Source organism: Patella vulgata, chromosome 2 (assembly GCF_932274485.2).
Source record: "Patella vulgata chromosome 2, xgPatVulg1.2, whole genome shotgun sequence".
Lineage (NCBI taxonomy): Eukaryota > Metazoa > Mollusca > Gastropoda > Patellidae > Patella > Patella vulgata.
In genome coordinates, this window is record NC_065880.2 from 34,319,966 (window position 1) to 34,464,144 (window position 144,179).

At 34.8% G+C, this 144,179-nt stretch overlaps 8 protein-coding genes across 12 annotated transcripts; 4 read left to right on the forward strand and 4 right to left on the reverse strand.

The window, feature by feature from the left end:
* Positions 1 to 2,261: 2,261 nt before the first annotated feature.
* On the forward strand, positions 2,262 to 19,268 carry LOC126810697 (long-chain-fatty-acid--CoA ligase 1). Of its 2 annotated transcripts, none has more exons than XM_050535892.2 (22): positions 2,262 to 2,859; positions 4,168 to 4,401; positions 5,310 to 5,418; positions 6,064 to 6,131; positions 6,486 to 6,587; positions 7,494 to 7,593; positions 8,225 to 8,397; positions 9,049 to 9,081; positions 9,241 to 9,292; positions 9,916 to 9,989; positions 10,341 to 10,412; positions 10,784 to 10,918; positions 11,338 to 11,420; positions 12,106 to 12,256; positions 14,243 to 14,315; positions 14,549 to 14,637; positions 14,778 to 14,894; positions 15,543 to 15,596; positions 15,815 to 15,904; positions 16,790 to 16,891; positions 17,946 to 18,017; positions 18,727 to 19,267. In XM_050535892.2, exons 2-22 carry the CDS (start codon positions 4,234 to 4,236, stop codon positions 18,865 to 18,867), a joined length of 2,058 nt encoding a protein of 685 aa, XP_050391849.1. In that variant the 5' UTR covers positions 2,262 to 2,859; positions 4,168 to 4,233; the 3' UTR covers positions 18,868 to 19,267. The 2 variants fall into 2 exon arrangements, with proteins under 2 accessions (XP_050391849.1, XP_050391850.1); XM_050535893.2 differs by lacking the exon at positions 2,262 to 2,859 and adding an exon at positions 2,882 to 3,950 and having other exon boundaries at positions 18,727 to 19,268.
* Positions 19,269 to 20,460: 1,192 nt separating this feature from the next.
* Positions 20,461 to 27,641, reverse strand: LOC126810698 (acidic mammalian chitinase). The gene is made up of 10 exons (XM_050535894.1): positions 27,546 to 27,641; positions 26,394 to 26,448; positions 25,193 to 25,376; positions 24,626 to 24,878; positions 24,300 to 24,424; positions 23,769 to 23,892; positions 22,582 to 22,764; positions 22,168 to 22,287; positions 21,705 to 21,954; positions 20,461 to 21,189 (listed from the first exon to the last, which is right to left on the reverse strand). Exons 1-10 carry the CDS (start codon positions 27,546 to 27,548, stop codon positions 21,005 to 21,007), a joined length of 1,482 nt encoding a protein of 493 aa, XP_050391851.1. The 5' UTR covers positions 27,549 to 27,641; the 3' UTR covers positions 20,461 to 21,004.
* A 15,778-nt stretch (positions 27,642 to 43,419) lies between these two features.
* LOC126810585 (bifunctional serine/threonine-protein kinase/NEDD4-like E3 ubiquitin-protein ligase) lies at positions 43,420 to 83,184 on the reverse strand. Its single transcript, XM_050535732.2, has 33 exons — positions 83,050 to 83,184; positions 81,888 to 82,412; positions 80,176 to 80,276; positions 79,447 to 79,620; positions 78,686 to 78,750; positions 78,429 to 78,532; positions 77,972 to 78,087; positions 77,101 to 77,204; positions 75,676 to 75,798; positions 75,128 to 75,266; positions 74,073 to 74,201; positions 73,106 to 73,231; positions 72,848 to 72,936; positions 72,540 to 72,560; positions 68,235 to 68,316; positions 66,960 to 67,114; positions 65,046 to 65,186; positions 63,581 to 63,703; positions 62,738 to 62,924; positions 61,942 to 62,160; positions 60,805 to 61,075; positions 60,201 to 60,341; positions 59,736 to 59,862; positions 59,471 to 59,596; positions 58,817 to 58,931; positions 57,788 to 57,947; positions 56,749 to 56,831; positions 56,136 to 56,230; positions 53,757 to 53,894; positions 50,071 to 50,155; positions 49,284 to 49,403; positions 47,345 to 47,449; positions 43,420 to 46,663 (listed from the first exon to the last, which is right to left on the reverse strand). The coding sequence occupies exons 2-33, from the start codon at positions 82,363 to 82,365 to the stop codon at positions 46,457 to 46,459; spliced, it is 4,449 nt and encodes a 1,482-aa protein (XP_050391689.1). The 5' UTR covers positions 82,366 to 82,412; positions 83,050 to 83,184; the 3' UTR covers positions 43,420 to 46,456.
* A 1,557-nt stretch (positions 83,185 to 84,741) lies between these two features.
* On the reverse strand, positions 84,742 to 93,870 carry LOC126810009 (NAD-dependent protein deacetylase sirtuin-1). The gene is made up of 10 exons (XM_050534907.1): positions 93,585 to 93,870; positions 93,053 to 93,087; positions 92,542 to 92,641; positions 91,803 to 92,047; positions 91,439 to 91,591; positions 90,955 to 91,102; positions 90,369 to 90,448; positions 89,318 to 89,504; positions 88,582 to 89,181; positions 84,742 to 88,443 (listed from the first exon to the last, which is right to left on the reverse strand). The coding sequence occupies exons 1-10, from the start codon at positions 93,862 to 93,864 to the stop codon at positions 88,187 to 88,189; spliced, it is 2,085 nt and encodes a 694-aa protein (XP_050390864.1). The 5' UTR covers positions 93,865 to 93,870; the 3' UTR covers positions 84,742 to 88,186.
* A 225-nt stretch (positions 93,871 to 94,095) lies between these two features.
* Positions 94,096 to 99,200, forward strand: LOC126810010 (dnaJ homolog subfamily C member 12-like). Its single transcript, XM_056098678.1, has 5 exons — positions 94,096 to 94,254; positions 96,478 to 96,556; positions 97,704 to 97,840; positions 98,099 to 98,273; positions 98,535 to 99,200. Exons 1-5 carry the CDS (start codon positions 94,177 to 94,179, stop codon positions 98,621 to 98,623), a joined length of 558 nt encoding a protein of 185 aa, XP_055954653.1. The 5' UTR covers positions 94,096 to 94,176; the 3' UTR covers positions 98,624 to 99,200.
* A 5,948-nt stretch (positions 99,201 to 105,148) lies between these two features.
* On the reverse strand, positions 105,149 to 108,902 carry LOC126810221 (uncharacterized). Its single transcript, XM_050535191.1, has 3 exons — positions 108,869 to 108,902; positions 105,904 to 106,302; positions 105,149 to 105,401 (listed from the first exon to the last, which is right to left on the reverse strand). The coding sequence occupies exons 2-3, from the start codon at positions 106,267 to 106,269 to the stop codon at positions 105,150 to 105,152; spliced, it is 618 nt and encodes a 205-aa protein (XP_050391148.1). The 5' UTR covers positions 106,270 to 106,302; positions 108,869 to 108,902; the 3' UTR covers position 105,149.
* Positions 108,903 to 108,923: 21 nt separating this feature from the next.
* LOC126810220 (uncharacterized) lies at positions 108,924 to 115,236 on the forward strand. Its single transcript, XM_050535190.2, has 3 exons — positions 108,924 to 109,408; positions 111,313 to 111,462; positions 112,230 to 115,236. Exons 1-3 carry the CDS (start codon positions 109,171 to 109,173, stop codon positions 112,847 to 112,849), a joined length of 1,008 nt encoding a protein of 335 aa, XP_050391147.1. The 5' UTR covers positions 108,924 to 109,170; the 3' UTR covers positions 112,850 to 115,236.
* Positions 115,237 to 117,133: 1,897 nt separating this feature from the next.
* Positions 117,134 to 140,651, forward strand: LOC126810622 (uncharacterized). 4 transcript variants are annotated; one of them, XM_050535797.2, is made up of 2 exons: positions 117,134 to 117,377; positions 139,105 to 140,651. In XM_050535797.2, the coding sequence occupies exon 2, from the start codon at positions 139,174 to 139,176 to the stop codon at positions 140,413 to 140,415; it is 1,242 nt and encodes a 413-aa protein (XP_050391754.1). In that variant the 5' UTR covers positions 117,134 to 117,377; positions 139,105 to 139,173; the 3' UTR covers positions 140,416 to 140,651. The 4 variants fall into 4 exon arrangements, with proteins under 4 accessions (XP_050391754.1, XP_050391755.1, XP_050391758.1 ...); XM_050535798.2 differs by lacking the exon at positions 117,134 to 117,377 and adding an exon at positions 124,845 to 125,273; XM_050535801.2 differs by lacking the exon at positions 117,134 to 117,377 and adding an exon at positions 126,017 to 126,036.
* The last annotated feature ends 3,528 nt before the right edge of the window (positions 140,652 to 144,179 follow it).

Genomic DNA, 144,179 nt, shown 5'->3' on the forward strand with positions numbered 1-144,179 from the left:
TTTAGACAGAAACAGTATTTGGCTGACTTCGGCAAAGTTGATCGGTGGGCTTAAATCATCTACGTAACATTATCGTATCATTAGAGACTTTTGGCAAGTGGAATTTTTCCCATCCGTATAACGTATCCGTATCGTCACGTGATACGTTGCGTTAATTTAGTTTTAGAGTTTTGGCAGACTTCGCGCCGCGTACGTATGGGTAGCTGAGCTGAGCGTAGTTTATTACAGCATAATGGCAGTTATCTACCAAGATCAACATCAGTACTAGTCAAGTACCTAGCCTACAAATTACTGAAGGGAGTGAAGTCGTTCGACAGTTGCTGAGTTATTTACAATTTTTGTAAAAAAATTAGTGTCGAATCTTATTAAAAATCTTCATGAATGTATCATTTCAGAAATAATATACCCCTTTTACAGATTTGCAAGGTCCCACCTCCCTAAATTTAGCACGTAGATCAACCAGCGTGCAGACAGACAGGAAAAATATGAAAATTCCGCGAAAAGCTCATCAAAAGTAATAATTTAATTCCAGTCTTTGCCATGGTTAAAATCACGTCAAATATACACCTTCGTGTTCTAGGATACACATTCATAAAAACGCCACAGCACAACATTTCAGCGGTAAAAAGACGACGACATTATACGGACCTTTTCCGTATGAAAGCTGTTCGATACGTGCTGCCGTATCCGTGTGCCGGTTCACGTATGAGAAATACACACGCATTGATGACATCACACACAAAATCGTTACGGATACGCAATACGGACCAATAATTTACGTTTGCCAAAAGTCTCTATTGCTGAACGTTGACATAACGCATGTTATCGTAATGTTATTTTTTGGAGTGGTCTTCCCGAACTCTTAGATAAGATATACGACATTATCACTAATGTATAAATGTTTTATTATTTGCCATAAATAGTCATAAGTGTTTATTGATAAAACTACTCCGCCACACATATACCATAGCCATGATCTATATATTTCATATGGACTTTACAATGTCTTAGGCCAATAACTCCACTATCTGATATCCGGTCATTTCTCCCGTCTCGTTTTCAACATCGCTCCATTCATATAACACGCTTTGGTGAGATGAATTTGCATGATATATGTTACCTTAAAAGGACGGCCAGCACCATGAATTTTAATTAAATGTTCTATCTAATTCTAAAGATGTCATAGGGGCACAAAGCGTAGTGGAGGGGAGGGGGTGCCGTTAAACTAGGTACATTATTTTAGCCTTGACTGTTTTACGAGTAAAATGGGATTCAGGAACCAATCTATAAAAAGTTACATCCCCTACGCATTAACGTAGTTTATTCAGTATATATATTGGCAAGTATTGTATGCTTTATTTACATAGTAGGCGGCGCCCACACGACCCATTAAACAAAAACGGGCAAGTTTTCGTATAAAGATAGAGACAGAAATAGGGTTTAATGTAGAGCCGACACAAACTATGTCATTTCGGGACGAACATATTTTTTGGTTTTATTCCAATAATTCGCTTGAGAGTAGTGGTCTTTAGCAATGGGAGGAAACCAGACAGATATAAAAATAAATCTTATACTTAGATATGAAACAAATAGATACATCTGAAATCAACATTTAATTTCTAAATTTAAATATGGACTTATTAGGTAGTATGATAAAACAACCAGTGGCTGCCACATTTTCGAGAGATGGATAGAGAACAAGCTAAAAAGAAAGTGATTTTTCGTACAATCAGGGGCGATAATCCAGGAAGTTACGGTTCAACAAAATCTGATAAAAATTGTGACCTCTACAGAGTCCACAACCTTGATATACCATATTTTTACGGTATTTGAGAACGAAGGGTGGCCATTTTGTCTGTCAGTTTTGGGCCTATTTTCACGAAATTCGAACTCAGTTGACCTTAGGGTCTAACGGGGATATAATAATACGTTTTTTTAAATCGGATAAAAATTATGACCTCTAAAGGGGCCACAAGCTAAAAACGCGATTTTTCGTTCAATCAGGGGCCATAATTCAGGAAGTTACGTTCCGATATGCGCGAATATCGACAGGAACCGAGATCGTTGGGTTATAAACTTATATTTCAAGTTTCAACAAAATCTGATAAAAATTGAGACCTCTATAGGGTCCACAACCATGATATACCATATTTTTACGGTATTTGAGAACGAAGGGTGGCCATTTATCTGTCAGTTTTTTGCCGATTTTCACGAAATTCAAACTCAGTCGTCCTTAGGGTCTAACGGTGATGTAATAATACGTTTTTTTTAAAATCGGATAAAAATTATGACCTCTATAGGGTCCACAAGCTAAAATCGCGATTTTTCGTACAATCAGGGGCCATAATTCAGGAAGTTACGTTCCAATATGCGCGAATATCGAAAGGAACATGAAAATGTGGGCGTATAAAAACCCGACTCTAACCAGCAGACGACCAATTCTGTAAAATCGAGTAAGGACAGGCAATGGAAAAAAACTCATTATGGAAAGTGGTACCAGGTGTTTATGAAAGGGTTGGTACACCCTGCCTCGCGAACTTTTAAAAAACATAATACAATTAAATTAAATTTTGTAATATTACTCGAAGCATACTCCCTTTAACTTACTATGATACGACTGGCAAGTGACAATGCGTATTTCACAATCGTCTACTTCTCTACGTATTATATAGAGCAAGGTAATATTCACGAGGTTTTATTTATCTATATGAGTATATGTACAAGTGTCGATTTCATAACCCCCATTTCATTATCACAGACGCTACTTTAGGACGAACAGACATGGGCGTGTCTTATATATGTCACCAACAGTGCACGTGAAAGCTGAAACTATTTTACAAATTCGTGTTCAAGAATCAAGTAAGTATTGATTTCTCAGTTCAGTTTATAATTGATGATGATGAAGATGATGACGATAATGATGTTGAGCTATTTTGATTAAAACAATGCTATTAGTAATACTACGAGAGGGCACAGACATCGGATACATGTTAATGCTATAATATGATATAGATATCTATAAAAAGATAATAAGTAAGTAATATACAGATCAAAGCTCTATTTAAAGGAGCTAAATCGCTATTCTTTGGCACCTAGAAATGGACACAAATGGGTCGCAACGCATAAATTAATGTAATATGAATATATATATAAACTGATTTACATTCGATCGTTTCTGTTTTCATTGTAATTTCTAATCAGTTATGTTCGGCGAAATACGCGAAGAGTCTGATTATTTCAGTCTACACCGGTTGTGTTCTCCTACATGGGATATGTTTAGCCTCGGTCATCGAGTCGCTTCATACAACTGACACCCCAAAACATTCTGGCACACGATTCGTGTGCCAATTTTAAGATATCACTCTGTCTTAGAAAATTGGATATCAGAAGCCTAACTTTTCACGGTGAGATAACAACATCAATGTTGATTTAAATTGACCAATAAAACGTGTTTGCAATGTCGAAGACTGTGGGTGATACCGAGTTAAAGACTTGACTCCTTTAAAATGTTACTTTAACAATTAGGTCGTTCTGCATCTTAACATATTTATGTTCATATATTTGGGTATTCAAATGCGTCTTTATATATTAGGCCCAGTTAATTAATCGTTATTTATATATATTTCACCAACGGACGTATAACTTTTTGTGCTTATAGTATTGCACACGTGACACCGGGTCATGTATTGGTTATTCATAAATTATTAACTTGTGTCTTTATGTGTCGACATGTAGTAGACCGTAATGACCTTTACTACGGAAGTAAGCAATCAAACATGAACAACTGTAAGCTAATTTTAAATTATTGTAAAAACTGTCACAGTGAACTTACAACCCATGTTTTAGTTTTGGTGGACATTTAGCTTGTTTTAAAATACAAATATCTAATAAACTTATATCTGAATGGTTGGCTTTGCATGCTTACACACGACCGGCGGGTCCTTAGAAAGGTATATATTATTTTATCTCGTGTTTTATTGCTATACCTATGCAAAAAAGGAATGTTAAGGTACAAAGACCAAAGGTTTATTATAAGCCTGTACTGTGAACTTTGGTGTTACTCCTGGCAGTAGATGAAACTATTGATATACTATATTCACTGTTCGCATGGTCAGGATGTTTAGTATAAGGATACTTATTTTGTATTGTCTATCCTGTATTATTCAGGTTAGTTTGTAATCAGATCTACCAGCCAAAAGGGAATAAAATCATCGCACTGGTGACTGTGATAGGATGAATGACATAATAGAATCAAGTAATAAATTATTAGCAACAACCAATGGTAAAATAGCAGTAGCAGGAACTCTGGTTGGCGCATCAGCATTGGCATACTATCTGTATGCCAAACCACAATCACCCAAATTACCATATGATCTAGCGTGCCAATCTGTTGAAACAAAGGTAATGTTTAAAATAATATTTTGAGTCTTGAGAAGTGTGGGGGAGAGGGTGTGGTGAGTGACACCTCCTGAAGAGGGCTCTTCTCCGATATCATTTCGACAGCCATTGCTTTTATCGGGCGTGTGTAGAAATTGACTGGCAAAACACTTAAGCCTTGTGTATACACGTGTATACGCTTTTGTATAATCTTCATTCACCGGACACCTCACTGTTACTTTAACGTTACCTTAGAAGTGGTAAATGAATAATAGATAATGGTGTGCATGAACATGTGTAATATATAAGTCTGTATTCAGTAATACTAGGTTGTGTTATATTTCTATTCAAATAAATATCTTAATAGATCACAATGAGCTGCGCGGTCTTCGCAACATGCTTGGGCTGGTTTTAATATCATAAATGTCCTTAAATAAATAACATTAGCAGACTTATTGGATTTTTAAAAAAAAGGTGTTGTTTATTTTTTCTAACATTTCTGTTGAAATGGGCAGCATGGGCTTTTTATAAATATATGCTTTGTATTTTATATTATCCAAGGGGTTCCATTAAGATTAGAAACTCGTGCTACCGCCATTACAATGAGAAGGATTCATTAATTGGCATTTCTTGTTATCTATATTGATTGGCAGTTAAGCATGATCAAATTCGCTACATTATTATCTCTAATGTGGTTATAAAAACACAACTTATTGGGGACTAAATGTAAAGAGTCAAATGTTACTTTTGATTAATATTATATTAACTTTTAGTGTGGTCATAAAAGAACAGATTATTATGAATTTCTGCCTGCTTAACAGAAATTACAAACCCTAGAAGAAATCCACAATAGACTTTAAATGTGATTCCACATGTGTCAAAAGCATCTAATAACAAAAAGTAATCAAACACAACATTCATTTTTCTTCCAGGATGGAGGAAGACGTTTGCCCCAGTTTAAAGATGATGATTATTTAGGCTATTTATTTGAAGATGTACAGACAGTGTATGAATGTTTTCAGAGAGGACTAAGATTATCACGTATGTTAATATTAAATTGTATTTTGTTACGATTTGATCTTGTGTATTTATATCCCCGGGGAGTACAGTATACGCATTTTGCACTTGTTGACAAATGCGTTTTATATAAAATGAAGGCGCTGTCAATGCGATAAGATTTGGTTTAACCATTAATACTTATTAATCGATAAGATGTATATCTTAGTAATTATAGTGCTACTGAAAACTTAAAGATGCATTATGTAAGATTTAGATAAAGAGCTAGCCATTCTTGCTATAATAGTTCGAGAATATATAATGTAAAATGAATAATTTGAAAATTTCATTCAAATTACTCTATTGCGAGCGAAGATATTAGCCTTTGATGGTTTGACAAGACGTGTGCAATAATTTCAACTACCGTACTGGTTTTTCGAAGCTGTCTCGCTCCTTCATTTTAAGTTTAAATCAAAATATGGCTAAACTGTTCTAGTCTATTTAATATCGGAAAAATCCGATGCCATCGAGAGTTGATTATGACCTGGATAAGTTAATTAATGTCTAATTAATAATTTAGAAAACATTTTCAGGCCTAAAGAACGACCTGCAGTAGGTAGATTTAGCTCTTGCATAATGTATGTTTAATTTGAAACAAATAAAGGAGAGGCATTTACTTGACTATTTCAGGTCATGCTAAATGCTTGGGAACTAGAAAAGATCCAGGTGGAAAATATGAATGGGTGACATACCAGCAGGTACGTTATATAATATCTCATATAGCTAATGTATCTAGTAATATTATAAAACTTACCAATAAAAGTAATCGAAACTAAACTAAAATAACAGATCAGCATAATATTACCGTAACTCGTTTGTGTTATCTTTGCCGGTATCTTATACTTTCGCATTATATTTTTATTCATTGGATTTAATCAATTATACGGCGCGAGAAAAAGTATACCTATAGCACCGGGTCATTCAAAGGGTTTTCAGATGTTCCGGGAAGTCAGTTTGTTTTCAAACGCTCAGATCTAATTTAAATGTATATTGTCATCACTGGTCTTTTCGTTGGTCTTTTCAAACCCATAAAAGAAATCCTTTTTTTACAGGTTTATGAAAGAGCACATGCGTTTGGATCTGGAATGATTGAGCTTGGAATTTCACCTGGTACTGACACAATGATAGGAATTTATGCTTCAAATAGAGTAGAGGTGAGTTGAGAAGTTTTATGGTAACGTCACGTCTTAGTACTGATTTTCTTTTCTTGATTCACACAATATAACAAAACATTTGAATGGTTGTTAGGAATGAATATGTATACTTTGGACTTCATGTTTCTTATATCAGCATAATATAACTATTCAACAAGATCACACGTTACAATCTGACAACATGATTCATTAAAGATATCCATCAAATAAAACTGCTGTGCATGAAACTGGACCAGTATTCTGGACATAAAACAGGGGGGAATCGGATAGAGAATCGTAATCGTGGGGTCTGTTTACCTAATCCTTTGAAGTTTTTCAGTAAGGATGACCGTAAAATTTGTATCCTGATTTATTTGCACCTGTATCGATTGCTTTATGCGAACGCACACATATTAATGATCAAAGATACTCACTTAAGAGCATCTATGTCTCCCGACAGACTGGAGGATCTTCTCCAAATAAGTAATGAAAGAAACTTTGTTGATAATACTGAACTGGACCAACCAGCAGACATTATAAAACTCATCGAAGTTTGTAGAATCTGGATACATTGTTTATTTTGTCTTTCTAGTAAGCTTCACACGCTGCACCCTCCCCCCATCCCTCCACCCCCGAACGCCTGATCACATTCTTTTCCAGACAGTTTGTCAAAAACTTATCTAGTTGATTAAAGCATGTTTACCTTCTATTCCTGTCTTGTTATATGTGATACCGGATGATGTTACAAAACGTCACCTTGTACTTTTAATCTAGAGACTTCGACACAAATAATGTATGTTGTTTCTTAACACCCGTTGGTCAAATGTACGTTCTGTACAGTTTTGTTTGTGTTATTAGGAAGATGTTGTTTTGTTTTATAAAGATGCTGTTTGCATGTTATATAAAGATGCTGTTTGTAAGTTTCAGTGGGTAACAACAGAACAAGCATGTAATATGTACAGTATGGTAATAGTACCGTTATATGATACACTGGGACCAGATGCTTGTAAATATATCATCAGTTTAAGTAAGTACCCGTGTACACGAGGAGCAGTCCATTTGCTGATTACACTATTTTGCTTGAATACACTATTTTGCCTATAACGTTTTTTAGGACTTCGAATTCTGTCTTATATTTTGGATTGTTCGTACTTGGTTTATTTTATTTATACATATTGTATCCACCAATCGTACAATGATGTCATTTCTCATTTAATGCGGGAGCTGTACGTATTTAAAGAACTCGGCCGTTTACAGTTTCCCTGTGATTACCTGCTATCCAGAATAATTAACATTGGCTATCAAGGATCACTGTATTGAACCATATAGCTAAACGTTGTGTCATTCACGAAGCATGTTGTCGGATTAAACATTTAACGGCTGGGGGAGGTTGATATTTTGTGACTTTTCAATAATAGACATGTCTTAAAATTCAATCACTGTAACACTATAATTATTCGCTCGAATACATGTTAATATTCTTAGTCTGGAGTGAAATGTGTTAATATCGGAGATTTTACTCTTTTATTCAGAACGTATGCTTATTCCAAATCTGTCCTGGAGAATAGAGACCATACGATTTGATGATATCGATAGACTCAATGCCAATACATATGCATACACGCTTTATACAATATAATGTATTTATCTGATTTTAGCTGAAATGGAGACAGTGGTTTGTGATACAGCTAAAAAGGCTCAGATATTATTGGATCAGATAGATCAACTGCCTAGTTTAAAGAGAATTATAATTATAGAAGAAATGTCAAACAACAATGTGGATTTAGCTAAAACTAAAGATATCACTTTATACACATATCATGATATAGAGGTATGTACTACATTTTTATTCTCTACACTTTCAAATATGAAATAATAGTATCTATTTCAAAACAAATCCCTCAAAATAGTTATCCTTGCTTGTATAGTTGTTTTGGATGACAGTTGTCTTTCAGAATAATATAGTATTTATAACTGTTTTTGTTGGAAACTTCCAGTCTTTATTAAGCACTGCTTCTACCGGGGAATATCACTCACAAGCACGTTATCACAGTCTCCTGCAGTTTATGTACTATGGGTATTATCGTTGATGATGGTTGTTCCTGGTAGTACTTGTATATTCTGATAGTTGTCCCTGTTGGTACTTGTATTTTATGATAGTATTTGATAATAGTTGTCCCTGTTGGTACTTGTATTTCATAATAGTTGTCCCAGTTGGTACTTGTATTTTATGATAGTTGTCCCTGGTGGTACTTGTATTTCATGATAGTTGTCCCTGGTGGTACTTGTATTTTATGATAGTTGTCCCTAGTGGTACTTGTATTTTATGATAGTTGTCCGTGTTGGTACTTGTATTTTATGATAGTTGTCCCTGGTGGTACTTGTATTTTATAATAGTTGTCCGTGTTGGTACTTGTATTTTATAATAGATGTCCCTGTTGGTACTTGTATTTTATGATAGTTGTTCTACCTTTAATTTTAGAATATCGGTTCAAAGAATCTACACGATGCCGTGGTAAGTACAATTTTATTATATTTCTGTAATATAAGCACAATAGATTCTAATCGCTAAATTTGTAAAATAAAGCAACAGCACGATTGATTATTATAGGATTAACTGAAATCGGGAGTATACCATCGAAATCAATGATTTTCATATGATTTTGTTTTGTAGCCCCCAAAACCTTCTGATCTGACAACTATTAGTTTTACAAGTGGAACAACAGGTGAGATGGATTACACAATCATCATTCTATTATATATATACAATATTTATGGGATTCACAACGTCTAGTCGTACGGATGGGAGGAAAATCCGAGGTGTCGGATTCACGTTGGCGGTCACCTAAAAGAACTCTTTGCATTTTGGAATTCGACGAAGAGTGGATGGAAACGCCGCTGTCAGAGCAAAATTTCCATCACAGTACACTGCATGTTCACCTTCATTAGCCCGGTTGGTGCAAAAATGTAGAACGTTATACCCTCTTTTATTTCACAACCTTTGCCTGTATCAGCTTTTCATATTTTCAGTGATCTTTCAGTCGCTAGAACATTAATTTTGTTTACATATCTAATTTTTGTTTGTTGAAGTACGCCATAAAATATACTACCACAGATACAAATAGCACCAAACAGAAGCCCATCGTGTTGAACCATAAAATAAGTTATTATATGCCATATCTTAAAAAAAAAACTTATGTAATTATATTAAACCTGTGTATATCAGATATTTTTTTAGTTTCAAATATTCGATTATCTTTAGTTACAATTGATTTTATATTGAGTATTTTTTGAATGATTGGAAATTTTACTAGGTGCTTATTTACATGTTGATTCATTTTATTTTAAGGTGATCCTAAGGGTGTTTTGTTAACCCATGAAAATTTGATCTCGCATATTAGTGGAATAATTTCATTAGTAAAGGTAGGTAAATGTGCTATCAGTGTAAAACATATAATAGCTCAAATAATACCAGTGATTGTCGAAGAAAGACAAATTAGTGTAATAGTAGTTTAATTCATCAACTGGACATGCCAAAATAACTGACGTTTCCATGATAAAGTAGTACCATGCATACTTTGCCCTGTGTACCACGTTCATCAACTGGGTGTTTAATATCCTTGTCTCGGTACTTCAGTTGTCAAGAAGTATTAAAATATTTGTAGTGTATGGGTTAATTTATTGAAATAATAATAGTAATAAATATATATCTCTTTTTTTTCAGAGAATAGATTGTATGTAAACTAATCTTAAATCCTTCTTTTTTTTTTACAGTACAATTTTGGACCAAATGATTGTCACATTTCATATTTACCATTAACACATATGTTTGAAAGATCGATGCAGGTAAGATCAGTAATAATCGAGTTCTGGCATATCTTCATGAATATTTCTTTTTTTCTGAATGTAGAAATCTTTGAGTATTTATATTTATCTGAATTTATGGAATGACCTTAATGCGTAGACTGGGCGATGTTATCTAAATTTATGGAGCGATCTGAATGAGCAGAATTATTTAAATGGAATGGATGGTATGGGTGTAAAGGGTAGTCTGAATGGATTGGGTGGTATAAATGTATAAGTTAATCGAAATGGGTTGGGCGGTATGAGTATATTGAGTAGTCTGGCTAGATTGGATGGTATAAGTGTATCAGCTAATCGAAATGGATTGGATGCTATAAGTGTATCGGCTAATCAGAAAATTATATTTATTTCAGATCAGCGCCTTTATGCATGGTTACCATGTTGGCTTTTATTCCGGTGATATAAAGAATTTATTTGATGATATAAAAGAATTAAAGCCAACTATATTTCCAACTGTACCGAGATTATTAACAAGACTGTACGACAAGGTAGGCCATTCTCCATATTTAGGATCGTGAATACTAAGTAAATTTGTTTATTGATTTACTTAAATCTAACCCTAACTAATATTCGACACGATCTTCAAACAGTCAGTAATTTTTGTTCCATCTACAAACCGAAACACATTTGCAGACAGGTCCTTCGGTGCTGCCGATCCACAGCTATGGAATGATTTACCTGACAATATAAAAAAATCTAAATCACTTGATATCTTTTAAGAAATCACTTAAAACGTATCTCTTTAAAAGGGCTTTCCCAAATTGATTTAAAAAAAATATTACTCACATGGCCACGACGAACGGTGGGTCAATAAATTATTAATATTGGCGTTTATAGTTGTCCATATTTGAATGATTGAAAAAAATTGAATATTTTTAATAGATATATATTATTTTATTTCTTACAGGTGCATAGCAATTGTCGAGGATATTCATTTAAAAGTATTTTATTAAGGACAGCTATCAACAGAAAGATTGCTGAAGTTAAACGGTAAATAAAATTCTTGTGAAACAATAAATATTTTCTTCCTTGGAAACATATTAGTTGTATCAATTTGTTATAAAACAATGTCCAGTTTTATTGTAAAAGAGGAAAATGTAAAATTATCGTCACCTGTGTTCGTATATCCATCCGTCGTTCTAGGTCAATCGATTTTGTTTTTGTAAATGATCACTGCATTTCTTCCATTGTGATTTCTTCCGCGATCTCCTGTGAGGACGTTGGAAATAAAATAAGATGCGGTTTAACGTTCTGCCGTTCTTCTTCATACGGTTAATGAAGAAGGGAACGAAAACCTTGGCTTTAACACGTGTTAAACATTCTAGAAATCACTATTCTTGGTGTTCGTGTGGTACCTTGTCTATATGTCTGTTTTATATAGTTAGCACGTGCGCGCTGTATCATAAAGCCTGTCATTGAGTCAACTGGCGAGGTTTTGAATCCCCGGTTGTGTGTGACAAGGAGTAGGGTCGCCTGTCCAACCTCGTGGGTTTTCTCCGGGGCTTCCGGTTTCCTCCCACTGCTAAAGACCCCTACGCGCAAGCGAATTATTCCATATGTTAGTCCCGAAATTACCTAGTTTGTGTCGAGTGGACGTTAAACCCTCTCTCTCTCTCTCTCTCTCTCTCTATCTCTCTCTCTCTCTGTTTTATATGTAATTTATGTTTTATTAAAGGGGTGTCGTACGTGATAACAGTATCTGGGATTATCTGGTATTAAAGAAGATAAGAAACATGCTTGGTGGTAGAATATCAATACTTATCACAGCATCAGCGCCATTATCTGCTGATGCCATGAATTTTACTAGAGCTGTCTTTGGATGTCCAGTAAGATATTTTTCAGCTTTTCAGTGGATAGCATTTTATCCTTTCTATTATCTAATACAATATGCATTGTTATTCATTCTCAACATCTATGATGATAAATATACTGCTGTAATTTTGTATTAAATGGTAATAACAAAAATAACTGATATTTCTTAACCAATGGAAATAACATAACGCCATTTTCAATAAAATGGAAATAACATAAAGGACTGACATTTTCTAAAAAATGGAAATAACATAACGACATTTTCTAACAAGTAGAAATAACACATATGTAAACGATAGCATGACTGTCTCTTCAAAGACCCTGGTTTCGGGACATCATTCGACAGTGCTACTTTTAAACTTGATTATCACGCAATGTATGCCTTGTAATATATCAAATATAAGGTTTTTGTTGTAATTGATGCTAATGATAATGTTAAGAATTGACACATTCTTTGGAGAAAATATCTGGTTATTCCGACCCTCCACCCCCCCCCCCCCACCCCATAACAATACAGCGGGGCCAACTGAGGCATTTTTAATTTCATCTCCTTTGTCTTTAGATTAAGTTCAGTGACAATGTAAACCCTTTAAATTATATATTACAAACCAAATCAAACAGTGAAATGACTTTAATCTGATCAACCGCCATTTTGGGTATATTTTGGCAACCATTTTGAATTTCTGCCATCTTGGATTTGGGGAAACTAGTTTTAGAGATTATTTTTCAGTTCAATTACAACAAAAACCTTATATTTGATATATTACAAGGCATACATTGCGTGATAATCACCCATCCTATCTGGAAATTCATTTTTCTTCAAATTTTGGCGGCCATTTTTGCAATCAGGCAAACCCCAAACGAAAATGACGTCATAGATAAATCTTTTTTCAAAAATCGTGTTCAGCTAGCAATTTTGCATCTGGAAATTGCTGGCCTGAAATGATTTGTAAAAAAATGTCTTATTGTGACACCCCTTGTTATATGTATATCAATGAATAGGCGGCCATTTTGGAAAAGATGGCCGTAACGACCACCAGGGGGAGCTGCTGAGGTGGATCCACATCCCAAAATAATCAGTAGGGTTGATGCCATCTATGTGCCAAGTTTCATGCACATTTTTTTGCTTAACCGCCCCACTATACATCTGTTAACACTGTTCATCATGTGCATCTTACATACGGGAAGTCCATTGGCCAATAACTCTATTTTACCGAGATTTGGATGCAGCTAGGCGGATGTGGCGTCAGGTTGGGTAAGCTTACTCTTCAAGACACCTGTTACCACTGTCCGTCGTGTATTTTGTACACGGTAAACAGTCAATTTGCTGATTACACTATTTTGCCTGATTACACTATTTTGCCTATACCGTTTTTTTAAGGACTTCGAATTTTGTCTAATGTTTTGGATTGTTCGTACTTATTTCTATAACAGCATATTCTAACAAATGGAAATTATATAAAGGACTGTTATAAAATATAAATAACATAAAGGACTGATATTTTCTATAAAATGGAAATAACATAAAGGACTGACATTTTCTAACAATTGGAAATACTATAAAGATATTTTCTAACGAACGGAAATGATATAAAAGATTGATATTTCTATAAAATGGAAATAACATAATGGACTGACATTTTCTTTTAAATGGAAATAACATAACGGATTTTTCTAACAAATGAAAATAACATAAAGGACAAGGACTGGCATTTTCTATAAATTGGAAATACCATAACGACATTTTCTAAAAAATGGAAATAACATAAAGGACTAACATTTTCTAACAAATGGAAATATCGTAAAGGACTGACATTTTTAACAAATGGAAATATCATAACGACAGTTTCTATAAAATGGAAATAATATAAAGGACTAACATTTTCTAACAAATGGAAATATCATAAAGGACTGACATTTTTAACAAATGGAAATATCATAACAGCATTTCTATAAAATGGAAATAACACAAAGGACTGATAAGCTGTGTTTTATTTCAGGTATTTGAAGCATATGGTCAAACAGAAGCCACGGCAGCAGTATCGTGCACTTTACCAGGTGATACGACGTCTGGTACGTACAATTTAACCCAAACAAACCGCATACTTTTGTGCACCAACCTCAATTGGGAAGATGTCTTTATGGCATTACAAGTTTTGATTTTTATATTTTAATTAATGTATTCAATCTTTATGTCGATTTTTATTTGTCTTTTCTTTCCCGTCCCTTTTTTCGTGAATATTATAACAGGATTCTCAAGACCTGCCATAGGCAGTAGCTTACATTTTCTGTCATTTTACTTCCAGGTCATGTTGGTGCTCCTTGTTTATGTAATTCTATTAAGTTGATCGACGTACCCGAATTAGATTACTACGCCGCAAACCAAAAAGGGGAGGTAACCACGTATTGCACTCTCATTACGTCTTTCAAGTCGAGAATAAACTATGAGGTTTTCCTTTACTATTATTATTTTATTAGGCTTGAATCTCTAAATTGTGCGCATAAGTTTTGAATAATGTCATATTTTATTTTCAGATTTGTATTAAGGGCGTAAATGTATTTAAAGGTTATTATAAAAATCCCGAGAAAACAAAAGAAACAATAGATGAAGATGGTTGGTTACGTACTGGTGATGTCGGTGCATGGTTACCTGTGAGTTTTCTAATCTTATATAAATGGTAGGGTATTGACCAGTCCTCATCAGACACCGGAATATGATAATTATCCAAGTGGTCGTCCACATACATCATTTGTTCCCAAGGCATCTCAAATTTTAAACACGCACGTTTTTTGTCAATGCATTCTTTCAAATTGTTGGTCCAAATCATAGCTGTGATTGTAAATGAAATGAAATGAAATGAAATGGGGTTTAACGTCCTACTGTTCTGCTCCTATACTGGGCTAATGAAGACGGGCATACGCCATACAGTGTGCTATGAGGGAAATTTTGCCTGGGCAGCGGCACTATCGCCTACTCTTATATCGAATTCCAACTGCCAAGGGATCTTTTACGTGCATTCCAATGTATACACGGGACATCGGTTTTTCGTCTCATCCGAAGGACTAGACAGCTGTCCTTGTTAGGCCCTCCGTTCTGCACCACTGACAAGGGGGAACCAAGTCGGAAAATCCCGATGAACTTTCTCGGCCAATGCAGGGATCGAACACCCGACATCCAGGCTATAGCTGTGATTGTAAATAAACAAAATCTACATGTTCAATCCTCAAATTAAATTTTGATTTAGTAAATAGATAAATGTATGTTAAGATATACATAGATTTGTTTGCATTATATTACAGAATGGTACGTTGAAAATTATAGATAGAAGAAAACACATATTCAAACTTTGTCAGGTAATTAGTTTATTTAGAAAAGAAAATAAATGATTTTTGACGTCCTACTTTTTTGCACCAATAGGGATAACACCAAGACCACTTTGTTGGACCTACAGTCACTCCCAGTTTATTTAGAAATTTCTAGAGTACGGCTGCAGTACATAAGGCAAGATGTGCTTTAGTTTTGGTGGACTTCTGTTATTTTCTTTTAATAAGGCCATTCATTTATATTACAGGGAGAATATGTCGCACCAGAAAAAATAGAAGCTGCATATTTAAAAAGTCAATATGTTGCTCAAATATTTGTTGATGGAAATAGCCTAAAGGTAAGATAAGGTTTATTTTACAATCATGATAACTGCCCAAACGAGCCACCAACACCTCATCCTGTCCCCGCATAAAATTGCCATGGACTCCATTAGGGTAATAGGTTTGTCATCTTTGAAACACCACTGGTATACATAGGACTATAGCATTTGTTGAGATTAATAGACGTATTCATTTCTCAATCTGATTAAAACACAGATCCAATTTCGTTTCGTTTTTATAGTTCAAAACATCGAAAGTATAAAAAACGAAACGAAATATAGATCTATATTTTAATTAGATTGCCTCATTTCTACAAAAGTCTATGGCGCTATAGCACTTTTCACACTTGACAATATAAATAGATACGTGTGTATGATGGCTAAGGTGGTTTCAGTCAGTCCAAACGTAAACATGAAGAGAATTCTATTTTCGATGTTCATTTTCTGCCACAAACACAATTTATTCAGGGTTTTTTTTCTTTATTATCACGAGCCTGTCCTCCGTTCCTTGTACTGTCCATCGGTTTGCTCATTAATCTTATAAATGTCCTGAGGTTTTTCGGATTACTATTGGGACTATGGTCGTGCATTGATTTTAATCCGAGTTATTGTCCATTTCACCGAAACCTTGAAACGGTCTCCAGTCAGCGTTTTTGAGATTTTGTTTTAAAACTTGTTGGGAGGTTGATCATAAGGAGGAACCTTATAAACACTCGACATTTTAAGTTTTAAAAAAACTTGCTAGTATTGGTTGGTTAGTCATAAGGATGGGTCCTCAATTGAGCTACACAAGGAATTAACCTTGAATAATCGCCTCTGTTGTCGAAAGCCTCGTCTGAGACCGCTTCGCTTCACAATGTTACTGGTGGGTATACAACGCCATGTTTACTGTATATTTTACAGGCGTATTGTATGGCAGTTGTAGTATTGGATCCAGATGTGATAAGTAACGTTGCTAAACAGTATAATATATCAACCGATCCAGAAGTTGTCTCCAGGTCTAAGGTAATAACTTATGGAAAATGTCGGGTAAAAAACAATATCACTATTATAATAAGTCCTATTTATTGTCCAAAATATGTTCTAATAATAATTGTATATATTAAATGCTCCACATCTGTATATCGTAGAATTCATGGTTTATTCGTTTCAAATGTAAGATTTTTTGTCAATGCATTATTTCAAAGTGTGCCGCTCGAGCCAAACACTTAAACCTTTAAACAAGAAACAAAATTAAAATTGTGTCGCTAGTTTTGTATTTTTCTGCTGTCTTGACAAAAAGAAATCGTTATTTCTACGCATAGTAGACCAAAAGTTCCCCTCTAACACCCCTACAAAAGTCCAACCCTGGGCGAAACGCCCACACCACTCCCTAACTAACCAAGTAACTCTAAAGTCTTGGTAAAGAATTGTGTATATACCGATGGAGAACATGAATTACTTTTTATTTGTAGTAATATACGTATACCACAATATCCAATTTATTTGGTTTACTTACAGTCATTCCTTTCTGAACGAATATGCCAGAGCCTTTACACTTTATGATGTCTTTATTTTGGCTTCAAATGTTATATAAACTATCATTTAGGCATTTATTAACATGAAAAGTCCACAATCAACCCCCTAAACCAACACCCAGAATAAAGTAATTTCAATGACATTTTCAATATATTCATTTTTCATAATCTATTTTGAACTATTATAGCAAGAACGACCAGCTCTTTATTTAAATTTTGCCTAATGTATCTTTAGACAGGACAATTCTCAACTTGAACTTACACCGGAATTTACAATCATTGAGGCCTTTATTATTCTTTCTGGAAAACGTGGTAACTCCTCGCCATTGTGTAGGCCTATTCCCGTTCCGGAAGTACACTTATTACTTACTCGATAATGGGCTCTTGTCTATATGATTATCCCTTGAGATTTGTATTTTTTTATCCACCCAAGCATAGAATGAAGGCTTTTACTTTCATATTTGATTTTGGAAGAACCCATGCCCACCAATTCTACTTGCCTTTCCTTGTGTGTGTGAACCTTTTTATTTATTTATTTACAGAAAATAAAAGATTTAGTTTATTCAGATATGATAGCAATAGGTAAATCAAGCCGCCTTAAAGGCTTTGAGCAGGTAATTTGACAACTTTAGTGATCTATGTCTATACACATATACAAGCTTTAATTTAAATATAAAATTTCGGCGACCAGATTTGTCATAAAATTGTCTTTGGCTTCAGTCCGTTGTGTCACGTCATCTTCCTGTCGTGTAAATTATTAACTGTGAAGTTGGAGATGTTAACATAATATGGGGGCGTAGATATCACCGTTTCAATAAAAGTACCACCTACCTGGTTGTATTTTATAACAAAGCTACTCAATGTTTCTGTTTAAGATATACCCAGTGAAAATTCCATTTATTCATTTACTTATAAATTAAAATTAATATCAGACATATACGGGCATACACAATGCAGTGTACTGTACGTGAGGGATATATTTGCCGGGATATCGACGTTTCCGCCTACCCTTCGTAGAATTTTAACTGCAAAGGATCGTTTTACGTGCGCGCCAAGACTGCGCTGTTCCTTACCGGCCATCCGTGATGAACCACTAACAAGTGGTACTTTCTGGGCCGAAACTGGGATACAAATAAGGATGGGTTCGTGAGTCAGCGCCTTGATCACCGGGCAATCCAAGAATTCACAAAAAGAATATCCCTAACTGTAAAATAAAAATAAAACTTGAGAAACTTTCGGGTAAAATGAAATCGGGTTTAAAGTCCCACTTTTCTGGTGGTTTAAGTATTAATCTATTGTTTATATTTCATGTTTATATTTCAGGTAAAAGATATCTACATCCACCCAGAACTGTTTTCAGTTGAAAATTCATTATTAACACCAACGTTTAAAAACAAACGACCACAGTTACGACAGAGGTTTAAAACCGAAATAGATAATCTGTATGAAAGACACGATGTATAAATTATTTGACAATTATAGTGACATGCTGCTGAACAATTGAAGAATATTTAAGATAATGTTCTAAGGACTCTTCGTATAACAGAAATAAAATGAAATTTCTTTGCAAAATCAGTTCAAGAATCCCATATGAAGCTGTCTATTGTTGTCATAATGGTTAATATATGGAACAAATTATATTGTAAATTACAACTAACATTTTATTTTGGTTTGACGAATAGCATATTTGATGGCATTTCAAGTAAATACTTGCATCATTGTTGTCTATATTATAGGGTCAACTGTACGTGCATTTTTGTGTTTTGATATTTAATAGTACGTATCTCCCGTTAGTTGATTAAACTGTAAATAGATATAGCATCATTGTCGTATTGAACCAATACCCCTAATTCTATATTTTTACCCCCCCCCCCCTTCCCGTTCCCGTCCCCAACGGTAGTTGGTAGTTTTTAACGATTGTTTTTTTTTTCAAATTCGGCAGTAAGCGCTGTCGTCATGAGAAGAGTTATGTCCCTTTTTCCAAAACCTTGTGAACACAATAGAGATCATATCTTTAAACATATCTTTTTTTTTCAAATTAGGTGGGAAGCATTGTGGTCATGAGCTGAAAAGCCCTAGTGATATTCAGCGTCCCGCGATCTTTCCTTCCGGAGTCTCGACCCGCCACCCACCCCACTCTCATCCCGCTAAGAACTTTGTGAATGCAATACACGCTATGATTTTTAATAAGGGATTTCCTGTCAAATTTAGCGTGCGTGAAGCATAGGGAATATGAGAGGACTAAACCTATCGATATTAACTGCTACGACCATCCTTTTTTCCGATTTTATTTTAAAACTTTGTGATAATTAGAGGACCAACCGTATCGATATAGGCCTGCAGCATTCTTCGACCTTCCATTATAGTGTTATTCCCCGTTTTCCGAAAACCACGTGTTCGCGATGCAGTTTTAACGGACATTTTGCAAATTTGGTAAGAAGCATTGGTATCATGAGAGGATGAACCCTATCGGTATTCAGCGTTCCGCGACCTTCCATTGCTTTGTTGAAATGTAAGAATATCACAGTAGGTTAAATGTCTTATGGCAAGTGTCAGTTCCTTGAGGACGAGATTGTTGTGAAACTGCGTCCGGTGCATATTCATTGATTTCCTAATCTTATATGAAAACTATTTTATCACATCTAAGAATGTGTTGATCTCGTTTATTCATTCCTTTTCATTGACTTAATAAAGTCTCTGTTAGACTGTATTATTAGTAGTATAAATCATTGATTTGGTGTTCTATCCATGGTAATCTTGCGCCCCTAAACCATGAATAATTACAAAAATATGGCAGAAAATATAATTTCCAATGCTAGTCTTCAATCTAGACCATACAAAATAATTGCTATAAATAGATGAACTACAAGCAATCCTTTAAAGCTTTTGAAGGTTTAGTGGGTTTGTAAATAATTGCTATAAATAGATGAACTACAAGCAATCCTTTAAAGCTTTTGAAGGTTTAGTGGGTTTGTATAAGGCCTATTATCGCCTTCTAAATCAAATCCATAACCAATTAATAAAATATCGTACGTTTAATCAGTAACAAATCACCAAGGTACATGAATTATAAATTAAAACAATATACAATTTAAAGAATAATAATAATAACAATCACGGGTATCGATACACAAAAATACAATTATATTACTTATTCAATTAATCTGATTTTTTTTATAAATAAAACATCTATTAACTTTTATAATTTTTAAATATATTTCCAATTGCCGTAGTCCATAGCTTGTAATAAGATCAGTATCCGCGCAAAATAAAATTCTCGATAAAAAAAGAACTGAAAAAGTAAATTTTATGAATTGGAATTCAAAAGGTTTATGCATAACCTTGATATAAAGTCATTGCAAATCTTAATTTAACCTAAGATTTTCCCGTATTATGCTTCGTTAAAAATATGATTTAAAACCCAAAACGTATATACTGGTCATGTACAAAACTTTTAATTCACATCACGACGAATCCAATAGTTTGCAATTCTGAAGCAGTTATATCAAAGATTTACTAGATAATTTTAAAAATAATTGTCCAAATTTTATCTTAAATCAACATAAAAACAGCACTTCGACCCTTAAATAAACTAAATGTTCTATTTTCTAATCAATGGTGTGTTACATTTGACGGATATTTCCCAGTCACATGAATTGGTACTTTCATCGAAAAGAGTGCCGGAAGGACAATTTGTCAAGTAAGTCTGACCTTCATAACAATTATAGAAACTTTCACAGCTTCCTGGGTTAGCATAAAAGCCATCTACTCTGTTCGCACAGAAACCTGTAAAATAATAAACATGGTATTCGGGTATTTGAGCAGGTATATTCACAATTGATTTATAGTATGTCGTCAAGTGTATGTATGTGATTGACACCCAGTCCCAACGTTATGGTCAATGTAAGATAATTTAATATTAGAATTTTAAGATGTTTTTTCGCCACTTTTTACAAGGAATACCAAGTACCCCAAAACATTATGACAAAAATTATCGCCTAAATCAAATTTTAATCACCACTTTAATTTTTTTATCGCAAATTCCGACTTTGGCGACCATCACTTTCAGCAAATACTGATTTTCAAATATTCGGCATTATTCTATGTAAAAGAGTATGGGCAAATATTCGAGAAGCTGACACAGTGGGTTGTAAATGCCAGAACATAACAATATCATTTTATATTGAAAGCCAGTTTCTCCGGAGATTTCTCGTGGACTCGATTATCCAGAAGATATTAATTTGATGTAGCGGAAGACCGTATTTATAATACTAAAGATTAAGAGCACATCTGGAACTTACCGGTATTAGAACTGCCAGTAGCTGGAGCCGTTGTGGTAGTAGTCGTGGTGGTCGTTGTCGGGGCCGCAGTAGGATCACCGGGCACAACAGGATCAACAGAGGGTGCAGCACCTGTTGGATTTAAGACCTCGGAAGCGGCTTTGATGAGGGGAAATGTTCGTGTAGAAGTTGAACAGATGTGGTTGAAGTCATCTAAAGCTATAGCCCAAATCATCATACCACCATACTGATAATCAGCAATCATGTTAGCCTAGAAGACAGGATTGTAAACCAATATAGAGACCATCTTCAGGACGATATAATAATATGCAGAAAGAATGGATCAAGCAAGAACTGATCTGATCAAATATGCTTTGCTATTGTTGAGTTTCCAGAACATATTACTATAATATAGTATTTTCCTGGATAATAGTTGTGTGTCTATATATATATATATTTGATAAATAATTCCAAAAATCCATACCTTTATTCTCAGAGAATTTTCGTCATCGTATCCAACCCAAACATTACCATTCACATAATATGGTACCTGCATAGTGTCATCGAACATTACTGATCCACCAGTCTGCATATCATTACAGATCTATAAATAAAACAAACGAAACTTCAATTTAAATTCATGTGGTTGATTGATATTACTCCAAAATAAAAGAAATGTAGTTAATTTGTGTACTTTTGCTTGTATCTCTCATATACATACATTCCTGACTATAATTTGCTTTTTAAATTGTAATTTCTAATTCCTTTTTTGCTGTATTTCCCAATCTACCAAACGTCTAAGGATTTTTAAAACTTTTACAAACGTTACATTGCAAGTCACAGAAACAGAACTAGATTTGGTTAATGATCGATAGATCTGTGGGAATTACTCAATTACCTCATAGTAAGACATGAATCCAGCTTCTCTAGTTTGTGTACCAGCAGGTCCCGTAGAAGCAGGAGCATTTACACCAAAATTACTGGTAGAACTCAACGTAAATGATCGACCATATGTAGCCAAACCAACAATAATCTTGTTTTTGGGAACTCCAACTTCATGCCAATAAGCCGCCGTGTCGTTCTGTAAAGAAACACGTTGTATATAAAGATAGAGAGAGAGAGAGAGAAATGGGAAATGGGGTTTAACGCCCACTCGACACAAACTAGGTCATTTTGAGACTAAAATATGGTTTAATTTTATTTCAATAATTCGCTTGCGCGTAGGGTTCTTTAGCAGTGGGAGGAAACCGGAGGACCCGGAGAAAACCCACGAGGTTGGACAGGCGACCCTACTCCTTGTCACGTACAACCGGGGATTCGAAACCACGCCAGTGCTAACCATTCGGCCATCCAACTCCCCAGTTGTATATAAAACCAATATTAATATTGAAAATAACGAGATATCGGCTTTCCTTGTCTGGTGTATTAGTGTGATTTACTGGATAATGCGGATTCTTCACACCAAATTTAAAAAGAATCTGTCAAAAGCTTTAGCTTCTATTACGTTTACGAGAAATTGCGATATCAGAACGACAAGGGCAGTAACTCCAAAACAGTAAATCGGAGAAAGCTGGAAATCGATATGGATCATCTTTTCGTGATGCCAATGCATCATATCAAATTTAGAAAGATATCCTACAAAAACTCTAGCCTCGATCTCGTTGATGAGAAATTTTCCTGTGGGAATGGCCGAGGGGGAAAGGGGGGAGGGGGGCAACTCTGGGTCAAATTGTCGTAGATCGCTGCAAATGGATAGGGATCATCCTCTCTAAGTTTGTAGTCATCGTACCAGCTCTAGCCTGCATCGTGTTAAACGTTGATGAAGGACCGACGGGCAGGTGTAGAGACCATATACGCCCAAACTAAATGAAACTTAGCATCTACTTAATACGAATTAGATCATTGCGGGACTAACATGTGTTAAACTATATTCGATAATTCGCTTCGTCGAGCAAGGAAACATAAGAACCTTGTTCCTCTCTCCTGGCCCTCCGAGAATGTAGAAGCATACTCTTTCTCAGGCATTTATATTTACATGAAAATATCTAGAGCATATAGATCTAAGTATAGGTAAAACTAACTTACCACGTTAAAGTGAGCATAATCACCACTATCATAAGGACTAGCGTATAAAGGACTGTTGTGTCCTGTCGTACTATCCCAACCACCATGGAAGTCATAGGTCATAAGGTTGAAGAAATCTAGATAACTTGAAAATAATACATATTGATAATAATATAATTAAGAGACAAGGATGGGAAAACTGCACAACAAGAAACAGACAAAACAAGAGCAATGTGAGAGAGAGAAATGGGGTTTAACGTCCACTCGACACAAACTAGGTCATTTCGGGACTAATATATGGTTTTAATTTTATTTACATAATTCGCTTGCGCGTAGGGGTCTTTAGCAGTGGGAGGAAACCGGAGGCCCCGGAGAAAACCCACGAGGTTGGACAGGCGACCCTACTCCTTGCCACGTACAACCGGGGATTCGAAACCACGCCAAGAGCAATGTAAAAATAGATACAAACTTTAATTTGCAATTGCAGCATTACAGTCGAAGTGGACATGATAAGGATAAATTAGAAAGAGATTTGGTATTTAATTTATTTACTTGTTGAGTTCTGGAACATCGTAACCAGCTTGTATATTAGCTCTGCTGGCGGGAACAGCAGCAGTCAACAGCAGACGAGTTTTACCAGATGAATCCGCTTCGGCCGTATACGCAATCATTAGTTCCTGGAATGGAAAACGACACGTGACACACCCAATGCATCTCGCAGGGGAAATGGCTGGGAATATTTTACGGAGGGAGAGGGGATGCTTAATATGTTTATTCTTGGGCCAGAATACACCTGATGCACAGTACAAATAAATGTAATTATATGTAGTTAGCTATAATATCTACTAAATATAGTCATAAAACAGTAATGTTATTACCTTACACAGTGTAACGAAATTGTCTTTATCTATCGCTGCGCCACCTCTTTGAACGGGATATTCCCAGTCCAGATCTAGACCATCAAAATTATAATCTCTTAATATACTGATACTTGTATCAACGAAGTTCTTTCTTTTGACAGGATCATTAGCCATATTCGAGAATGCAATGCTACCGAAGTTCCAACCACCAATGGCAAGCAGTGTCTTCAAATTGGGATTTTGCAGTTTGACTTCATTAAAGGCGACATATCTATAACATGATATACACAAATAAAAAATTGGAATACAGACTTTTAGTTTTGTGATATCAGAAGAAGAAAATGTTATTGACCGAGCATAATGTGGTTTCAGAACAAACCAACGAATATTTGACAATAGCCTACTTTCATCCTAACTAAAATAATAACTAAATATACAGGCATTAAACCCCCTTTGTACCCTTAGAGAATAGAGAATTTCGGACTGGAAATAGAACCTTAGCCTTGAAAGATCAAAAGTAATCGAAATTGTACGCTTTTTAGGTCCTAATTATTTTGGACCGGAAGAGTAGATATTTGTACATACCTGGGGAATTCCCAATCCAATTCGTGTGGGGTTATGTTGCCATTATCGTCAAAAACACCAAAAGCATAGATGAGATGGGTACACAAGAATGGGTCGATGTTTGCTTCCGTGAAAGTACCTGGGGATGGTCTGTAACGTGACCAGTTACTATGGTAGCACACCACTTTGTATTGGTTTCCAGAAGCTAAAATATTTTGAAAAAAATGGAATGATTCCTTGATTGCCACAGGTGTAAAGTCTATTTATTGCTAATTAATTTTGCAAAATTACCCGTAATATCTTTTTTCTTTATGGAATCAATTAAATTTGCACTCGCTCTTACCCACCAACTAAAATAATCCACCCAACCTATGGCTAAAATGTTAAAAAAAACTGTGTAGAAAATTGAATGTCATGCAATATCAATCCAAAAGTAACAAGTATCATGTCAGTACATGTCTTGGTTTTCTGAAATCTAAATCCAACCCGTTCTTGTTTTAGTAAGCAGCCAAGTCACCTGATAAAACATTTTCTTGTACTTTTCTATTGTCAAATGATTCTCGGAAATTAATTTCTATAAATGTTCATCGGGGTCAAGGCAGTGACGAAACTTGAATTGAAACTATTGCCATCCATTGACAAGTATAACAAAAGTCATGACTGGTTTATCTCTATCATAATTTATCAAATTATTTGTGTGTGCGTTAAGAGGTTATACAATATTGACCTGGGCAATAATATAAGTATTTATTTTTATAAATACAATATACTTAGTTATTAATAGCGTATGTTTATTGTTTTATTAATATGTCAAGTTCCTAGAGAAATATACCAATTCACTTTTAAGGTGGCACTTTTACTCTTTCATAACGCCAAATATTAACAACAATTTAAAACTTTAATCATATTAACAAGAACTTGTAATATCCGATAAATTGTCTTTACTCGCGAATAAAAGAAACCCAAATATATATAAATCAGACTCCCCCCCACCCCCCATCCTTGAGAGTTTCAATAATTCTAAATGTTTGCATTTAGAGACACAGGCTTTTAATTACAAACCATGACAGCGATATCAATAAGCTATTATTTTAAAGGTTCTCGAAAAAATATCATTTAAAAGTTCACATTATTAATTATTATTCACCAAAACAGTGAACGCGCCTTTAATATAGTCATACCTTTAGCAAATATAATAATAAATTGTAGTTATCACACTCACCCAATAAAGAGGCATGCATCGCCAATCCGATAAATAGCAGAATCCTCGCGCTATCCTATTGAGAGAAAATTGATTCATTAAATATAACAAATATATTTTTAAAACATAGTATAGTAGCCCCAAATACAAAACAAATTAAATGAAATACAATACAGATTAATGAATATGAAAATATGAAATTAAAGAAAGATGTATGAAATGAAATATGGGTAACCGATATATTCAATGAATCAGTACAAGTTACCAACAGTAAATAACTGTTACCTGGAAATTAATAACTGGAAAATATCATCTACTGTAACTAATTTAAAATTGCGTAGATTCTAGGTTTTTGGGTTTTGTTTGTACATACTATATCAGTCTACCTTTATAACTAATTTGATATTTGTTACATATTGGTGCGTAACGTTCAATAACCAAAAATCAGTATTTCGACCCTCCTGCGAAATAACTACAGAAATAGCTTTCCTTACTACAGTTGAATGTAGGTTAAAGGTTCGAGAGCCAGACATTAGGTAATAGGGGTCTATACAGACAAATAATGGTCACGTGCGTCATAGGGTCATGTGTAAGTATAATTTGTAATTTGGATCCGAATCAATGTGTAGATGTGTCAATTCTTATAATCCCGTTTTGAAATTAGAAAACAATATTGAAAGGTAATATGGCGAGTTGATGAAATCAAAGACGATATGAGAAATAATGTAAAATAAAAATGAATGAAATAAAACAAAGATTTCAAAAGATATCCAGGAATAACAAAACGGACAGCGTCATATTAATGTACAATTTTTCTACAACGGATCATTTTATTCATTTATTTTTTAAACGTATATTTTCATACTACTTGTTGATCAATGTAACGATTGGCATTAGGCATCCCATTATAGAAATTTCTTTGAAACTGAATAATAAATAAATGTCATGAACAAAACAACTTGAAAAGATAATCATGCAAAATTGGTTATTTCTCGGCAATGAATATAAATATGGCCTATTCGACAAGGAATACAAAAATACAAAAAGTTGCACATTTTTCGAAAACCGCTGAAGTAAGAAACTTTTAAATATTTATAAAAGTTATGAATACATTTTTTTAGAAAACAAACATGTGAAACCATAATAAACATAAATGGATTAAATATTACTTACCATACTTAAGAGTGTAGAAATCTAACAATAGAAAAATGATCAACTTTGCCAAAAGTTTTGTAGGAGTTCCTCTCAATCTGTACTGGAAGATCCCCGACAACCTCTGACTTATCAATGTGCAGATCGCGATATTTATAGAGAAAAATACCAGCCCAAACGTCAACGCGTGTATCAGCTGATCCGTGACCAGGATCATGAATATTAATTAGGGTAGGAAAATACTGACATATTATTAACTAAAAACGCCTGTGTCATTTCCCCTATGTTTCCTGAGGTTAGTAGACCTAATAAGAGTAATACATGTAGGCCGGGAAATTTAGGGTCTGTATAGGAGATTATGATTACGTCCTGAAGATCTGAACATAGACATAGTTATCAACAATCAAGAACTAAACAACCTACGAGTAGCTGCCAAGTTACATGTTGATTCTGTTCGCTAAGGAACGAGAAGACACTCTAGATTTATACACCGACTGTGGCAACGGTATAAAAGGTTTACTTTAAACCTAGTCTGGGGGGGGGGGGGTAGGATGGCTAAGACCAACAACAACCTCACCGAGGGAGTTGCTGGTGGCTGAATAAATCTCAATGGAGCTAGTAACTTTTGAATTCAATGAGATATCATACCGGGGTATAGGGGTGTGTCTGATTATGTACCCTCCCTTCCCCAAAATGTGCCCCGTCTTCTGCAAAAAATGCTCTCGAATTTAGAAAGAGTTACCTAAAGACTTAAGGAAATGTCCGCGTCAAGGTTATCATACTCCCATTGTCCTATGACAATATTGTACCCTCTCTTCCCACTGGCCTTATATTGTTGCAACCAAATCCAGAGATATTAAAAACCAATCCTCAATGAATTTTAATTCTTTTTTTTTAAAAAAAATATACGTCAAATTATGTTCTTCTAATCGAGGCCGAAGGGTCGGTGACCCTTATGGGCGCTCGGACCAAGCCTGGATGGCCGAGTTTGGCACAAATTTCTGGAGAAAACGACTCGGGCTAATATGTTGAGAAATTAATTATTTTATTTCGGGATCAAACATCCAATCCATTTACACCAGGCCCGGATTAAACAGGTTACTGACCGTGTGTTAGTCCCGAGTGGACGTTAAACTCCATTTCTCCCTCTGTATAGTCACATTAAGGAGAGTAGAGAAGTTGAACACACAAACATCATAGGAGTAGGCCGTATCGCTGCTATCCGGGGAAAAATTCCTTCATAGCACACTGTATGCCCTTCTTTATCAGCCCAGGCGTAGGAGAAGAGTAGGACGTTCAACCAACTTTCATTTTGTTTTCCATAAAAATGTGATATAGTTTATTACCCTACCCAGTTACCAAATGTCTCTAAAAGATTATCAATTTAGTCAATACGGCACCGATTGTAATGTTGTGTTAATTGGCTAATTAACCGACCACCCTTGACACAATGGTAAGCTTACTTTATAATGGATGATGCTACTTTCAAGACATAAGCACCCTCATCTAACGAAAATGATCGTCTTATATTCTGTAGGAAAGAAAGAAAAGTCACACGCGTTAGATTTTGTTTTTGACTTTTTCTTTTAGAAATAAATTATGTTATTTCCCTATTCTAACTGAAAGTGTTTACATTGTGTAAATGAAACTAATTGGCTGTAAAAAGGAGAACAACAACCGTTAAAAAAAGAAAGGTACTTTTAAAAATCTAAATTTAATTATACAATTTTGAAGAAATCTTCGTTAATGGGGATTAACGGCCTATTTTTCTGCCCCATCCGGACTACCGAAGACGGTGTATTATGAGGGAAATTTTGATCGTGGAGCGGTGCCACGGCCTGCCCGTATTTCGAATTTCAACTGTCAATGGCTCTTACGGGTACGCCGACGAATACAATGAACCTCTACTCGCAATCTGAACGTTTAGATACGCTGTTCCATGCACCCACCCCCCACACTCACACACAGCACAGCATGTCCTGCACGCACATTGACAAGGAGGAAAAATCCCCTCCAGAAAATCCAGAGGCATCTTTGTTATCCAGAAATCGTATGCAGATGTTGAAAAGGAAGTCGCCATTATGATTTCGATTGCTGTTTGTCAATAATTTTTATTAATGGGTGTTCCATTAATTTATACTGAGCAAAACAGTAGGACGTTAAACCCGATTTCATTTGATATCATTTTTCTCAATCCTACCCTAAAAGTATTGGAACTTTCTATGAAATGAAATAAAATTGTATTGTTTTGAATGTTATGCAACTACGTCTTCTACAGAACATGATATCCTCTCTCTTGTTGGATGATCATAGAGCTTACAGTACTGTATTTTCTTCTTTTGTAGTGAAAATGGTGATCTTTAAATAAATATAGGTGTCATTTTTCGAATTAAAAGAATTAAATTTCGTTCTTTAAAAGAAAAAAAAAACAACGATGTTCTTCCTGTCAGAAACCGTCAAGACTTCTTTTTCTTCGTTAAATATGTTTTAAAAGAAAATTCTGAATGAAAGAACCGAAAAGCGCATACTGACATTTTCCAGAGTTTCTCTAGATGTTTTCTTTGCTAGAAATGGATTCTTTTATTTTCAGTATATTTGCTTCATATGTCCGAAAAAGGGTAAAGGGTTTCTGTCGATGAAAATTACAAAATAATTTAAACAAAAGTCAATGTGCACTTGTTCACTTTGCTGCCTCTTATAGAGATTTTTATTATTTATATGATTGTTTGCAAATTTTATATTGTGGCCATATTTTATTGGGGTATATGATTTTGTGGTTGGTCATTAACATGTATTATGATTGTTAAGTGGCTTAAAACTATTAAATTTACCGACTATTAAACTGTCCTTTACTAGTTTCGTGGAGGTATAAATCAAAAAATATCACAACAATTTGAAAATTCCACGCATTGAGCCCAATAAATCACATTGGGTGCAGACAAATGGAGTTTATTTTCAATTTTTATATGATTTCTAGTGGCAACATAAATTTAGTAACCTTTAAGTGTTTCTATTACTAGAATATTCACACATTTTATAGTTTAATTTTTGTGAATTTTGGTGAATTTTATTGGAAATTGAAAGGTGCACGTTTTATTCACATAAAAATAAAATTTGTTTTACAGTTTTGATGTTATCGCACCGTTATTTGATAAACGGATAAAGAAAAAAACAGGTTTATTTGTTGTTCTTTGTTACTTAAAGGTGCGTTGTGAAAGAACTGGCTGTTCTCGGTATAATAGTTTAAAAATAAAAAGGTGATATGTAGAAAATTTCAGTCAAATTACTCCATTCTGGTCCGAGTTATGGCCGTTTGAAAAACAGTGTAGACTCGATTGTCATTGCTTCTGTTGTTAAGATAATAAACAAAGTCTTGATTATCCAATCTCCAATTAAATAATTAACTGACAATTGTGATTAAATCTGTTGAAAATTAAAACCATCCAATGTTCTAGAGATTTGATTATGAACTTGACATGTGAATAAATGTCTAATTAATGATTTATATAACATTTGGGGCCGAACGAAAGATCTGGAATAGGCAGCTATTTAGCTCTTACAGAATGCATTATCAAGTTAACAGTCTCAGATATTTTCTGGAAATTCATAACGGATTTCTTTTCTGTTTTCATCTTTACCAAACTACTAAAGCTAACCGATCGGGTGAAACTGAAATAGAAAACCACCTTACAAACTGACAAGGAGCGTTAAAAGTCGTTAAGGCTCTTAAAATGGTAGTGATATTAGTAGCAATGCATTCGTCCTATCATAATATGATATGTGCTTATTCTCCAACAACTTCTCACGCACTTTCCCCGCATCTTCTGCATATTCTTCTGCATCATATTTTAGGTTTAGTTCTGCTTTCCAGGTAAACGTTTACTCAGTGGACTACATCTCTACCAACAGTTAATTGGAATAGTTTATAATATATCCTCTGTAGCAAAAAAGACCCCATACACTACATACGTACACTACAGTCAATCGGAAGATAGATGACATTTGCATTTAAATGTACTAATTCTCCGTGATCGATGATCATCCTTTTCTACAATATTTCTGTGCAATACAAGAATATGAATCTATTTGTTGTTTAAATTGGTACTGTCAAAATATTAGATATAGTCGTAAAACATGTACAGGGGGTGGCTGAAAAGTTCTAAGCCTATCGAGGTGTACACACTTTTGCCAACGATGTTGCTGAACAGTAGGACGTTAAACCCCATTTCATTTCATTTCATTTCATATAGAACTTTTCAGCCAGCCTTTGTAAGAATAAATTTCGGCTTGTTATAATATACCTGTGATGAATAGCCTATTAAGACGGATAACTAATGAATGTAATACTGTCTTGATTGCCATACTATACATTCGATAGACATGTTTTCGTATAACAATTTAATCCCCCGTCTTCATTCGTGTCACCTTTATTGACACGTTGACCAAAATATACGGTCAAACATTCAACATGTCCACAGTGTGCCTGTGTCTATGTGTAGGTGGACAATAAACCTACTCTATTTTTCAGAAACAGGATCAAAATATTAGAAATGATACACTGTTTATTTTGATGAAGATATAATTAGCTTTTTGTCTTTCATATTGCAACGGAAATCCATTGAGTCAGATATTGCTCTAAAGTTTTTTTTTAAAAAGAAGCGTGAAGCAAACCTAGGATTCTATTCCGATCAGTTTAATATTTTGAACTGAAACTTTCAGACGCACAATTTGAGGTATTTATTCACACGTGAGAGTTTAATTTCTATACGTAAACTCTAAACTCACTTTACATGTATACGTAAACGAGGGCCCCGTGGAATCTGGGACTGTTCTGTTAATTTATTTGACGGGGGATGGTAGGCATCGATTATATATCCGTTACTGGTCTCATGTCTTAACCCTTTAAGCACCACAACATGTTAACGGTAAAGTTGTGTTCTAGGATAGTATAAACGTCCGCTTGTTGATAGCTTGATTGGATACCGAGATATGCATTGAGACGAGAGGCAAAGAAATGGGGTTTAAAGGGACTATTCCGAATTGAACAGAGTCTTAAAAATAAAAGTCCGAGTATGTATGAAATTTAAGCGCCAAAATATAAAGGAATGGTGTATTTACCCTGTCTCAAAATTTCAGCTCAAAATATTGAGTCATTTGGACGTGAACGTCAAAACTGCTTATCCGGACACGTAATCCTTTTAAATGAAATGAAATGAAATGAAATGGAGTTTAACGTCCTACTGTTCTACTCCTAACCTGGGCTAATGAAGACGGGCATACGCCATACAGTGTGATATGAGGGAAATTTTGCCCGGACAGCGGCACTACGGCCCACTCTTATATCGAATTCCAACTGCCAAGGGATCTTTTACGTGCACGCCAATGTGTACACGGGACCTCGGTTTTTCGTCCCATCCGAACGACTAGACAGCTTTCCTTGTCAGTCCCTCCGTCCTGCATCACTGACAAGGGAGAACCACGCCGGTAACCCTTTTAAGATTTGGGGTCAATTCTTTCGTTGGGTGACCTGATAATCAATTCCCGTTCCTTTAGAGGTTTATACAGTGAATGACCCAAGTGCTGTACTTGATAACGAAAGGTAAATTTCACCTACACATTATTCTTATAAAATAAAAGTCTGGTTTTATCCAGACACCGCATAATACAGCTTGGGGCACCGGTCCCCACTTCCAGATTAAGACTGGCGGGTTTAAGTTGTTTGAAAACGTATCAAATATATTGAGTTAGTTGCTCGGCCCTAAGATAGAGGATTTTAAGGGATTTTAACAAAAACGCAACCAGTTTTATTCTCCAAAATATTATCGGGATTGGCCCTTTAACTTCAACGCGACACAAACTAGGTCATTTCGGTATAAGCATATCGTTCAATTTTATTTCAAGAATTCGCATGAGCGGACGGGTCTAAAGATATGGGAGGATATCGGAGGGCCGGAAGAAAACCCACGAGGTTGGACAGTCGAAACCACCCCACTCGACTCAATGACAGAACTTATGATCAAACGCACACACGCTAAACCATTCGGCCATGCTTAGAGACATATTTGTCCCAATTGACACGGAAGATAAATAGTTACAAGGAACCATCATATTTGATTAATTTATGGTTTAGACCTGGGTTTCAGAAAACAATTCTTTGAGTGGTATTTAGTAATTGAACAGTAACACACTAAAGGTAACATTCCATGTTGATAAACCAATAATCCATAAATAGTTTTTTTTAGTGTACAACACGAGCTTCATGTTCTGTGGTTTGCGCAGCTTACTCAAGTTTCCTTTCTGTTTAATGTTGATTTTCTTTTACTCATCCCAGGTTTGGTTGTGTCTGTCAGGCAGGACGGATGGCATAGCATATATGACTGTTTTCATTAGTCAGTTGGTGCAGACAATACAGGACGTTAAACATTGGTCATTGCATTTCAATTCATTTCCTTTTCCTCATTACTTACATCTTTCTCAATGTTTCTAAAAAAAAAAAAAAAAAAAAATCTGGAAATTACCCCTAACAATATATAACTTAGAGGAAATCAGTTTCAAATTCGGACTTTAAATTCATTTTTTAAAACATACATTGGAGACATTGTTTGCACAAATAAATACACTATACGGTTGTTATGGACACGATCAGTTATATAGTTTGCTGAAGAGGAGTACTTGGTCCATAAACTTGATATTTCAGCGAAAGATAAAAATGCCAAAAACGAAACGTCAACTTTTTGTTTGTATACAAATTCAAGGAAATTAACAAACACATAATTATATTTTGTTAATTTAATGGCTTATGATAACCGTAACGCACTAAATAACACAAAACAGACCAAATATAATGACAAAATTTCCTGCTTAAAATTTTTACTTTATTAATTTTAAACTGTGGACTATCTGTTTAGCTGTTGTCTTCCTAACATTCCTTTCAACATGGAATCACGAAAAAGAGAAATCAAGAGCTTATAATTTTGGGGATATATTTTAATCCAAGAATCAAGATATAAACTGGTTGTTATTATAATTTCTCTTAGGTAATTATAGGTAATTGGGAAGCGACCATAAAATAGCACTATGCTTGCTATGTGTCGCTGGCAAGATGTGCAAAGCCAGTAAGCCGAAAACTCACAACATGCAACGTGTGACGTATATTCTCTTCTGCTTTGTGATCGTCTAGTATTCGTAATTCTCTTCTTTGAATTCCTTTTCACGTTGTGTATTTTCTTCTTACTGTCTCAGTAGTTAAGACGTTTGTCTTACCTGGAATAACAATGAAACAGTTCAGTTCAACATTTTTATGTCAAGCTGGATACACGCGGTTACAATGCATAATAGATTACATTAGCATACTTAGAAATAACATCTTTCACTCAATCCCAACTCCTGTAAAAGTCTAAGTCTAACCAGCATGGCTAGACTCCGGAAACCGTACATCATTATGGTCATCTAATGAACCAAGGCGATGTCTACCCTCTCTGATAATTCAGCGGCAGTCTTTAGGAACTCAGATGGTCATCTCTACGTGGCTGAATCTATTTTATTGGACCCATATGGACATCACGCACAGATCAGACTAAGCATGGCCCTGAATCTGTGCAATTACTAATATGATTGGATAGAAAGCCAAATGATTCAATAGAAATTTTCCAACACAAGTGATGTCATCATATAATTTTAACCCATCAAAACATCATGTTTATCGACCTATAATGGAACATTTCATTTATCAAAATGTCATAGGTTTGTGTTATTCTCAATTTATCTCAAAACAATAATTTGACTCATACATGTATGCTAACCCAATAATTTTTTGCCATTTGCAATGGGCACAAAAACTCAAGGGGGCGCAAAAACTCAAAACCATAACGCAAGAATATAAATTAGAGAGAATTATAAAAATATGTTTTTTAAGTGATGCACTGCCTTTCATTTATATATTTATTTGGCTTTTAACCCAACTACTACTTATTGTCCCTTCCTAGAACAATTTATAACTTATGGATTTATCTAGATTTTATGGCAATAGAACAAATAAATATCTAATTTTCTAATATGGTGGCTGATAGTGGCCATGTAAAATTTCGCACTGTTCATTATCCGACAGCACGACAGTATTAGAGGGGGAGGAGAGACGACAGAGTAAACTAAACGACTCCAGTTAGCTGCAAGTATTTAATTATATTACATTTCATTTACTACTATTTACAAGCTTTTTATACAGTTTTGTATTAATTTCCCAGCGATGAGATTTCCTACTAGCGTATAGGGGCGTGTGTGGCTATGTGCCGTCCCTTCCGAAAATGTGCCCTCTCTTCTGAAAAGGTGCCTTCGGATTTCGAAAGTTATACTTAAATACTCATGGAAATGCCGACGTCAATGCCATCATACTCCTATTGCCCCAATGACAATATTGTGCACTATTTTCCTACTGTACCCTTTCTTTGTTCCAACCAAATCCAGAGATACAAAAAACCAATTGCGCTCAAGATACGTACATATACCATCGCTCAATCTGCCTTGTTCTGTTGGCTCCCGGCCTCAGTGTGACAGGAAACCAGTTAACGTTGCTGGCCATCGACTGACTGGTATCCAATGTTCTTTGATTTCAGTTTCGATTTTAAGAACTTAGCAGTTTGAAACAATGTATATTCACAATTCAGCATTTAGCCCCGTATTAAAATTGTCAGGGGCGGGCTTGGTTGATCTGGGCCTTCGGAGAAAACGAAATTAGTTTGATTCACTATTCCTACACCCCAATCATAGACTATCTTTCTCGTCGGGTTGAGCCCATTGAGGCCCTCGGACCAATTGGATTCGTTGGGGGCCCCGTAGATTGATTGTGGCTGGTATCCAATTTTCTCTGATATTTGTTTCGATTTTATAAACTTGGAAGTTTGAAACAAAGCCGTATATAGATAAAGTTGCGACAACTGTGAAGCCAGAAATTTCATATGACGTCATGAAAATATGACGTCAAGTGTACAAAGACGCCATCTTGGGTCCCAAGTAATTGTACCTACTCACTATCTATTTTATGTCCTATCATACTGTTGTGTCAAAGTTGCCTGCTCCGACAGGGATGTGGATAGATATGTCATAGAATTCCGCAAAAAAGAGTCTATAGGAGATAAAACATACATGTTTTAAACGAAAAGTATAGCTAAACATACTATTATTGTTATTATACAACACAAAGCGTAGGCCTACATTATTGTTATATAGCCTAATTCATAAGAAAATGAAGTAAAAGATACATCAGATAAAAGCGCTATTAAATATATTTAATTTATACGCTTTTAAAAATCAGATTTTTTTGTGCAGGCGGGTAAAGTGAAAAATAAAAATATAAATAATAATTTGGGAGATAAAACCATTTTGCCTTCTAGCCGGAAAAATAAGCGCCTGAAATTCCATGATTTTATGGCATGAGCCATTCCGGATTGTGTGTCATTAATTGTATCATCAATTTTTCGAAAATTGAAATTTATTTAAATTGACGGATATATAAAACATTTAAAATTAGTGTAACTTAAAATCAGTGTAATTTAAATACAAGGTGTCTAGCGCCACTCTGCTCTATGCGCGACATGTGTTTGTGGCATATGTTTCATCATGGACCTTATGTATTATAAGGTCCATGGTTTCATCAATGTCATGTGATACGAGATATCGCTCTCCGAAACTTTCTGGTTTCTTTTGAAATTTGTTTGGGGTAAGACGTTATCACTCCCCGCCTATGTGTAAATAATAATATTAATTTGTCGAATATATAAACACATGTTGTTCCACAGGTAGACAGACATTGAAGGGGCCCAGTGAAGGGGACGGAGTTAGTTTTGAGTTTGTCCGACTCCTTTGGGTATTTGCGCCCCATTTCCAATGAAAAGAATGAAGTTGTTCTGATGCTCAACCAGTATCAAAGATATAGCGTGTCTGAAATTTGTTACAAATTGCCTCGAGCATGTTCCACACATCTCAACATTTATCGGCTTTTTGTTCAATCTATAAGAGCATACATTCCTACAAAATGTTTTGTTTAGTCAAGTGAAACAAGAAAATTCAAAGGCTAAAAGGAAAACCTACGCACGACTCTATGAAATAAGATATTTTTTATATGATTCAACCGAAAGGTACATACATGTACATGCATTGTAGATGATTAATATCTACATTCAAGTTAAACCAACTGTGTCTATATATTTTTTTTAAGTTTTACGTCGAGCTGAATTGAATTCAATTATTGTCATAAAAAACATCTATGGGTGGTTAACAGTGTGTACCCAGAATTTGTTTATACCAAGTCTATTGCATCCAGGTATTTTAATCATGTAAACAATATATTCATTTAAGAGAAACTATGTCATTTCGGGATGAACAAATCGTACAATTCATATTCATTTGACGATCGACCTCCTATTTACAAGACTATGGATTATCCTAACTACAGTGTAAACATGGTTTAGAGACTCTATCTGAACTACAGGGTACATCATGTTTTAGAGACTATAGACAGGGTAGATTATGGATTATAGACTCTATCTGAACTACAGGGTACATCTAACTAAAGGGTACACCATGGTTTTGAACCCAATATTGAATTCAGTAACCTTAAAAACCTTATTACAAGCAATATCCACAAGGCCAGGCATCGCCATTTTGGTTTCTATTTTGACTGTCGTTTTATATTTACACCATCTGGACCATTCACAATTAGTTGGTTTTATTTTAAATAGAACCCAACAACCACCAAACCCATATATACGACATATTTCAAGCCATACCCACCGGAAAAAAAAGACGATGAATTAAAATTCAACCATTTTGGATTTCATTTTGCCGGCCACTTTGAACTTCTACCTCCAAGAATTCTCTAAATTTATTTTGGAGATTATCGCTGACCCTTCATTACTAGGCTGACCTTAAAAATATCTTTGTTTCGCCTAACGCGACCGACTAACTAAAACCACTCCCGACTTAAATTATTTTATTGCACTTTTTTTTATTTTATTTTGTGTGTCAACCTGAAATATATCATGAGAGTTATTTCCCTATACTATGGCTATGGTTTGATTCATTATTGAAACTGGTTGATCAAGACGAAAGCGTCATAGGTGTCGCTTCTCAACAAAATGGTTGCAGACGAATACACGTCCATTCCCACGAAATAATTCTGCCTCTATGTCTGTGGTGCGTAGTTTTAAACATGACGACGATATTTTCAATATCCGTTTTCGAGAAAAATGAAAGCACAACGCGCACTATCGTTAAATACGTGTTGAAGGAGTTTCACACTTCAAGTTCGTGGCTAATCGTGTGCGAGTCGGGCATCACGAAAAATCCCGATGTCATTGATTTGTTTGCCAATAAAGAAGACGAATGTTTCCACCCGGAAAATTATTAAGCTGTCAAATTAGCTCTTAAGTTTAATAAAAACTTTCAGTTCGTTACTTTTTACGTCAGACCCCAAATTCATTAAACAAAATTAATGAATCTGTAGTATACAGCTAATAAGTTTTCTGTATTGATTTCTCTGACTTTAAAAAAAAATCTGAAAAAAAAACCGACCTACCGACCCTTCTCCTCGATTGTGGGTCGGGTTTGGTGAAACAAAGATATTTTTAAGGTCAGCCCTAAATTAATGTTTTGGGTTTTTTTTCTTTTTAAGTGGTATTATATTATCAAATTTGGCAGTCATTTAGAAAGAAATGCGCGCCACCAAATGAAATGGTGTTTGTCAAGTTCGATTTTTCAGCACATTTTGCTTGCATAACCACTCTGTTTGAGGAATTTAAAAAGAAATCATGTATCCTTCCACCACTGAAAGACACTGATTACGAGATATCGCTCTCCGATAATTCCTGAAGAACGTCAAATTGTATTATGTTAATTATGTCATTTTGCCATAGCCGATTTTGAGTATGATTTTGTCTGACATATTTATCATTGAACCAAACTGCATTGATTTCTTTTGCAATTTGTTTAGTATAAATTGTAGCCCGTAAAACGTTATACCTAGAAAAAAATAAAATAAAACGTTTTGTTAAGTAAAGCTATATGACGTCATAGTTTGTATGGCGTCATAGTTGGGACCCAAAATGGCGCTTGTAAATGAGTTGTCGTAACTGTCTCTATACAGGGCTTTGGTTTGAAACCGTTTATAATCACAATTCCGTATTTAGCCCCGTATTGAAATTGTCAGGGGCGGGCTGTGTATTTTTCTTCTTGGTTTAAGGTCATTATAAATTTTACTGGAGACGAAGATTGATGTCATTGAGGCACTCTGACCAACCGGTTTCGTTAGGCCCCTATCACAGTGAAGAATAACTAACATAACGCTAAAACGAAACTATAGTTTGATACACCATTCCTGCACCTCACCCACCCACAGATCATTTTTCTCCTCGGGAGGCCATTATAAATTACAATAGAAACGAAGAAGGTTTTTTGAAAATATATATATATATATCAAATTATGATAGGGTCGATGGGGCCCTAGCACTTCCGGGACACCCGAACCAAGTCTGACAACCAAGGCTAAGGCCATTGGTCCCAATGTTACAGCCCCCCCCCCACCCAAATTATAGTTCTGATGTGCCAAATAAATCTATCTGCCAACCATACTGACAGAAAAGTTGCATTTGTGTGTGTGTGATGGACAATGGCCAGAATATGTCCGTTTTCACTGTTGATGCAAGGGTCCCATGCGCAAGCTCAATCCGGGACTAATTTCCACGGATGGTTTCCAGAATAAATTTCACAGACGGATTAATATGTCCATAATATTCAGAATCAATTAATCTGACTTAGTTTTATTTATTTAGCTAAATGAATTGAGAAAAATGAAAATAAAAATAGGAAATTGCAACAAGATACCCAAGATTAATACGCTAACCGTAGGCCTATACCACGAACCCTACTGACATTTATTCTGTCACCAGTAACTTTCTTGGTCAGGCTTTAAAGGGCGTATGGCTCTATTCTTTGGAACTTTAAAATAGTCGAAAATGGTAGTAGAAGCACATATTTTAATATTAATGTAGTATGAATGTATATGTAGTGATTTATATTCAATTTTTAAATTCGTATTGTAATTTATAATCAATTATGTTTATAGGTGAAATACTTGGATTGTCCAAATTAAACGGCAGTCGTTTCCGCCTGCTTTGTCCATTCTACACGTTTTTGTTTTTTTTGTTTTGTTTTGTTTTTTTAAAATTATTATTCTGTCGTTTTTGAACCACCCATTACTAAGTACTTCCGCATTGACTTGTAGGATAATTTTTCTTTGTTCATTGCAAATTGCACCTGGAACCATAGTGTACACAACTCGTGTACTAATTTTAAAATGTTCATTGTGTATTAAATATTGGATGCTAGGATCTCAAATTTTCACAGCAAGATAACAACATCAATATTGATTGAAATGGGCTCATATTGAATTCTAATTCGTGTTTTTAATTTCGAATATTATGGAAAATATTGAGTTACGGGTTTAGCCCCTTTAAGTAAACTAGGTACACCGTAGAGCGTCTTCTTCTCGTTCATTAGCGAACAGAATCAATATGAAACTCGGCAGGAACCCCACTAACCCGCCTTCGGAGGTCCCAACACGTCTCTGTATCAGCCACCATAATTTTCTCAGAATTTGTAACATCCTGTTTATACTTACATGTATACTCTTTTACCTTTTATCAAGGTGTGGCTGTGACCTCATTTTTATGTATGATTGACAGGGTTTTATTTTTTTATTTTTTTTTTTTTGAAAACTGCACTTCTTCACAACTTTTTGACATATATTGTTATCCGTTTTGTCAATGTCCAGAAAAAAACCAATGTGGGCATTCATTGGGTGTAGTATTATTAACGAGACAAGCAAAATAAAATAACTTTGAAGTGGTTGAAAAATTACAATGAAACATCAAAACGGGTGACTGCATAATTCCCGGCTTGTCTATCCCAGTAAGTTTCAGGATATATTGACAGGAAACGAAACAGATGCCCACCGGAAACTAAGTCACCCGCGCTGTTTATAAAAGATTGACACTATTTAAATGACTGGAGTTTTGAAAATAATATTTAATTGACGGGAGTTTTGAAAATAACATTTCAATGTTATCAAAAGTTACAGTACCGTCGCCGTTGTCCAATGCGAGCCTTTCACCTACACACGCAATTTTATTAATGTTTTTTTGGCGGGAAATCAATATAATCGTTATAAATTTATAATATGTAAATTTGAGAACCATCTTACGTTCACGATCCTTGTTAGTCATTCGACCAATCTCAAAGTTTCTCAAATAATTGATGCATGACTGCACTGAAATATGGTTGAATGGTCTACTTTTCTGCTACATCCGGCCTATTGAAGACGAGCATACGCCATGCAATTTGCAATAATGGAAATTCTTTTTCGTACATGCTTGTGTAATGACCTCAGGTTTCCGTACAAGCCGAACAACTAGACGATGTTCCTAGCCCGGCCTTCCGACCTGCACTACTAACAAGGCGAAACTGATATTCACGATTTATGGTGCCGACATTGCGAATAAAATGTGGCTTTTAAAACGCTGGGTCAGTGAAACTCCTATACGGAAGGGGACAGGCCACAGCTGACACCTCAAAACCATTGCGTTAATTCAAGAGGGCATGAGTACCAATCCACCGGAAGCAGTATTGCTACGATAGTGGAGAATGATCGTTACAAGGGTACAATGACAATCGAGGCTACAGTGTAATTAAAATTAGGTTTTCTTGGCACATGGTGATGTAATTTGACGGACATTTTCAGCATATTGCCATTACATTATCCATTTTTTTTAATTATTATAGCGATAAACTTTCAGATCTGTATCTAATTTTTTATAAGACCACTTTAATATATAAGCAGTAAATGTATTCCATAGAATTGTGAGCTGTATATGCCAGTTCAATTACTAAATACCATTGAAACAATATGATCTCTGTGGGTTATTGTTGATTTTCTTGTGTAGGTAAATGTTCAGCCTATAATCATGACAATTACATTTCAGCTGCCTTAATTATGTCTAGCCAGCACTTCCAGTCAAATAAGAGGTGGGTTTTAACTGTGTCTCAGTATATTAAATTAGCTATAGTACAGGTTTGTTTTTTTAATTTGTCCCCTATTCTTAAATGATCCCTTCATGTCTAAAAGATAACTAAATCAACTATAAATTTATTCAGGATTTCATAGAAAACAATTTTGTGTAAATAGGCACAGAAAAATATGTAGATATTTAATAAAATTTCTTAGAATTTAGTTATAATAAAGAGATTGTTGATAATATACCCCTGGGCAAATAAAGCTCATATTAAGTACATTTACTTTATATGAGCTCATATGCATGTACATGTACCTGCCTCTTCCTATATCTACCGGTATTGTCAGTAGTGTGACAAGTTCCTGTACGCCCCGGTGATGGGAACATACTCAATATAATTTTTTTTTAAATTTGGGCAGAAAGAATCTATTGACTTTATGTCCATCCCACTACATCAAAACATTTGCATTAAAAACAAATAAACAAACAAAAACTGGCATATATAATATTAACATAAATTTCATTTTTATAAAAAAATACAATAGATCTAGTATAACAATTGCACTTATTTGTGAAGTATGAAATCATGGGTACATGTATAATAAATAATCACTATGTGTAAACAATATATAATTTACCCCAAACTTCACTATATTACTACCACCAAGAGAAGATAGATTGTCACATTGCATTTAACTGCAAACCATTTCAGTCGAATATTTATGTTTGCAATGCAGCCTAGACAGAACATTATTTCAACACAGTAGTAGGAAAACAACTTTCTAAGTTTCTATGACTCTTTCAACAGCCTTGAAACCCTGGTATTTCTTGGGCAAAACTGACAAAAATGGAACACAATTATTGTCACGTAGATCATATATGAAATATTTTCTTTTGCTAGCAGGTAACCAAGATCTTTCTACAAATAATGAAGATACACAAGGCTAACAAATTAGAAATATATTGTTATGGATAAATACCTCATAGAAAGGTCGGAGATCCATCATTAGAATGGTAAATGATTCAGATTTCAAAACTGAATACCAACCATCACTATAACCATCAAATGGGCTAGGGAACAAGTCATCTATCTTCAAATTATATATATAAATTAAAGCTATAAAAAACATGTTGAATATTCTTATATGGTGATATTCCTTTAAATTACTGTAGTGACAAAATGGCAGTTTTTCAACATCTCCAAACTGCCGATTCATGCCGAGACAGTATTTCAAATATAAATATTGGGATTTAAACAAAGCAATATTTATATCTTAATGGGTATTCATGTAGTTACCAATTTCGCATGTAGTTACATGGCTTTGAACAATCAAAATGTAGTCTAAAATCATGTAGATATCAAAATTAAAATATTTTCAAATCTCAAATAAAATATAGGTATATCACATGTTTAGTAGCATAGGTTACAAAAGCAAACAAAATCAGATCTGTAAGAATCTTCCACAGAATTTTACATTAAAGCTGCCAGTTAAAATCAATTTGAATATGATAAACACATAGCTGAAAATCAAAACCACTTTTTTATAATTTAATTAGTCTGTCTTTTACAGGTGAAAATAAATCAGTAGTACCCACCAAATGGAGCCATAAATAGAACGTCCTGGTAATTCCTCTCAAAACCCCGTTCAGGCTGAGGTAGTTTCATCCTACTTAACTGTCTATATTTGATTATTATTGTTGTTTTATGGGTATTATCAAAGCTCTTTTATTAAACATGCATTATGCAAGAGCAAAATCTGCTTATTAAAAGTCTTTCTTTAGGCCTGAAATGTTATCTAAATTATCAATTAAACATTAATTAACTTATCCAGACCATAATAAACTCTTGATGTCAAGGCTAGCCTTCGATGTTGGCTGGATTAGATTCCTATATGCCGCTAACGGCCGTTGATAATTAAATCAATAAAAGTGGATAATCGAGACTAAGCTGTTTATATTAATGATTTTAGTAATGATGACCGAGACTATGCCAAAATTTCACCCGCTTCTTTCTCGGCTCATAGTGGATCAATTTGACTGAAATTTTCAGCAAATTACCGTTACACTATCTAGTTTTTAACTATTATAGCGAGAACTGTCATCTCGTTATCTTATCTCCCATAATGTATCTTTAAACATTAATTCAGAAAAGTATATTGTTAATGATTAATTACTCCATATCATTAGATACCACTGTAAGCCTTTATATGATTACAGCAAATGTAATTAAATGTCCAATATTCAGCATAGAGACTGAAAAGTAGCAGATATTTGTTTAAAATCATTCACTGTTATTTATAAGCCATCTTAAACTAAATCAACATATACATGTTCATGATCAAATATATCAAGAATATAGGTGGGATGATGTGGTTCGTGGGATGAAACCACCCAGGATGGAGAAGTTGGTGGGTTGAAACCACCTATAATGAAGGGGTTGATGGAGTGGTTGGTGGGATGAAATCACCATGATGAAGGGCTTGGTGTGATGAAACCACCCAGGATGAAGTGGTTGAAACAATCTAAAATGAAGGGGTTGGCATAATGAAACCACCCAGGATGAAGTGGTTGACGGAATGAAACAACCTAAAATGAAGGGGTTGGTGTAATGAAACAATCCAAGATGAAGGGGGTTGGTTGGAGGAAATGACCAGTTTTACTAAAGACTCACTAACCTCAGCAGCATATTTAATTACAAAGAATGTTCCTGATATATTATAATAAGTGTGTGACAGAAAACACATCAAATATATATATATTACAAAATACAAGTATAATGATACTAATCTAATAATATGAAAATAACATCTTGTAATTATGAATTGTGGACAATGATTTATAAATAATGATGATGATGATGATGATGATGATGGTTGTGATTTTGATGATGGTGATATTTTCTATGACTATATACATTTTGATATTATCTGAATTTGTGCACCTCAATAAAAAGTATATGTATAAAAAGAAATTTGTTAAATACTAAAAAACACCCAAAACAATTTACATGGGAATAAGTACACTATGCTCGGCAATACTAAAAGATTTACAAAACTAGTGAAAGACTATGTTGGTAAACACTGCTAATCAAATCATCTAATATTTTATTTACAGTAGAAATATTTATTGTGACATCATCATCTTTGATTTATTACGCATATATGACTATATAAATCATATTGTGCTAATTCGATTGGGGTTGGGTGGTCAAAAGATTTAATAGAGACCCCCTATGTCCAAGTGAATTATTGCAATAAAATTGTACCATATGTTAGTCCCGAAATGACCTAGTTTGTGTTGAGTGAACTATAAACCCCATCCTGTCTCAAGTAGGTTAGATAAACGTTAAAATCAAACAAGGTAACCTTTCCTATAATTTTATGAATTGAAATTGTTTACTATTATTTCAGTTTATGCTGTCAAAACAAACTCAATACACTGTAAATGTAATAAAATGTAGTTTATGCTTTCTTACTGCTAACTCAATATACAGTACATGTAATAAAATGTAGTTTATGCCTTTTCACGGCTAACTCAATACATTACAATATAAATGTTATAATATGTAGTTTATGCTATTTCATACAGTACTTTATGCTCTTTCATGGTAAAATCAATATAAAATACATGTAATAAAATAAAATTTATACTTTCTCATAGCAAATTCAATACAATGTAAATGTTATAATATTATGCTTCTTCATACAGTACATGTAATAAAATGAAATTGATGCTTTCTTACAGGCACAACTAACTCGATATTTCTAACAACATGTATATATTTACATACTTAAATAAATAATGACTGATAATGACTGAATGTATATATTGCTTTAGAATATAAGAATGATTATTACATGCATAATTCATTCATTGTAATGAACAAACTTTACTACTTTTCTGTGATATTGATGAAGCATCACTATTTCTTGGTGTACTGGAATTTCTGGGTGTACTTATATTTCTGGGTGTACTTGTATTTCTTGGTGTACTAGTATTTCTTGGTGTACTAGTATTTCTTGGAGTACTTGTATTAGATAAGCTGCCTTGGTCACTTTGTAGTCGATTTAATTGTTCCTATAAAATAAGTGTTAATTATAGATAAATTCATAGTTAAATGCAATTTCTATACATGCCAAGTTGTGTTTTTCTGGTTTCTGTGTGAATGAATTACATGCTAATTACATACTAGACCAGGTTTGTTATAATTTCATCAGTTCTAAATGTATCATTTTGTAATCAATAAATAGGATTATCGTCATTTACTTTGGTTGAACCACAGTAACACCAAACACCTTTTTATGGCTCAAATGGATATCATAGATTTGTTTGATATGTAAACTTTTGAAATCTAGTAATGATTTGATTGAAATAGATACAAATCTTCTGATTCTCCAGTCATCTGGCCTGAGGACAAAGTGAATAAAAGGATATTGTGTGCTGTCTGAGTCCGATGTAGATGACTGTATAAAGAAATCACTGTATTATACACCTGACAAAATTATCATACTGCTGTACAAGAATAAAACATATTTTGGTATAAGTAATTAATATCCCCTGCTAAAAGTTAATACGGGTGCTTTCTTTCTGTTGCTTCCAGTGAGACTAATGATGGAGCTTTAATTGTTTATTGTAAATAATAAAACATAATGGTTATATCTATAATTGTTTATTGTAAACAATAAAACATATAAGTTATATACCTATAATAAATTATTGTAATTGATTATTGTAAACAATAAAACATAAAAGTAATACCTGTAATTGATGCACTGTTAGTTGATTATTTTCTAATAATGATGATTGATAATCTAATTGTTTTCTTAATCTCTCTACTTCATTCTGTAAACCTTTCTCCCGTTCCTACAATAGTACACATAGATTTATCATTTCTTGTTCACTATCTCACATAAGTAATTATCAGTTATGAGTTGTAATCAGTTAAGACGCAATACCAGTAACTGAATTACAAAGTACTTGAAGGCTTAATGCATCATTTGCATTTTTGCTAAAATATCAAATTTCTCACGACTTAAGAATGCGTTTGTGAGAGAACCATGCAGGGACCGGCACATGGAGGGTGACCGATTTTCACAAGTTTTTTTTATGTATGATGGGTAACCCTTCCAAACCCCACTGTCACAATATTAGATCCATCAAACCATTTTTAGAGCGTAGAAAAAAAATGGAAATTTTAAAACCCCAAAAAGCCAAAAATTCGTCATTTTCAAGCCATTTTTTAATTACAGGGTACAACTAAACTACGGAAACTAGTGAAACTTTATTGGGTAGCAAATATGGTTAGTGAATATATATTCTGAGAGTTTGATGGTATAGGGACTTAGTGCTGCAAGGTACCAAAATAGCTCAATTTAGGTATGTCATTTTATTTTATCTATATCTCACCCACTGCGGGTATATGGAATTTTTTTGGAATGCTGACTGAAAAGGCAATGATCTATAGTATTAAGATCAAGAAAAAAATTGGGAGGCACCCGACCCGATTAGTTGTAAATAATCTCAATTTTCCACCAAAAATAACAATTTTCATAAAAATGATGAAAAAAAACCTGCTTTATTTACACACTGAAAAGTGTAACTGGGCACTGGAAACCAAATCAACATGGGTTCCAGTTCCAGTAAAAACAAGCCATAATAGAAATAGAAATAAACATAAACGCATTATATACTTTCATCAAATAATTCACTATTAAAAAATGTTCAATTATCAAACTACAAATACTCATTACCAGTAAGTATTTCAAATTAAAAAATATTGCTGTACTTTACTATCTATTATCTATCTAATCATCTATCTATCTATCTATCTGTCTAATAAGTATCTAATCATGAAAACTGATCTCACAATTACACCATTAAAATTTTTAAACAATGAAGTTTGAAAAGCTTAATTTACTGTAAGTTCCAAATGAGCTGTTCTTGGTAAATATAATTAATTTCTCTAGAATAATTTTCAATATTTATTAATTCGGCAATATAATCTCATGGTCTAGAAGAAGGATGATAAATTTTGGAACAGCAAATTGTATAAACTAAATATTTGAATCTAGGGAAATTTAAAAAAAAAAAAATGATGCTGTTTTTTTACTCTAAAATGACCATAGCTGGTTCTCCTTAACTACAAGGTTGGTGACCCTCATATTTCATGTGGGGTATACAGGGTACCCAATGACCAAATCTGCAAAGTTTGGCAAATTTGCCTGACACCACTCCTGCCATTTTGTGGTTCTCTCGCGAACTAATTCTTAACACAAGCGTAATATGCACTCAGATTAATTATTTACCATTTGATTATGAATACAAATTCGAAATACCAACACTAGATAAAATATCCCGGCTTGAAGTCGATTTCAGCTAGGCTACCAATAAAATATGTTGGTATGTTATCATGACCGAACAGCATAGACCGATGAAATTTCAATTCATTTAACTTTGTAATAGAAAGATTTTATATGCCCACATTTTCATGTGGACGTATATTTTCGTCGCCCCTGTCCATCTGGACGTCCGTCCATCCACAATTTGTGGACACTCTACAGGTCACAATTCTTATCCAATTTTGACGAAACTTGAAATATAGGTTTATCTTCAAAACATTCTCAGAGAAACTAATAACGGTTTGTCATCTACTAAATATTTTTCAGTAAGATGAAAGTATAAAAGTAGAAGTCATTACCTCAACATGTTTTTGTGCTTCTTGTTTCATCTGTTCCAAACGTGAATGTCTCTCTTCTTCCATATCTTGTATTAATTTTTCAGCCTTCGCTCGCTCTGATTTCATATGTTCTAATTCACTCTTAAATAACAAAATAGTTGTATAATAAACCAAGGTTTTGTTTTAGTTACAAACCTTATGGCTCAACAGTAAGTTTAGCATGCAATTTGGCTTTCAAACACACACATATTATTTGTCTTTACCAAAATGTACACACATGGTAGTTTTTGTTCTAATAACAATCTTTGATATTCCTCAGTAAGTGTTTTTATTTGGTATGCACAAACAAGACTATCTTAAAGTTGCATTATGTAACGTTTAGATAAAGCGCTGGCTTTCTTGCTACAATAGTTCAAATATAGATAATGAAAAATGAATATATTCAAAATTTCATTCAAATTACATTATTTTGGGCAGAGTTATGACTGCTTGAAGATGTAGCATAGATCTTTTATTATCGTACTTGACAAGTCTTGATTATCTGTTTTATCATTAGATGGTTTAATCTTGCAGGTGTTCAAACCTATTTAAATCTCGGCCATCTGATGTTCTAGAGAGTTGATTACAGACTTTTCATGTGAATAAATGTCTAAATATTAATTTATTTAGCATTTGAAGACAAAAGAAAGACCTGCTATGGGCAGATTTAGCTGTTACATAATGCATCTTTTAATAAGGATCCTATTTCAATACCCCTCCCTTAACTTCGTTCAGCTTGGGGTTACAAGGAATAAACTCTATATATTACCAACAAGGCCTCTTCTCTTCGTTTAACAGTTACATCAGATACAAAACCTCTAGCTTCTAACTGATCTTTTAATTCTGGATTAGAGCTGTTATAATATAAAACATTCACCATAATAATATTAATAAAACATATTTGATGCTTGTACAACTTTAGTGACATAATCCAAGGCCCAATAAATAATTTCCAACAATGATAAACTTAGTGATTAGAGCTGAGATTTAAATATTGAGGTAAGTATTTTAAATCTTAATGACAGTAGAGCTGACCGGCGCTATTGCACTTTCGTACCTCTACCAGTTCCCGTGGTCGTAGGAACTTGAAATTATTAGAGGATGTTAAGGGGGACTAGCAATGACCACACACCAAATTTCAGCCGAATCGATCAATAACTTTTTATTTTACTGACCTTTTAATTTCTAACGAGAGAGAACTTCATCTGTTTGACGCCATTTGCTTTGTTTACTATTTAGACTCGAATAACAAGACACTAAGACGGAAACCGACACACTGCACTAGCTGCCTATCTCTGCAGTTCATAAAAATTAATATAATTTTCGTATACTTTAATTTTTGCGCGAAGCCACCATGTTCTATAAAATACTATTTGGTGTTGATCAGTGGATTGGCCTTTAGGTGTAAATATTGCCGTGACCTTGATTTTGACCTTGAGTCTTAACTTCCCATCCATATCAGGGCCTTTGCGTTTATGATTGCCGTGGCCTTATTTCTTACTGTATTTTCAAAGTTAATGTTCGAGGTGAAAGCAGAGACGACGTCCTTCAGAAAAGATAATTGGGTCAAAGTCGTAGGTCAAGGTCATAATACAGAAAACTAAACTCAAACTTTTCAAAGTCATTTTTTGAACATTTGACCTTGACTTACGACCTTGACCCCGTAACCGTTTTCGAAGGCTATCATCTTGGCTTGAATCATGGACGTTTACCTTGGTTCTGTCACACACTGCTCGGTCAGAAAAGGGTCAAACGCAGAGGGGCCGTGTCCGAAAGGAAGTCAATGGGCGTGGTCAATGTGAAAGGTCGTGGTGACCTCCACTAGTCACCGTTAACCATCCGTGACCTTGAACCTGACCTAGTGTCCGAACTTCCCATCCATCTCGGGCCCTTTGCGTTTATGCGTGCCGTGACCTTATTTCTTACTGTATTATCAAAGTTAATGTTCGAGGTGAAAGCAGAGACGGCGTCATTCAGAAAAGATAATTGGGTCAAAGTCGTAGGTCAAGGTCATGTTACAGAAAACTAAACTCAAACTTTTCAAAGTCATTTTTGGGACAGGGCCAGGGTAAACGTCGATGGTTCAAGCCAAGATGATGGGCTTTGAAAATGGTTACGGGTCAAGCTCGTAAGTCAAGGTCAAATGTCCCAAAACTGACCTTGAAAAGTTTGAGTTCAGTTTTCTATAACATGACCTTGACCTACGACTTTGACCCAATTATCTTTTCTGAGGGACGTTGTCTTTGCTTTCACCTCAAGCATTAACTTTGATAATACAGTAAGAAATAGGGTCACGGCAAGCATAAACGAAAAGGGCCCGAGATTGATGGGAAGTTTGGACTCAAGGTCGAAGTCAAGGTCACGGATGGTTAAAGGTGACTAGTGGAGGTCAGCACGAACTTTCACATTGACCACGCCCTTTGACTTCCTTTCGGACACGGGCCCCTCTGCGTTTGACCGTTTTCTGACCGAGCAGTGTGCGACAGGGCCAGGGTAAACGTCGATAGTTCAAGCCAAGATTATGGGCTTTGAAAATGGTTATGGGATCAAGGTCGTAAGTCAAGGTCAAATGTCCCAAAACTGACTTTGAAAAGTTTGAGTTCAGTTTTCTGTAACATGACCTTGACCTATGACTTTGACCCATTTATCTTTTCTGAAGGACGTTGTCTCTGCTTTCACCTCAAGCATTAACTTTGATAATACAGTAAGAAATAGGGTCACGGCAAGCATAAACGAAAAGGGCCCGAGATGGATGGGAAGTTTGGACTCAAGGTCGAAGTCGAGGTCACGGATGGTTAAAGGTGACTAGTGGAGGTCACCACGAACTTTCACATTGACCACGCCTATTGACTTCCTTTCGGGCACGGGCCCCTCTGCGTTTGACCGTTTTCTGACCGAGCAGTGTGCGACAGGACCAAATTAAACGCCCATGATTCAAGCCAAGTTGATAGCCTTCGAAAATGGTTACGAGGTCAAGGTCGTAAGTCAAGGTCAAATGTCCCAAAACTGACTTTGAAAAGTCCGAGTTTAGTTTTAGTTTTCTGTAACATGACCTTGACCTTTTTAACTTTTCTGAAAGACGTTGTCTCTGCTTTGACCTCAAGCATTAACTTTGATAATACAGTAAGAAATAGGGTCACGGCAAGCATAAACGAAAAGGGCCCGAGATGGATGGGAAGTTTGGACTCAAGGTCAAAGTCAAGGTCACGGATGATTAAAGGTGACTAGTGGAGGTCACCACGAACTTTCACATTGACCACGCCCATTGACTTCCTTTCGGACACGGGCCCTTTGCGTTTGACCCTTTTCTGACCGAACAGTGTGCGACAGGACCAAAGTAAACGTCGATGGTTCAAGCCAAGGTGATAGCCTTCGAAAATGGTTACGAGGTCAAGGTCGTAAGTCAAGGTCAAATGTCCCAAAACTGACTTTGAAAAGTCCGAGTTTAGTTTTCTGTAAGATGACCTTGACCTACGACTTTGACCCAATTACCTTTTCTGGAGGACGTCGTCTCTGCTTTCACCTCGAACATTAACTTTGATAATACAGTTAGAAATAAGGCCACGGCAAGCATAAACGCAAAGGGCCCGAGATGGATGGGACGTTTGGACTCAAGGTCAGAGTCAAGGTTACGGATGGTTAACGGTGACTAGTGGAGGTCACCACGACCTTTCACATTGACCACGCCCATTGACTTCCTTTCGGACACGGACCCTCTGCGTTTGACCGTTTTCTGACCGAGCAGTGTGCGACAGGACCAAGTTAAACGTTCATGATTCAAGCCAATGTGATAGCCTTCGAAAATGGTTACGGGGTCAAGGTCGTAAGTCAAGGTCAAATGTCCCAAAAATGACTTTGAAAAGTTTGAGTTTAGTTTTCTGTAACATGACCTTGACCTACGACTTTGACCCAATGATCTTTTCTGAAGGACGTCATCTCTGCTTTCACCTCGAACATTAACTTTGATAATACAGTAAGAAATAAGGCCACGGCAAGCATAAACGCAAAGGCCCCGATATGGATGGGAAGTTTGGCCTCAAGGTCAAAATCAAGGTCACGGCAATATTTACACCTAAAGGCCAATCCATATAGAAAATGGTGGCTTCGCGCAAAAATTAAAGTATACGAAAATTATATTAATTTTTATGAACTGCAGTGTTAGGCAGCTAGTGCAGTGTGTCGGTTTCCGTCTAAGTGTCTTGTTATTCGAGTCGGTTTCCGTCTTAGTGTCTTGTTATTCAAGTCTAATTAGTAAACAAAGCAAATGGCGTCAAACGGATGAAGTTCTCTCTCGTTAGAAATTAAAAGGTCGGTAAAATAAAAAGTTATTTATCCATTTGGCTGAAATTTGATGTGTGGTCATTGCTAGCCCCCCTTAACATCCTCTGAAAATTTCAAGTTCCTACGACCACGGGAACTGGTAGAGGTACGAAAGTGCAATAGCGCCGAGCTGACCTTTTTGTTTTATTTTTGGTTTGTGATCGTAGCTTACTACTGGGTTTTAAACTTTGTGCTGATTTTGGTTTAACAAGAGATGAAGCTGTAGTTTTTCTAGTAGTAGCTGACACAGCATGTCTAGTCAGTGTTGTTGTACTGTAAAATGTATAAAAGATAAATTTAGAAAGTTTAACTTCCCATATATACTATTCAAAAAAAGTAGGGGATATTTGATTTTGGGGGTATAATACTAAAATATGCAAATGACTACGAAAAAAGTCACTATAGAACCTAACAGAAGAAACATTTCCAGTTACATGTGACGCCCAAACGCACCAATAGCTACCGCATGGAATGCAGGTGATGCTTGGGATCATCATGGGGGTCCAACCCAAGATTTGCACGACTCTGACTTTGAATGTTACAGTCATTGTGGCATTGAATTCCAGGGTGGAAACATCAGTTTAATTGTTTTAGTGACCAGAAAACAAATTTTGATATGCGTCGGCTTACCCAAAATGAAAGGTTACGTGCCCTTGGCATGCTACAGATCGGCACAACACAGGCGGTTGTGGCGCGGATGATGAATGTTTCTCAGTCTGTCATAAGCAGGCTATGGTCCAGATACCGTGATACACAATCTGTACAGGACATACCACGCTCAGGTCGACCAAGGGCGACAACTCAAGCCCAGGATCGATTTATCCGTACCTTGGCCTTGAGAAATCGTGTCATCACAGCAAATCAGATCAGCGCTCGTCTTCAAACAGACACTGGTGTGAGAGTGAGTGGCCAGACGATTCGGAATCGACTGCATAGGGGTCACCTTCGCGCCCGACGTCCTCGCGTGATCCCTTGTTTGAGAGATCATCACATTCAGGCAAGACGTCGTTGGTGTAGGGATCGTCAACACTGGGATAATCGACGCTGGAGCAATGTGATGTTTTCAGATGAGTCAAGGTTCACTGTTGATTTTTTGGACAGACGTAGGAGGGTGTGGCGTCGTCGAAACGAGCGCTTCCAAGACGTTAACGTCATCAGACATGATCGATTTGGGGGTGGTTCTGTTATGGTGTGGGGAGGCATCACTGTTGCTGGAAGAACGGCTTTACATGTTGTTGCAGGGCGTGTTACAGGCCAGTACTACCGGGACAACATCTTGGCAGTCCATGTTGTGCCGTTCGCACGACGTCATGGCCGCCGTTTCATCTTCCATGATGACAACGCAAGATGTCACAGGGCCAGGATCGTTACAGGTTACCTCCAACAACAGAACATCACCACATTACCTTGGCCAGCACTGAGTCCCGACCTCTCCCCCATCGAGCATGTCTGGGACATGCTTGGACAGAGGTTACGTCAACGTCAACAACGTCCTGCCAATGTCCAAGAACTTGCTGCTGCGTTGCAACAGGAATGGGACAATCTGGACCAAAATGACCTTAGACGTCTCATTAGGAGTATGCCACGTCGGATCAATGCTTGTTTGGCAAACAGAGGAGGATTTACCCGTTACTGACTTGGTTGTGATGCTGTGGTAACTTTGCTGTTTGACCCCGGGTATCATTTTACCCTTATAATGGTCAGTCTGTGCCTTACTTAGTCTAACGATCATTTGGAATAAATCGATGAATGTGAACTTCATTTCATTTTGTCATTTGTTTCTTCGTCAGTTTCATTAGGTGACTTTAATAACACTTAAAAATCAAATATCCCCTACTTTTTTTGAATAGTATATGATATTTTTTTGAGATACATACTGTCCATTAAAGATACATTATGGGAGATTAGATTGATAGCTGACAGTTCTCACTATAATAGTTAAAAACTAGATAATGTAAAGGGAATTTGCTGAACATTTTAGTCAATTGATCCACTCTGAACCAAAAATTTAGCGATTGAATTTTCGACCTAGCCTCAATCATCATTACTAAAGTCGGTACGATAAAGTCGGTACGATTATCCACTTCATGATTCAATCATGAATGAAAGTTGAGCAGCAAATCGTATCCTAATCCAGTAAATATCTATCGCAGACTAGCGATGACATCGAGAGTTGATTATGGTCTGGATAAGTTAATTAATGTCTTATTAATAATTTAGATAACATTTCAGGCCTAAAGAAAGACCTACAATAGGCAGATTTAGCTGTTGCATAATGTATGTTTAACTTCTGATTCTTAATAACAAGTACAAACTATTGTTCTAATGAATAATAAATAAGTGCTGTGCATGAGACAAGGTATGCATACTATTTTCAGAACAACTAATAACACTTCTCATTTTGGTAAATTCTGGTATTTAACATTTGTTTGTTGATCATTTTGATTACATTTGGTTTGATGAAGGATTCAGTATAGAGATATAAATTGTAATCTTAATAATCAGTAGACATACCTTTTACCGAGAGTAGGTTCACTAGAACTACTGTCATATACTGCTCCATCAGTACTGTTATTAGATAAAGTACGACTTCTACTATATATAACATCCTGTATTATTATACATAAATATAATATCAGTACTATTATTAGATAAAGTACGACTTCTACTATATATATCATCCTGAATTACTATTAATATACATAAATATAACATCATCAATCTTGTTCATAAAATATACAGGTGAAAAAATAACCACATGAAATGAAATGTGGTTTAACATTCTACTTTTCTGCACCAACTGGGCTAATGAAGAAGGCATACAATCATATGAAATCCAACCATCAAGGGTTCTTTTATGTGAAACACCAATGTGAACACTTGACCTCAGTTTTTCATTCCATCAGCCCTCCATCCCGCACTACTGACAAGGGAAACCACGCTGGGTAATCCAGGGGAACTTTCTCAGCCCAAGCCTGGTTATTGAGCCAGCGCCTTAACCACAGGATGTAATGAAATCAGTTTGTGACTGGTGTGATAAAGCCTAAGTTAAAGAGGGATTACCAGGGTTGGAGAAAGATAACACTTACATAATATGATCTATTGCAAGTTATAATGGTTTATATACCTGAGATGATTTATCTTTATCTCGAGGTGTTTGTAAAAATTTCTTGGCTTCTTCCAGTCTTTTTCTACTTTCTGTTCCTTTCACTATCAAAGATGAGTATTAATTATTGAAAAGTCATTTTATTGTAAAAAAAAAACCCCAACACATTGCAAAGGAATATTTTAAAGTATAAATTATGAATTAACATAAAGTCTGGAGGATACTCGATTGAATATTCCTAAATTGAATTCTTTCAAACCCCAATAATGTGTCATGGGAGCTAATTCAGAATGTGAATTTATCAGGAATCACAAAAAAACAGATAGATCTTCACAAGATATTTTTAAAAAATCTCATATCAATAAAGTTATATTTTCCAATTGGAACGACCATCTAGATCATTAAATTCTAAATCTTTCTATTAAAAGGTCTATAAAGCTTAAAATGAATAAATAATTAGTCCAAGGACCTTAATCTGACCATATATTATACAATCCATGGTAATGTGTACATTGCAGATTTGCTTGATGATAATATACACAAATATGCTCCATTCATATTGGGTTGAGCAACGTTGTTGGAACAAATTTGAATAAACATCATCCGGAAACATATCTATCAATATAAGGCGATACAAAAAAAAAAAAGAATTCTGGTTCTCAGAAAATGTTTTTAAAAAATCTGAAGCAGGAGGTTTTTATTTCATCAAAGGATCACTAATGGGCAATACATTTATCACATGATGCTGTTTTTAGAAATGTAGGTTTATCCAGTATCATCCATGATTGGCAGTTACATTTATCAGGGTTGCATAATTGATAAATTAACCTACAGTACATTTCAAATTTTGTTATAGCTTTGCTTGATGTAAATGGGGGAAATATTTCCATGAGGTTTTTGAAATAGACACAGGTCTTGCAGCTATCTTTAAGTGACGCATAATTGAGAACCAAAATATTTTTTTTAAATGGCCTAAGTTGTACTATCCAAATCTACTCCTTCAATATGGGCCTTGGGGTTAAATAACTTTACTTTAAAAATAAATATAAGACTACTGTACCTAAATTGAGTTCTTTATTAACTTGTATACTAGAGAATGAACTATCCACCATTCCTCTACGTAGCTCATCACTACTAGATGGATCACTGGTATCATCAGCTTCATATACTATAGCATCTTCATCACAATTATCTAATTCATCTTTTAACCATGCTGGTATCTGTTAATACACAACACAAAAATAATATCTTACTTACACATACACCTGGACATGTAACCAACATCAATATGTCATTTTACTGGTAGTATTTATAGGATGTTAAAGATGCATTATGTAAGATTTAGATTAACAGCTGGCAATAATAGTTTCACAAGCGGTTGTCATGACCTCTATCTAGAGGGCCCACAGTCTAAAAACATGATTTTCCTTACAATCAGAGGCCATAATCGGAGAAGTTATGGTCCGATAATCGCCAACATCTAATATAAAGGAACCAAGATCTTTGAGCTATAAACACACATTTTAAGTTCAATCAAAATCGGATAAAAATTGTGACCTCTAGAGTTTCCACAAACCAAAAAACGTGATTTTTTTCGAAAATCTGGGGCCCTAATCCATGACGTTACATGTATATTCCTATACATGCCAATATCCAAAGGAACAGAGATCTTTGGGATATAAACCTAGAAGTCAAGTTTTGTCAAAATCGGATAAAAATTGTTACCTGTAGACTGTCCAAAAACAAAATGTCAATGAACAAAATGTCTAATAAACAAAAGGGCTGGATTATGAAATATTATTAAATGAACTTGGGCTTCAACATCATATCTTTCTGAACCAACACATCTGGCTATTGAAGATAGGCATGTGTTATGCAAAATGAAATGCAGTTTAACATCCAACTTTTCTACACCATCTAGGCTGATGGGGAAATTTTACCCTGACAGCTGCACTACAGTTTCTCCTTGACAGATCCAGGCACCACAGACAAAGGGAACCCAGGCTTGAACTTGAATATCCTGAAAAACTTTCTCAGGTGTGGGATCTTTTCTTCACTTTAATTATTATAAGAGTAAATATAAACTTACTGATCCTTGTGAATCAATTTCTGATGCTTCTGATGAATATTCATCACCACCTTCTCTACTTGATGCTGATACTTCCCTAGTACCATCAGGGAATACTGTCATATTTAACCTTCTCCTGTTAAATATTAATATTATTAATCTATATTTATACTTTGAACTGAGAGATCTTTTGAATTAATTAAAAGGTCAGATAAAATCGCACTAGATACACATATTTAAAACCACAATAAATATATGGTCATAAAAAAAGTATTTGTTTGTCAGATACTGCTGATTCACTTAGAAAGGACTGCATGACCCACTTTAATTTTTTTTTAAAAATATAAACATTTTATTTTCTTTGATTACCGCTCATGTTTACTCATCAGAGGTGAGAAATGGAAGGAACATTATTAATATGTCATTATGTAAGTAAATTCCTATAAACAGATGAGATAAATGTGGACAGTTGATATGTAATATTTGTGAGAAGAAATTTAGCCCATTAATGATCCGTTGACAAAACAGAAACAAAAAAATAAGAAACATCGCTAACTTTTTAAAAATTGCTTGAAGGACTTTCTGAGAACCAGAATATGTTTTTTGTATAGCTTAAGATGAGATTACCTAATAAAAAATATGAAATTTCAAATCAGCAAAAATAGTGAACTATACCTCAAACTTCTCTTTTTCAATGTTTTACGTCTGGGTGGAGGTGCAGTTGTCTCCACTTGAATAAATAAATTTTCCCCATGACAGAAAAAATTACCCAACAACACCTTTTCATTTACTTGCTTTATACTGTAAAATAAAAAAGATGTGAAATAATCCCATCAATTCTGTTACATGAATAAGCCCAACAACAAACTCTGTGTGTGAACCTCAATAGAATTACATCAAAGTACAAAACAATACAAACAATGACAAAACTTATTCTAACCGTATCAGTTCTTTAGGTTCTAAGAGTATAACTGAATCGTCTTTAGTTGAATCTTTTTCTTTGTCTTTTTCTTTATCTTTAACATTTTCTCTACTACCAGCACTTAAAGATCTATGAGGAACACTACCTGTTAATACAGATTATCAAAATATAAGATGTGGCAATATATAAAGAAACAAAACAACTTTTGCAATTATTGTCTTCTTGATAGTCAAAGTTTCGAAAATAAACCAGAGCTAATTTACCTGATGAAACTTACTAAGACCTGTTTAAATTGATTAAAACCTGATGAAACTTACTAAAACCTGATTAAACTGAATAAATCCTGTTCAAACTGAATAAAACCTGATAAAAGTACTAAAATTTAATACAAACTTATAGGCTCTTAAACTCTTAGAAAACATGCAAAAGCATGTTAGCTAAATACTGAAGAAACTTGGGAATTTAAAACCTAAAGAAACTTACTGAGTGGTCTAAATCCTGATGAACTATCACCAGCTGAAGAAGGAGCACCACTATCAGCTTGTGATAAACTTTCACAACTAATCTGTCTTTTAGCTGTTTTACTTTCAGTATCTTCTGTTGTACCATCTAGCATTACACCACCTGAATTTAATTAATATAATGTTGTTTTATGATTTTCTTACATTTATTAAAATTTATCTTAGTTTTTAAAAATATCAAATATATGTGATAGTTAATCTCAACCCACATCAAGATTCTTGTCTTGGATCAACCCACCTAACAACACAACTACCCTGATCCTGCTAGATAACAACCATATAATAAAGGATAATACTAAAAGTGATAAAAATATAGTTTAGTGATCAAAATGGCATGACATGGAAGCAACCGGAGAGTATTGTCAGTCCTGAACGTAACGAATTGACAGAATTGTAATCGAGTGATGATGCATTCGTTGTAGCCCGAAATCCACCTTTTCACTTGATTGTCACTATTTTTGGGATTGAGAGAATTCAATTCTGGAACGTTCAATTGAGTATTGTCTTAGTATCTTCCAGTTTCAACAGTGCATGACTAATTAAAACTATTAAAAATCAAGACTTACTATCATGTGGAATATCACCACCAGTATTACTAGTAACACTAGCTGTAGATGATTGTCTATGATGACCTTTAGCGGTAGTTGGTCTGGGCGTTATATTCTCTATTTTAACATCATCTTTAGCTGTATGTGAATTATTAGATAGACTACCATTAGTGCTAGAACGACTAGTACTATCATCTAATGTACTAGGTACTGTATATCTTAATCCCCAGTAATATAATTCATGATCTTTAGTACTGGCTACAGTAAAATGTTCTCCACACAGCACTTTCTGAAAACATAAATCTTGTATTATATACTCTTCAAAAAAAGTAGGGGATATTGAAATGCCAATACCTATGCAGGCTGTGATATGATAAATAGTCATGGACACTTGACATGCTTTGAGAGTATGTTCACAGATGAAGAACTTATCGCCCCAACAGAACCACTTCAAGGAAGGGTTGATGAAAACTGCCGCATGCTGGTTTATCCTATCCATGTTTGCTTTCCTATCGGTTCTTGCATAAGATTTACTGTTAAGAGTATCTTTCCTTTAGTGTGTTACCTTTAATTTGATCAGGAGACGTGTTCATCAACGTCAACCGACAACACTGCAAGAATTGGCAGTGGCACTGCAAAAGGAGTGGGTCAGATTGCCCCAAATCGTGATTGGACGGTTGATTAGGAGCATGCCACGACTAATTGCTGAATGTCTGACGATTGGTGGAGCAATTACTCATTATTAAGACAAAAAACGTCCATTTTCACTTTTGACAGTGTATCTCTTTGCAAGTGAAATGGGGCCGTCAGATAAGCTGCCCATATGAACTGTTTATGTTCATGCGTAGGCATTCGGCCTGTTATTAACATACACTGGTTACCTCTAATAAAAACAGCAGTGCATTTCCGCAATTTTGTATTGTTTCTGAATATCCCCTTTTTTCTTTTTTAAGAGTATATAACAAAGTTTATTGGAATGAATGTATGAATGAATAAATGAAATGGGATTTAACTCCTACTTTTCTGTAACAACCAGGCTAATGAAAACCTGCATTAAGCCATACAGTGTGGTATGAGGGAAACTTTAACCAGACAACACTCAAGGATTCTCATATCTATATCTCACTTATATATAAACTAACTCAATGTACTCACATTAACAGATTTATCTGCCAGAGTTTTAACTTCAACTGGTGCATTAGGTGCTTTAGTATTTCCAGTACCTAGTTGACCTTCAGAGTTTCTACCAAACATATAAACATGACCTGATTCTACTATAACAGCTGTATGATGTGATCCCATTGATATATCTATAACACGATGTCTAGCTAACACACGTACTGCTGTTGGTATATTTCTACCTTCAACTTCAGTCTATAAAATAACAGACAATATTCATAAAGACACATTATGTAAGATTTAGATAAAGAGCGGACCATTCTTGCTATAACAGTTAATAAAGATTCAATTAAAAACGCATTATGTAAGATTTGGATAAAGACCTGGCCATTCTTGCTATAATAGTTTAAAAATAGATAATGAATAATGGATATATTGAAATTTCAGTCAAATTACTTTATTCTGAGCAAAGTCATCACTGTTTGAAGTTTTGACAAGAAATAGCCCCAATTGTCTTGATTGTCAAGTACCACTGCTACTATAAAAAAAAGTCTTGATTTTCAGTCCTTAAATCAGGGGTCTCCATAAATGACGTCCATATCAAATAATGAAGATATGGTGGGCATTGTCTAATCCAATCAATATCTAAGACCCCACATTGTCTAGAGAGTTAATTAGGTGTTTTTCATGTTAATAAATGTCTAAATAATAATTTATATAACATTTGAAGTCATAAAAAGACTGTAATACTTACACTGATTTAGTTCTTTTAGAATCTATTGAAATAGTTTTGTTAAATCAATCTCTGAATAAAGTAATTTGTCATAATTACCTTTGTAAATATATTTTTCATTGCCATAAGAAAACCCTGTCTGTTGTTCAGACCTAATTTATTATTTTCATTTCTTCCACAAGCAAAAACCCCTCCAACATCTGTCAGAAACATTGTCCCATCCACACCACAGCGGACATCTTGGAACATTACTGCATCTTCAATTGTTACCAGCATAGGTTGACAACTAATAGAGAAGGAGGGAAAAAAATCAAAATTAAAGATGCATTATGCAAGATTTAGATAAAGAGCTGACTGTTTTTGCTATAATACTTCAAAAATACATTGTAGATAATGAAAAATAATTCAAAATAGATAACGAAAGATCAGTTGCATGCAAGGCAACAAAACATACAGCCACAGCAGCAAAATTGTCTTAACAGTCACCAAGGGTTGCCTCATAATTATTCTTTAGTGGGTAATGGGGGGCATTTACAAGACACTGATATCAATTTCATAAATATCAGATTATAATTTTTGTCATTTAGTTCTAAAAAATGAAGCTAGGGCCTCAACTCTAGAAAAAAGTTACAGAAATTGTTGAGATTCGACAGATTTTTTAGATTAACTAATTTAAATATGCATATAAATTTCATACAGATAGGATGATAACTTTTTCCATTCGATCGTTCACATATAAAAGCCATAATTCTAGAAGAAATTGCTGAATTTCAATAGGTATTTTCGTTTTAATAAATAAAGACCTGCAAAAAGGTATCTATAGCTTTTACACAAGGCATCTTTAAGGATCAAGATATATCTTGTATGAGAGTCATGAATTGTACAGAGTGACTAGAGTCATGATTTGTAATACAATTTATTTCAAAATTTCATACAACTTACTAATTTTCTTCATCTCCAAGCCCTAGTTTCCCATCTAACCCTTGACCCCAAGTAAAAATTTGACCTCTACTGCCAACAGCAGCTACATGATGTGATCCACAAGACACGGCAGCAACATCAACCCTGCGATAAAATAAGTTACAATGTAAAAAAACAAATTAGATTAGACACATACAATTTTATTAAATCTCTATTCGAAATTAATATAAAGAATTAATATAAAGAAAACTATGTACATATATTATTTATATAGTTTCAATCAACAAAAACTACCCCCAGCTATTAGAGCTTTATCATCCAGAATGATAAGGTGCTTAGATCTGCTTGTAATATACAATGCTGAGAGAGACAGCAATATTCTAGGTTATATATATCAACTTTCAAGAAACTTTTAAAAACAGAATATTTTCATATTAACTATCAAAATTAAACTTATGTTATATTTTGTGTATAAAACGTTTGTGTATGTCTTTAATTTTGTTTTACGTATGGTTTAATGGTTGAGAGCAAGACATTAAGTAATATTTTAATACTGTACAAGGCGTTAGCCGATTGATGTTTCAATATATTACCCAATGTCTTTAGCTCGAGACCATTAAACAACTTAAAATACAGACACTATCTCGCACGTGCTTTTCAATGAAATACGTCATGCGAGTCCAATATTTCATCTAGTATAGATAATGTACAATTGGCAAGTTGCCCGTACATTATTGGAAATAATGGTATACCAACATCAAAGGATGACGTCACATCTGTATTTTACTTGTACTTATTGTTTATGTTACATTCTTTGTAAAGCGCCACAGACCACTCAAACTGACTGAATGATCAGCATTCTATAAAATGATTATTATTCGACGTTATTAATGTGTACAGATGGTATTAATTACCTAATGCTTTTGACAGCTGTGAAAGAATTTCAATCATAGGTGTCAAGTATTCAATATATTTCATTGTTATGGATCAGTATTGCATATTCTGTATATATCTTTCTACAATAAACATGTATCATTTGCTTGATAAAGGCGAGAGTATTCTTGTTGAAACTTGTATAGTAATTGTGTATCCATAAAATTGTACCTTGTGTTCACATAATAATATTAGTGGAGATGCAATTAAGACACATTATGTAAGATTTAGATAAAGAGCTGGTTGTGCCTGCTATAATAGTTCAAAAATAGATAATGAAATATGAATATAAAGAAAAATTTCAGTCTGAGCATAGTTATGATAACAAGTCTTGATTTTCCATTTTAACGAAGATGTGGCAGACATTGCCTATTCCACTCAATATCTCATCCATACGATGTTCTAGAGAGTTGCTAATGGGCTTGTCATGAGTATATAAATAAGCTACGAAAAAGACCTGCAATAGGCAGAATTAGCTCTTACATAATGCATCTTTCAAACTGCTAAAAATTCTTATTTTACAGCTTACTGATATAAATCATGGACAACATACCGTAATAAGCCTTCTATTAATCTTGGTTTATAAGAATCAGTCCAATCACCATGTCCTAAACATCCTGTAGATCCTTGACCACATGTTAATACTAGACCATTATCACTTATAAATATACTAAACCCATCTCCACAACATGCTCTGTAGTATAAATAATTATATCAGTTTTAACGTGTATCAAAAAGTAAAAATTACAAAATTATGAAAATGAAAAAATGAAATGGGGTTTAACATCCTACTGTTGTGCTCCGACAAGACTAATGAAGACGGGCATATGCCATACAGCGTACTATGAGGGAAATTTTGCATGGACAGCGACGCTACAGCCTACTCTTATATCGATTTCCAACTGCCAAGGGTTCTTTTACGTGCACGACAATGTGTACATAGGAACTTGGTTTTTCATCCCATCTAAACAACTATACATAGTCCCTTGCCAGGCCCTCTGTCCTCCACCACTGAAAAGGGGGGAACCATGCCGGAAAATTACGATAACTTTCTCAGCCAACACCGAGACTGAACGTGGGACCTTCAGATTAGTGAGGCAACGTCTTATTACTAAACCAACATGGCTCCCACAAAATTATCATTAAAAGAGATGGTCCACCTATTTCTGTTTTTCAATAAAACTAGAAGCTGCTGTTTAAACATCACTCTAAGGACAAACTAATTTATTTTCTAGTTCTTCAGGGTCTTGATCAATGAATAACCAACTCAATATTTGGAACTAAAAGCTTTTGAGAAGAGCAACTAAGTACTTTTTATTTTGAAATTACAGTACTCTTTTCTTGAAGAAATAGGAGGCAGAATTTTTAGCAGGTGTTCCCAAAGAACCGAAATTCAAATTGGTGTAGCCTTAACTAAAGATCACGCAGGTAGAAAATTCGCTAACATGGTAATTTGGCAACACAAAATAAACCAGTTTGACCAAGTACTAAAAGCATTCCCATTATTAAGCTAGGGAACATCATATAGCCCGTTCAGATGCTTAAGTTGAACTGGTTTAAAAACTCTGGGGATCGTTAAACCAGTTTAACTTAAGCGTCTGAACGCAAATGTGGGGCAAATAAACCAGTTTAAAAACCCCAGCTCACGACCTGTCTTCGAGAAGGCTTTTTATTTTAAACTTGTTCATCTTAGCCGTCTGAACGGGTTTGCTTAATAACCCCGGCTCCAGCTTGCTTCGAGCATGCGCAGTACGCAGTTAGATACATTTCTGTGGAAATATCGGGGTCAGACAGTGCCAATGTTATCAAAAGCGTGCGAGAACCGAATAAAGAATATGAAGCTACCCATGCTGTAGTTAACTCTAACCTCCGACCGAAGAGGTTAGAATAGTTAAACTGGTTTGGCTTATAGTACGTGTGAACGCAACAGGATGCTGTCTTAAAAACCCATGCGATTATGAACTGGTTTAAAAATAAGCTTCTGAACGGGCTAATACTTAAAGATAGTAGTATAGATGATGTCACTAATGTATTGAAAGTAGCTAAGTCTCTAACTCAATATCATCCAAAGTCTTCAACATTGAAAACACAAATTATTTGTCAATTTAAATCAACATTGACGTTGTGATCTTACCGGGAATAGAGTAGCTTCTGATATCCAATATTTAAGACAAAATAATCATTTTACTTTTAGCGCCATATGTAACAAGGGACTCGAACAACTAGACTAGACATATTCCACAAGTCATGTCAAACGGTGACGCCATATTTTTATCTGGAGAGCATGCACAATAAATACTATCGGTGTAGTCTGAAATAACCAGACGCTAGTGTTTGAATTAATATTTTTCTAAAATTTGATCTGACCAGCTGTCATCTTTTGTTTATCTATCTGAAGAGATCAATGAAAAGTCTTGCCAATAATTATTATTACATATGCAATTAAATAGCAGGATACTATACTTACGAAGAAATAGATTTTCCTTTAAGAGCATCAATCAGTTCGGGACGGCATTTACTTTCAGTATTACCATGACCAAGTTGACCCTTTGAACCTTCACCCCAACTGAGTACTTGACCTTCAGTAGTTACAACTATCACATGATCAGGTCCAACAGCCGCCTACAGATCAAACATAAAACTTATAGGCATAGTTATACATATTTCAAATTTTGATAATGATAAATTATATTAAAATAATGGAAAAGTACCCAAATTCCAATGTATATCTATAAACCAATAGTATAAAGAGTCATTAGCAATGTGGACATCTCTGTCATGTGATTTAAAAAAATAATTTTGATTTGACTAAATACTAAATAGTAATGTTGCATCAGGTATGTTCAATTAAGTGAAAAATCTTCCAATCCAACACTGACATATGCACGTCTTAACTCTCAACCTTTTATTGGTTTTCAAAGAGTTAATGAATGGAATGCCTGTGAAAAATATTTTATTCTAAGAAGTCCAGTGCTTGGACTTTTGATAGTAAAATGTAACTCTGGATATTTTCAATATGACATTATTCAATGTAGTTGGAGGTTTATGTCCCCAATATGATGACCACCATCAGCAAAGTCGTCTGTGCTCGTTCCAAAATCATTGACAACAAATCCTGCAGGGCAACTATGTGAACACTGTCTAAATCTTTAAAAGTAAATATGTAAAGAGAAAGTTTTAAAATATTTTGATTAGACCACTACTTATGCCCCAAAACAATTTTCATGGGAACTCTGTTCTGTAATGTATTCACAAAATTTCACAAACTAAAACGTACACGGTTGGAACTCCTTGGTTCGGACGACTCCACGATTTGCGATCAAAAGAATCTGAATTTCTCAATATTCCCAGTGAACTATATCCCACCAAGTGTCATCGACATTTTTATCCTGTATTTTGCTTACAAGCTTAAAATGTCAAAATGTGATGTGAAAGATAACTCAGCAAAATGCATTTGATCGTGTTCTTGCTTATATTCTAATGAATGATCCAACAAAGTTTTTACTACTGAACAATCCCACCAATTTTTTTTTTTTTTTTAAAAATTCAACTTTCTTCAGCTTTCAGAAGTTTGAAAATAAACATGTGAAGAACTTCAAGATATTTGCAAAGAACTCTTACTTATAGAGTGTTCACAAAAAATGGGGATGGACATTGGACCAAATTTTGCAAGGCAAATGACAAAGGTGGCGACAATATAAGTCAACAATATGTCCCTTGAAAAACAACCAAACTCACTTACATTTTTTATCTTGAGTCTTGCTGGTAAATCTGTTATACAAGTTAAAACACCAGTAGATGCCTCTAGATAATACATCACAGATCTATAAGATAGTTAATATTACTTGTACAAACACAGGAAAATCATGAATTTCATAAGATTTTTTTTTATCTAAATTAATGATGTGATCAGTAATTTTGTTAGCTGTAGCCTACTACAAGCAATGCAAGGATCATATGTTCCAGATTTAGCAATGCCAAATGAAATTTTCATATAAAGATCTCAGATCCCAGTGTATTCTTAACCAGCTATTGGAGACATATTCAAGCCACAATCGATCAAAATATGGTTCAAGAAATGACAGAATATTCATATAACATGTAGCAGTTTAAACAGAAATCAGTACTTGTGACTTCTGTATGATCACTTATATACCCAGGTAACAAAACCTAGAAATATCTATGTATTATCTAAATGTTCAATGCTATATATGTATTATCTAAATGTTCAATGCTATATATGTATTATCTTAATGTTCAATGCTATATATGTGGGTAAAAAAAATAAATACAATGCATTATTCTGGCATGACCATAGATGATTCATTTATAACATTATTTAAAGATGAATTATGTAAGATTTAAATAAAGCGTTGGTCGTTCTTGTTAACAATAGATAATGAAAAATTAATATATTGAAAATAGAAGTCCTATTACTTGAAGTTTTGACAAGAAATAACCGATTGTCAAGCTAATAAATATGGTCTCGATTGTCAGTCCTTTTATTGAGTGAAGTTCTTTTTAACGTTGACTGATATGGCATGCATGGTCTTATCCATTCAAAATCTCAGCCTTAGAGAGCTGATTATGGGTTTGTCATGTTAAAGATGGGTTCCCAGAAAAGTATTTATTGGGTGGTTATTTCCAACAAAAGTATGGCAATTTTGGTATATATGGAAAGTAGAGATATCCAATCTTACTAGAAAAATACTGGATTCCCTTAAAAACATTCATGGAGTGTATACAGGACAAAAATGTAAGGGTTCCCCTAATCAACAGCCCGACGATTAGGAACTTCTGCACGCGTTATGTCAAAGGTCACAAGCGAACATTGAGCGCTTGATGTACAAGTTGATAAACTTTATGAAGAGTTAGACGCACAATACTTTCTGAGATAAAAATGACGGAAAAAGACGCGGGTAGTGGATAATCTGAGAATTTAATTAGGATTCGATATTTGTAATAAATAGTAAGCGATTAAAGACAACATCGTCTTATGTATGCAATGAATTCTCCTCTGACTCCCAAGACGTGACGTAAACATGACCTGGTTTGATCAAATTTTAATAGCAGGGCATTCCTTCGCAATTACAATGTTTGAGAAGGATTTGAAGCATAATTATGACAAATTAATTAGTTTGAATATGTTTTTGGTCCATATATACCATTAAATCACCCAGTTTGTATGCGGGAACCCATCTTTAATATGTCTAAATAATAGTTTATATAATAGTAGCAGTCAGAAAAAAAAAAACCCCTGCAGAATTAACTCTTACATAATCCATCTTAAGTCTCAATATACCATAATCATACATGACTTGTTAAATATATTGTTAATATCTCTGCTTTATGTGTCTCAAGATTAATTTATTAGCCATATTTAGCAATTGAAATACCTAATAAACACTATAACATAATATGGAACACAATTACTATTTCAATTAAAGCGATGTTTCATTGATAACATTGAGAGAATCCTTAATGACATGTTGCTTGAATCAAAATAGTTATATTATGTTATTGTTAAGTAAATAATACAAGCTGTTGTTAGTGTTAGCCTGAATTAAATGTAGAACCACCATAGACATCAAGAAATCAGAAGTCATATTAAAATGGAAGACAATATTAGTTGGCAATGCACTGATTTTAGAAACATATGATATCTTTAAAGCTTCCGATCGTCACTTCAATTTTTCAGACAATATCTAATATGTCATGGTTTAATCCATGATAAATGTACTCAAACCTACTTTAATTAAGAAAACAAAACCAAATATCAATTATAGACAATCTCTGTGCTTGGACATTAAGCAACCATCAATTATAGGTGATGCTGGCTTGTTTATATTAATGATGGTCCAATAATCGGTCTTAACATTGGTAATTAGGCGATAAGTGGCCGATCGGTAGAAATATGTATACACTCGGCCATTTTGCCACTCATAGCAATCTGATTAAAACACAGATCCTATTTCGTTTCGTTTTTGATAGTTCAAAATTTTGTTTTGCTTGTCTTTACTACACTAGGATCTGGAAGAGTTGTTATATAACCCACATCCTAGTTGATGTGAGGGATTAGCCAATGAAACGGTCTGTTGCAGCGAGTGCATGGCGTGCATCACACAGAACTGTCGGATCCTACTAGAAACTGTGATTTGTCGCTGAACCAAACTGTTCTCCCGTGTGTCTGAACCGATTGATGGTGTCGACTATTCTAAAACAGAAGCTCCAACCGGACATCTGGCTCGTAATCCGGTTTCACATAGGTGTTTACTGACTGCCTGGTCTGAGCTCCTGCGTCATCCAGAAATTGCTGCTGCAGTGGAGATCGCTGTTGTGAACTGTTTCTGCAATTGATACAACCAGATGTGACAGCCAGGGCAGGTGAGGTCACTTTTGTTTGGCCTGTGGTTGGTCAGTCACTTGTTGAACATCGCTGTCAGTACCTACCCGAAAGGCGAGAGATGGTACTCTGGGGAAATATTCAGCAGTCTAGCTACAGCTGTCTGGGAGTCACCTGCTTGTAGCCGACCGATAGTGTTGTTGTGCTGGTCTTCGTTCAGATGTGGCATCACTTGGCTCGTTGAGTGTTTACATGTACAACTGATTTTGAAACCAAGGACCCCGGAATTTTAAAGGCCTTAGATTTGGGTTACATGCGAAAAGCTTGTGAAGTTGTTAAACTCATGTGTCTTGGTGCAATCAAGCGAAAACAAATTTCGACAAAAAGTATAAAGCTATCTATTTAAAACCTAACTCGTGTTGACAGGCGGGAAGCTATAGCATTTCGTATCATTACTGCATGAACCATTCTGACATCTGTTAGATGTAAATTTAGGGAATTATATCGTAATAAACATTTAATAATTGGTTATCGTCAACATTATTAATTAATCGTAATGCAAATAATTGTGTTCACAAAAGATGGTGTGTATTTTTGACTGCGTAGGAAGTGTGACCTAATTATTCCTTCAATACGTCGCGTTCGTGTTTAATTCCTGAGGTAAAATAGTACTAGGTGTTTCATGACTAAGAATGACATGTATCTACATCGATGAGGCATTTTAATGTGTAATAGTTTTGTATCCACCACTATCGCTAATTGTATCTGTATCGGCCAATATTTTGCGGTCAATATCTGATATTGGTAAAACCGATAGAACTAGTAGCCATATGGGACCATCACTAGTTTATATAATCTGCAGAGGAGGCTGAAATGTTCAATAATCAAATCTTTGTAAATACTGAATGGAATAGAACCAATTTTGGATTTATATCCCTTTTAGAGATTTAACTTGCACAATATTGTATAGTGCAAGGGCAAATGACGATCAGTAGCTTTAGTCATAATAACAATGTCTTTATAAACTAGCGCTCTTACTGCACTCTTTTTTTATTCAATCATTTTTTTTAAAAAATAACAACAAATGCTAAATATCTGGGAGGTTTGCTTAAAATACCAGGCTACTCTGTATTCTATCAATGGAAAACATTTATAACTTTTAATGGCTACTACTAGTGTCAACTGAACTAAGTGAGGATATTCAGAAACAAGGGTTCTTTATCATTCACAAAAACTTAATTCTTTAAATGGTTTTATTACCGGTAAGTTTAAGTTTGAAGTTGTATATACCATATTATGATTTTTTTAAGTGTTTGCCTACACGTGTTAATTAGTAATAATTATGCTTTTCAGAAGACCAGGTAAGTATGATATATAAATGGATAGATATTCTTGGAACAAATTAGGACTCGTACTACTTGCAAAAAAATTAATCCCATTAATTTAATTTAAAAGCAAGTTTTTTTCTATGAACTTTGCATATTTGAAAAATCAAGCATATTATTAGCCCATCTGGCATAAGTCATACTATTGTATAGTCTGTAGCAAAAAAGAAAGAAGATTTTTCTTGCATGCTACTACGATGGAGAGGATTCCAAGATTAAGAAGTGCCAGAAGTGATGGACAAGTGTGTTATTAAATCAACCAAACCATCCAATATTATGTGTACACATATTAAACAATTCCTTTAATCATAACTGTTACCTTTTCTCCATCTTCCTCGGACTAATGTTAGTAAAAAATTATAAAAAGATGTAAATATTTTACAGAGAAAGAAAGTTGGTAGATATAAATTTGTGTATGTCCTACATCTACTAAACTACATAATTATTCAATGAATGAATTGTGTGGTATATCATTAATAAAAGAACAGCAGAATGATGATACTATTTACAATGTTTCAAATCAATACGATATCAAGGATAACAAATAAATTTTCATGTAAAATTGCATGTTTTTAATACTTTTTTCAGCTCATTGTTCAGCTAGACTTATAGATTTCATATAATCACCTTATTTTAATTTTTTTGCTGATATTTTCTGTCGAAGCAGTCAGTTCTTCTTCCGGGTCGGATGCTGGGTCATCAAATTTGGCCAATAACTAGAGAATGAATAAATAAGTTTCTCTCAATTAATGTTGCAATTATACACAACCTTATAAAATCAATTATTATTACCACTTAAAATTATCACTTCAAGACTTTTAAAATCACCTGTTTCTTAACTAAGGGACTTAATTATATTCAAAGATGAAATATAATGGATTTTACCGGAGGATGTCTTTGGTACAAGATTTCTGTAGCATCTGGTCGTTTTTCAGGTTCATTCTGTAACATATCTAAAATTAATCCTCTGAATTCAGCACTGTACCTTTCTTTAACAGGTGCGAATTGACCCTGAAGGAAAAGAGAAACGTTTATGTAATAGATGATGAGTACCAAAATGATCTTCCATAGTTTGGATCTAATCCATCAAGCACTTTAGTAAGAAAACACAGATTTCCAAATCAAGGTGCAACTTGTTTGAATAAATTTGTATAAGCACCAGCCAGGAAATCTATCCGGACTGATATTTCTAATAGACATTCAACTTTCACAATATTACAGCTTGCAATAGATTTTAAAACAATCATTCAAATGATGTTCAAGGACTTTAACTTCAAAGGGCCAATCCCGATAATTTTTTGGAGAATAAAACTGCTTTATTTTGTGTTAAAATCCCTTAAAATCCTCTACCTAAGGGCCGAGCAACTAACTCAATATTTGCGATAGGTTTTCAAACAACTTAAACCCGTCAGTCTTCATTTGGAAATGGAGAACGATGTCCCAAGCTGTATTATGCTGTATCTGGATAAAACCAGACTTTTATTTTATAAAACTAATACGTAAGTGAAATTTACCTTTCGTTATCATTATGGGTCATTTAATGTATACACCTCTAAAGGAACAGGAATCGATTATCAGGTAACCCAACGAAAAGATTGACCCGAAATCATTAAAAGGGTTATATGTCCGGATAAGCATGTTTGACGTTCACATAGAAACGACTCAATATTTTGAGCTGAACATTTGAGACAAGGTAAATACACCATTCCTCTATATTTTGGCGCTTAAATTTCATACGTACTCGGACTTTTAATTTTGAGACTCTGTTCTAATCGGGATAGTCCCTTTAAGGTAAATATTCCATTCACATTCTAAAGTACATTTCTAAAAATGTTATCATTAAAATACCTACCTTCATGATTTTATTAACTAAAGCAGGTAGATTTGTACCTTCAAAGGTTTTCTGTAAACAAGCCATTTCATATAAAATACAACCCAATGCCCAAATATCTGATTTATAACTGTATGGTTTACCTTCACACTGAAATAAAAATAAAATAATAAAAACAGTGAATAGTCTTAATACTACCTTCTACATTTGCATTTTGGGGTGACAAAGAATGCAATTCTGAGGAAAAGTATAGAAGAAAGTCAGAGTGTAATTGATTCCATTCAAAATGATCTGCAATATGGCCTTAATCTTTGCTTTCCCTTATGATGATGTCCAATTTACTTCATTTAACCCTAGTAGTATATCTATTCATCTTTTATAACTTGTGTAGTTTTTAAAGTGTAGTGTTCTCACATTCCAAGCTCCGTGAGGCGTTATTCAAGAAAAGAAGGTGTATCCGTGAATTTCAATTTACTGCATTGACTATTGCCCAGGTTGTTTCCTGATCTGTCCAACCAAAAAAACCTTCTTGTGTTTCAGCAGCAATAAGTTCTATTAATTAATTAAGTTGTTTCACTAATGTTCTGATTGTACATAGTCAGGGCCGGCGGGAGCAATTCTTCATTGAGGCGGGCTAACATCCTAGGACTTTAGGAGAGGGTCCAGGGGACGTCTAGTTAACTAATCGTGTCCCTCGCAACTGGGGGTCTCTCAACTCAGGTATCAGTATAGAGCATGATAGGGTTTTCTCCTGAAAGTCTACCTTCTAAAAGTCTCACTTCTATGTTAAAATTAGACTTCGTTGTATCTAACGGCATAATTACTTGCATGCAATAACCCGGAGAAAAAAGGACTTGCGGCCAAATTACTGGGGGGCGGACTCTGCCGGGCCTGATAGTATATATTTGGTTCCTTCTGTCTGTATCAATATTGTGCTTGAAAATCACAAGAGAATCATTATAGAAACGTAGCTTTGGTAGAGTTGCACAGTTCGCCACTGTTGTCAGTTAACTGGTTTCAATCTCCTGTGACAGGAAGTACGATTGACAGCATTTATACAAACAAATAATACGTACCATTTCAGGGCTGATGTAATAAGGTGTACCTAGAACCGTATGAGCTCCCTGAACGGAAGTCACAATCTTAGATATACCAAAATCACCCACTTTAATAACTCCTTCTTTAGTCAGAAATATATTGTCTGTTTTTAAATCTCTGAAATATATAGTCAAATACTAATAGAAGTTTGCAGAATACAAATATGAAAAGTCTTTAAAAAATTCAACAAAATAAAATGCCCACTCAACACAAACTAGCTCATTTTGGGACTAACACATGGTTCAATTCTACTTCAACAATTCACAAATGCGAGAAGGTGTTTATACCAATGAGAGAAAACCAGAGGACCCGGAAAAAGCCCTTGATGTTGGATAGGTGACCCTTCTCTTTGTCATGTACAAGTGTGGAATCTAAACCACATCAATCACATACCTTATGGTATAAAGTGCACACTTCAAACCATTCTGCCACAAAACATCCTCATGAAACAGAACTTATCTAACTGTGATATTGTTGATGACAAAAGATGTGTAAAATATTTTTACAAATAAAGTTAAATTTGTACCTATGTAATATTTTATGTTCGTGTATATATCTAATAGCTGCTACTATTTGTTGAAACATGACTAATATAACTTTCTCTTCTAAATATGTCTGTTCTTGTTGATATAAAAACTGTTTTAATGTTCTGAAACATAAAATTAAATATTGGCAAAATAAAATTGTATTAAAGCAGGTGATTTGATTCCCTTACAAACTACAATACTGTGAAAGTTGAATTTCTGAAAGGAATATCAGTCACAAAAAAGTTCAATTCCATTTAGTATTTACAAACTTTTGAAAATACTGAAGGAATTGAACCATGCAATGAAAAGATAAATTAAAATTCCACTTCAGATGATAAAAACAAACCAGCACCACCTATAGGTGTTAGAAACCAGTGGTTGTCAGGCAAGATACGCCCATATTTTGCAAGAGATGAATAGAGAACAAGCTAAAAAAAAAAATGTGATTTTTTTAGTACAATCAGGACAATACTCCTAGAAGTCACGGTCCGATAAGCACAAATATCGAAAGGAAGATATTTTGGATCTTTTGGATATAAACATATATTTTAAGATTTATCAAGATCTGATAAAAACTGTGACTTCTAGAGGGTCCACAACCTTGGTATTACATACTTCTACACTTTTTGCATTTAGCGAGCGGCCATTTTGTTGGGCAGTTTTGGTCCTATTTTCCTGAAATATAAACTCAACCACAATTAGGGTTTTTTTTAAATCAGATAAAAATTATGACCTCTAGAGATTCCACAAGCTAAAAAATGTGATTTTTCATACAACCAGAGACCATAATTCAGGTATTTATGGTCCGATATGCTTGAATATCGGAAGGAACCAAGATATTTACGATATATACATACATTTCAAGTTTCATCAAAATTGGTTCAAAATTGTGACTACTAGAGGGTCTACAATTGTGATATTAAATACTTTTACCCTATTTGTGTACAAGGAGCGGCCATTTTGTATGGCAGTTTCAATCAGATTTTTAAGAAATTCATAGGGGTGAAACAGTTTAAATCGGATAAAAAGTTGAGGTCCGATATGTGCGAATATCGATAGGAACCACACATTTCAAGTTTCATCAAAATTGGATGAAAATTGGGACCTCTGCTCTAGAGTGTCCACAAGCTAAAAACATGATTTTGGATACAATCAGGGGCCATAATCCATGAAATTACAATCAGATACATGCCAATTTCGTTATCGTTCGGAGATCGACCTATATTTCAAGTTTCGTCAAAATCGGATAAAAATTGTGATCTGTAGAGTGTCCACAAACAAATTGTGAACTGACAGACAGACAGACGTCCTAACGGACAGGGGCGACGACAATATACGTCCACATGAAAATATGGGCCAATATATACACATTTGCAAAATTGCATTTATTGGTGCTGCAAGATAATTAACGTCAAAAATCTTACCCGCCATCAGCATACTCCATTTCAATCATGAGAACTCCATCTTCCTCAAAACTATCAAAATAACTGATAATATTAGGATGATCTAACATGGCTAAAACATTTACCTGGAAAATAGAGAAATAATGACACTGTCTGTGATAACAATACAATTAAAGATACATTATGTAAAAGATAAAGCTGTCTATTACTTGTCTTTTCCTGGCTTCAATTCTTATATAAATTATTTTTTAAACATTTATTCACATGAGAAATCCCTAACCAACTCTCTAGATCATCGGATAGCTTACATATTAAATGGATTAGAAAAGGACTCACAATTGAGACCTTGTTTATTATCGTAGCAATGGTACTTGACAGTTGAGACTTTCCTGTCTCATAATTTTGCCCAGAATCATTTTTAATTTGACTGAAATTTTCAGTATATTTATTTTTCGTTATCTATTTTTGAACTATTATAGCAAGCACAGCCAGTTATTTATCTAAATTTTTTTAAAATAAAGATCAATCAAATGAAACTTAAACTCATTTTTTCCCCATTTTAACTCTTTTTATCTTATAGTGGATCTGACAACATTTCTTAATGCAGGTGAAAACATTACCAGTGCATAGAAGGGAAAACGATAAGGAGCCTGACAATCTAAGAATTCAATGTGGATTGTGTGACTAAACTGGAGTATTATAATAAACTGATATGTCTTATGCATGGACAACCAATCTTTTCATACAAGATGGAAGTGTTCTTTAACTTTAATTACATATTTAAGGCCCATATGCTTAAAGGAATACCAGATAATGCTTGATATTACTTTACATTGAAAAACAGTCTAATAGTAACTCTAGTACAGCTTTTATACATGTACATATCACTTACTTCATTTAAAGCCAATTGTCTTTCAGCAGCTGTTAAATCATGCATGTTGATTTCTTTCAGAATAACAACAGAATCATCATCTTTTTTCTTATATAATACAGCAGTACCATAAGCTCCTAAAAAAAATTAACATGCATTGAGTCATAATGAAACAAATCATCAATTAAAATAAGATACCATTTTTAAAACATTTTATTTGTTATTATCAATACAAATGATAAGATAATATTTACTCCTAGTTTGATTAAGTTGTTTTAGGGTTTAACGTCCGCTTCCACCAAGGGTGATGTTGCATGCAGGTGGTATTATTTTAATATATTTAGCGCATGCGTATAGGCCTTTCCTAGTATGAGACGAAAAAGGCCACAAAGTCAAGAAGGCACCCCGATATTCAAGGCACATACGCTTACAACAGCGTATCTCGTATTTCATTTAGAAAATCAGTACTTATATTTACCTTTACCAACTGTTCGGATTTTTTCAAATCCTGCCAGAGATTGTTGATGTCTTCCACTCCAAAATCGTAACTTCTCTAATCGAAAATACAATTCTCCAGGTACACTGAAATAGTAAATACCAATACATGTTAATAAATATTACAGTATATTAATCTTGGATCAATGTATAAACATATATACATGTATCAATTCAACTTATACATGTTAAATACAGTATATATTTATCTCAGAATGATTATCAAAATTCATAAAATACCTGGCATTTTTTCCATCTTCCTTTCCATCAAATCCTACAAAATCTTTAGCAAAACCGAAGGCAACCTGAAATAGATCATTAATGAACATACACTTCCATCATTTCCTTTGGTACTCCTCCATACTTATATCAAAACTTATACAACACAGCCGTAAGGGTCTATCAAAAAAGGGGAGTTGGGTGACCCAATGGTTAACATGTGCGAGTTGCATCATAAGGTTAGTCATTGAGTCAAGTGGCTTGGTTTCGATTCCCCGCTTGTACATGACAAGGAGTAGGGTCGTCTGTCCGATCCCATGGGTTTTCTCTAGTTCCTCTGGTTTCCTCCCACTGCTACAGACCCCTAGACGCAAGTAATTAATTGAAATAAAAAAATTGATCCATATGTTAGTCCCGAAATGACCTAGTTTATATCAAAAAATGTTGAATATAAAAAACATTATGTTATTTTATTATCGAATTAGTTTAATGAAATCGGCCTCCAATAATTTTTTTTTTAAATGAAAACATTGTGATCTAATGTCAAGTACAGCTAAATTGATACCTACCGGTACATTCCCAGGAAATATGTGACCAAAAATTCAAGTTGTCTATAAATTTTTAAAAACATTTTGATTTGATTCAATTGACATTCCACTTTTGCTGACCAGCTGATTGTACTGATATTCCAATAACATGAGAAACATGTCTCTCACTCTTAGGGAAACATGGTTTTGGGGTCCAGTATTCTTAAAATATCATCCGAACTTTGTGGCACTTACCCCTGTCAGCGTCTCTAAATCCTGTGATAATGTTTTTATATCAAGTTGTTGATAAGCTGAACACGCTAGAAAATCTACTCTTGTACCATGTTGGGTTTTATCAATACATCTCTCAATCAGAGCACTAAAAAATTCTCTAATATGCTGGTCACTCACTGAATCTTTTGATAATACCTAGAATGCATAGAAGATAGAAATCATATAACAAATATTATGTAAGATTTTGTTTTTACTTGATCAAAAATAATAATCAGTAAATAGTATATAAAGTTGAAATAATAGAGTGTTTAATAGCTGTAACTAACATAAATGATAAAACATGTCATACCAGTAGCCTATATAATTTCTCTTTGCTTTTTAAAATATCTTCTTGGTGTATTTGCCTTTCTTTTGGACAAGTTTTGTAAGACACTGGATGAATCAAGCTACCAAACTTGATCAAACACAATTACAGTTAATTTCCGTTAGGTCTTTTAATAATGAAATATCTCATATGAATTGAAAGTTTGGTATCTCAGCTGTTAATTTATAATTTCATCAATTTCACATCAATTAAACGTCAACATAAAATGATGCCGTCTTTAGAAATAGAAGTTAATATTCTAATCTGTAGTAAACATTTGGTCAAGTTTAATTGGCAAGTGGAATTATCTGAATTATCATTCTGTTAACAACCACAATTTTAATTATCTGGTTTGTTTGGGATTTTGAAAAAAAAAAATACTGCACCCTTTCTTCCTTTGCACATAACTGTATTGCTGTACTATTGCAGGAAAATACAAGAGCCATACTAGTCACTTTCTTATTTCCTAAACACTGGCTTACAAAATCTGAAATGACAAAAGTATCCAACCAGATAATAATATCTTGAAAGTAAATAAGGAAATTTTCACTTTAATGTCAAAGAACAATCTTATAATTGATCTTAATTGACAAAAAATCAACACAGCTGCTTCTCATAGGGGATGCAAACAAACCCAGTGTCTTGCTTTTACTCGGGCAATGGTTTCCTACTTGGGAAACTTACAAAAGGTTATTCTCTTGAAATTTGAATCTCTGTTCATGATGGTTACATCTGATTCTGGAGGAATATGGATTTTTAAAACAGAAGTTATGCAATGATTGTTTAGTTTTAACTTAACTTTACATTGTCTTTTTTAACAAATATTTTAATATTCATAGTTATCCCACATTCATGTTGATAAATTTATTACAATGATTAATTTGTGTTTCATTATTTCAGTAATATAGAAAGAAACACAAAATTTTGTTAATATGATAATTGTGTATTACAATTGATACAATTCATTCTTCTTTGAAAGCTTCAACACAATTTGAATTTTGTGGTAATATAATATAAACCTAACTATATTCCTATCATAACACAGATTTCTACATTTTGTTTTAACATCATTTGTGTATACTTTGGGTCAGAAAGTGGTACCATCTGCTGGCTTTAAAGGTGTCTATGAAGACTTGATTGTAAGTTACCAAAGTTTTAAAAAAAAAACTTTGTCCATTATAAATGTTGGCCAAAGTTGATGGCAATGAAGACCACAGAAAGTGTGACTACTAAGTCTTGCCTTCAGTGACTTTCGTCGCCATAGTGACATATAAAATAAGCATTTGCCATGCAAGATACACCCACATTTTGCAAGAGATGGATAGAGAATGGATAGAGTACATTAATCCGGAATGCTACGGTCCGACATGCATCAATATCGAAAGGAACTGAGATCTTTAGGATATAAACATATATTTTTAATTTTTTTAAAATCGGATAAAAATTGTCACCCCTAGAGAGGGCCCAAAACATCCTTATTACAAACTTTTACACTATTTGCGTACAGGGAGCTGCCATTTTGTCGGCAGTTTCGGTCCGTTTTCGAGCTCAACCGTCATTACGGTATAACAGTGATATATTTGAACATTTTTTAAAATCAAACCTCTACAAGGTCCACAAACTGAAAACGTCGTTTTTTTGTAAAATCAGGGGCTATCATCCAGGAAGTTTTGGTTTGATATACCTTTGGGATACATAGAAAATTGAACAGGAACAGAGACGATTCTAACATTACCGTTCTGGTGGAAAAAGCAAGCTATACAAAGCCCTAACGGTGTTATGTAGCTATAACTTCATGGAATTAACTCTCAGGAGTTTTTAACATAATTTATAGTGTTTATTCATCATTAAGCAATAAAATATGGTAAATAACATGAAAACAAAAATCAAAACTGCAATATATATCGCGGTATTTTCGGTTTTTCTATACTTTTCTGAAAACAGTATTTTTGACGTTTTTTTTTATATCTGTGACAGTTTTTATTTCTGTGGCAGTTTTATATCAATAAAACGAAATATTGCCCAGCTCTTACCGATGGACAGCGGCGATGAAAATATACGTCCATATGAAAATGGGGCATATAAAAAGAATACCAACCCAATATATCTTCCAATGTATGGGCTTCATAATTATATTGCACGTGTATAACATTAGACAATAATGCATGTCTTATGACTGAACTATTCCGAACTTTACTGGAAATAATCAAAAGTCTTGGTGGTCCGTCTGTTTTGACTTTATCCTTTCCTCCATAAACATTACTAACATTGATGGCTTCATCATGATACACAATAAAGGTCTCATCATTGCTATTACATGAATCTTTCCTTCCATTGCCATTGTTACCTTCTTTACATTTGGTAAAAACATAAGTTCCTGATCCTGTATGTGTCTGAGATCTTTTGTGTTGTTTTTTGATCAACTGAGTCCCACCCCCACATCCATTGTTTAGTTCTTTACATTCTGATTGAATATTTAAAACGGACTGGTTTATATGATCTCCATCTTGCATTAAATCATCTTGAATTATGATCTCCCTGTTGTCCTTATCCTTCACGTGTTTTCTTCTATTCATTGCAGAATTACTTCATCTTTATTCTTTAAATGGAGCTTCATTTAATACTAAAATAACAGAACAAAATCAAATTACTGGTATGTAAATTTGGTTATACTACAAATGGCTGTAAGTATAATTCTTCTTGCAGAAAAATGAAATACAGTATGGCACATCTATTAATTAACATTATGACCCTTTTTGACATACATCGGCACAATATTAGACTAGGGCACACCTGTATCTTGATAAAAGATTGCCATCTATGGATAAAGGTCAGAAAACAGTAAAATATGATGATTTGATGTAGGCCTATATGTACACATTAAATCGACTTCTACCCATAAAATACTGTAGGTCTAAATGATGACATCAATGGGGGAAATGGGTTCCAATCGTACCAGTAGCTAAAAACAGACAGATCCTTGTATCGCAACATTTTTAATTCAAATTGGCACCATTCTCATCGCTTGCTCGAGATGACTGCAAAGCAATATAGACTACTAACACTGTACAACAGAGTTATATATATACCGAATAATCATTTGTGATAAACTGTAATTGAGTCTCCGTCAACTCAGTGTGAGTGTACATACAGTATGATACACGTAAAGACTAAACTAAAAAAACAAAAAATAAATAATTACTATAAATTAAACAATGATTGAATGAAAATATCGCAAGCTGACACAGTACTATACTTACAACACACAGTATCAACAGAACGTGGACCTTAGAGTCAGTACTGTAATAGATCAACTTAATTTTTCCTACATAATGTCTGCATCTGTAAGAAATCCCTCAAATACGAAAAATGTAGGAAGTTATTGAAATTAGTCGTCCATGTTGTTTATTTCATTCTAGATTATCCAGACCTCTTATTAAATGGTATAGTTAGTTTAGTGTCTGGATAAAGATGTCACAGCTTCCGGTATTGATGATTGAAGTAAAGACAACTCCTCAGGAATTTCACATAGATCTAGTTTTACCGATTATGAGCATCTTAGAAGAAATAGGTATTTATTAGAGATTTTTCTTTGTATCCCAAGATCATTATTTTATACAGATATGTCCCCTTTCTATTAAGGCATAATGGGCAAGTAACGGTAGGCCTGCTATAAATATTCTAGTGAGATTAAGACACCTTGTCTCACCTTATTAAAGTACCATAACTATGTCTTTTACTTTAACTCAATATATCCAAAGTCTTTGACATTGAAAACACTAATTATTTGTCAATTTAAATCAACATTGATGTTGTGATCTTAACGGGAAAAGATGGGCTTCTGATATCCAATATTTAAGACAAAATAAACATTTCACCATTGGTACACGAATCGTGTACCAGAATACGTTTCAGCGCCATTTATAACTAGGGGCTCGAAGAATGAGGCTAGACATATTCCACAAGTCATGTCAAACAGCCACGCCTTATTCTTATCTGGAGAGCATGCGCAATAAATACTACCAGTGTAGACTGGAATAACCAGACGCTAGGGATTGCCATTTGATTGAGACTTATTGTGTATTTCGCCGAACATAACTGATTTGAAATTAAGAGTAAAAAAGGAAACGATTGAATGTAAATCAGTTTATATACATTCATATTACATTATTATATGCGTTGCAACCCATTTGTGTCATTTTCTAGGTCCCACATAGCTCCTTTAACCATTCTGAGAAGCCTCTTTCACCACGGAATTGTACCAAACTGCTATGCTGCCTACTATATTTTGTTTCACAGGATGTGTGATATTTATTTGACTTTCAATTTCAAGATATGTCTACGGTTAAATTATTAAGAAATGACCCAACCTTGACAGCATCACAAGTTAAATCTCATAGAATGCGCCTAAACGTCCACTAGTCAAACCATGGTTATTTTAGCACTAATACATATGTTTATTTATTTCATTAACTCACACTCGGATGGCATCTTAGTCTTAGTTGTGGGTGAAAAAGACAGAACACCTGTATTTTTAGACAGAAGCACAATCCTAATGTATGACTGAACTCATGAGTATTCAAAACTGTTCATCATTCAGCCATCCAGTCCCCCTACTTACAATTTTATCTGGGTGGTAATCTTTAGGACCCTAAAAACTGTTTTGACAAGATTGCCTGCTCACTGTGAAACCTATATTTACAAATTGTTTGAATTGACTTGATACCCTTTTAACCAGTCACATGTAAACAACCATATATATGTGACAGTCAATGTCTACAATCAGGCAATGTGTACAATGCCCGAAATATACCAGTCAATGTGTACATTGCCGGGTTAGGGTAAGGGTTGGGGTGGGGGTTAGGGTTACAAAGACATTGTACACATTGCCTGATTGTAGACATTGACTGTAACATATACAGGTATCGTAATAAAAACAACAAACCATAAGATTAGATTTAAATGTGAAATGATTTTACACATGCTTTAATAAGAGAACAAATAGTTGGACAGTACTAATTATTGTTTGTATCATTCAAATAATTATACAGTATCAAATACCAAATTTCAGATAGGTAATGCTAGGAAATATTTCCAAATGTCACCATTAAAGTTTTGTAAAGTCAAGTTTTAGTGTCAGAATAATGGTAGTCTAAAATTGGAAAATTTCAAACAAGAATCATGGTAAAATGAAACCTACCAGATGGAACAGGCCATGTTCACAAGATCTCAATTTTTGACTGTTTATATTTTAGGATGTACATGTTAGTATGAATAATGTGACCCATGTCACTATTAATTTAATTAGTTAATACACAGCATAGTACAAGATTGCAGTTTTAAATATCAATAGAAAAATATAACATCAAATTATGGCCTATATGATAAAAATGAGATAATTTACAATGAGAATGAAACACTACTTATTTGTAATTTACTATATAAATAGATATATGATCAATAAATATTGAAGTGTATTAATAATTCTGTCTCTGTTTAATATGAACAAAAACAGTTTGACCAACATTATGCTTATTAAATGTAGTACTATCAAATCAAGAAGAGGTAACTAAATATATTACAATGATGTGATTTATGTGTACCCTGCTCTAATAATTTTCTTATATTTTTCAATATTTTAAAAACTTCCTCCAACACTATTAAAACTACATGTATACCCATTGAATAAGGAACTTTTCTTTAACAAGTTGGGAATATACTAATGTCTATGGTTCAATTTCCAACTGGATCTAAAAGTATCATTAGATCATTGTTTATAAAACAAGTTTTATCTCTCAAATTATAATTCATAGGCTCCACATGTAGAAAACCTAAATGTTTTAATCTTCTGACACAAGCAAGGCAATGGTGATTTTCAGTTAATTTTAAGAAAAGTTTCAAAGTTTGTTGGTCTGGTTCCCTATCTTGTTAAAGGTACAAGTAGTAAATACCATTTCCACCATGTTAATAAGAGTTGAATATAAAATAGACACTTAATACAAATACATGAAAAGGTAACAATATTATATTACAACAAAAAAACTTTTACCGGCTGTGAATATCTAATTCACTGCATATTTTGAAATATATTACTTTTATTTAATACAGTACACAAGAGTTGTTCTTACAAAACACCCTGGCTTGCCGATTATCAGTTTGCAAAAGGATCGACTTAGCTTTTTGGAGTTTTAAGTGAGCAGCTCCTGAAGAAAACTGTAATTGATATAACTTTTATATATTTATCACACTCAATTATCACAACAAACACAATAAACAATAGAACAACTCACAATGATACCAGATTCATTTAGATTTTTTACTGCATGACAAAGGCAATGTCATTTAACAACAAAGTTGCATAGAAGAGAGCCATGTGAGACAGAGCCCAGTGAAAAACACCTAAATGAATCCAATCAGAAAGTCGCACAATGTGTGCTGGTCCTGCAAAAGGGAAACAAATTCACAGAATTTTTAACCCACACATTTACATTAATCTTTAGACATAAATATATTAAAACAAACATCAATATTTCATACAAAAAATACTCATCTGTGAAAAGAGTACAAAAAACTGTCACCTAATCTGATAGAGTAATAATAGATGAAATAGTTTATCATTTCAAAAACATATACATCACCGAATCTGCTTCACATCACCTAAAGTGCTTTATATATACCAGAATTTGCCAATTCTTCAGCTTTTGTTATGTTTACAGCCGTGTACATTATGAACCAAGGTTCAAATGAATTTCACGTAAAACACCATTGCAATCAACCCCAGATAAGATTTTAATGTTAAAGTAATGTACATGTATTAGATAAGAATATTTAAGTAAAATATCTACAGGAAGAGGATCTTAAACATAATTCATGCTGTAATATATTTGAAGAATTTGACTTCTAATTTATCATGCAATCAAAACATCAGTAGAATAACACCAAACAAAATGACTATTTACACTACTATTATAACAACAACAAATCCTAAATATTTTCTCTCAACACGAAGAAACACAGTTGGGAGCTTGTTACATCCCCTATATTCCCACCAGCAGTAAAGTTATCCATGCTATATCTAAGATCATTGTCACCAAATCTCTCAAAGTTTGGAAAAATCTATTATGAAGTCTGTAGTAAGTTATCAAAATTAAAATGTAAACAGAAAAATAACTCTTCAAAATTCTGACAAGAACTAAGTGTGTAAATCTTTCACAAGGAAAGTGGGACAGATGACAATATACATCTACATTTGAGCCTTTAAAAACATATAAGTATTTAATGTTATTTTGAAATATATTTCTTAAATTCTTAAGTGCATAAATTGTCCTTCAAACAAAACTTGTTTACATGTATATTACTAGGTCAACACAAACAAAAGAACATATCTACATAATAAACAATATGACAATTTCATAAATTCAACAGATTTGTTTACAGATAAAATATAAATCTTACATAGTTACTTTTGGCAGGAGTTCACTTCTTCCACATTTGCTTGTGAAATCTTATTTTTAAAAAAAAACAACAACGAAAGTATGTGGCAAGATGATAATATAAATTCGTTTGTTTTGAATATTTGTTTATAAAAAATTGTATAAACATAGAAAAATACTAATGAAATTAAATACACATATATTTGAACCTGTCTAATGCATGTTTTTTTTTCTTTCAGTATTTCATAACATATCAAATCTCTCTCAACTCGATTAAAAAAAAATAATTGAAATATTTAATTTCAGAACAAGAAAAAAAAACGCTATGATATTTACAAGTAGAGGTCTAGGAGCAATGTAACTATTGCACATTAGATTTTTTAAATTATTTCAATCCCTTTCTGGAGTAATATATGCCATTAATAAGGCATCAATTATCTCTCTCAAAAATATTTCGTCAGTTCAATCTAAAATGTGTTGATGTTGTATTTGTAACAAAAACTGAGCATACATGTAGTATTTCACAGCCCCTAGCCCAGATAATTTAGTCACTGATCGTCATTTGCATTTTTCAGACAAAATCCAATATTTCATGCTTAATCCTCGATAAAATGTACTCAAATTTATTATTAAAAATTTAATTAAGAAAACTAAATCAAAATAGATAATCACCTGACTTAGATTCAATCATACTGGGATGACCATGTCCTATGTACCATCTGCCTTAGATGTCGAATGCTGACAAATTTTTTAATTCTTTGTAAATAATACTGAATGGAACTGAACCATTTTTGGACTATTGTAGTTTGTAAGGGATTCAACTTTCACAGTATTATGGGTGATTTAAAATCTCTCAAATGACGATCAGAGACTTTAAAAAAGATGATATTTTTGTACAAGCCCTATTTATAAATATACTGTTCAATCTCTTAATACAGTATTTAACAATAAATTATATTATCATTTAATGTAACGAATTACTCGCAATATCAATTTCCTTAACAGACACTTCATAATTTTCTTTAATATTGTTAGCAGAATCGATATTACTGAGCTGTTCGGAAGAACTGGTATCTTGATTGCCTTCATCTTTACTTGTCATTGCTTCAGCATCACTGATATCATCCTCATCATCGCTATTATCAGAATCCCCATCATCTGAGTAGACTTCAGCTCCAGAAAATACATAGAGATTGGGCTCCAAGTGCAAGAACTGGTTTTCTGAAGAAAAAAAAGATATTTCTGTTGTTTCGATAGTATGTATCAAATATATGTTCAATGTGTGTATTATTCTCAACAATTATATAGCCTCATCTCTGTATTCAAGAAAAATAATATAAAGTTTGGAATAAAACTTACTTTTTAATCTCTTGGCTAAACTACATCTAGGTGATCTCTGATAGAAAGCCCTCATCTTTTCTATAGACGCATCCAATTCATCATTCTTGACTGTTTCTACGTCAGCAGACTTCGGTTTATTATTATCTGTGGTGGTATCTATTTTACTGTCACTAGATAATTCATCATTTACAACTACACTATCTGATAACCGAGTAGGTGAACAGGCTATACTTGTACTATCAACAGTATCTGTGTCACAGTTGTTGTTATTTTGTTGTGTACTATTGCTTGTTGTTACTGTGCTTTGTACCGAAGATGTACAGTCAGATGAGTTACTATCATACATGGCTAGACATGTATCTGAACGTAGCTCACAAGAGTCTGAATAAGATGAGACAATACTATTTGAACAAGCACCTTTAATGCTTTCACTGAGTTCAGATTTATGTATTTGTTGTAAAGATTCATCATTACATAAGGTGTCCCAGCCTTCACCCAATCGATGGCATAACTCATTAACAATAACATCACAATCACCTAATAATTCTACATCAAAACCAATATGACGTAATCTTTCCCGATTAATTAAAATCTGAGGTACATGGGCTGGAAGAGAATCTGAAAAATAGAAATAAACAAATGAGTTTACTATTCTTCATTATAATTTTTACAGATTTCAAATACCTGTAGTCTACTTCCTAGAAAAAAGAAATTCATTATAAAAAATGCTATAGACAAATAATTATCAACTTACTTGGAATGAGAGCCACTGGACGAACTTTGAGAGAAGAACCTATAACAATTAGTAAGTCACATTCATCTTTATCTTCAGCCATTTGACGATGAAATTCTTCTGGTAAACTTTCGCCAAAAAATACAATATTTGGCTTCATGATGGCATAGGGTGTTTCAGGCGGACAGACAGGACATTTTGGTATAACCTGGTAATAAACCAATTTTATATTTTGCATCAGTATCAAAACACTTACTTATATTCGAATATTTGAACTATACTGTTAAACTGATAATGTTCACTTATGAATCAATGACTTTTACTAATGAAATTGAATGCTACAAGTTATCATTATTTTAAACTAATGTTCAGTATGTATATAGTAGTCACTGATTAAAGTAACGATGGTCATTTGTATATATTGCAAAAATATCAAATTTCTCATGACTTAATCCACGCTAATATATATGTACTCAGATTGATTATTTAACATTTAGTTAAGAAAACATAATCAAAATACCAACGCTAGATAACCTCCCAGTGATTATTACATAGCGATCAGCATAGACCGATGAAATTTCAATACCACATATCTTTGTAAATACAGACCGGCATTGAACCATTATTGGACCAATATTCCTATTAGAGATTCATCTTTCACAATAGTGTAATTGGCAAAGGATTTCTTTTGCTTAAAAAATGTCACATGAAGACTTTAAAAGGTGTGTAGCTGTAAACCATGTAACTTCTATTGTGAAAGTGTGTCCGATTCTAATACCCACCACATGTGTATACACAAACAGAACAAATAGTGGTGTAGATCATATAATAATCACAGCCTTAAAACCTACTTTTATCACCTACCAGGTGATTACTAAAAACTTTAAAAGGCTAGTAAACTTTATGCACATAAAATGACGACTTCAATCTGTTTGGGGGAGACATTTTAATTTATAAAATTTATTTGTTCATTTAAAGTGAATGGTTTCAACTTTAAAGTAGTTCAAGTTGATTATTTTGGATCTGTCCCAGTTAGTGCAAAATGACAATTAAAATAGAAAGATTTACATACTTGATTAAATATATCTTCTTTTATAACTTCAGCATCCACTTTATATTTACAAGCCATACATTGAGCAGTAGCAAAAGATCCTAAAATTAGAAACATGATTTATCACATCTTAATAAAAGATAGATTGCCAGGCAGCGAAAAATATAGCCCACAGCATCTATAAGCCCTTGAAACATACAACCACATTTCATTGTGGGCATATTAACATCAGATAATGTATTGTTTGAGAAGATAGGAATACCTTTGTTATTCTGTTACTTACAGGGTGATTGGGGTTTCTCTGGGTTCTCTAGTTTCCTCCTACTGCTATAGACCCCTATGCGCAAGCAAATTATTGAAATAAATTTGAACATGTTAGTCCTGATATAACCTAGTTTGTGTCAAATGGATGTTTAACCCCATTCCCAACTCTCTCTCTATTACTTACAATTATAAACTTAATGGCGATATATAGTGCCACTACATAAGTCTGTCATCTCTTCCCAAATAGTCTCCCCATCTGTGATCATCAAGGGTTAAATGATACAGATTGTTGACACACCCAATAAATGAAGAACTATATTTTGGGATATTTAAATGAACATACCGTGACATTGTATAACGTTTTTAATACCAGCAACCTGTTCAAGTGTGTCTATATTCTGTGTGTAATTCTGTAGAAGTTTACCATGGTCCTCTATTAACTTGATAAATTTATGGCATTTTGAGGGTTCAAACTGACCGGGGTAGATTTCCTTAAAAAAAAAACAGAACAAAAATAAAAGGTGTGTTGGAAATGTGCTTTATCAGAAAATATGTGATATTATATAATCCTAAATAGTCCAAAAGATTATGACTATATTATAATGTATTGATATTGCCTATTGATAACATTTCATTTCGTTCCTCTAATCACTAACCATTTATTGCTTAAAATCTTACCACTCCAGAGTGGCCAATTCGCTTCCCATGTTTCAAAGGGATTTATTGTTCACTAAAGTATTTGTTTCAAGCAGTAATATAAAAGCTAAATAAAATGTCATTTCCCAGTTTACTTAATAAGAGTTCTGTGACAATTGTTAAAACTTTACCTTGGCAAACTTAAAAAAAGGTCTTGGGTCACTTTGGAAAAAATGGATATCAAACATAGCCTGTGGATTTGGAAGATTAGGAAAGTCAACAGCTAAACGTGCATAAACACCATCTCTAGACCGAAAATCTGGTATACCACATGATACAGATACCTACACAAAAAATAAACAAAATTTATATGTCAACAAATATTCAGTTATGTTAAAAAATAAATAAGTGATTACCGATACATCACTCATTTAATAAAGTTATGTAAACACAAGTTGTTACTAAAATTAATTCAAAAACAATTATTATTTGAACTGGATAGAGATGTTGTGATCTAATAATAATATTCAGAATGAAGAAAAATGTAAAACTTACCCCAGCCCCTGTTAATACAACAATCTTTTTACATGTCTTCATCAGATGAACCACATCTTCTATTGTATTAATGTGATCCAGTTTCTTCCTTTTAGGAGGTTCCATTAACAGATTAATGATAATTCTCCACATTGCATAATTATCTAGATCTGGTGGTATAGCCATTCCTGAAGGTAACATTTCATTCAGAATTGTCCTTGGTTCAATTCCTAAAGTCATCTGTCTTTGCACCCATGAGATAGGACCTAAAATAGATAGGAAAATTATTGAATTAGTTCATGTATCCATAAATATATTACAGTAACATTACATGGTAACATGTGTTTTACATGAACTAAACATGTAGGTTCCAACCACTGATGGAACAAGAGACACAAAATTTACTATGAAAATCATTCTATCATCAGAATTATTAACGAGTTAACGAGTTAAAAATCAGTCCCTGCACTCCCTGGTTTTACAGGTTAAAGTTAAAGCATTGAGGCAATCCTTCTAACAGAAATTACGAGTGCAATGGTGCTCTAGCATAACTTATGCAAGCATATACACATGGCTATCTAGGAACTTGGGCCAAGTTGGGGATAGCATTGAAATTGGGAACTTGTCACCCAAAACCATAGAGCATTTGGATTTATAAGTATAAAAGTACAGTATAAATATAAAGGTTTCTGAGAGTATAAACCCATTTGATCCTTCAAAATTTATGGGAGGGCGCCTTTATATCAATCAATGATTTTACCTGAAATTGATTTCCATGCATTTTCACTTAAGCCTGATACTTCACTGATGGTACTCCAACTATCATTACTGTCATCTTCTTTCTCTTCCTCACCCGCCTCCTATAATTTACAAACAAGGGTTATTTAATTACATTCAGCCTTTTGATTTTCAATATATGTAGCTTAACTTTGGTTAGTCTGAACACGCATGTATGCTCTGACTACATGTTACAAGCTTACAAACATCAGCAGCCATACTTCAAGACATTATTTTTTCTTATCAAAATAACTCTTCACAAAAAATATACTAAAATTATTTTAAGGACACGTGATATATAAAAATAAATACTGGTAACAAATCCCCAAAAACATACTATACCTATTTGGAAAGAGCGATATACCGAAATTTAGTTAGTTAAGCTTATTGAAGAATTTGGAGATTGTTCGCTATCTAGGTGTCCTTTTAATGGACATTTGCCAGTTAAGTATAATACATGTAGATCTTGCATTGCACACATTCAATATTCTTACCTTTTTTTCATCGTTTGTCTTCTCAAATGATGTTTCTGTAACATAACAAATTACAAAGATCAAAATCCATTTGGCAAAATAATAATATTGATAAAATTAAAACGAACAGACACATAACTTTAACTTACTTCCTTATTCCTATTAATATTATTATTATTATTTAGTATTTGCAAGCCAATGACATAATACAACAATTACAAGTGAACTGATGAGTAGGACTCAGACTGTAGGCCTATGCTAATATTTGATGTTTGACTGGAATATTTTTTATTTAAATATTTCATTCACAAAATATAACAATATGCAATATTAAATTTAAGAGTTCTAAATGTCAAACATGACAGATACAAAACAAAAGGGTTACCTCCCCTATGGCTATTTATAGTTTTGGAAAATTTTTGCAATAAACTTCTCCGAAAAAGTAATTAAAGCTATGAAAACCCCGCTGGGGCAATGCTGTATATATTGTAATCGCAAACTGTCACTGCATTTCAATTGCCAACCCGTATTTGCAAAAGATTACTACAATTACCTCCATTCGGTTGTGCTGACGAGTATTGCGCAGCGCCATCCAATGACGAAGAGCCCAGCCCACCTGAATTTTCCGGGAAGTGAATAATTCCCATATTTTTAGATCCCTTTGACATCTTTTCAATACCATTCTTGGCTTCCTCACCGTTGCCGATTGATAGATTTGTACCTATATAATCGGAAGTATGGCGTTCGGAGCCGTCATTTTCATCCACTAATCTAGGTCTTTTAGCTGGAATTTCGGAAATAAATTCATTCTCGTTCGCCATGTTGCTTTCCATATTTGACTAAAGCGCATGCGTTAACATACATTCCTATGCTCGGAGTACTTATTGTAGATGGTGCCGTTATGATTTACAATAAAAGTTGAAACAGAAACAGAATATAGTTATATTTTCCAATCGGTCCTATTAAAAACACAGATTTACACAACATTTATTCTGTTTTAGTGATATTAATACAATGTAACGTCTCGTGATATTATGCCATATGAGTAGTTAATCTGTGTCAATGATTTCTCCCAGAATAAAGTAAATACAGTTCTGAAGGCGAACACATGTGTTCAACTGACAGCCATAAAATTACTCCAAAGCATGGATGATATTCTGAAGTATGAGAAAGATGACAGTGAAAATTTCTATTCCGTGTTGGGATGTGACGAATTATCAAGTGTAATTATTTGTGAATTGTTTCTAACTATTTTGAGTTTGAAATTAAATTCTGGTTTCTGTGCAAGAAGTAGTCAGATTTAGAATGAGATAGGGCATAATTTCAACAATATATATATTTCTTTTTTTATATATAAAAGCATGTTTGTTAAATGTGAAAGGTTCTCAATCTTTAAGCTAATATTAAAAAACAGCCTACAAATAAACGAATATGCGTAATAATGTATAATAATAGTATTTGAGATTTAATATTCGAACTAGGCATTCATCAGTTTCATGGAATTATACCTATGTCGAAAGCATCTGGTTAAAAGGTCAAATTCTCAAGTTTGGTTTTTTTCAGACTTGGGTGTTAAAGGAGCTAAATTGCTAATATTGGGACCTAGAAATTGACACAAATGGGTTGCAACGCATGTAATATGAATGTATATAAACTGATTTACATTCAATCGTTTCTGAGTATTTACTGTAATTTCTAATCAGTTTTGTTCGGCAATGCCAAAAGTCTCAATCACATAGCAATCTCTAGAGTCTTGTTATTCCAGTCTACAACGATAGTATTTATTGCGTATGCTCTCCCGAAGAATATGATGACATGACTTGTGAATAGTCTAGCCTCGTTCTTTGAGTCCCTTGTTACAAATGGCGCTGAAACGCATTATGATACACGTTTAATTTGTCTTAAATATTGGTACACGTTTATTTTGTCTTAAATATTGGATATCAGAAGCCCATCTTTTCCAAAATCACAACATCAGTTGACAAATAATTTGTGTTTTCAATGTCGAAGATTTTCAATGATATGTTAGAGACTTGGCTACTTTAAACTGTTCATGCACATGTATATTGATTTTTGATTGCATTGTGGTTGCACTGGGATCAGAACCTTAGGTGTCAATTATTTGCCTGTTATTGCTAATTTTAAGAGATTTTCTACCCAACTTGTTGACTTGTTACACTAGTATCTATCAATTCAAAATTCTTTATTGAAACCAAATGAAAACTCCAGTGTTATAGGTCTAGGGTTTCCAAATTTGTATGGTGTTGTTTGACAATTCATAAGAAAGAGGCCCTTCTAAAGAAGATTTTAATATTTTTCTGCAGACCAACTACTGCATGCGCATGTATTTTAATAAATTATACATAAAACTTAAAGATACTTTACTGCGTACAAACTGTGTGATTTGATGATATATCTAGACTAAAAACATATTCAAGCTAATTAATCTATCAAATATTTGCTTAAATCCTTCTCAAAACTTTGTGTTAGTGGGGAGATACCTCAAGCTATAAATTAACTGTTGTCTGTCACCTCATTTCATCGAGGGAGGGTCCAATTTTCAGAATATATTTTTCATTACTTACTACATCCATTTACCATACATATTGAGGCCTAAGTAAATTCTTAATTATTTTCTGTCAACTTTTTTTTCCCACCGTTTAATTGTAGAGTCTTTTATATGTTGACACCCCACAAAATTCCCAAAACCACCTAATTATATGATCAAGAAATAACTGCTCCATCAGTCAAGCTAGCACACAATAAGCTGGCAGACAACAATCGGGGTGCCAGTTAGTGATATCCTGACATTTTTGCCCATTGCCCCACAGGTGTTTATCAGGTAATCCAGAATTTTTCTAGTAAGATTGGGTGTCTATACTTTCCATATATATATACCGTATTTGCCATACTTTTATTGGAAATAAATACTTTCGGGACAATATATCTTTAACAGTTTTTAGGTTTTTTTCAAACCTACTGGGTTTTTTTATTCAAAATACAAATGTAAGAAATAGACTTACCACGTGGATGGGAATTACTTACTTCATGATTCATACAGTTACAATGTAGATAATGAATGTATTTTCCATTTTTATGTTAAGCCAGAAGGACAATAACCATTTTTCTTATTTATTGAGGATTAAAGAAATAAATAGTCTGTAGATTCCTTTTTACCTTGATGTTCATGTACAGAAATGAATTATTCAAATGTTCTCTATTAATCTAGGGGAAAAGAAGATGGTAGTATTGAAAGTAATGGAAACTTTGGCAATAACTTTTATTACAATTAATTGATTTGAATCAATTTGATTTTTTATTGGTTAAAACTACATATTATTATATATAATCTGAAAATCTTAATTTGGTGTACAGTCAGGAATGTATAACAGGCTTTTAAATATCTTTACTGTGCTTTTCAATAATTGTTTTTTGATATTTGATAGGAGGAACAGATAGTTGCTGAATATAAAGCAAGAGTCAATAGTTGTCATCCTGATAAAAACCCAGATGATCCTACTGCAGGTTTGTATTTTCAAAGCAATGTTAAAGGAGCTATACGCCACTATCTCAGTATCCAATACACAAGTCATTTACTCTATGGTTTCGGATGCCATTTGTAATGAACAAAGAAAAACATATCCTACAAGACAATGCAGAAGTAATTGTAATGGCTGATTCACAAACAAAAAAAATAATAATTAGATAAAGTGTAGAATAGATTAAGCAAGCGTAAACGACTGCCATCCTATTTGGAGTGTTCATGTATTTCACCCACCAAAATTGATTAGAAATTAGAATAAATGTTTTAAAAATTGAATATAAATCACTTTATTACATTAATATGTGCTTTTAGACCCATTTAAAGGGGCATTATTCAAGAGCTTAATCTGCCTATTGCAGGTCTTTCTTTATGCCTTAAATGTTATATAAATTATTAATTAGACATTTATTAACATCCCAAGACCATCATCAATTCTCGATGCAATCAGATTCTCAAGATTTACAACAGATTTAAAGACGAATTAATATCAATGATTTGATTTAAAAATGGATAATCGAAACTTTATTTATTATCTTAACAACGGTAGCAACGACAATCGAGACTGCCTAATTCTTATAATGGCGTTAAGAAACAAGTACTTTGACTAAAATTTTCAACATATTCCCTTTTCATTATCTATTTTATATATGCCCACATTTTCATGTGGACGTATATCGTCTTCAGTCACCAATATCCCTCACTTGAAAATATATGTTTGCCTTGATGTAGTATTTTATAGTAATAACAATTTATACAGGAAAATCTTTTATAGTAATTCAAAGATTATTTTCAGTCAGATTTTGTAGGGGTTTTATGAAACGCAATATAGCTATAGTATTTCCAATAATTACTTGCAAAATAATGCACCATGAGTTATGTTAATGGAGATGAGAAACAATATTGATTTCCACTGATTTTAGATTTATTTCTTTTTATCAATATTCTGGCAATTGAAAATCAGTCTACTTAAGAATCGCTATTCAACATCCTTGTATGTTTTGTTGCCTGGCAACCCGAGCTTGTAAGCCATGTTATTTTATCTACATGTATTACCGGTATTTATTTTATATAAATAATTTTAGAGAAATATTTGTTTATTGTAATGTCATGTTATATTGTTTTTTAAAGCTGAAAGATTTATTAGAATACAAAAGGCAAAAGAAGTGCTGACAGATCCTAGTCGAAGAAAAAAATATGATCGTTGGAGAAGGTCGGGTTTGTCTATTAGTTATTCTCAGTGGTGCAATATGGCCCCAGCACAGATGGTAATAATATTTATATAAAATCAATTTTTAATGCCGTAATAATTGTCATAGTTTGTAGATCCTTCATGTTATGAATACTAAAGAGTAATGTCCCAAATGTAATTCGATGTGTTTATTGTGCCCTAATGCCTAATACTATAAGCTGTTATATTTCATTTGATAAACTAATAATGTTGAAAGTGTAGCTTTTAAGATGTAAATTTTAGAGTTATCTCCCTTTAGTCGTCAAGCCTTTAGCCATATTGTGCATCTTTTCAGTCTATGCATTGGGCAAGCAGTAAAGCACAACCGATGATCAGCGACACAACCACCTCAAATATTGTTGCATCTAAAATACAGGATGACGCACCTAAAACCAGATCTATTCCAACTCATTTTACAAATGAAAGAGAAAATAATATGGGTGAGAAACAGACTAACAGTAAGACAGAAGGTTGGTCATATTAGAATATATGCTTAATATTAGAAATAAAAAAATAAATCATAGGCTCAGGGAGAATAATTTTGCACATTTTTATTATACATTTTACAAACTTTCACTGTTTACTTACAGTCTCTGTGCATCATTTGCACATTCAGAGTACATTTTAGTGTAGATTAAGCCGTGGGAATTTTATATTTTCCCCAAAATGTGAATGATGCATAGAGACTTTAATTAGAATATAAAAATAAAAACAGCACTTTATCTTTTCAGAAAATTGTAAGAGATCATCTATCAATCTCCACTGCTTTAAAGATACACCAGCAGACCTAATAAGAAAATTCAGAAATTATGAAATATAATGCCAGAGTTGTGATAATGAAAGAGGATAATTGAATCTTTAATACACATTAACTAGTCCTAGATCGTTTATATTAGCTTCTATACAATTTCAACTTGTATTATATAATACTTGTAATAGAATATGTTAGAAATTGTACTGTCAAATGGAATGTTTATAGTTTTAAGTTATCTAGTCTTGGTCTGTAACAAAATGAATTTTCCATGCTCTAAGTTTACTTCTACCTACTTAATTTGGATTTTCAGAAATAGTCTATTGTTTAAGGGTTATGAGTCTTGCAATATGCAGATTTATGTTAAAATAAGTATGTTAAGTTTAGTATGATTTTTAAAACGAAAATATTTTATAACATTCACTGAATTAGGATATTTAGTTTGGTTGTCCCTATTAGGAACATGATTCTACAGATGCATTTTATTATTAGTCTTTTAGAGAAACATATTATTATATGTATTTTATTATTATATTAATTGTTATGTTTGTTATTAATGATTTTGAAACTTTTATGTAATATAATTTTTGTTAATATGTATATATGATATGTTATGAGGAAATAAAACTTATTAAGTCACAAATTTGACTCTCACAAACACTAGAAGAACAAAAATGGTTAATTGCTCACAATGTTTCTCTTGAATAAAAACCAGGGGTATTATCAATAAGATAAAGATGTACTCCATTATTTGCTCTGGTACCTGTAAATAAATTTTGAACTGTAGGTTTTATCAGTCAAGTAGGGAGATACAACTCCATTAGCAGGAAGATTCGCACCTTAAAGGGTCTTTTAGACGGTCAATGATTTTTTGCTGAAGAGTCTGGGATAAAACTGGAGTTCTGTTTCAGAAAATCCTTAATATTTCCATCTACATTTTAAAGTAGTTCCAAACAATGTACTCGATTGCCCATGATTACCTACTGGGAGGTCTGGCGGATAAGTTTTATTTCTTTAGTTATTGACTTAAGCGGAATCAACAAAAAGTCACCTTTGCACTAAAATTAGGTGCCCTCTTTTGCTATTTAAGTGCGGGGTGACATTTTCACGAATTTTATTTGCATTTTGTGAGAGAGGGAGAGAGATAGATGGGATTTAAGGTCTACTCGACTAAAACTACGGTGGCTGGAGATGCTAAGTCGAGCGCTCAAGATACCTAGTCGAGCGCTTGAGAACATACAATTCGACACGTCTCGACCGATATTTTGTGCATTATTTAATGAAAAACTTGCAGAATAAAGATATTCATTTGTTCCTTTGTACAGCCCATCTTAAGCTGCAGTGACGGAGCGAATACCACCACCCCTACCTTCACCCCCAATTTCATCCCATGCTCATCAGCACCACTAAATATTTCCCATTATTTTTATTTTATATAACTGTATATATAGAGATTATAGAGTTTTGCTATGTAGGAACTGATCTTTACGCTGGCGCAAGTGGTGCGCTCGGGTCGGGCTTCTATAATTCACAACTGGATGATTGGAACTCGAAATCAGCCACCTAAGATAGGCTATATTAGACCACTTTGAAGTCTGGAATAGCAGGAAAACGTGTTTGTGGCATCAAATAATTTTCTTCTTCCTATTGGGTGGGGGGGGGGCTACACGGTACGCTCGCCCCTCTCAAACGACCGGCATCGCCGTCTGTAACAGGAAATCTATTCGGGGATTCCAGGTTCTGCATGCTGCACCAACATTCATCGAGCCCGTACGCCTATGCATCACGGGACCATTTTATGTATAAATTTATCTGATATAAAGGACACTAGTGAAATAACCTTCATAAAAGGCTTCTCTTATTACAAAATTTAAAAGTCACGCCATGATCCAAATGTTTAAAAACGAATTACACCAACCATATATTTATCGTAGATGCTATACAATACGTATACAATTTCACACGCCGTCTTTATATTATATATTATTATTATTATTAACATACTTATTCAACAAGGCAGTTACTCAAATATCTATTTTATTTTTACACGTGTGAACATAGGACTACGGGCTTGTTGACAGTAAGGGGGGGGAGGGGTGTGCATAACCCGGTCTTTTGCGAGAGCGGAGAAGCGGAGCTTACCGTGTAGGGACCCCAAGAAAACTTTCGAAAATTTGACGGCCGCAAACAAGTTTTCCTGCCATTTTAGCCCGTGAATACAGCAACTTAAAAGTGGTCTAATATGGCCTTATTAAGATGGTTGGCTCCAATCAATCAACCAATCAAATCTTTTACAGTCCACGAAGATAGGATCATCGGGAGAAAATTCTGAAGATTTAACTGCTATTCCAACCCGTGAATACAGCAACTCCCGGAGAAAATTTTGAAAATTTAACCACCGTAAATCCGTTTTTCTGCTATTTTATCCCGTGAATTAAGCACTTCCAAAGTTGTCCAATGGTTTTGTAACCGAAATCTCACTCTATGCTAACCTGAATTCCAACCATCCAATCACTGTTGCGGCTGCATTTACAAATAATAAACGGTGCCCGAAAAATGTCGCACAAAGTAGAGTGGCTCTATAGTCCATTCAATACAAATTTGTGGTGTTAAGTTTAAAAAAAAAAAGAAATTAAGTGTTTTATTACATTTCGGGCAATTTATTTTGCCAATTAGATGAAATAATAACATTAATATTTTTCACTTTACCCGTCTGCCTGAAAAGTCAGACTGCCCGAAAGATAGCGGGCAAAGATAAGTCTTAGAATGCTTTGTGAACTTGGTGACAGGTTCTCGGATACCAAGGGATACCCCTCAGCTACAAAAAAAAAATGTAAAACAACACGTATGCTTTGTACTTTATCATCAAATGGTGGGATTGTATGTGCATTCAAAGCGCGAGATAATGATATAGACATATTATGTGATATCACAATTAAGGCTTTGCATCAATGAAATTGAATCACAGTCTGATCCTATTAATTCATAATAAAAACTGACGCCAAAATTGGATTTCTCTCTTTAAAAAGTTCAATGGTTATGCAGTAATTTGGAGACGATGATGGGATCATGCATTGTTAACTGTCAAATTTCCTTAACAGACCCCTGTCAAACCCCCTCCTGCAAAAATTCCTGGATCTGCTCCTGGATACCATTTTTTTCACACACTTGATGAAACACATTCCATTGTCATAATGCCATTTAAGTAATAACGACAAACCATAATGCCTCGCAAAGTTTCATTGTCATAAAATTAATCATTCTTTTTGAGAAATCTATTGCGTCATAATGAAATTAGATCATACATTGCATCACGTCATGTTCATTGTCTTCCCATAGATACGAGAAGTATAATTTTGTGCTTCTGTTCAGATAGGCCCAAGGCAGTATTAATACTCCTAGGATAGGCCCTATATTCGTGTTTTGGTCCACAGGTATGTAGATAATATTGGAAATGTACTGACGATTGTCTATGTCGATCTAAACTCTAATAATTTTGAATTTCAGATTTTTCTTGTTATTCACAGTTTGAGAAAGTAAGCCGATCTGTAGAAATGGCTGAGAGATCGAATAAAACTCCGATGAGTAAGTCAGTAGCTTCATTTCATACCCCTATGTTCAATGGAAGATCTAAAAAAAAGAGGGGGGGGGGGTCTCAATCTCTTAATCGGTTCCCCTTATTGTACCGATTTGCAGATCCTTATTTATTAATGTTAGCATTCAACAGCTTGTTGATAGAAGAATAAGGTATTTTATGAACGAAAACGGCAATATTTTGTCAATAATTATGGACCGGACGATAATTGATCTTTAAATTCCTTGCAACAGTATTAAATAATAATAAACCATCTAGTCTATATCAGATCTTACATATGGTTGTCTTCTGGATTTGGGATAACTGATTTAAATCGAATAATAAATAAAATGAAATGAAATGGGGTTTAACGTCCTATTTTTCATACACTGTGATATCGGTGAAATGTTTGCCACTCTTTATCGAATTCCAACCGTCAGTGGGTTTTTTTGTTTTTTGGTGGTTTTTTTTGGGGGGGGGGGTTTTGCGTGCACTTCACAGTGGCTCCAGGAAAGATAAACATGGAAACACTCGTTTCTTGGGTTTCATACAACATAATTTATAAGCTGTAAGAAGTGGTATCAGATTTTTAAAAAAGGAAAATCAAATCCTGCCCAGTGCATTACACACCATTTTCAATGTTAACAATTGTCGTGACGTCTTCTAACTTCAGAAGCCAATTATCGTGGAGAAAGCATGTTGAAATTTCTTGAGAAGGCATCTGATCAATTAGAAGAAATAGCGGAAAAACGACGTATGGAGATAGAGCGACCATCAACAGATCTTTGTGAGTTGGTTATAAATCGTCAAAACCGAGTGATCGATCTTTTAGATATATACCGTTCAGTTAATCGAGTTAACAAACTTCTACAGCAGAACAGCACTAGGGAAATGGCGGGAAAATATCTGCAGCCTGATACGCCTGATGTTAATCAGCATGATATTGAAAATATGAACGAAGACATTAAAACTTCAAAGTATGAAGAAACAGACACGTCAATGGTTGAAGGGACAGAAACTTTCAAAATTTCTAAAGACGAAAAAATGAAAATTTTAGAAAAGGAAACGAATGAAGATATTGAAAATTTCAAGGATAAAGATGTAAAAGTTAATAAGAATAAATACATGAAAACTCTAAATGTCAAAAATATAACAGTTTTTAAGGATGAAGAAATAGAGGCTTACAAGGAAGAAGAAACAACTCCCACGGAAGAAGCAATCGTTACTTTTAATGGTGAAGATATTGTGAGGAAAACTACAAGGACGATTGGGACAACAACAGACGACAATGATGGTGATGAAGCTAACCAATTACTGATAACAGATACTTTGCAAACCAATCCACCGGGTAATTTACTTGACTGACGTATAATTTACGTCTATCATTCCCTGTCGTTGTCTCCTAGACAATAATATAAGAAAACTTCCACTCGTTATAGATTTTATAAATCTACCAATAAATAACCAGAATCTCCGTGATTTCCACATTTTCTCCATAACCCCTAAAAAATTACTTTTCCGCAAATTATGTTTATGCACGTATGTTTTATAGTATGTTGTTAATACAAGTCCATGTTCCAAGTTGCACTAAAAAAGAATTGTGGTGCGGCAATTACTTTTCCACAAATTATATTTATGGACGTATATTTTTAATGGGCCCTATGTTGTTACTACAAGTCTATGTTTTGCAAAGTTGCACTAAAAAAGAATTGTGGTGCTGGAAAGAATTGGGCTATAAGCCGTATAATGGGCGATCGGGATCCGTAATATTTACTTCATAAAGAACCCAAATTCAACATATTTCGATTGCGGAATAAGCAATTATTGCCCCGCTTACGTTGAGATTTTTAAGGCATTTCAATTTAATTATGGTGTGAATGTTCACCCGACTTGTTAACAAAAAACAGGTCAGAGCTTTACAATTGGAAGGGTTGTTCATATGATTAGAATGACAGGATTGTTCATGGGTCATGGAATTAAAATTGGTCTTCAGTTTTGCTGTTGGGAAGCTGTTGGGAAGCGTAAAGTATTTTTCTTTATTACAGAGATGTAGTTATTTGCTTACGTATCTTGTTTTCCTTTTAATAATCAGCCATGAAGATAGGACGTAGAATCAGAACTCGCTGTAGGGCAATGCGGACCACTATTTCCCGAACCTTTGAAGCATGCCTTGAAAGACAAGCAGAATTGAGACAGCAAGGTAACGGCAATGTTTTACAAAGAAACTATCATAAGAATTCACCCATTTTGTTGTCAGGCATGAGATGTTTAGGAGGCCGGTGACGTAAATAGTCATACTGAAATTATGACGTAAAAAGTGCTGATTTTTTTTCTCATAATTTCAGAGAACTGAAGTGTGGATTTTATTGTGTTCCAACTGAAGTCAAACTAATACCAAAACCGGATGGATATAAATTTGTCTAGATTAAAATGCTTATGAGATTTTGATTTATTGGTCTATTTATTATATTGATTTCCGTGTATGATTTTGAACTATGTATCTTCTGATAAATTGTCTAAAAATTTACGATCATAATACAATTCTAGCGAGAGAAGATGTTGTTACCCAATAAAGCACTTATATGAATAAAAATTGAAAAAGTATTGGGTTCTTTGTGGGTCGAGTGGTGATGCAATTTCTTTTTTTCTTCTATCAAGCTTAAAGTTTCAACAAGAATTTAGCAATAATCTTTTTAGCTACTTTTTGTGTTCCCATAGGCCTATTGTTGTCGCCCATTACTGCCCGTCCGTCCATGATATTTGCTTTTGAACGTGAGTCTATTATACATCTTTCATAAGATATAAAAACTTGTTATTAAGCATCACATTCTTGAGATCTTGAATTAAAGAATTTTAAAAATACATGTTTTGGCTGAATAATTAGCCTTGATTTAGCAAAATAAGTTTTGAACTTAATGTAGACTATAGTCTATATTTCCCGTCCGGTATTAATAAAATTTCGAATCCATGATTTCTCAGATATAACGTTCGAATAGAAACATAAATTTATTTTGCTCTCTTTTATTTTCTGTATGTTTTATTATTTGAAAGTGTTCCATAATCATATACAAAGATACAATAATTATTTGAACCTTTGGGCTGAACTTTGACATAACCTTTAGGTGAAAGGTTTGTGTAGACATCCGGCACGTCATAAAGTTGTGTATACTCTAATGATGACACTCGATCATTTTCAATACCATAGTCCAGTTCAAAATAGTAACCATATAATTCACAGTGTTCCCTCTTGCCGTCTCGTGTGGGATAATCAACCTAAAAATTTAAAACAAAATATGAGAAGATGTTGCAGTTTAGATGTACAGTAGGGCCTAAGCCAAATCGCCCAAATTCTGAGCGGAGAGCCTTCTGCATCAATGTGCACAAGACACACTGCCGAGATAACCCTAACACACAGTCTAATTAAAATTACACCACACCTTCTTTTCTTAGCTTTTATTCCTTAAGAAATTTGTGCTCAGACACCCGAACTTTCACGTAGCCAATAAACAGGTATATTTAGCCAGGGTAAAAATAATTTCAACAAATCACAAAATTTGACATAAATTGATAAGGAATTAGTTAGATCATCATGTAATATGGGCCAAGTAATGATGTAACGATGAGTGTTCAAACCCCATCATTGATGTGTTGCTCAACGGCATCGCTACATTTCGTTTTAAAGTAATAAAGAACACATTGCATGACTGACTATGGTGTCGTGGGCAACGATGATAAGATTGTGTATAAAGCTGAAAAATTAATTGAAATCTTTTACCTCAAAGGTTTGCATCAAACCAGCTAAATTATATCCAATAATAACAACAGATTGATTATTTGCTGAGTGGAAGGAACAGTTGGATACTATTGGTTGCTCAATATTTTGACGTATCGTAGCAGCAAGACTTTCGGTGTAATTATTTGACACACATGTGTAGTCCGAGTCCCAAGCAAAAGAAATGATCTTTTGTGTGAAAGCACCAGCAACAGTTAAAGCTCTATCAATACGAGTCTTACTGGTTCTGTCCAATAATTCAGCCATTCCAGAACCCTGTATATCAACTGGTAAGCACGGGTCATCTCGGAGATATTCAAAAGCTTCTACGTTTAACCAGAACTCAAACCGGTTGCCTGATTTTACCATATTATCCCGTACTTCAGAAAACGCCCGGAAGACCTTAAAAAGAGAAAAAAGATTGACTTATTTTAAAACGTTGCAAATAAGTGAAACCTGGACTCCATAAGCATCTAACGGAATAATTAGAATATTTGTACTGTTTTGTCTCAAAAAATAATTTGATAAATAATTTTATATATTTCATACTAATTTATTTTGGTATGAAAATTATCAAGAAATTATATCCCCCACTTCTTGGTTACTGCTAGTGAAGGCTTCTCTGTATGTTAATTTGATAAATAATTTTATATATTTCATACTAATTTATTTTGGTATGAAAATTATCAAGAAATTATATCCCCTACTTCTTGGTTACTGCTAGTGAAGGCTTCTCTGTATGTTACGCCTTTCTTTATGGTGGGGTTTATATAATGAATCACTTTATCCAAGACCGGATCTACATCCTCAACCCTTAAATCTCGTTCTGTATCCCAATAATAACATCCTTTCCCAGCTCCTCGACCTTCTTGTACAGCTATCACGTCTATAACACCTACTTGAGCCACAAGTTCAAAACCAGCAACGTGTTGTTCTTTTGTGAGATTTACCAGAGCCATATTTAGATTAACATATGGGGAAATAACAAATAATTTGTCGAAATTATGAACTATCACTCCAAGTCTCTTATAAAGATCTAAAAACATGGAATCTGATGTCACCTGACCCAGGCAACATTCGTCAGTTGAGTAATAACCAACTACTGTATTATAAGCTGGTAACAATCGAGGTTTGGTCGATAGAGGCGAAACGAGTTGGCTGTAACGCTGCTTCTGCTCCATGAGCATCCTGTACACCCATGTATAGTAAGCTTCTGCTAATTCGGTTGCAAAACCAACACCAGCCTGAGATGGAAAGGCTGGCAAACCAAAATAAACACTCATATTCCTTTTAGCAGCACTGGCAACTAATAACTCGTGTGGGTCTGTTCCAGCAAACGACGTAAACATAACAGCAACTGGGGAATTTGCAGGAATCTTACATGGTTCACTGAAAAATAAGATTACCAACTGGGGCATTAGCTCATTCGTCAAATCTGTACAGCTGATAAAGCGCAATAGATAAATGATTATTTTGAGTTCATATTATTTTTATTTAATCATTTCTTTTCCAACTTACCCGTCATCAAGTTTTACCAAAGGTAGAATTATTCGATAGTATATCCTAGAACTTTCAATTTTCCGGTCATATTCCGGACACATTAGTAAAGCATCACTGAAATTTTCTTCATAGCTGAAGGTAAGAAAGGTGGTCACATTGAGTCCCATTGCCGACAGTTCTTCTTCAGCCTCATCATAACATTTCTTGCCAAGCACACCAGTACTACTCTTGTAGCTCCCACACCAAACAAAACTGGGATCTCTTTGAAGATCTTCTTTACTTCGGATTACCACTTGCGGGGCTCGCAGCCATACAGTATCGCCACCCTGGGCTTGAAACTCGCCAAGAGCCCCATCCCATTCCTTTGATGTAAATCTGTCTTTGAACCAGGAGGCTGTAATAGGATATTTTGCATCACCAACTACTTCTGTGATAAACAAAACACAGAACAGTAATGTAAGTACCCAAGCCATGGGGCGTTAAAAGCTCTCGAATCAGCTGAATATTAGCTTATCGATATATGTGTTCCAATTGTACTAGTAAATGATATCAGTTACAATACTTCATACTCGAATGTGATATCGTTTCAATGATAAACCCTTACCACATGATGCTATTGAAGTAAAGATAATAAAGCGCGCACTATTTGAATTATTTATTTGAAATTGGTGTTTCGGTTGCCAATGGGTTAATGTACCTGACTGGGACTGAGTTGTAGCAATATTAAAAGGGACCAAAAATTATTCCTAGAAATTTTCTTTTACCATAAAAAAAATATACCATTAATTATTTTGTATAAGTTTGATCCAAATAAATATATTTTTCTGCCACACTTACATTCAAATTATGTTTGTGAGTGTGACCAGAAAATGACCCATTTTCACTGTTTATGCAAGGGTCATCGGCGACATTTTCAGTCATTGGCCGCATGCAACTTAGTCCGGCCCTGCTGAAGCTCCACATGTTATGTACATTACATTATTTGTTCGACAGGCTATAGATTTTATTTTTCTATTGGGAATAATATATCACCACTTCTTGTAGTGGGAGTAGGTCTAGTAATTACTTCTCATTCTTATAACAATTGCTTCCCATGATCCCATTCTTAAAGTTCGTATAAGATTCCTTGGCTGTTGGAATTCGAAATTTTGTGTTCATGCACTGTAAATGAAACCGTTCAAGGGGAAAATACCCTACGATTGAAACGTTGAACCACGGTATTCACTTTAGATTAATGTCTTATTTATGTTTATGAGTCATTCCCGCATGTTGCAATGTCGACACGACCCAATGGACGGTAATTATTCAATAACAACATATTGATCGATAATCTCGGGTAGCTCAGATTATCCTGTGACCCCTGGGCCTTTGTTAATTTGTTCACCTGGTCAATAACACGTAGAACACCCAACATTATATTAATAATGTAAAAGTGCTACTCACACTAAACAGTGTCTATTTACCTTACCTGAGTTGACCTACTATACTGTTTACCTGTACGACTCGCTTAAACTCCCCGATAAGGAAGAGGTATCGCGCTCATAATATTGTGTGACATGTAAAAGGCCGGGATAAACACGTTATTTCACGGACAATATGATATAACGGTATAAACAGGGATAGCCTATCCGCCATTAAGGATTTCTGGATTTCTGGATATGATTATTTTGATGTCAGTGGATAAAGTCAGGCTTGGGTCGTCAATTTGAAGGATATTACGAAATAATAAACACGACTCCATTGTGAAGCTTCATGTAGGATCTGACAAAGATGGCCCTGCGATTACTTGACAGACCGTTAGGTTACAAGGTCGGCTTCGGATTATTGATATTGTCAATTCTTTTAGTCTTAATTGGATATTCAATACCTAGATGGCATAATTACACACATAATTATAATGACGGTTATAATAATGATAAAGAAAAGGAGAGTACCACGTATATATCTGGGTTATGGGGACGGTGTAAAAGTGACTACACTAATTGTGAATATTGGGTAGACGTAAGTGGTAAGTTGAATACGGTGATTTATTTTATGATCAGTAGTGGAATACCGCATTTTATCAGTGAAATAAAAGTGTTATTCCACTGGCTCCAAGCGGACAAAGTAGTCCATGTTGTTTTTACCTAAAATGATTGTAAAATCATAAAATAAATAAAACATTTGTCGTTTTGTCGTGAATAACATATTTTATTTCATCTCTAAGCAAGAAAAAGTTTATATTTTCACTCATGCTACGCATTCGTGAAAATATAAGTTTTCTTGCTTCTCGATGAAATAAAACATGTTATTCACTCTAAAACGACAAATATCCTCTATGTACACCTTACATGTATATGGATTACATTTATTATTCACCCGGTAAACTAGATCAATGTGTTATCGTGAATTTTAACGGTATATGTGAAAGCGCATCGGGATGGCGTTCGGTATTTTAAGTTTAACGGAAAGTCCCAGTAATCATAATCCGGAGCCCTTTGACATGTTTTAGATTCTACCTGGATAGATAATATGTGTTATTGGTAACTACCAAATAAATGTTATAATAAATTTCTGAGGTGTGCTCCGGTATAATTACATACCAAAAAAAACCTAAGTCAAATGTATTTTCAAGAAACACAAATATTATTCTCCTGAGGTTTTTCAAATTATAGTAAAGTTTCATAAAGATATTTTGATCGGATAATGAGATTTGCTCTGAAATGAAAATTGTATACCATACACCAAGTCAAAACACAAACACATAAAATTATTAAATCTAAGTATAATAGGTTGATTTGTGTACAGAGTTTTGTCTTAGGCAGGTTACCGGTTATGGAGTAATATGCCCGGAGCGAAAACTGTATACGAAAAACTGATTCAAACATGTTTCCATGGAAACACAAAAAATATCAAATCCAAGATAAGCAAAATGCACAACTACTATATAGTGTGTTTGTGAAAGGTTTCATAAACATATCTTGAGCGGTTTATGAGATAATGCTCCGAAACAAAACCGGGACGAGTAGATCCCATTAACATATCCCTCCCGATAGCTTCGTTCTGCTCGGGGACATGACAATTCAAGGTGAAAACGATGAGTCAGAGTGTGACAACATGTATTACATTATATTCTATATAATAAATTTGACATGTTTATACACTTATAGGGGTGGGGGGGGTGGGGGGGCTGAATGGTTAGCGTGCGCGCGCTGTATCATAAAGTCTGTCATTGAGTCGACTGGCGTGGTTTCGAATCCCCGGTTGTACGTGGTAAGGAGTAGGGTCGCCTGTCCAACCTCGTGGGTTTTCTCCGGGTCCTCCGGTTTCCTCCCACTGCTAAAGACCCCTACGCGCAAGCGAATTATGTAAATAAAATTAAACCATATGTTAGTCCCGAAATGACCTAGTTTGTGTCGAGTGGGCGTTAAACCCCATTTCTCGCTCTCTCCCTCTTTATACACTTATATTCATAGTATAAATTAAAACAAATCAAATAACACAAGCATAGATCGTGTACTAGTAAATACCAACACTTTCTAGAACACCATTTATACCACTGTTGGTGATAATCATTAGCTATTGTAAACCAGTTTTCGTTGCCTATATATTATGATATAACAAAACAATGTTAATTGATTTTTCATCCAATTTAAGTGTGGTATCCCACATAATTGGTTTAAGAAGTTTATTGATAGAGACTTTTTACTAGATGTTTTTATCTTGTATAATGTTTAATATTTCACTCATGTCCTGGTAGTCAATATCATACCCTTATAAATAACTTGAGCTTTATCGCCTGTCATCTGTCTGACGTTAATGTGTTTTTCGAAAGCAGACAGAACGTGTATTGTTCACCTATATCAAATATATAATATCAAATTATTTGCTGGGTTTGTTTTGTCTTATTACTGTATCTGGGTTCTTTTTCAGGTTTTCTTTACGGTGTTCGAGTGATGAATTCTTTTGGTATTATTTTCATCGGTATTTCTGTAGGTCTAGCCTTTTGGTTGAATTTTTCTGGTCGAGCTAACCGCCATGAAATAGATAATATCTCGGTTGAAATAGTTGCTGGTATTGGTGGTAAGTTAACCATCCTGTTATAGACCACCTGATTCCACTCTTCATTGCAAAAATATTTTACATAATAATAGTTTTCCTGTTCTGTGAGTATAGTCACGGTGCCAAATTAAAGTCACAAAAGGTTAAACATTTCATTAATGGTCAAAATGAGTCTTTGACATCAATTCAGTGTCTATTTGAATGTTAGTCTTAAAAGAGACTCTCCATTTTACAAACCCCTTTGATATAAACCGTTTTTCGCACCTTACTGAAAACAGCTTCAAATGGCTGTTTCGTGAAAATAACTGGCTGGGCGTATGGGAGATGTAGGAGATTATTGTGTTTGAAAATAAAACTTGAAAGTCAACTTTAAATGTATGGTTGTTTTCTGACATCTGAAGGCAAGGGGAAAACGTCATTGCAAGACAACATATTCACTTAAGACCCAGCATAAATTATATATTTTGAACAAATCGGAATAACCAGAACCCTAGGAAAAATTCATATTCAGATTTTCTAAGTGAGTATTTTCGAGGGTGCCGTGTTGGCGTTTTGGCCATCAAAGCGACCCGGGCCTAGTATAAATCAAGTGATAAATACTTCCTGTTTAGAAGACACGTATTGTGCATTTGATTAGCTGACTAAAATCGACAAACGAAAGAATAAAATAATGCACTACGCAAACTCGGGACATGAGACCAAAACAGACCGATACAAAAAAAAACCCCAAAAAAACAAACATTGCGAACATGATAATAATTATTCTAAAAGTTTATTACATCTTTCAGGTATATTTGGTATAATTTGCATTATAGTGTATGCTGTCAATGTCAAGAATGAAAGTTCTACCAATCATATAGATGCTGCTTTCGCTGTGAGTTGCGTGGGTTATCTTATTACGTTAACGGCCGCAGGACTTATTGCGATATCGCATGGGAAAAAAGATAACCCCAAAACAACGAATCCATGGCCTTACGGTCTAGGTTCTGGTCTCGTCGATGCCGGGAGTAGAGAAACACAGATTGATCAATTTCCTGTCGACAATCCGGCCTTTGTAGATCCTACCCAGATTCGGTTCACTAGGACAACTCGACCGCCCAGTTCGTCCGACAATTTGGCTTTTGTAGCACCGCCCTATTCACTTCAACCAAACAGCAATCCTCCAGGACCGTATTATCCGGCTCAACCAGTACCACCGGAAAGAAAAAAACACAATGTACACGATGCAGCTAATACGTCGTATGGGCAGATGTCTGAAGACGAAGCCCAGCCACCTTCTTACGATTCTATCATGTCACTCGACTCTAGCGCCTCTGATGTCAGAAATGTTCATATGGATCCAAATCCACAGCAAAGATCGTATGCCCGTTTCCCTCGTATGGTTACAAATAATGAAGTAGAACTCTAACAACCACGTGCTTTTATTAGAAAATTGTATATTTTATGGTTCAAAAAGAAATTGTATATTTTACGATATGAAATGAAAATTGTTTTTTTTTATGATGTATGAAAAGTGCTACTAAAGCTGAAGCAATATATTTAAATAGCCGTTACAACGCACAGCTTTGTCATAATAAAAATATTAATTATTCCTTAGATCCAATTTTTTTTCGAAAATGTTCACTTTGAGAATTTCATAAACCAAACTGTAGATATCTTGAACATCTGAAAAAAAAAATCCAAATTTAGGTTCTATTGGGAAAATCCTTATAATAATTAAAACATTCTGCATATCTAAATTTTATACTCTGTATCAGTTAAAACTGCGTCTGATACTGAAATCAAACGGATTAACAGTTTATTTTGTACCTTTCTATAGAACAGACACGATATACCAAAGAGAACACTCATAAATCAAGATATAAATAAAGGGGGGTAACTGTGACCGACTTAAAAGAAATAATAATTCGCATCTTCAATTTGATCTATAAATTATGCATTAGCACTAGATTACGGATTCCCATTTAACTACTTACATTAAATTATCTATATTTATAACCTACGTTTTATTCAAAATCAAGTTAAAAGGATGTTCGTCGTGTATTTTTTGTTATTCTGATATATACATGTAAAAGTTGTATTTCGTTTAAGATTTTTAACATAATATTCTCTTTATAAAGCGAAAACATTAGTCAAACAATGATACATTATCCGAGCTTTTTAAAATGTCATAAGAGATAAAAATTGAATAACGCTCGTAAAATAAAAGAATATCAAACAAATGAGATTATACAACATAGTATTTCACATTTCTAGCATTCCACATCTCTATTCTTTTAAAGATCTTTATTATGTAAGATTTCGATAAAGAGCTGGGCTATATTAGTTAAACATTAGATAATGAAAACGGAATAATTTCAGTCAAATTACTTCATTCTGAGCGTAGTAGTGTAGTCTCGAATGTCGTTGCTACAATAATAAACAAAGTCTCGGTTATTCATTTTTAATTAATTTATCAACTGACAATTGTGTTTAAATTCGTTGAAAATCACAACCATCCGATGTTCTAGAGGATAGATTTTGGGTTTGGCATGTGAATAAATGTCTAATTAATGATTTATATAACATTTGAGGCCAAACGATAGATCTGGAAAAGGCAGATTTAGATCTTACGCAATGTATCTTTGACAAAATAAATATAAGGTTATTTAGCTAGAAGTAGAAATGAAAATGAAATGGTTAACATATTACTTATTATACCAAAGAATCCTATTTCTTTTTTTATGTATAAACTGTTTTTCTTTATAGATTGAACATATTTTTAATAAATTTATGCATTAAGAACATGCATATTTTATGGCAATTTAAGATTTAAGTTAGGTGATAATAATTATCATCTTCGCACCATTAGGATTTTATGATTTATTTGATTGGAATATCAGGAGAAGACAATATAGTTTAAGATGATCAAGCCGTTTACTGTTGATGAAATCGCCCTCGTTAACAATATTTCACAATTGTTTTGTTTAGTTTGTATGAGAAAACAATCTGGTTTTTTTTTAATTATTATATGGCGAATAATAGTTGGACAATTAAACCAAAATTATTTTACTTTTTAGTGAATTGTAGCCATGTTGTCGTCCATATATATTTTTTTATTTTAACCCGAATTGTTAATTAAGGATCAAGCTTGACTGTCGTCTTCTTGACTAGAACTTTTTAAAAACTTGAATCCGTTAGTGGTAAACATTATCTCTTTGTTGAACATTAGATCATTGATGTGCGTCGATCAGATCTTTGAAATAGGTTGCCGTTCAACAAACAGGCTCCCGAGCAGTTTTTAAATTCTTCTGGAGTATTTTTGTATTTTTTTTTTTTATTTCTTTTTTTTAAATTCCATATTTTATATTTCACTGGATTGAAAGTAGAAAATCCAAACCATAAAGACGACGTAAAAATGATGAATTCCTACACGAATTGCCTTTCAATCTTCAAAAATGGGAGATAACTCTTACAAGCTTAAATGTACATTTTATGATAACGCACGGCTGTACACAGAAGATTATTATTTTCTATAATCTGAATGACGAAGTAAGCCATGCTTTGTATATAGATATTGTTTATGTCATATTATGTTCTTGCCATAACAAACTTTTCAGTCTTTTTTAAGAAAGTGTCTGGTTAGATCTGGGGCTTTTATATTAAATAATTTCTTTCATATTATATTTGTAATTTTAAATCGTTTTTTATCGCGACATAAGTACATGTTATTACGATATTTTGTATTTTAATGAATTCTTAGAATGAGTTTATTATTGACGAAATGTTAAGTTAAATAAACGTTATTTTTATCAACCAATCTCTTAAAAGTTCATGAAAATGTTTTTTTTCAAATGTTAATCCAGAGCGTTATTCAATGAATGTATCTGTGATAGATCTGCATATTAAGGGTGGGGTCTGTCGTGTGGTCTAGCGCTTTAGGTCATAAGGTCTGTCATTGTGTGGCGTAGTTTCGATCCAAAACTTTTACGAGACAAATAGTAGGGTCCCCTGTATAACGTCATGGGTTTTCTCTGGGTCCGACTGTTAAAGACCCTACGTACAAGCGAATTATTGAAATAAAATTGAATCGTATATAATATTAGTCCTGAAAAAAGAACAAAGGAACTAGTTTTACTTTGAGTATTGGGTGCATGTCAAGGAGTTCGCTCCTGATATCACAAAACTTTTGCACGCCACCATTGCATATTTAACCGAGTTTACCTTATAATATCAATATAATAATGATGTGAAAGTAACGTGTCCGTCTTCATTAGCCCAGTATAGGAGCAGAACAGTAGGACGTTAAACCCCATTTCATTTCATTTCATTTCTATTAAACTTGCGCCTGTAATGTTATCTAAATTATTAATTAGACATTAATTAACCTATCCAAACAGTAATCAAATCTAGATGGCATCGCTAGCCTGCGATCTTTAGTGGATTATGAGCCGATTTACTGCATAACTTTCCTTCACGATTTAACGATTAAATGGATAATCGAGACTATGCTTTTTATCGTACTGACTTTAGTAGTGATGATCGAGGTTAGGCGGAAATTTCAATCGCTTAGTTCTCGGTTCATAGTGGATCAATTTGAATGAAATTTTCAGCAAATTGCCTTTACATTATCTAGATTTTAAATATTATAGTGAGAACTGCCAACTCGTTATCGAATCCCCCATAATGTATCTTTAAAGCTGAACCCTTACAGAAATGAAATGAAATGGGTTTTAACGTCCTACTGTTCTGCACCGAACTGGGCTAATGAAGACGAGCATACGCCATACAGTGTGCTATGAGCGAAATTGTGCCCGGACAGCCGCAATACGGTCTACTCTTATATAGAATTACAACTGTTGAGGGATCTTTTACGTGCACGCCAATGTGTACACTGGACCTCGGTTTTTCGTCCCATCCGAACAACTAGACAGCTGTCCTTGTCAGACCCTCCGTCATGCATCACTAACAAGGGGATCCACGCCGGAAAATCTGGATGAACTTTCTCGACCAACGCTGGGATCGAACACCCGACCTCCAGACTAGCCACTCAGCCACCGTGCCCCCCCCCCCCCTTGAAACCTTACAAATTAATGGTAATACATGTTTTATAAGATACTATTTAGCTTGTTTTGGCTTAGCCCTGTCTTTCTTTAAAACTAGTCAAAATATCCTATATAGTTGCTGGGCAAAATATCCTATATGGAGCGACGTATGGAGTAACAAAGAGGCCTGCATGACACCCGCGGCTTGTTTGTGCTATAGTTGCGAGCTTGCTTCAAAATATCCACCTCGATCATTATTTAAAACATACTTGTAACATCACATTTAAAACAGCTAAACCTCTAACTCACTATTGTCCATAATATTGGAAAAATAAAAACACAAATTAGAATTCAATCAACATGAATGCTGTTAGTTCCGTTAGAAACTAAAAGAACAGGCCATACTTCCTGTCGCGGGACAAATATATGAGCCCCTGATCCCTCGAATATAAATTATTTAGCATTTTATGTACTAGAAGTTGCATAATCCTTCTCATATCGTCTTCTGGTATAATGAGGGATTATGACATTTGTTATTGTGTTATTCGAGATTATCCTGGTATTAATTATGCTTAATTTTTACATAAACATATTTAAGTAGGTTAACCGATTTATTTATATACGCATCTAATTTCCTGCATAATATTATATCCACCATTCAAACATTTACTATAACGAAACGCCTGCTTATACATAATTATGTGGATTGTGGGATAACTGACCATGTTAGTACACTCATTCTAAATAATTCAGTCGTTTCTTCTAGCCAGGTGTGAGTACAGCCATTCTTATAGAAGAGAAAGAGTAAGAGAAATTTAGTACTTACAACTTATCAAAAAGTGTTTTTTGATAATGACAAGGGAATTAGAATGAGAATATTCAAAGTTTCTTATACAGCGATTACTTATAAAGGTAATAGTGATTTATATCATTTTGTCCAAGACGGATAAAAGAAATATAGATAATGTTTTCTCGTTATGGATTTCTAATGAGGCATGCGAATTAATCCTGCTTTTCTAACATACCTTTCCTATATTCCTGGAGCTCTTTAAATCAACCCATCCTTTCGTGGATCAGAATAAATTAATCTGAACAGTCGACGTATATACGTCTAAAGATAAGTATTAGTAGATTTTACATATATTATACTACACACTTGCTGTGATGATAAAATTTGTATGTCTATTTGTGTGTTTTTATATATAAATCCACCGAGTCAAACGTCATTTCGTTTCGCAGAACGACCAAAATTTAGCATGTAATCTAATCTTATTGTTGAGATTAATTTCTATTTTTATAAAAGAGGTGCATCTTATTTTTATTACACAAAAGTTTATTGGGTGTCTGTCGTAAGTCTAGACTTATTATTATTATATCTAAATTCTAATCAGTACAACAGGTTGTCTTACGTATTATTTATTTCAAACTTAATAGATTTGAATTACGTGTTTACACGGATTAAGAACCCAAAATACCATTATTGCGTTTTACTCTATCTAATTCTTCAAGATCAACAAGTTCACATAGCATTGAAGTACATGCTTTCAATAATAAAACAAAATAATTAAAATTCAATTATCGGTATAAAAAAATCTGACTTGCTTGTTTCTCTCATAATTAATTACAATGCCTTCGTAACGGTGTTATTTAAAAACATTAATGTAGTTGTTGGATTACGACGAACAACATAATTTACAGTTACAGGTATTCCTGCTTTTTTTATAACGTACACATTTTGATGTAGACTTGTATTATTGTCGTCACCACTGTCCATCCGCCCGTCTAAATTTTGTTTGTGAACACTCTGCATCTACAGGTCACAATTTTTATCCGAATTTGATGAAACTTGAGACATAGGTTTATATCCCAAAGAATTCGGTTAGCGCATATCGGGACCTTAACTTCCTGGATCATGGCCCCTGATTGTACAAAAAAATCACGTTTTTAGTTTGTGGATCATCCAGTGGACCCAAATTTATCCGATTTTGATGAAAATTAAAACATATATGTTTATATCCAAGAGATCTCGGTTCCCATCGATATTGGCAGAAATCGGACCTTAACTTCCTAGATTATGGCTCCTCATGATTGTACGAAAATGACGTTTTTAGCTTGTAGACCCTCTTTAGAGGTTTCACTGTTTATTTGATTTTGAAACCTGTTCAAATTAGGGTCGAGTTCAAATTTCGTAAAAATAGGACGGAGACTGTCTGACAAAATTACCGCCCCCGTTTACACAAATAGTATAATAAGCATGTAATACCAAGGTTTTGGACTCTCTGGAGGTCACAATTTTTATCCAATATTGACACATGCCTGATCGTAACATCCTGGATTATGGCCCCTGATTGTACGAAAAATCGCCTTTTTTTAGCTTGTTCTCTGTCCATCTCTTGCAAAATATGGGCGTGTCTTGCTTGGCAACCGCTTTTCTTTTGCGGTGACCCAGTTAAATGATCGTGTCAACTTTTATAATTATAATATTATGGTATAGTCACACATTTGTACCAGGATGTAAACTGAACACACTCTATATTTATTTCCGCGCTATTTCCTATATGCACCATTTATTATAATTTGATATGTAATTTAAATTTGTTTCGTATAATAGTTTATCGTGTTTAGTGTTGTAAGATATACTATATTTCTAACGTGTTTCATTTTATATGTAATTTGCCAGGTCACAGGGCATCCCCCTCAATAATTTGCAAATATATGTTCATATAGCCCCCGGGACAGCCATTTTGGTTCACTACCCTGACAGCCCCCACCCCGAAGGACGTGTATCAACGTCGTAATACAGCTCTGTGAGTGTCCTTAAAGATATAATCATATTTATAGGGTAGGTATTTCCAATACAAATATGGCATATATGGTATATATGGACAGTAAAGACACCCACCAGAAAAAAAAACACCCATGGGGCGCGCACAGTACAAAACTGCGAGGGAGTTTCTCATGTGTTGTCTAATGATTAAACGGTGGAAAAGAAATTAGCAGAGGGTAATCCAGAAATTTACTTAGCTTTCGATATTTATGCTAAATGGACAGCTACTAACGACAAATACAAGCTGATTTGGTAATTAAGTCATGTGATAAAAACAGCTCACGAAAACGGCTTTCTTCCGATTAGTATATTTTGAGGGGAATTTGTAGCAAACTTTTGATAGATGAATTAGTTTTTAGTCAAATATAGCATCAAATCACACGTTTGTACGTGGAAGAGTATCTTTAAAGGAGCTAAATCGCTAATATTTGGGACCTAGAAATTGACACAAATTGGTCGCAACGCATATAATAAAGTAATATGAATGTATATAAACTGATTTACATTTAATCGTTTCCGTTTTTACTCTAATTTCAAATCAGTTATGTTCGGCGAAATATGCCAGAAGTGTCAATCGAATGGCAATCTCTAGCGTCTGGTCTACACCGATAGTATTTATTGCGCATGCTCTCCAAATAAGAATATGGCCTCACCGTTGGGCATGACTTGTGAAATATGTCTAGCCTCGTTCTTCGAGTACCTTATTACAAATGGCGCTGAAACGCATTATGGTACACGATTCGTGTACCAATGGTAAAATGTTTATTTAGTCTTAAATATTGGAGATCAGAAGCCCATCTTTTCACGATTCGATAATGTTGATTAAAATTGACAAATAATTCGTGTTTTCAATGTCGAAGACTTTGGATGATATTGAGTTAGAGATTTAGCTACTTTAAAGTAGGCCTTTATCTACAATGTGCACCTGTGTATTTGTCCTAATGCAATCGATGTAGATTATCTCCCTCAATTCTCAATAACTGGGTTAAAACCCCAAGAACTAAATAGAAGTGATGACTGAGATTAGTGTGCAAACATATCCTTTCGCTTTTCATGATCTCAAAAAATTCAACCCAACTTCCTCCGGTTTTTACTTTTGTTAGAAACGAGGTGTCATTTTTTTCTGTATTAAGACTGTTTGAAGATGCCACTACGGAGTCTCAACTTTCTAGATGTAGTAATACAAAAAAGTAAGTAATACAAACCTAAGTTAGAATTGATTTTGATGGGAATGAATTGTCTTTAGAAATGCGATATTCATGTAAGATTTAATTGAATGGAACGAATTGTCACGAGATCTGGAAAGAATAACACGATTATGTTACTGTTTGTGCTTTATTCAGTTGTTATGTAACACAGTTAATCCATTGGTCTGTTGGACAATTTTCCAAAAACAAATTTGCTTATGATAAAGATGACGAAGATTATCGAACCTCTCAAAGATTACTCAGAGTTGAAGTTAAATGGGAGATTCTATAGCAAATATTTTTTCTTCAACTTAAAAGAACTAATCCACCCCTGCCCCCTACCCACCCCATCCCAACTATTTTGATTTAATTTAATATTGCCCGTGCCTACACGCAATCGGTGTGTTACCGTGGGTGGTGGGACTTGGCAACCGAAATCCGAGAGAGAGAGAGAGAGAGATGCGGGGAAGAGGCGGTCGGGCTGGAATAATTCCTCTAGACGGCCGATGAACCTCTCGGCCGAGTGCCCGTCTCGAGGCTTTGGGAGAGAGATGCGGGGAAGAGGCGGTCGGGCTGGAATAATTCCTCTAGACGGCCGAGTGCCCGTCTCGCGGCTTTGGGAGAGAGATGCGGGGAAGAGGCGGTCGGGCTGGAATAATTCCTCTAGACGGCCGAGTGCCCGTCTCGCGGCTTTGGGAGAGAGATGCGGGGAAGAGGCGGTCGGGCTGGAATAATTCCTCTAGACGGCCGAGTGCCCGTCTCGAGGCTTTGGGAGAGAGATGCGGCCGAGAGGCGGTCGGGCTGGAATAATTCCTCTAGACGGCCGAGTGCCCGTCTCGAGGCTTTGGGAGAGAGAGAGATGCGGCCGAGAGGCGGTCGGGCTGGAATAATTCCTCTAGACGGCCGAGTGCCCGTCTCGAGGCTTTGGGAGAGAGATGCGGGGAAGAGGCGGTCGGGCTGGAATAATTCCTCTAGACGGCCGAGTGCCCGTCTCGAGGCTTTGGGAGAGAGATGCGGCCGAGAGGCGGTCGGGCTGGAATTGCTCGGGCCGACCGAGGCGTGGATTGGTGGCCGAAGCTGGCTGTCGAGCTTTTCCCTCCCGCCGCCTGGTCCGAGTGCCCGTCTCGAGGCTTTGGGAGAGCGATGCGGCCGAGAGGCGGTCGGGCTGGAATTGCTCGGGCCGGCCGAGGCGTGGATTGGCGGCCGAAGCTGGCTGGCTGTCGAGCTTTTCCCTCCCGCCGCCTGGTCCGAGTGCCCGTCTCGAGGCTTTGGGAGAGAGATGCGGGGAAGAGGCGGTCGGCCGTCTCGAGACCCGCTGGGCTGGCGCGGTCCAAGAGTGCCCGTCTCGAGGCTTTGAGAGAGATGCGGCCGAGAGGCGGTCGGGTCGGGCTGGGCTGGGCTGGAATTGCTCGGGCCGGCCGAGGCGTGGATTGGCGGCCGAAGCTGGCTGTCGAGCTTTTTTCCTCCCGCCGCCTGGTCTGGCCGTCTCGAGAACCCGCTGGGCTGGCGCGGTCCAAGAGTGCCCGTCTCGAGGCTTTGAGAGAGATGCGGCCGAGAGGCGGTCGGGTCGGGCTGGGCTGGGCTGGAATTGCTCGGGCCGGCCGAGGCGTGGATTGGCGGCCGAAGCTGGCTGTCGAGCTTTTTCCTCCCGCCGCCTGGTCTGGCCGTCTCGAGAACCCGCTGGGCTGGCGCGGTCCAAGAGTGCCCGTCTCGAGGCTTTGAGAGAGATGCGGCCGAGAGGCGGTCGGGTCGGGCTGGGCTGGGCTGGAATTGCTCGGGCCGGCCGAGGCGTGGATTGGCGGCCGAAGCAGGCTGTCGAGCTCTTTCCTCCCGCCGCCGCCTGGTCTGGCCGTCTCGAGACCCGCTGGGCTGGCGCGGTCCAAGAGTGCCCGTCTCGAGGCTTTGAGGGAGATGCGGCCGAGAGGCGGTCGGGCTGGGTCGGGCTGGAATTGCTCGGGCCGGCCGAGGCGCGGATTGGCGGCCGAAGCTGGCTGACGAGCTTTTCCCGTCTCGGCCGGAATTGCTCGGGTCGGCCGAGGCGCGGCTTGGCGGCCGAACGGCGCTCTCGAGCTTTTCCCGCCGGACATTCGCCCGCCGCTGGCGGGGCGACGCGCTGACGGATCCCGACCAAAGTTGTTGCAGCGAGGGTCCCTGGCCAGAAGGGACGCCGAGAGACGGATTTGGAAGGGCGGCAAGCCCCCGGGAGCCGAAAAAATCCAGTCGAAACCTACTCTTGCACGACGGTATACCTTTCAAACGAGTGCGAAACACTAGTATAGGAGGTAGGTGAGAGAGACGAGACCTGGTGCGGTGCATGTGTATACCTTTCCAACGAGTGCGTTTTCTCTTACATGGAGGGTGAAGCTCAGCCGGTCCTCGGCGGGGCAGTAGGGAACTTTGGCGGAGAATTGGTCGGGGCGAGTTTCTTGAGACGAGCGATTCGCGGTGGAAGGTTGGCCGGTCTCCTCTTGCTCTCGGTTGCGTACACGGCGGTTGAGTGAAGGCTAGGGAGTGTGTGTTCGTGCAGCTCCCGGTTACCCTTCTCGTCACCGTCGTCGCGCCGCTTGCTCGAGGGGAAGGATGGCACCCGAGACCGCGTTCGGCGCTCTCTCTCTCTCGCCCTTTTCTTCTTCGGCCCGGGGTTCTCTCTCTTCGAAGGCAGCGAAGCGGTCGGAAGGCGGGGGATCGTTTAGCCCGATCTCTCGTCCAGTCACCGCGCACTTTCGTACGATCCAAGACTCGATGGAGACGGTGGAGCGAGGCCGACCCGGGGAACTAAAAACTCCTCGGCGCCCGGTCACAGCTCGCGGCGGTCGGCGGTTGCGGAGATTGATTTCTCGGCTCCTCCCGGCAGACCCGAAACGTTCCAGTGTACGCTTACACGGCGCTTCCGTAAATTTCTTCACCGTGACATTCAGAGCACTGGGCAGAAATCACGTCCCGTCAACACCGATCTCCGGCCTTCGAGACGCTATGTTTTTACTAAACAGTCGGATTCCCCCGGACCGTGCCAGTTCTGATCGAGCCGTTCCTCGCGCCCGTGCCGAAAACGGGGAGAGTCGCCCCTACCCCGCTCCGTCCGCCTGCCCTTCCGAGGGTAGAACGTTCGCCGTTCGGTGCGCCCAAGTCCAAATTAATATGCCATGATTAACATTTCGAGCTGAAGCTAAACAGGGCTAACTGATGGAAAACCTGACAGAGTTTGATCGTGAACATTTTATGCTTAGAATACGTATAGATAATAAGTTTGATTGCCCGATAGTTTTAAAAAAAGATAAATATGCAATTAATTAATATGTGCTGTCTGTTTATTTGGGAATTTCGGCGGGGGACACCAGCCTCACTGTTGGCTTGTTTTTTGTAATTATGGCCCAAGATATTTTCAAATCTATCAATGTTAATTTACGGTCTTAAAAAGTTTACATTGGTTTCTGTTCAGATTTATTTTGACTTGTGATATATATGTAAAAGATCTGACTTGTTGTGTCTTTAAGGTTTTAAAGTCACTGTGATGCTTTTCCGTATTTAAAGTTAGCAGCAAAAAAAGAGGACTGGACAAGCAGTATTTAGATTATAAAAAAATAATAAAGGCGACTAAAACAAAAGACCTACGTTAGATACCATCATGAAGATAGAATTGAGCTATCCTAATTGTTGCCTGACATTTCTAAGAAATATAAAGATGGCGCTGTGAAATCAATAGAAAGTAATAGCCGACGTCAAGATTAATGGATATAATAGGTTTTAGAGTCCAATATGCTTTTTAGTAAGATTATATTTTTATTGTGTCATGATGGCACCTTTATGTCTTTTACTCTAGAACTTTGTGTCTTTAAGTGGCTTGAGTGCTTCGAACACTCTATGTATGTAAACCGCACAACCAAACAAAAGAATTTATTTTATGAATAACGTAAAAATAAAATATTCTATAATATTCTTTCATATATTTATATGAGTAATTTTTTTTTAAAATAGTTGTATTATTGTAATAGAGTCAATCTTGCAAGGGAACGTAATATGAGAAATTAAAAAAACGACAACACAAAACCACACAGGCTAACAAGTAACAATGTGATCTTGTATCTAATTATAATGGATTGTAGATTTGATATCAGATATGTGAGACGTATGCATCACAAATTTAATATACACATATAATACTCTACGATCTGTAATTACACGTTTCCGTTATTATAGAGAGTAATATTTCTCCGGGTTTAATTAAACGAATCAATATTTTCTATAGTCATCGTACTATCGTGACTGGGGTGAAAATATATGTTATGTCCTTGTATAAATATTAAATATATTCACGGTTGATTGTTTATCTCAGATAACAAATACCTACTCATAAAGTAGACGATTCATGAAAAATCCTGCAAATAAAAAAAACACCCACGGAACAAAAGATTAATTCAGTTATTGGGCAGCGTGCCAGTCGTTGACAAAATGAAGAGCGGTATATATAAAATGCTTCTGTGGCTATGAATTTGACCAAAAAGGTACTCGAGAGAGTATAAAAATAATATAGAATGGTAGAGTATGTGTGTGTATATATATATAGGTTTATAACATAATATAAAACTACGTGAAAGTAATCGTGGACTAGTCTATATTGAAAGCTAGAACACTAAGCCATAAAAGCAATGTAAGGTTGGATAAAGTGTTTAATTGAATGGAAAGCAATTGGCGTGTTGATGCAGTACATAACATTCAGTGTTAATTCTATTGTAATCACAATGATGGACTAAAAGAGCCGAAGAGGACATGAAAATTACATTTGGGGAGGGGAAGGTAAGTTTCTATATATTATTAATATCTCGATTATATTGATTTATTAAGAAACGGGAATTTCTTGTATATTTATATGTAAGTGGGTGGGACAATGACTTCTGAAAGACATTACAAAATAATGACACTGATACTAAATACATGTATTTAAATATCTCAACGTAGAGAGCCAAAATGATCACATTTATCAGTTTTCTATTCAAGGCAGTTATCTATGTATATATACAATGTGTGAAAATGCATTTGCCATAAACTACATGTGACAGTGACGGTCAATAAGGACAGACCAATTAGTTTATAATTTCAGCTCGTTTAAATGTCTATAATCAGAAGAACTTTCGTAGAAATAAACCAAAATCCACTATAAACAGCTATGAAAGATTAACGATGACTTATAATCGCTTGATGGAAAATATAAACTCGTAGCAGAATAACAATCTGTTGGTCTTAATTAGGAAAGCCTAATGATGTGTACTCATTAGAAGAAGAAAGATAATTGGGGATTGGAAATCAGATATTTGATTTATAATGCGTCGTTCTTGGTCTTGGTTGGTAAGTTTGTGATATAAATCATACCATTTCTTGATTAACAATTCCAAATTAACCTTCTGTTAGAAAGAGCTTGTTACTGTCAATATAATGTATTCTAAAAGAGTAAGGTATTTTAATTTTTATAACAGCGTTACAGGTGCGAAATTCATATTGAGGATGCTCTGTACATGTCATGGCAAAGGATACATAACTCAATTAGATTCCATATCAAAAGGTATGTAACTTCATTAGAAGTTCTCAACTACATATGTATATTTCATGACAATAGGAGAATTCAAAAATTAGCCCGCTTGCTGCCGAACAGTGGGACGTTAATCCCATTTCATTTGAATTAGGGTTTCTTAACTATAGATTACAGTGTCAAAAGTATCGAAAGGCGTTAAAAAGTGGTTTAATTTTTTATTGTTGCCATTGTTATTGTTTGATACTATTTATGCCCGGCCCAAAACATAGATAAACTCATTTCACCATATTACAATGTCTTTATTTTAAGAAATAAAACTTTGAACTGTATCTACAGTAAAAATTATATTAATTTGATAATCCCGACTGTGGTGTACTTCATAAATAATGGAAACGAACTTTTTGAGTTTGAATTTTATTTTCTTTCAAATCATACATACTATATAATATGATATAATTCCAAGCCTCAAGATACATTGTCAAATATCAATCCAAAAAGTCTGTAAATTGAGAAAAAATGGTCAAAGTTGTATTTTGTAAATCTGTCTAGATTGTAAAACATCCGCATTTAAATTCCCCTTTTCCGTAATAATAAATCTGCTAAGTGAGATCTTCAAAGAACAATATTAATACTTATTATAGAATTTAAATTTGTTTAGTTTATCCCGAATTTTCATTTTGTTCCGGAATTAATAGGCAATAGCCACTAATTTATGATAACCCAAACTTATTATAGAACAATGCCAGTAGGAACATCCATAAAAATAACAGAGAGTGACTTGCAGAATTATCACAAGAATGAAAAGAGTTTTGTATTTGAATCCTAATAAATAATAGGCCTATATTTATTTTAAAGGAATTCACTATGTTTATGTTAATTGTGACGCCATTTGTATCATGATAATATTTAATCAAGAAATTGTATGATTTTGCGCTTTAGATAGAAAGGTATGTCTTTGAGATTTGTGATTTCAATTTTAATTTTGCATGTGGCAAGTAGTAGGGTAGGTGGGGTTGTTTTTTTTTGGGGGGGGGTATTTTTAAAAATTGCAATTTTACTTCTATTCAAAATCCTGTTGTGTGTGTGTGGGGGGGGGGGGGGTATTTTGTACAAAATTCTTTTTCATTTACTAGGAATAAATTCAATAGTGTTTGGATACCTTGTTCGATAATTGTTACTATCGCTTTATACTGCTGGAATATCCCCAAGAACATCGACATCAATACATAGTTCAACTAGTTCAAGTAGTTCATCGCATTTCAAGTCTTTCTTTCTAACACCATTTATTCAAAGAATATTTACATATATTACAAAATACAATATATAATTATAGGATTTGAAAACAAGTCGAAGCTTAGTTAAAATCATTTCCCGTAAGAAATTATTTACAGAAATATAAATACATTAAGATTATAATCATAAATTATATACTGGTATAAAATTATAAAGTAAAAATGTTTACTCTCAATCAAAGGGACATTAGGTAAGATTAGATAAGGAACTAACAGTTCTCGTTAAAAATAGAGAATGAAAACAAAATATGCCGAAAATTTGAGTCAAATTGCTTCACTCTGAACCGAGATATTAGCGATTCAATTTTAGCCTAGCCTCGATCGCCATCACTACCGTTGGTACGATAATAAACAAAATCGCGATTATCCATTTTTACGTTAAAGATGGGTTCCCGCGTACAAACTGGGTGATTTAATGGTATATATGGACTAAAAACATATTCAAACTAATTAATTTGTCATAAATTTGCTTCAAATCTTTCTTAAACATTGTAATTGCGAAGGAATGTCCTGCTATAAAACTTCGATCAAACCAGGTCATGTTTACGTCGCGTGACTTACCTCTCTTGGAAGTCAGAGGAGAATTCATTGCATACATAAGACGATGTTGTCTTTAATCGCTTACTATTTATTACAAATATCGAATCCTAATTAAATTCTCGGATTATCCACTACCCGCGTCTTTTTCCGTCATTTTTATTTCAGAATGTGTTGTACGTCTAACTCTTCATAAAGTTTATCAACTTGTACATCAAGCGCTCAATGTTCGCGTGTGACCTTTGACATAACGCGTGCAGAAGTTTTTAATCGTCGGGCTGTTGATTAGGGGAACCCTTACATTTTTGCCCTGTATACGCTCCATGAGTGTTTTTCGGGGAATCCAGTATTTTTCTAGTAAGATTGGATATCTCTACTTTCCATATATACCAAAATTACCATACTTTTATTGGAATAACCACCCGATAAATACTTTTCTGGGAACCCATCTTTAAATTATCCATCACAAAACAGATTCAAATCCACTAAATATCGCAAGCTAACGTTGGCACCGAGAGTTCATTATGGTATTGATAAGTTATTGTCTAATTAATAATTTAGTTAACATTTAAGGCCTACAGAAATACTTGAAATAGACAAAGTTAGGTCTTGCATAATGCATGTTTAATTAGTCAAAAAGTTATATTGGATATAGTACAGATCGGTTACTATACATTATGTAGTAGAATGTAGTGTGGTTAGCGAAACGGTTATCTGATGTTCATAGTACGGAAGTGTATGCTGATCTCAAGTTCTGGATAGTGGCGATAGAAGGTCTAAAGTCGAGAACCCAACACGGGACATGAAGGACATCCGGCGTGAGAATATTATTGCGAAATTGGTAAATGTCGTTTGATAATGGTTAATATTATTATTACTGGCCTTCATGATGCAATAGGTATTATCAATCAAGATACTATCAGTAACATCAGACACAACCGGACACGATATGTATCACCAATCAAAAGACAGCAGGTAAAACCAATAGGACACAATATAATTTATCAAACATTAGACGGTAAATAAAGCTAAAACAGAATACGATAACTATAACCACCTATCAATAGGCACTAAGTATCACACGATAAATATAAGGGCATATTAAGTACAAGTACATCCGTGGTAAGTATCATCAATCAAGAAACGTCAAGTAAAACCAACAATACTCGATGAGTATGTTCAATCAAGAGACGGTAAGCGAGCAATACTAATATTAGAAGTCAGGTACCAATACCCAAGAAAAAGTGAGTAAATCCACCATCACACGGTAGGTATATTTTAAATCATAAGAAGGTAAGTAAACCAACGGGACACGATAAGCATCGTCATTCAAAATACAATAAGTAATATCATCAATCAAGAAACAATAAGTATAATGAATCAAGAAATAGTAAGTAAACAACAAGTATCACCAATCAAGTAAACCAACCAGGCGCGATATTTAAAATCAGTCAAGATGCGGTCAATAAGAAAACCATATGAACACGATAAGCACCGTCATTGATGATACAGTAAGTAATACCAATACCATCAGTCGAGAAGCAGTAAGTAAAGTATACGTATTAACAATCAAGAAACAGTAAGTAAACGATAAATATCATCAATCTAGACGGTGAGTAAAAGTATACACGGTAAGTATCATCAAACAGTAGATGGAAAGTAGAATCAACATGAAACGATAAGTATTATCAATCTAGACGGTGAGTAAAAACCAAATATACACGTTAAGCTAATGACATGTATGTACATTTATTGTTTCACCTTCTACCTACAACATATACACTGTACTGGAGAGGACTTTTGCCCGACCCGTTTACTTTAAAGTAACAAAATATGTTTAAATCATTGACAAACACGAGCAAATTTTCTTTAACAAATGGAGATTTGTCAAAGAAATTTGCTCGTGTACGAGAGGAAATTTGCCACATTTTCATTTGCCATATGAGATTTGACAAAAGCTGGCATGCATAGCGTTCTTCAAATAATAAGTGTCAAAGATTTGGAACTTATGCTCGTGTACGATAATCCGTGAAATAAATTGGTGGCTTCGTACACGGTCAAAGAAAATTTGAAGAGACCGTCAAAGAAATTTGTCAAATTTTCTTTGCTCGTGTAGGACGGGCTTAAGGCCCTGGCTCGTGAACGTGGGGATCTCGGGTTCGTTCCCGGTATTGACCGGGGAAGTTCCTCTAGATTTCCGACGTAGTTTCACCTTGTTAGTGATGCGGAACGGAGGGCATTCGGATGGAACGCAAAACCGAGGTTCCGTGTACACATTGTCATGCATTTAAAATAAACCTTGACAATTGGAATTCGAAATAAGAGTAGGCCATAGCGTTGAGGTCAGAGCAAAACTTCCCTAATATAGCACACTGCATGGCGTGTGCCAGTCATCATTAGAACAGTCAATGTAGAAAAGTAGGACATTAAAATGCAATTTCGTTTCATTTATTGACTAGCTTCTTTAAATAGTGGGACTGTGACGTCGTTTCACCACCAGAATAATAGAGTTATCTCTCTATCTCACGTTGATAAGTAATAAACCATGTTATTCTAAATATAACCTTTTATATCTCTTTTATTTATATTTCTAAACTAATTTATCAATTCAATTTGCTAATTCAGCTTGTAATAGCTTGGTGCACAGTCAGTAATTTAAAATTACAGGACAACTGCCCTTACAGCAATGCTAAAAAACGTTTTTATTATAATATATCGAATAACTTTACTCAGACGATAATTGCTTTTTATTTGATAAATCGATTACTTTGATGCTATTAAAAGATTAGAAATAAATATGCAATTAACTCAGTAACTCAGTAATTAATGTAAGATTATGTTTACATGTAAGCACATAAAACATATATTAAGTCGAGAAATTCCACGAAAGGTTAATAAGTTTTTTGTATTATTACTTCTAAACAAGGAAATTCAATTAATTTACTTGTTCATTGATAAATGTATATAATTCTAGAGCACACTCTTTCCATCCAATCAATATTCAATGACAGTTAATATTATATTTCTCTGTGCCTTGTAATTTGGATATAGAAGGTACTGAGTTGCATGATTAATAAACTAAGACCAAACTGAGCGACACTAATCAAATGATAATAATCACGGAGTCGGTTGTACTAAATAATACATTAAAACGTAACGGTGCGATATAATGAGAAAGCTGATAACCAGAAATCATGCATTACCTACATAAAAAACCTATAGTATATATGTATAATAGATTAATTATCTTATCATATGATCCATCTGTGTTTATTATACGCCTTATAAATTTAATCAACCTTGTCCCTTGTATTATTATTCTGACGTCATTCGAGGGGTTTGATTCTTGTCAATAATTGGTATATTAAACATGCACTATGCAAGAGCTAAATCTGCCCATTGCAGATCTTTCTTTGAGCAATAAATATTATAAAATTATTAATTAGGCACTTATGTACATGACAAGACCATAATCAACTCTCGGTGCCATTTTATGGGTCCGATTTTCAACAGATTTAATTAATGATAAACAGTAAAATGGATAATCGAGACTTTGTTCAATATCGTAACAACGGTAACAATGACAATCGTGGCTACTGTGTTTTTGAAATGATAATTTCTCAGCTCAAACTGAAGTAAATTGACTGAAATTGTCAGCACATTCCCTTTACATTATCTATTTTGTAACTACATGTATTATAGTGGAACTGTCAGCACTTTATCTAATCTTCCACAATGCCGCTTTAAGGAATGGTGATTTACTGCTCCTCGGCGAGTAAGGCACTGGCTCACTAACCTGGGGGTCTCGCGTTCTACCCAGTGTTGGCGAAGGAGTTTTCCAAGGTGATCCCTCTTGTCAGTGGTGCAGGACGGAGAGCCTAGCAAAGAACAGCGTCTAGTAGCTTGGGTGGATGTATAAGTAGTTTGAGATGGGGTTGGGCATATATTGCAGTATTTTGGGGGAGTAACGGTGGCTCAGCGATACGGCGCTGGCTCACTAACAAGGAGTTCCGGGGGTTCGATCCAAATGTTGGCTGAGAAAATTCCTCTGGATTTTCCAGGTAAAAAAGCAATTCATCTAAAGATATACAGAGCAATTGATCTCTCATAAACATTATTAATTATAAACAAACACCATTTTAGTTGCCAACAAATTTAAGAGCTTGAGTTTTTAAACGATGTATTTGATCCCTGGTGACACCCAATAACCTTCTATTTGTTAGAATTTATAAATCAATGAAACAGCTAATTATCTAAGCACGTTTCTTTTTATTTATAAAAAAAGCAGACAGAACATCTGCCAATTATAACGGTGCACTATTTACTTTTTGAATAATGATGGACAACATCAAAGTTTCTAGAGGTTATTCAAATACAGATCCCCAAAATAATCAATAACCAATAAATCAATATTCGTTAGAAGAAATAAACATGTTATATTTGATCCGCATCTGTTAGCATGGTCTGAAAGTTCATCGATCTGATTAGATGTAGACCTAAGTCTTAGATTTGATGACATTGTTCAGGGAACATCATATACCCAATCTCACTAATTAGTTAGTTCACTTGGAATTAATACTCTAAGATTTAAATCATTCAGATGAAATCTTCATGACTATAAATAATACTTGAATAACACATGCAAGACGCTACTGTTGGTCAACCTAAACTCATTTCCGGTGAACTTTCTGGAAATAGATTTTCTTTTTTTCTATTCTTCTGTAAATGTGGCACATAGAAAGTAATTATTAATGGTGAACTTCTATATACAAGTAACACTCTTTTTGCACGAAACATACTTTAATTGGTCATGCAATGGCAAATGTTACTGATTAATTCAAAGATATGTTTTTTGCTCTTTCAAAGAACGAACATAGAATTAATCCGGTGTTGGGCAACAGTTACTAACAAACATTAAATGTTTAAAGATACATTATGTAAGATTTAGATAAAGAGCTGGTCGTTCTTGATATAATAATTTAAAAATAGTTAATGAATATATTGAAAATTTCACTCAAATTAATTATTCCGAGTTATATATGGCTTTTATCATCGGGTTTTTGACGACGGATGCAATTAAATATGTATCTATACTACTTTTAATCCAAATCAATTTTTTATGTGTATTAACTCTAAGTGTCGGGCCTTTTATCGACTGTCTACGTGAGTGATGCCTTGCATTTTCGAAAATTCTCGGCTTGGCTAGTCATATAAGCATTTAAAACAGATGTGTCGGGCATTGTCTAATAGACTTAATATCCAAGCCATCCGTTGAGAGTTGATTATGTTATAACATCTGAAGCTAGAAACACGCCCCGAAAGTGTCAAATTTAGCTCTCGCCTAGTGCCTCTTTAAAAATTAAACCATGCTTCAGTGCCAGAAGTGGTTCTTTCACGATAGTTACTATAACCCATTCACGTTTTATGTTCATTGAAGAACAGACGAAAATTCAAGAGCTAAAACTAAAGGTGTTAGTAAACGATTAATTCGACAAGTTCCGGGACGACGTGTAGGTTCTATAAAGCGTGAGGTGGTGGGGTCCCGTGGTCTGCAACTGCGGATAGGCTCTTCTATTTTTGTTTCTGACCTAGGAATCACCATAGGCGTATTCGTGTAAACGCTAACACAGAGAATGAATATGACGTTTCAAATAAACTGACGCCGCAGAGTAGAAAGAATTACCGTTGAATGATTCACGAGAAAGTCTATGCAAGCTTTCCTCCACATCGAATTTATGTCCCCGTCCAACCCATTCAATGGTTGTGTCGAAGGGTCTGTATCGGGTCCACATTAACGATTGTTTTTGCTGGTCTAATTGTTGCGTTATAATAGCTATAGTATACCACAGGAAGGTCTATCAACTACTGTTGTAGATTTATCATCCTCTGTTTGGGGCACAGTTAATCATTCGTACGAAATATTAGATCTAAGCGCGTCGCATATACATTACTTAGTCATTTACTTATAATTTTCTTGTTTATTTAACATTATTAGGTTTACATAATGTGGGTATTTTGGGTATTGTATTGTATATTATGTATGCCTACATACTCGAAACCAGGTGCATCATCACCAATCTTAAAAAAATACCCATTTTGTGTCTTTAGTTCAACTATGTCATAATCCTGATTGAAGTTAGTATCGAATGTACAGTCGACGAGTAACGTGGGAGTCCCCATGTCTATAGTAGAAGGAATTCCAGTCAGGAATAATACAAACAATTTGTATCGGAACTTAATCAATTATTTAACGAGATTTCTACATGTAACGATGAGATCTTATGTTTTTTGTCACAACGAGACCACGAATATTCCATTAAAACCAAAGAGTTAGAGAACAAAAATAAAACAATGGCTATTAAATCGAGTCTGTTAGATCGATGGGAATAGATGAAACCTGACCTCTGATGCTATTTACACAAAAATCGTTCTAGAAATGGAAATGTATTGCCTTTGCGACACACATCACATATACAATATTTTACATATGCGTTGTATGAAACTTGTTATTGGATGGAATCCAGTTTAATTAAATTGAAATCATGCTTTCGGTTCTTTTGTTGTGTGTGTGGGGTGGGGGGGGGGGCATTACCATTACTAATACTGGTTGCAGTTATCATAATCTCTTATAGATAATAGCAACTTTTAATAAAGGGCTGAATTCTGAAAGCTTTTGGCACTATTTTTGTTGAATTTATATTTTCTAAACTTTAGCGTTTTCTAGTTAGTGAGATATAATGTAATATTATCAATTTTGTGACAGCTACGAATAACATCTTATTTTCTGCCCTAAACCCATTAGATCTGCACCATGGTTATTTATGCCATAATGATAACTGCACTAAATGAAATATGTATTGATCCTGGCTCACTGTGCCATTTATTAAATGTCCTTAGTTTCCCCTTTGTGATTATCTAAGTGGTCTCACCTTCTACAAACATTAAACAAATAACATTTTGTGGCCTGTACCTCGTTATCCTCATTAATTATTTACAGTTTGTAAAAGCCTCACACCTCCGTGGATTGTTCATAGAATAGAAAAACAAGTATCCACATCTTCATCAATCAAAGGGACAAAGTTAATTTCCAATGTCCGATTGATTCATGAATATGGTATGGTCACGAATACACATGGATAATCCAATTTATGTATTTCATACTAAACAAACACTTTTCAATTTTATGTGATATAACTTTGATGAGTTTCGTAAGATGATGTATTCCTAGCAACTAATATTTCTATTGGTCTACGTATTTCACCATTTATACTCTGGGCATGTGCAATTCTCCTTTGAGATATTTAGACAATTCGCCCGCCACTAACTGGACTAATTTACCAGTTAATGATTTTAACGAATAGACAGCTGCCCTGTACAACTGACAAGAGGAAACCACGCCGGAAGAATCCGATGAAGTTTCTCGGCCAACACCTGGGTCGAACCCGCGACCTCCAAGCTAGCAAGCAAGTGTCTTACTCACTTAGCCACTGTTGCTCCCAAAATGATTTATAGCCGACATATTTTTATATTTGATGCACGAATAACTTTTTCCGCTTATTAATCTTTTCCGGTTTCAGACCACAATTAAAAATGACGTGTCAACAAAATATTCAAATTCGTACGTAATAAAAAAAGTAGGTGCAACTCGTTATTTTTCATATTTAATTCCATTTTGGTATTACAATTCATGTCCATAATATTCCAACAAAATTACGTGTTGTAATTCACCTGCAAAATACCGTATTTTTCGAGGTATAAGTTGATACTTTTTTCAGCAGAAGTCCGGCATTTGTCTTATACTCCGTTTCGACTTCTATACGGATGGAGGTAAGAAAAAAAATGACATCCCGAAAAGAAAATCTTTTGGCAGTAACCGTCGCTCCACGATACCGAGCGAGTGACATCATCGGCTAAATAATAGCACTCGCACGCGCTATCGTGTAAAACAATTAACTACTTACACTAATTAATTTAATCGGAATATTTGTCGACATTTCTCAGCTAGTTTATTTCTTTTTTTAAAAAACATAAACCCCATTCAAAAATTTATCATAAACCCGAGAATATGCCATCATAACAGAATCTTGTCTCTGACATTACTCATGTGATAATTGTCACATTTACATCTCTCGTAATTTCACGGGTCTCGCGAGATTTCTATTTTAGTTTTCGATTATTGTATTATAACCACGGGTGTGTGTGTGGGGGGGCAGCTTTATTTAACGTCCGCTTCCACCGAAGAGATATCGCAGACAAGTTAACGGATATATTGATTTGGGGTGTTATATACTCTTACAATATGTGACATCTATGACTAGTTTATACTAGTTTATGACGAGTCAAATACAAAATACTAACATTAGTGTATAAATGTCGCAATAATGCAGCTCCTCAATACTTATCTGAACTCTTATATGACTACAACCCTATTAGATCACTTCGCTCTCAAAATAAACAGTCACTAGTTGTTCCAAGATATAATTTGAAGTCATATGGGTATAGGTCTTTCAGTTCAGCTGGTCCTAGATTATGGAACGAACTTCCACAACAGATCAAGAATCAACAAACTTTTAATCAATTTAAATCCGCACTAAAGACTTTCCTGTTTCAACAGTTTTACCAGTAGAGCCATTACAAAAAGCGTTTTGAGCATGTGTCAACATGGAGAAGACGCTATATAAAACTTCATTATTATTATTATTATTATTATTATTATTGTCGGCTCACACCAATACGATTAAAATGTCCGACAATGGAGAAACCAAGAGGTAAACACGTAGATTAAAATTTTAAGTTAGAGTTTTCAATAAAAATCGTCGACGTTGGAATTAAAATATTGGCCAACAAGCTATGTGTCTGTTCTGCAGTGCGGCTAATTGTATAGACAGATTGTATGTTTCGTAGGCGCCCCCACCCCCACCCTTTCCTCACCTAAAAAAACAACCTAAACAAGCAAAAATAAAATCTACAATGTCTTTGCAAGTCAGCCTTATTATGACGTTTTTGTCAATCCTAATCTGGAGAGGTTAAACCAATGTAGGACGAGTGTAGCACCATGAGTTTTTGTCAGACTTGGAAAGCGTACATCGCTCAAAACCGATTGCCACATCCGGCGTATAACCAATGCATCGTTTCTTACTACATATCTTACTACATATCTTAGCCCTGTGATCGTCTAGTATTTTCACCTGTTGTCTTTGCTTCCCCTTCACGTTGTGTATTCTCTTCTTCTTATCTAAATAGTTTTAAAAGCCGTTTGTCTTCTCAGGAGTTAAGACGTTTACCTTACCAGGAATAAGAATGCAACAGTTCGTTTTTATATTTTATATATCATAGCTGGATAAATAGATACAAGCGTAGTAAATTACAGTAATTGGACGTTCAATTATCTAATTGTTCAAATATGACGTAAACAATTATAGAGCTTGGTTACTCCAGCCAAATGATGCAATTAGTAAATCTCCAATCACATGTTAAACATGATATTCTCATTCCCACGGAACCAGCTAATGTTTACCAAATTATAATTCTTTTTATGTATCAATCTGTCACTCATTCACTCAGTTTGATTTAAGTGCATAATTAGAAAATATTAATTAATATAATGCTACTAACTAAAAGAGCAAAAATTCTAGCAATAGTCTTACACGAGTCCGACTTGTGATTCCTCTTAGGACGTGTTACACTATTTCACCTGGCAATGAAATAAGATTTCATCAACAGGCTTTTATAAGCATCTATTCATAGCTATAGGTGATTGGGATGTTACGGGTGTTTTTTTTTATATCTGGATAGCATGTTAATAATAACCATCGATGTTGTCCTATGCTGGATAATCATTTAATCAAATATTGTAATGGTACATTATTATTTAATGCGCTATCGCATACTATGTTCTCTTTCCGTTGACAAGCAATTGTTAATATAAATTGGATTCAGCCCGGTTTGTATAATTAGTTGAATATGAGCTAATAGACTCAATGTAATAACTAATAATCAAATATAAGATAAATATGTACATATACCTCAGTATCAAACGTGGGCAGTAATTTTAATACAAATATATTAAATAGCCCCATTGTTGCTATACATCCTAGTAACTTCCCAAATTCTGTACAGCAAACCATTTATAGAACTAATTAAAACTACTTGTTATATCCGCTATCTTATTCAGTTGAGAGAATCATATCAATAGCCATTTATCCATCTAATCAAAACTCGTTCCTTTTGTTCTAATTGAGTAAAAACCGAAAAATAAAACGGAACGAAATGTCATTTCTGTTGCTTTTTTGTATTTAAGACAGGTCACTTGTAACTCTGCTGATCGGGTCTGAGTTAGTGAAGGGTGTCGTGGGGGTGTACGGTAGGCTTACTCTCTCTAAGACAAGTCTTAATATTACGGTCAACTGCAGATTTCTTCAAGGTCGCGAGATGTACATAGGGTTAGGACACGTGATTGTTGACAAGATTGAGGCTTAGGATCAGTGTATGGGTTAGCGTTAGCCCTGTTTACATCTCATGACCTTTGACGAAATTTGCAGTAGGTCTTAATATTTAGACCTAACCATTTCGCATAGCTAATTACTTTTATTTTGCACTATGTGATTTTAAACATTGCACAATTATTAGTCAGTCGCTTTGAAAAACCTTTGGAAACACAGTTTCTAGATGAAGGATTGTAAAATGTTATCAATCACTTTTGATCCTTGGTCATGAATTATCCAAAAAGGTTAATTATTCATCCTCAATGAAATGTCCCTTAACGCGATAATGATTATTGGCAGTGTCTATTAATAATGGGAAGGATGAATACAGACACTGTGCTTGCTATAGCCAAATAGCTTCCCAGTATAGTAGAATATATGATATGCAATCAGTTTGAGAAATGTCACACGCCTTATAGAATGCCAACGAATATGTTGCATGAAGCTCTCTGACATTTCAGCAATGAAACCGTCGTCAAGTGGGCGCTGCGACGTATTGCACAAGTGGTGAGCCTATAAGAGAATCCGGACGTTGTCACATGTATCTATTTTCCAGTGACATGACATACAGGGTTCGCACTGATCAATGACAAGCGGTAAATAGTTTTCTTTTTATAAGCATACTCGTTTAGGCGAGTGAATACACGACAGAAGGTTAGCTAATTTTACTGTCGAGATGACTTTTTAGATGACCTTCTTTTTTAAGATCTTCTGAGAGATGCTAATGTTTAATTAATTACATGTAATTAAAAGTGCAGTTATGGTTTTTTTTCTTCTGATTGTAGGTAAGATAAAGTGAAGACCTGCAGTGGAACTATCTAGTCAATTCAGATGGGTTTGTCATGTCATAGAGAATGCCAAAGGCCGGTTCACGTCTTAATACTCGTATCCAAGAGTTCGAACTTTGGCGAAAAGATGGCGACTTCTTCAAGGAAGGGGAGTATGCCAAACGTCGAAATCAAAGACGAGAAAGAGTCAATGTTATAGAAAGTGATCGACGATTAAAACGGTGGAAAAAGTTGTATGTCCCCGCTGTTTTAGGCATGATGACGGGTTCGTTTCTTACCTTAGCTTCCACTGTGCACGGTTTAGGTAAAAACACTATTTTCTGGTCAAGCAAGGAGGTGTTTCATGTCATAGGTCCAGTGTTTCTTGTGACGGGTTTATTTTTTCTAATGATAGCCGCGGCATTTTCTCACAGAGAAGAAGAAAAGTTACGGATTAAGTTAGGATTACCGAGCATGTTTCCCCAAAGTATCAAAACGTTGCCGAGTGAAGAGAATACTTCTATTACAACGGTGAGTGAAATGGAGTCCTCACATTCCATATCAGACAGACTGGCTTCAAAACCGAGAGATAAAAAATGCGTTCGATATAACTGGGGGGAATTATCAACGGATTCCACCGAGGCAGCGTCATTTGTGGATGGCACTTCTTCATTTAACACAACACTTGACAATGATCGTGAGAAAAATTCGCGTGAATTGAAACACTTGATAAATTATTCCAAAAATACGTTACCTCAAACAAGACGCAATAAACGAAGATCTTTAAAACGTAACATCAGTTTTCAGTCGGATGTTTACTCCATTGCCTCTGATATGGTCTTTGATCACGAAAATGAAATAACGCGAAAGGGTTTCGGACCTTTAAAAGAAACGGACATTGATGTGTATTGTGCTATGGAGGAAACTCGGTGTAAGTTTAATGAAAATAAGAGTGCTATGAACAAATGTGATTCATTACCAAATATGGTCGAACATGATAAACAAACCTGTACACTGAATCCGATAAAACAAGATGACGTGGAATCGAACGAACCTCTGATGGGATGTCAATCAACAAAGCGGGTACAAATAAAATCAAAAAATTCCAATGGAACGGCGCAGGAAACGGACTGTAGTATATCGAACGGGAAAAAAGAACGCTCTCGCGTCTTTTGTTTCCATAAACTTGTCAAGGACAGATTCGTGTCGTCTGCCTCTGAGACATCTTCTGGTTATTCTAGTGGGACCAATATGGTGGATACTGATCAATTTGAGTTCTTCACGTCATTTGACAGTGAACCGGAAGGAGATGTTATTGGACTGTGTTAATATTAAAATATTTAGTTCATTGTAAATAGTTTATCATTCACTTTATCTCCGAGTTTGGAATTTCCAAATTGTTTGATTGTTACAGTATCATACACCCAAGAAAATATTAACTTTTCCTGTGTTACTAAATTGTGTCCACAATAATCACTATCTCTTGTGCTAAGCAAATTTGTAGACACGAAATATATACTAATATTGATTAAAATAGACCTGTCTCATTTGGGTCAAAAATAAAATTGTCGATTCCAAAGAATTTTATTCGTTGATTTGAGAATCTGTAGATATAGCCAGTGTCGGGTTATTTTTTTGTATTGACAACGGTAAGCCCCAAATTAAACTAAGCTTAGTAAACTTTTACTTAAAGGTGCATTATGCAAGCCTTGGATAGAGAGCTGGTCGTTCATGCTATAAGCTAAAAATAGGTAATGGAAAATGAAAATATTGAAAGTTTCAGTCAAATTATTTTATTCTGAACGTAGTTATGAGAGTTTGATGTTTTGACAAGATTAGTATCAATTGTCAAGTACTATTTCTACGATAATAAACAGTCTAGATTATCCATTTTAAAGGTAAATTTTTAAATGGCGCTGATGCTCTAATCGATTTAATATCTCGACCATCCGAAGTCCTAGAGAGTTTATTATGGGTTTATCATGTGCATAAATAATAATTTTTCTATATTTGAAACCAGAAAAAAGACCTGCAATAGGCAGATTTACCTTTTACATAAGGAATCTTTAATCTTTGGAATCATATATTTAATGGTACAGAGCTTGTCCCATCGCTTGTGGAAATAACACATCAGATCAAACCAATTCAAAACTTTATTTTTTACCTAAATAAAAGCGGTTTGGATCCTTTAATTTTAGGTAGTATTATAATAATCCCAGATTTTCGTAATCCTAACTTGTTTGCTGTGTTTAATTATAGATAATGTCAGTGGTAGACAGATTATCGTCACGGGGATGATCAATCTGATTGAAACACAGATCCTATTTCGTTTCGTTTTTTATAGTTCAAAATTTCGTTTTATTTATCTGTACTGGTTTATGGCGTGAGGGATTAGCCAATGAAACCATCTGTTACGACGACATCTTGGCGTGGGTAAACCACTAGAAACGTCAACGCTGATTGATTACTCAATGTCTGACGTCATAGGGTCAAAAGCCCCTCGTACGACTCCTGACGCGATCTTCCAGTACAACTGGTCAGATCTTCATGTAGCGTAGGCCATCGAAAGTATTAAAAACGAAACGAAATATAGATCTGTATTTTAATCAGATTGGGGAACGATAAATTGCTATTATTTATGGTGGCTGATAGTGGCCATGTTAAATCTCGCCCTTTTCATAACGCGACAACACGACATCACGACAGTATTGACGCAATCATACGACACTTTATTCTGTCGTATCATCGTGTTATTTTTATCGTAACGTCGAGATGTCGACTTATTGTCCTAGTCTCTTTCTACAAGTCACAAAAATACAGCTGTACTCATTACATCATATATAGGCCTAAGTAGTAGATTTGATAAATATAAAAGAGATAGTAGGAAAACGTTGATTAATTATTTGTTTTCTCAAAATAATGAAACATTTTGTGTCCACAAGTGAATTATATTTGGTATTATATTTAAAAAATCTAGAATTAAAATAGCAGGACCAAAGTGAGTTAGCTAAGTTAATTCCTTGAAGAAAAAGTGGTGTCGGGAGGTATCGAACAAGTAAGCATTCATTGCCATGTGTACGACACCCACCAATATTTATAGATGACTGGAGCGATAGGTTAAAAATGATTTCAGAAGACAGGGTGGGAAGGGGATTGTAAAAAAACCAAATCGGGTCACATTCTTTAAAATCACAGCATTATCATAGTGCAGCACATCACCCCAATAGTTGCAGGAGATTTTTTGAATGAGGTGGAGAAAACGATTCGCAGCCTGTCATTGAGTCAACTGGCGTAGTTTTGAATCCCCGGTTGTACGTGACAAGGTGTAGGGTCGCCTGTCAAACCTCGTGGGTTTTCTCCGGGTCCTCCGGTTTCCTCCCACTGCTAAAGACCCCTACGCGCAAACGATTTATTGAAATAAAATTAAACCATATGTTAGTCCCGAAATGACCTAATTTGTGTCGAGTGGGCGTTTAACCCCCCTCTCTCTCTCTCTCTCTCTCTCTCTCTCTCTCTCTCTCCCATTTGACATCACTAATGGGATTGAGGCCTAGATGAGTAAAAATAGGCCCAGTAATATCTTCAACTATGAACACACTCTAAAAGCCTCATACCCCCCCCCCCCCCCCACGTCACCCAAATAGATGCAGGAGTTTTTTTATGAGGTGGAGAAAACGATTCGCAGCCGTTATTGACCTTATCGCATATAGGCTGCCATCCGTTTGACATCACTGATGGGATTGGGGCCTAGATGAGTAAAAATAGGCCCAGTAATATCTTCAACTACGAACACACTCTAAAAGCCTCATACCCCCCCCCACCCCCACGTCTCTTATTTAGTTTTACAAATAATTCCAGAATCAATAAAATGGTATCAATGATGTTTGATATAACTGGAAAATAATATGTCAAAAATTGATTAAACATGAGAAATATTATTACATATTGAATCCGTATCAGTGATAACGTACATTTACTCAATATGTTCCTTCCAATGGATCATCATTTAACATGAAACAAGGAAAGCAGCGATCGAAGAAAAAGATTTAAAAACACACACATTTCAATATGACAGTAGTGATTCGGTCATGCATTTACATTCGAGAGTGTCATGCTTTCTTTGAAAGTAATGATTGTGCCAAATTTGAACAAAGTAAGTTTACATTCGCGGCCTATAGGTAGAGTGTTGACAGATCAAACGTAAAAAAAACAAAGAAAAAACCAGACCTATAAAAATATATTTCTAAAACTCTTTTAATTTTGAAATAATATTGTTTTCGCGTGTGCTAAGTGTTTCAGCGAATACATGTAGTTACAGAAAGGGTCTTGTAGATTAAGACTATAGCGCATGTGCAGTTTCAAACTTCCGAGACGACAAGTCGACAAGTCGATGATACGACAAAACCAAACTGTCGTATCATCGACTTGTCGACTTGTCGTCTCGGAAGTTTAAAACTGCACATGCGCCATAGTCTTAATCTACAAGACCCTTTCTACAACTATTCGCTAAAACACTTATCACACGTGAAAACAATATAATTTCAAAATTAAAAAAGGTTTAGAAAATATATTTTCATAGATCTGTTTTTTTTAAGGTGTTATCTGTCAACCCTCTGGTATAACTACAGACTGCGGAACTAGATGTTCAAATTTGGCATAATCATTACTTTCAAAGACAGGATGGCATGAAATGAAATGAAATGGGGTTTAACGTCCTACTGTTCTCTCCTAAGCTGGGCTAAAGACGACGGGCATACGCCATACAGTGTGCTATGAGGGAATTTTGCCCGGGAAGCGGCGCTACGGCCCGCTCTTATATCGAAATCCAACTGCCAAGGGATCTTTTACGTGCACGCCAATGTGTACACGGGACCTCGGTGTTTCGTCCCATCCGAACGACTAGACAGCTGTCATTGTCAGGCCTTCCGTCCTGCATCACTGACAAGGGGGAACCACGCCGGTAAATCTTGATGAATTTTGTCGGCCAATGCAGGGATCGAACCAATCTGTGAAAAAAGTCGTCTAATATCTCTGTAAAAGATGACTGTTTTCAACACATGCAATCACGTCACGCGGTGTCAATCATTGGACCA

Excerpts from the sequence above, each read along its gene's own strand:
- LOC126810697 (XM_050535892.2), top strand. The coding sequence starts at position 4,234 with ATGAATGACATAATAGAATCAAGTAATAAATTATTAGCAACAACCAAT. Across the intron at positions 7,594-8,224 it reads TAAATATATCATCAGTTTAA|CTGAAATGGAGACAGTGGTT; the intron begins GTAAGTACCCGT and ends ATCTGATTTTAG. Across the intron at positions 11,421-12,105 it reads AAGATTGCTGAAGTTAAACG|GGGTGTCGTACGTGATAACA; the intron begins GTAAATAAAATT and ends GTTTTATTAAAG.
- LOC126810698 (XM_050535894.1), bottom strand. Across the intron at positions 24,879-25,192 it reads TTGGATTGGGAATTCCCCAG|ATATGTCGCCTTTAATGAAG; the intron begins GTATGTACAAAT and ends ATCATGTTATAG. Across the intron at positions 21,955-22,167 it reads AAAATTCTCTGAGAATAAAG|GCTAACATGATTGCTGATTA; the intron begins GTATGGATTTTT and ends CCTGTCTTCTAG.
- LOC126810585 (XM_050535732.2), bottom strand. The coding sequence starts at position 82,365 with ATGAATAGAAGAAAACACGTGAAGGATAAGGACAACAGGGAGATCATA. Across the intron at positions 78,533-78,685 it reads GAAGATGGAAAAAATGCCAG|TGTACCTGGAGAATTGTATT; the intron begins GTATTTTATGAA and ends TTACTATTTCAG. Across the intron at positions 72,561-72,847 it reads AGCAAAAAAATTAAAATAAG|TCCGAGGAAGATGGAGAAAA; the intron begins GTGATTATATGA and ends TACTAACATTAG.
- LOC126810009 (XM_050534907.1), bottom strand. The coding sequence starts at position 93,864 with ATGGAAAGCAACATGGCGAACGAGAATGAATTTATTTCCGAAATTCCA. Across the intron at positions 92,048-92,541 it reads TGCATGGAAATCAATTTCAG|GTCCTATCTCATGGGTGCAA; the intron begins GTAAAATCATTG and ends TATCTATTTTAG. Across the intron at positions 89,182-89,317 it reads TCCAGTGGCTCTCATTCCAA|ATTCTCTTCCAGCCCATGTA; the intron begins GTAAGTTGATAA and ends TCTATTTTTCAG.
- LOC126810010 (XM_056098678.1), top strand. The coding sequence starts at position 94,177 with ATGGATGATATTCTGAAGTATGAGAAAGATGACAGTGAAAATTTCTAT. Across the intron at positions 94,255-96,477 it reads GATGTGACGAATTATCAAGT|GAGGAACAGATAGTTGCTGA; the intron begins GTAATTATTTGT and ends GATATTTGATAG. Across the intron at positions 98,274-98,534 it reads GACTAACAGTAAGACAGAAG|AAAATTGTAAGAGATCATCT; the intron begins GTTGGTCATATT and ends TTATCTTTTCAG.
- LOC126810221 (XM_050535191.1), bottom strand. The coding sequence starts at position 106,269 with ATGGTAAAATCAGGCAACCGGTTTGAGTTCTGGTTAAACGTAGAAGCT. Across the intron at positions 105,402-105,903 it reads GTTTGATGCAAACCTTTGAG|GTTGATTATCCCACACGAGA; the intron begins GTAAAAGATTTC and ends TTAAATTTTTAG.
- LOC126810220 (XM_050535190.2), top strand. The coding sequence starts at position 109,171 with ATGGCCCTGCGATTACTTGACAGACCGTTAGGTTACAAGGTCGGCTTC. Across the intron at positions 109,409-111,312 it reads ATATTGGGTAGACGTAAGTG|GTTTTCTTTACGGTGTTCGA; the intron begins GTAAGTTGAATA and ends GTTCTTTTTCAG. Across the intron at positions 111,463-112,229 it reads AATAGTTGCTGGTATTGGTG|GTATATTTGGTATAATTTGC; the intron begins GTAAGTTAACCA and ends TACATCTTTCAG.
- LOC126810622 (XM_050535797.2), top strand. The coding sequence starts at position 139,174 with ATGCCAAAGGCCGGTTCACGTCTTAATACTCGTATCCAAGAGTTCGAA.